Source organism: Mesoplodon mirus (assembly GCF_964341445.2).
Source record: "Mesoplodon mirus genome assembly, chromosome: 10".
Taxonomy (NCBI): domain Eukaryota; kingdom Metazoa; phylum Chordata; class Mammalia; order Artiodactyla; family Ziphiidae; genus Mesoplodon; species Mesoplodon mirus.
Genome location: NC_138986.1, coordinates 61,082,405 through 61,226,583, shown reverse-complemented (window position 1 = coordinate 61,226,583; position 144,179 = coordinate 61,082,405). Strand labels below are relative to the sequence as shown.

Sequence of the window (144,179 nt, the reverse complement as noted above, 5' to 3'; positions counted from 1 at the left end):
CAAAAGAAAGATAATTTAGTACCTAGTTGTGTGCTTTCATTTTCAGTGTGCAGGGAATGAAGAAAAACCAGTAACAATAGTGAGTTCTACTTGTAGTTCTAAAGTTAGGCCTGACAAGTGAAAGTTCTAACATATACAATATAGCAATAACACATTATATCAGATAGTTTTCATGCTATACACCTACTACCAGTGCCTTTCTCTCTTTCATCCTTTTAATTCATCTCTACTGTCATCAATTCTGCCTTTTGATTGGTCTGCTAGGCCATTTAAATTTAATGCAATTATTGATATGGTTGATTGAAGTATACCACATTCCTTGGTTTCTTCTTTTGCTTCTCTGTTCCTCCTTTCCTGCCTTTCTTGGGAGGAAGGAGGGGTTAATCAAATAATTTTTAGAATTTTATTTTAATTTGTATTTTATTTAAATTTATTTAATTTGACTTTTTAGCTAGACCTATCTATTTGTATTATTTGGTTGTGGTTATCCTAGGGATTAATTTATCACAGTCTACTTAGACTTAATAGTGTGTTAATTAATATAAAATTAGGAATCTTGTAGGTATAAAATTCCATTTAACTGTCTCCTATTTTTGTGCTATTTTTTATTATATTCAGCTTGTATTATAAATGTTTTACAAACCTCAGTAAGTTATCTTGTAAAGGAAATAAAGGAAGAAAAAAGTCATCTTTTATATTTATGTATATATTTGCCATTCCCTGTTCTCTTCTTCCTTGCAGTAGATTCAGTTTTCATCAGGTGTTATTTCCCCCTGGCCTAAAGGACATTCTTTAGTATTTCTTGAAAGCACAGCCTTGATGATAACTAATCCTCTCAGCTTTCATTTACCTGAAAACATCTATATTTTTCTCTCATTTCTGAAGAATATTTTCACTGAATATAGAATCATAGATTGGTGGTTATATATTTTTTTAATTTCAATACTTTAAAGATGCCATTCTATTGTCTTCAGTCCTCCAATGTTTCTGCTGAGAAGGCAGCTACCATTCAGATCATTGTTCTTGTATATATAAAGTGTCTTATTTCTCTGACCACTTCCAAAATTTAAACTTATGTTTGCTTTCCAAAACTTTGACTATGATGTGCCTAAGCTGTGGTTCTCTTTATATTTATCCTGTATCTCCCCCATGATTGCATAGTCCAGAAGTCACCCAAGTATTTGAAGAGAATTCTTCATATTTTATGTCTTCTTCTCTAGGAATTCCTCCTTTACAGTATGTCCACCTAAATTTTCAGTCACTCTGGCATCCTTGAACACCAACCTTTCATTTGTCAAGCCAATAAGATTCTGGCTTTCTGCTTAAGTCTAGATATTCTATATTATGCAGTGGCTTGTGTAAAAAAAGGGAGGTCATATAAATGTGAATCTCATCTGTGCATATGGGTGTCTTCTTTAAAGGGCTAAATCCTCTCTCTAAGTTCTGTCTGCTTCTGGTTACTATCCAATGCCTTCAAATTATATACACACAAACATACACACACATATGTATTACAACTGTTATCTGTGGAAAGGTCAGTCCAGTTATCTGCAATAACTGAGATTACTCTTCTAACGCCCTTGTATGGCTTCTCATCACACCTAGAATTGTATCAGAATTCTAAATGTGACCTTTAATAACTTACATAATCTGTCCCTCTCTGCTTCTTTCATGCCATCTTACCTGCTCTCTAATTTGCTCATTAGGTTTTGGTCGCACCTGAAATCCTTGAACTTAGCAAACAACATACCTGCTCGGGGATCTCAGACATGATTTTCCCCCTACTGGATCAGTGTTTCTCTTACTCCTTTTATGGATAATCTCACTTAACCTTCAAGTTTTCACCCACATGTCACTGCCACAAAGACAGTAGAGCTGATTCCATAAATTATGTTAGTTGAGTACTACATTATGAAGGGTGAAAGCCTAGTACCTTTCTCCTTATTGGCTTAGAGAAAACTGGCAATCCAGATTCAATCCACCACTGCTACCACTACCACCATACCTTAAAAGCAGAGGATCGCAGGATTCCTTTCTTGGGTGACTATGCCTAAAGTAAAGACCTAACAGATCCCTCATCACTAGCACTCCACTGTAAAACTGCCCAGTTGGATTATGCTACAAAGAAGCCCACCAGTTGATAGTCCAACCTACACATATGCAGAGAGAGCTTCCTGTCGGTTTTAGTGTCTCACTCTGAAATGTGAGTAGTCAGTCAGGGACGACCAGACTGTTGAGGAAAAATCCAGGATAAAGGGCAGAGAACAAGACAATCTGCAAAAAGGAACGTGCAGAAACCAGAAATTCTAGAGAAAAAAGCAGAGACTGTCATACAGAGTGAAGTAAGTCAGAAAGAGAAAAACAAATATCGTATATTAACACATATATGTGGAATCTAAAAAAAATTGGTATAGACGATCAGAAATAGAGCCACAGTTGTAGAGAACAAACGTATGGATACCAAAGGGGAAGGGGGGGTGGGATGAATTGGAAGATTGGAATTGACATATATACACTATTGATGCTATGTATAAAATAGATAACTAATAAGAACCTACTGTATAGCACAGGGAACTCTACTCAGTGCTCTGTGGTAATGTAAATGGGAAGGAAATCCAAAAAAGAGGAGACATATGTATATGTATAGCTGATTCGCTTTGTTGTACAGTAGAAATTAATACAATATTGTAAAGCAACTATACTCCAATAAAAGTTACAAAAATAAAAAAAAATTTTAAAACCTCTCATGAATGTCCTCAGAACTAAGCTTTGCTTCTGTAACAGAATATATTAGGAAATTTTAACTGAGGCACAAGATGAGGTGAACACTGGATACTAAAATGAGTTAAGGGATAATATCCAAGAGAACTTAAGTGTGTCAAAGTGGTGTGGTCGAGAATTAGATACTAATTTTTCTAAAACTCACATGAAGAGGATTAATGGGTTATCAGTGGGGTTGGAAAGAGCATTTGGGGAGAGAGTTGCTGAGATGCTGTGAACCTAGGGGAAGACAGAGGATCTTCAATACAAACACCTAGTGGTCTTGATATGTGCCCAGAGTTAGGGGAACCCAAAGGACTGATGATTGACTCCTGCCCAGGGACTCTGAAGGGCAAGAGGAGGAAAGATGCTACTGCTTTACAGTTTGCTTTCATTAGGATGCATGTCTATTTTCTGTGGGCAGATGTGGCCACAGATGAAAAGGAACAAGCTTGGGAGTTGTCATAGATTCTGTCCAAAACTGTCATCTAAGAGGGGAAACAGGCCTCAGCAGATGAGAAATTGGAGGTAGACAGCTACACTCCTGGTGGCTGACTGCTTTATTCAAGGGTGTGACTGCTTGAATAGAGTACATTATTCTAAGCCAAGAGAGAGTCATTCCAAGGAGCTTGGTCTCTAAAGTATTCACTAAACTGTTCATGAGTGGGGAAAAAATTCAGCATTAAATCACTTGTAGGCCCACATGAAGTCATCTTTGGATAGAACTAGTAGTGAAATGATTGCCCAGTTGTACAAAGAATACAGCCAAGGTGTTAGTGGAATTCATGTTGATACGAATACATGCCGTTCTTCCTTTTTATATAAGTTTCTCCAAAGGATAATTAAAGTTACTTTATTAGAAAGGATAGGAGACCAAACATTTATATTGCATTTCCTATATTCCAGGTACTTTCTATAAACTCCATATTCATTCATTTGACCTTCTCAACAACCCTATTAAAAAGATGATCACCATTTTACAAATGAAGAATCTAAAGCCCAAGAAGGTTAAGTATTACTAAAGTCACATAGCTGCTAAGTGGCATAGCCAGGATTTAAGAACATTAGTCTGGCTCCATAGCCTGTGCTCTTAATCAATATATTTTACAGTTAGCTCTCTCATTCTAGATGAATAGATTATTTTCTGGCACATTCCTTATTATAACACATACTAATAACACTATTCTGACATGTTTTCAATTTGACTTTAAGAAAGTAAAGTCAACCACTTAAGAGAGTAAATTTCTATTGTTTTTCAGTTGTCTTTATATTCATTATCTTTCTTAGAAATGAAGAAAAAGAAATCTATACTACTCAAGGACCACTGCTATCATGGGAATAGCCTCTGGGGTTCAGAATCACCAGTTCCCTTATGTTGAATTAAACCAATAAGTAGATTACTAGTTTGATTAAAAGATTCTTGGTAGAGACAAAATATAGGTCAATGCATCACAATTTAGAGTTAAGTTTGATAAGGGCTGTGTTTTAAACATGTTAGACACATTAAAAATAAGCCTGGCTTAAGAATCTAATAAAAGGATATCAATTTTCTGCTTAGAGGTCAGTATTTTGAATATGGTTGAGTTTGTTTTTTTTTTTTTTTTTTTTTTGCTTTATAACAAATTTAATCAGTTATACATATACATATGTTCCCATATCCCCTCCCTTTTGCGTCTCCCTCCCACCCTCCCTATCCCACCCCTCCAGGCGGTCACAAAGCACCGAGCTGATGGTTGAGTTTGTTTTTAATCTAAGTAGTTGCCAATATTCTCAGTTATAAATTTCACAGTTTAGGTCTTGAGACAGAGTTGACAGACCTCAGGGGAAAAAAGGTGAAATATTTTCCATTTCAATTATCTCTAAAAAGCAACACTGTTAGCATCACAGCTGAGGTTTTTTCAGGTCTCTCAGGATATATCACACATCTGGTTCACTGGAAAGATCTAGATTCCCTGATAACCCTAATTAATTTTCATTCATTCATTCAACAAATATTTCTTACACTGCTCCTGTGTGGTAGGCATATGCTGGGCACTGGAAATCCAAAATTGAATAAGATAAATACAGTCTCTATCCTCATGGAGCTTGATAGTGAATATCTCACAGTTATTTAGATTTACATATTCTATACACCATTTGTAGGTTGAAAAAGTAGATAATCAGGCACGTAGGAATGTTACACGAAATACAGTAAGTAGCCTCTGGATGAGGACCCGAGGGGATTTCCTATAAAATAAAACATATGGGCTTTATGATGTGAAGTTTAAACATCGGGATGCTTATTTTTCTTTCTCTTCAGATGCTCTATTTTTCTGGTATACCGCTATCATTTTGTAAGAAGCAGTCAGTTTGTCACATTTATAAACAAAAATTTTACTTCCTTTAACCGTATTTTCAGTGAGTGTGCTTCTGTTGACTTTCAGTTACCCACCACTACGTGCTTCCTTTTCCTAAGGCAGAAGCTGAAGCAGGGCACAGACGACTGAAGCAGCATGCTATCCAAGGATTAGCATGTAACAATTGGGTGGTTTGGAAATAGCAGCTTCCTTGAGCTTCCTAGCTTGAGTCAAAATAATGAGCCCAAGAGATTTTGGATGAGAAGTTTCTTGGCCCTGATAATACTTTAGTCAGGCTTAAAATATACCTCATTCTAATTAATTCTCACTGTCTTTCAAAACAAACATCACAATGATATTAAATAACAAAAAGAATATATTGGCAACCAATAACATCCTTAGTACCAAAACTGAAAGTAGCAACTAAGTTAAACAAGGCTCTATATTACCTAATGTTCTTCATAAACTCCCCCTGAGGGGTGCTAAGCAGTTAGCAGCCTCCAGAGAACACTTGTTTGCCAAAGAGCGGTGTGAGATGCCAAGAGCACTGGAATCAGATCAACTCCCTGCTTCCTTTGACTCTGGGCACTTCCCAAATTGAACTCTCTCACCAAACCATTATTGGAGATGCTCCTTCTTCTTATAATCTCTGGATTTCACAATTTTTTAAAACTGTGTCAGACCTTGTTTACTTTTTCAACTCATTTTATCTTTTACTGTTTCAGATTCCCCCTCATTTCTCCTTATTTTCTTTGTTATTTCAGGATCTCCTGAATCAGAGTATATTTTTTTCATGTGGGCTGCTGGGAATGAAGTCAGCAAGAATCTCTCATCCATACTTAATTTTCTCCATAGCAGGTACTGTAGTGCAGCAACACTTTTGGACAGAAATACGGTAGGGCTTTTGTTGCAGCTGCCATACTAGTTACCGGAAGATCAATAAATGATGAGAACACCTAACACAATGAATGATTCCAGTGGGGTTGAATTGAAGATATTGGAAACCACTTAAAATTCATACACACACTTATTCTTTGGCTCTCAAGATTTCAAACTTAACATGCATAGTACCTAACCACTTCCTGAATACATTGTTTGAAAGAGGCTTAAGACTGATTATTTTTCCTTATGTTTTGCTAAACATATTTAGAGAAAGAGAAAAAATTTTTAATTTATTGGCAATCAATTTAATCAGGTAAGAAGTAAAGAAATTCAGTTATAGTTCATTTGTCCAGTATTTGTCCATGTAAGAAAATTTTCTTGATAGCTAATGTTTACTCTTTCTAGCATAAACACTTTTAAATTTATAATCATTTCACCTTCAACCAACGATTTCAAAATTCCTATACACAATTTCTTTCTTTCTTAAAATCTGAACACTGAATAGAATTTTATCTTTTTCTTGTTGAAGAATTCTAGTTACTCATTTGCCCTTGCTCTAAATGTGCCTTTAGTTGTAATTGTGGTTTTTACAGCTTCTCCATGTTTCCATGGCTGACAGAAAATGCCACAACCTCACAAAATGAATATAGTTCAAATTTCCATGTCCACACTCAGGCTGTCAACGTTGATCAGCAACCTTTCTCTTTTTCTTGTTCATCTCTCTTTCATGCAGATTCTAAACTTTTACCTATGTCCACAAGCTTCGAATTCCACTACCCACTTTCACCTCTTTCATCTTCCTATTACTTGAGAAAATTGAACCATGAATCTGTTAAGGACTAGTCCATTCCTAACTCAGCATTTTAACATCAGCTTCCCTACCTCAGGGGATGAATGGGGCCCTCTCCCTTCAGCCTCTGCTCTCCATCTCTCTTCTGGTGTACTGGCAGGATTTCCATCAAGTACTTCCCCTGACTCTTCCATCTTAAATCTGTTTTTCCTCTTGACCTAGAAATATATTTAGTCTATTCCATCTTTAAAAAAAAGAAAACAAAACAAAGCAAAACAAAAATTCCCATTGATGCTGTACCATATTTCAAACTCCATTGTTGTTCATACTGATTCTCATTCATGATGACTTGTTTCTTGAGCGCTTATAATTTTGAATTTTGAGCTCAGTTAATCTAAGTCTATGGAAATAATGAGGGAATCTGAGTTAAGTGGGGATCTTTCTAGAGAGTAATTTTATTTGCTTCTGTCAGATACCCATGGCCACATTATTTTAATTTCTAGAATTGGGATTATATAAATCCAACTACTGATTCCACTTGAAGTCATGGTTATATTTAGGGATTCTTAAGAAACGAATTCTTTTTGCCCTACCTAGAGGCAGAGCCAAGGACAAACAAGTGACCTTGGCATGTATCTTTGTTGGTAGGAAGACATTATTTTCCTAGCTTGTCTTTTCACTGAGCAAATATCCCTTTGAAGGAACTGGCTATAGGAATCACTTTGCATAAGTACAAGGTATTGGGCCATGAAAACACAAGTCTCTTTGAATCAAATACCTGCATGCAGCCACAAATCTGGTATTGGCTTACTATGTCAGATTCCTGCTTTTTCTTTACTTTTGAACAATGAGGAGTGCTCTTGTGAACTTTAAAAAACTATTGCATTATAACCAGCATATTTGGAGTAGGTGATCTAGCCCTCCATATTGCTGAAGCGAAAATCCCCAGGTTTTTCTAGCAATAAAGATGGGAGTTCTGCCTGTCAAGGTAATATCAGACTGAATCATTGTAATTATGGGGAGCTCCAAAATACCAAGTTTTATATATCTACAGAACAAAACATGTGCATTGTAACTTATTTTCTGGTAGAAAGCAAACAATTAGTCCAAGTTTCCTCACCTTTTTATTAACAGAACAGGTAAAAATAAAAATCTACATTGCACAGCTAACTATGGAAATTATATTTAACATAATTTCCATTTCAAAAAGGTGGAGAAAATTAAGCCTTAAAAATGTAAGCAAACTGCCTAAGGTCACACAACAATTAAGGGATGAATCTAGAATGTAAATCCAGAATTCCCTTTTTTAAAAAACCACAATAAACAACAGGATTCTACCCTCCAAGAACTTCTAATAATGTAATTATTGAGTAGACACTGCAAAATAACTATCTTCAGAATAAAAATAAAAGATGTATAAAAGGAATCTAAGACATACCAAAAGGAGACTTTGTAGAAAAGGACAGAATATTTTTTAAAGAATAAAATTGAACTTATAAGTGAAAAACCTAGAAATTGCTTACGATTTTCATTTCCAGTAATTGTGACCAAAGTAAATCAGGTCAACCTTCATGCTAATAACTATTAAAGCTGGCAAAAAATTTTTTTAATCAAATCTACTTGATTCCATTTGAGGATGAAAGAGGCAGGGATTAATTAAAAGAGCAAGATCTAGGGGATGAAATCAAAAAAAGAAGAGCTCTATATTTGGGGCCACTTTTCCTTTATGTACATACTCATACCAGAAGAGATATCTGGGAGAATCAGGAACTTAGCAGGATTTTGAACAGATCATCCTGCCAATGGAACAAAAATTGGAGTTCACTGCCTGCCTAAGACAGGGATAGTGATAAATACCTCAGACATTGGTTTGGAACCACAAAGAAATATACCCTACAAATGAGGGTCTATCATAAAAAGACAGGCTTTTTATAAGAACTGAAGCCCAGATAAGAATCACCTCAAACTTTTATTAAATTAGAATGATCTGGAATTTCTAGCTATCTACCAGAAGAAAATATAAATCCTCTCTGGTGGAAAAATAACACCATTATACCCCTAAATTATCTCTATTACTTTATGGTAAATGTGATGTTTACTTTAAAAAATAAACACGGTACTGGGAGACCAGACAATATGATCACAACCAAGGGAAAAATAGATAACAGAAACAATCAGAAAATCCAAATAATAGAGTTATTAGAAATAGATTTGAATATTTTCAAGGCAGTAAAAGATGAGATTAAAAACACTGGCAGACAACTAAAAATTGTACAAAAGATAGAATCAAATGAAAATTCTAAATCTGAAAAAGTATAATGACCAAATATTAATAACTCAATATATAGGTTCATAGTAAATTAGTCATAGATGTAAAAAGGATAAGTCACCTGGAACATAGGTCAGAAAATAATGTACAGAATAAGGTACAGATAAATAAAAGGAAGGAAAAATAGAGAAAATTACACAGGAGATTCATAGGGGATGCTGAGAAAAGTTTGAACAGATGTATAATTGCCAGCTCAGAAGAAGAGTGAAAAATATGGCTGAAAAATACTTGAAGGGAGTATGGCTATGGAATTTTCAAAGCTGGCAAAAGAGATCAAGCCACAGATTCAGGTAGCATTAGGAAAACTAGAAGAGATAAATACAAATAAATGTACAGGTAGGCACATCATAGTGAAATCAATGAAAAAGGAAGAAAAATAACAAAATCATAAAATCAGTTATAGGCAAGGCAGACAGACTAGCTGGATGAGATCCATAATAAGACTCATCATTGCCTTTCCAATAAAAGTAATGGAAGACAGAGACAATGAATAGTATTTTCAAGTGCCAAAAGAAAATAACTGTTAACCTAAAATTCTATAATCAATGAAAATGTCTTTGAGGCATTAGGATATGCACTGACTAAAACAAGAGAATCTGTTGTGAGTAGACCCACTGATGCTGTTAAATAGATTCCACTAATGGAAATAGTAAAGGAATAATGGTTACCTCTAGGTAGGAAGAAGATCATAGTGATTGAGACTGGGCATGAGAGGCTTCTGGGTGCTGGTAAATTTTATTTATTGACCTAGGTGGTGGTTACAGGTATGTTTATTTTGTAATGATTCACTGAGATTTATCCTTATGATTTGCACACTTTATGTAGGTAAGTTAAACAGAGAGGATTAATGAACTCAATGTAGATTTGAATAAACCACCAAAAGAGCAGCATAAGGAAATAAAGAGAAGGGTACAATGAAGGGGAAGTTTAGAGGCACAGAGGCTAGAACATCCAGGTGAAGTTACAGAAGGAGAGAATTGAGAGCTGAGAGAAGTCAGAAGCCTCTCTATCGTGCTGCAAAAAAATAACTGTCAACCTAGAATTCTAAACCATGATAACTTAGCCACCAAATACGAGAGAAATAAAGACATTTGTATTCCTTCATTCACACATTGTTTTTCAACAACTGTTATTGAGCACTTACACTGTCTAGATACAGGGACATAGTATTAATGAAGACAAGTAAAGCCCCCACTCTCAGAGTTCTGAGATCAGGATTCTGAAATGAAGCTCATGGGGCAAAAATAAGGGTGTCAGCTGGTCTGGTTCCTTCTAAATTTTCCAGGGGAATCTGTTTCTTGCCCCTCTGGCTTTTAGAGTCCGCCAGCATTGATTGGTTTATGACCACATCACTCCCTTGCTCAGCCATCACATTGCTTTCTCTCTGACTCCTACTGTGTCCTTTTTCTATGGACCCTTGTGATTCTATCAGTCCCACCCAGATAATCAAGAATAGACTCCCCATCTCAATATTCTTAACTTAATTACACCTGCCAAGTCCTTTTTGTCATATAAGGTTACACTCACAGGTTCTGATGATTAGGATGTGAACATCTTCAGGGGGTCACTCTTCAGCCTACCACAATATGTATGAATTTTATTGAATTTTACTTCAGAGTAAAATTGTTGAGGAAGGAGATGAGATGTTTATTACATTCAGCATTCGTGGACAATGCCAAACGGTGTTTTTAAATTGTTACTTCCACCGACAGTGTTTCACATACTCATCAACACTCGATAGTGTCAGTCTTCCTAGTTTTAGCTATTCTGGTGGGTGTATATTGTTATTTCATTATTTTAGTTTTCACTACATGTATTTTTCATATACATTTCCCTAATAAGTAATGAAGTTGAGCACATTTCATGTTTAATGGTCATTTAGATATTCTCTTTTTTGACGTGTCTATTAAGTATTTTGCTCACGTTCCAATTGCATTGTAATATTTTCCTTATTGATTTGTAGAAGTTCTTTATATTTTTGCATATAAATCCTTTTCAGACATATACATTGAAAATACATTCTCCTAGTCTGTGTCTTGCTTCAATGTCTAATGGTATCTTTTGATGAAAGTTCTTAATTTTAATGTATTTTGATTTGTCATTTTTTTCCTTTATGGTTAAGATCTTGGGGGGTAATGTATAAAGAATTTGCCTATTTCAAAGACGTGTAACCATTATTTGATGTTTTCTCTTACAAACCAACATGTTTAAAGGATTCCTCTGGCTGCTATGTGGTCTTAGATAAATGTAACGATTAGGAGATTGCTAGTATAAACTCCATTACTCAAAGATATCGGTGCCAAAGTCTCAGTAATTCTCCTGAATTTACTTTGTGGACTCAGTGGCTGCTGAAATTCTCGCTACCACGTCCACATTACAGGCATTAAAATGCAGGAAGAGGCAAGAGAAACGTGTTCTTCCCAGATTTATCAGCTTCAAAGAGCTTCTCCCAAAGCTTCCCCCAAGACAGCTCTGACAGCTCCTCACCCCCTTCATTTGCAATAAATGTGAGGAATAGAAATTTTTTAATCTAGTTACTTTGTCACTCTAATATAGTTAGGATATAATCTTTAACAAAAGAGGAGAGAACGGATTTTTGGAAAATAATTAGCAATATTTACCGAGAGGGGAAGAGTAGAAGCAGGAAAGAAAATGTTAAACCTTGGACTAATTTGGAGAAATAAAAATAGTGGAATAGAGTTTAAAAATCATATAGGTGGAAAAATTAGAGTTTTCTAAAGTCCTTATATTATTCAAGAGGAGAGCAGATAAAGGTTGTTAGAGCAAAAATAAGGGAGAAACTTACTTTGCCAAGGATGAAAAAGAAGGGAAAGTGTATTTCAGAAAGGTAAACTGTCATGTGCAAATATGCAGAGCCCTGCAGGAATCCTGCAGGTTTTGAGAAAGCTAACAACGTGGCACTTGCCTGGATCCCAGCCTTCCTGAAGGGTGCTGAGGAAGATTAGGCTGCAGCTGGGGCAAGCATTTGGGGATAGATTGTGTAGGGTTATTTCAGGAGATTTTTACGAGTCTATACTTCATTTCTTTGACCAATGAAGAGCTATTAAATGTTTTGAAAAGCACAAGTGGCATGACAAACTATGCTTTTAATACAATTATGTTTTAAATATAAATATGTTGTAGAAATGTAAACTGAAATCAACAAAACAGTTCAGTAACTATTGTAAAAATCAATTATAAGGTGACAATTTAATATTTCACCTTAAAGGCACTGTGCTATGTATATCTGTTTAGTACAAAAATAAATGACTTTGTCCCTAGACTCAGGTAATTTATAAGACAGGTTGCTGGTGGTTGTAGAGAGAATTGAAAGGAAGTGAAGGATATCAGAGATCAGAGGCAAAGAACTTTCTGGGTTCATGAAGTGCCAGAAAATGCTTCCAGTGGTTGGTTTTTCTGCACCTCCATTCCCCCTCCCCAATACCCACACACATACAGTGTCCCTTTCCATTGTTTGGCTTGTGTGTTGTTGAATAAATGTCACCAGGAAGAGAAAACACTTTTGGGTTTAGAACATTATTTCATGCTGTATGTTTAAATTAGAGCTTTTCTTATTTGTTCAAGATGGCAGCATATCAAATTTCTGAAAGCCCATAAATAATTAATAATACTTTACAGACTTGTAAACATTTTTCTTTTTCATATTGTTTTTCTCTGCCAAATTACCCAAAAGAAAGCTATCATAGACAGAATTAAAATGTGTGAAGCCTCCATATGGTATTGTGGCTTTTCATGGTATAGCTATAGTGTTGAATCTCAGTTCTGCCTCTAGTGTTAGAATCAGTTTCAAGTAGAACTACTGAATCTTTTTCTCTCCCGTATCCCTATCTATTGTAGTGTGTATTGTTTGCTTGAAAGATGAATGTCTCATATTGCAAGGAGCACAGATGTGCCTCTCTTTCTCAGCTATAATGATGAAAAACTCCAATAAGCAATTATTTCGTGAATGGGTTTCACGGAATGCCAACTCATGCTGCAGAACTAATTCATCCTTCTGTTAACAACAAACATTCACCCAAATGTTCCCCCACCTGCCACAATAAGTATGCTAACAAATACAAGATTTTAGAAGAACAAAGTATTTGCCAAGTTCTAAAGCAGTGTTCAATCATAGTAATATTATGGATTTTTATGGGGAAAAATCATTAGATTTTAACATATTGCAGTATATCACAATCTAGAACATTGTACTGTTAACAGTATTTCAAAGAAACAATCTTGTTACAAAAGTTCTTTCAACCTCAGGAAAAGCAGTTGGAAATTTCTAGCGTAACTTATAAAACATACACACCTTGAGGAGTTGGGTATTTCATTACTGACCCTTTGTTTACTCTCTGGTGTTTTATTTATAACTGAAGACTTGAAGAAGCAAATTAAGAAGCTTTACTGTTGGTATTAAAAGATTTTTTTTGAAAGGAAACCTCAATGCTTTCCATAATATTTGGGGTTCAGTCTAAACTCTGGGTTTTCTACCTAATAAGCAAATCAGAAAAGTTCTTGAGGCTCATTATTTACCAAATGGACAGTCTCTAATTACTTCAACTACCGCATCACCACCACCTCCAAGATAATCAGTGTATAACCATCCTTACGTTTGTATCTCAGGTCTAAAAGGAAGAAATGGCCCCTCTGATCTTCAGCTTAGTCCCTCTTTGGTTTCCTGTGGCTGCTGTAACAAATCGCCACAAACTTAAACAACAGAAGTCTATTCTCTCCTTGACTCTTCCAGCTTCTGGGAGCTCCAGGTGTCCCCAGGCTGCAGGCTGCAAGCTTCATCACTTTACCTTCTGCTCTTCTGTGTGTCTGTCTTGAAATTCTCTCTGCCCGTCTCTCACAAGGATACATGTGATTATGTTTAGGGCCTACCCAGGGAATCCAAGATAAATGTCTCCTCTCAAGAGCCTTAACTTTATCACACCTTTCATCATATAATGTTCACAGATTCCAGGGAATTGACACGGATATATTTTTCAACCGACCACACCATCTATCTGTGGTTTTATCCCATACTTTCCTGCTTCTGCGGAGATTTTCTCCCTCTGATTCCCACCCTTCCCCTTGCCTCCCCCTCCCTCCCCCTTGTATCTTTGATTCCTTGCCTTCAATGGTTTCTTCCCTTCATCATATAATCTCAACGTATTAGTCTTTTAGGGATGCCATAACAAAGTACCACAGATTGGGTGACTTAAATAACAGAAATTTATTTTCTCACAATTCTGGAAGCTAAAAGTCTAAGATCAAGGTGTTGTTAGGATCGATTTTTTTGAGACCTCTCTCCTTGGCTTATAGATGGCCATCATCTCTCTCTCCTCACATGGTCTTCACTCTGTATATTTGTCTCCTAATTTCCTCTCCTTATAAGGACACCAGTCATAATGGATTAAGGACCACCCTAATGACTTCATTTTAATGTAATAACCTCTCTAAAGACCCTATCTCCAAATACAGTCGTATTCCGAGGTGCTGGGGGTTAGGACTTCAACCTATAAATTTGGGGAGAGAAAGATTCAGGCCATAACACAAACCATTCTTTCCCATTCCAGAAAACAGCAACAATGGCAACAACAAAAACTTCCCTTCTAAAGAACTATTCCCTCAAAGTTCCATCTGTATCAGACCGTTTCTTCCCATCAAATACTCGGTGCTCCTCCACATTTCCTGACCCTCTTGCTGTAAGTCAGAGCTTGGGACTAATTTTCAGTAGGCAGTATGAAGTTCTAATGGACCAGTAGGGGCTTGTACTATGAAAATGTGAATATAAAAAGGAAAAGTAATTGCCTTTTAGAGTCACGCTCTCATAAGACTGGCAACAAATGGGTTATAATGTTCATTTCACAAAAAGTATTTTCTGTGATATTCTCAGTTGCATTTTGTTCTCACGCTGTCAGCATTCATCAATGGAGGTTATAAGAAATCGATTTATGAAGTCCATCATGACATCTGTAGGAAAACTATTTAGTATATCTCCAAAAACCTTTGCTTCTCCAGAGAAGTCAATGATAATCCTGTAATTGACATATTTGTTTGTTTGGTTTTGGTTTTTGGTTTTGCTTAAAGTCATATTTGGGATACAAGTTATACAATTAGAATGTAAGCTCAATAAGGGTAACAACTTGGGCTGTCTTAGTCATTCACTCATCCCCTATGCCTAATACTGGTGCTCAATAAGCATTTTTTAAATAAATGAACGAGCAACTTTAAAGGGTTATATGGCCTGACTATCTGCATTGTCATTTTTTTCTCCAGATCTTGACTTTCTATGTTTACTTGTATTTCCCTACATCTGATTATTTTTTATTTATCCTTATTGAAATAATTATTTCTGTATCAATAATTTTTGAGTGTACTTTCTCTAAATTATGAATGCACATACTGCAAAATTTATGAAAATATCTTCAATAAACATTTAATTGAATGAATTATTTCAGTTGACCTATATTGTTTCCACAGGCTTGATAATTTTTGAATGGTAAAAGTGACAGGGACAGCCCTACCAAGAGACTTTCTGCACTCCTTTTACATCAAGTCAGCAGTCATCACAGAATGGGTTAAGGCAGCAGGTCTGAAAATATAAGTCAGGAACTTCTGGTGTCCCCAGAATCTTTTGGGTGGGGCGGTCTGTGAGGTCAAAGCTATTTTCAAAAAAATACTAAGACATTATTTGTCTTTTTTGCACTGATTTTATCATGAGTGTATGGTGAAGTTTTCCAAAGACTGCATAATGTGTGATAGCATAACAAATTGAATTAAGAAGCTAGCTACCTTCTATTAAGCCTGTTAAAAAGAAACCAAAACGGAGGGCACAGTTTGAATATACCTGTAGGCCAAACACAGATAGTCATGTAACCAAAATTTAAAGATGTCTCAACTTCCCTATAACGCTGACTCTGACCTTAAACAAAACTTAAGCTTTCCTCATATCAGCATCACCTCATAGTTTCCTAGCCAATCAAGTGAACATATACACAAACAAGTCAGATAATAAAATGCTATTACCCTAAAAAGAATGTAACTTTCTAGTTACTGATCACTATAAGAAGCAATGTACTTCCTCATTCATGCTTTATAAATTTTATTTATAAACTTTTATTTACAAATTTTATAAAGTTTATTTAAACTTTATGAACTGAGCTATAACTGCTGAAAGCCAACCTTTTACCACTCTTAGTTTTGAAGTCTTCTTGCTCGTGAAAAATTTGTTTCTCGATCAATGAAATATTTATATCAAGTAAAATTCTCTGAATTTTCTTTTGGCAAGCCAAATGTTAAAAAGATTTACAAAAACATGAAACAACGCCACTCTTCTCACTAATTTTTTTGTTCTAGAAGACCAGATAATTTTACCACAGATATGTATGTTAACAGGCATATACTGCAGTCATTTTCAATAATTATTTTATTTCTGTTTTAATTTTTAACATGGTAAATATTTTTATATAGGGCCCACATACAAAAGCTCTTTGGGAGATCCTCAAAGTGTTTAAGACCACAAAATTTTCCTGAGACTAAAAAGTGAGAAACTCTAGGTTACTAGAAGGAGCTCCCTCCTATATGTAGTAGGAGAACAAAACCCAAAACAAATGTTTTCTCTTTCATCCTTCTTTGGACAGCTAGTCCCAAGGAATACCTATGATGTCACAATTGGCACCATCTTAGAACACACACACACACACACACACACAAATGCTCAATAGAATGAGAAGAATCTGAGTGATGGCTACACAGATAGACAATATACAGATCTAGAGATGTAACCCCAAAGTTTGTTTTCTCTTTTCACTTCCATCTGACATTTACTCCAAGTCCAAACCAGAATTACCTTCCCTCAGTTCCCAGCTCCTGAGAAATTAGGATCTCTATTTGATTTTCTTAGCGCAATTCCCCAATCAGAGAGATTTCTGAAATACTCAATCGGTGACCCTTGCATTTCTGAGGCCACTGCCCACAGATCTTTTTACATGAGGCTATTTCTCAGAGGTATGGCCTTGCTCTGGAATGACATATATCTTTCATAGCAAGTGCCAACTCTGATATATAGTCAGCGGTTGGCTGGAACATTGTTTGAGAAGAAATCTGAGGCATTTCCAGGCTTAGCAAGACAAATGCCATCATTGATTAGTGGTCTGCCCTGGGGGCTAGAAGGAAGTGTTAGCTTGTGTGCTGTGTATTTGCTGACCCTATAAAATTGATTAGAATCGCTGTTGTCAAACAAATGTAGAGCAAGACAATAAATGTTTAGTCCATGTAAAAATTATGCAGAAATATAGTTACTATGGTAAGTAATAACAGATATCAGCAATATCTCCCTCATAAACAAACTCGATCTGCTTAAAATATAAGCATATATTTTAAGATTCAGAGAAACAAATTCAATTAAAAGAGCATAAGAACTGCCTTAAAGGTTTGCATTCACATACCCTGTATATCTATATATCTGAAGACATTTTTACCTTTCACATGAACTAGGATAGATGCCAATTACCCTTGATTTTGGCACTTTAGGAGCTTGGCCAGAACTTACTTTCAGAAACAATCTCCTCGGAATGGAATTTAGGAAGGTGAATTTTAAGGGTGCCAGCTGTGGCTTTTGACAACTTCCAGATGTCACTGCTGCCGCCATAGTGTGGCATCTGCTGCAAGTCCTATTTCTTTACAACATGTCATCTTGTTGGTGTAATTAATAATTAACGCATAGAGAAAGAAGAAGAGAAGGAAGAAATTGAGAGAGGAGAAGAAGCAAGAGAGAAAGAAGAAAGAAAACAGAGAAAGACAAATACTGTATGGTATCACTTATATGTGGAACCTAAAAAGGAACAAAAAAAAGTTTTTTAACTCATAGATACAGATACCAAACAGATCAGTAGTTGCCAGAGGTGAAGTGTTGGGACTGGGTGAAATGGCTGAAAGTGGTCAAAAGGTACAAAAGAAGAAAAAAAAAAAGGATAAGGAGGAGAAGGAGAAGAAGGAAAGGAGGAGAAGAAGAAAGACACAGTGGTTCCTGGAGATTTGAGCCAGTCTAACTTTTCCCTTGCTTGGCAGGAAGCACAGATACTATGTATTTCTTTAAAATGTGTTCCTATGGCTATTAACGCTACCTACCACTGCCTTAGCACTGATACAAGCTGGCAATATATCCCTTTAAATCATATTTTGTTGGTGAAATAGAAGAATTTGCAGCTCCTTTGAGGGCAAAGCCCAAGCACTGACAAGAGCACTAATTTGTTCCTTTGCGAATTTTCCTTTTTGTCATTTTGCCTGGGAGTTACACTGTGGAGAAGTGTACACTGGAAAGAAAGTGATGCCTGGAGCTAATAAATCTGACTCTAAATACAGCATTCTGAAGGAATTGGGGGAAAAAAGCAAAACCAGAAAAGACTAATATAGTATTTGTTCCCTTGGAAACAAAAGAATACTTAGTGCTTTTGGAATAAATATATATATTTGCAGCACAATTTTCACAAAAGTGTGGCTCTAAAATGAAATTCTGCCAATATAATCACAAATAACACTAGTGAGGAATAAATAGCAGGCATAAATAGACAGAGAATTTTGGGCTTCCCTGGTGGCGCAGTGGTTGGGAGTCCGCCTGCAGATGCGGGGGACACGGGTTCAGGCCCCGGTCCGGGGGGATCCCACATGCCGCGGAGCGACTGGGCCCGAGAGCCATGGCCGCTGGGCCTGTGCGTCCGGAGCCTGTGCTCGCAGCGGGGAGAGGCCACAGCAGTGAGAGGTCCGCGTACCGCAAAAAAAAAAAAAAAAAAATACAGAGAATTTTATAGTTTACAAAATATTGACATGCATTTGACTCCATAGGTCAGACTACAAAGATTATGTACCAAAGATAAAGTGATGGGAGCCAGAATCAATGCTGGTTATTGCTTTACTGATGAAGGTAAAAGGTCAGAATGAGCAGAAACTTGCTCCCTCACCTCCCAACAAAACCTACAAATAACAAAAGGGAGTTTTAAACCTCATTTTGGAATAATAAGGAAAAGAAAAATATACGAAAGCATGACATATTCTAAGATAAATCATTAAATAAATGGCTTTGCAGGATTTAAATTTTTTAAAATGATGATCAGTAGAAAACAGTATGAGTTCCTTAAGAGTAAATCTGGAAAAATTTACTCCTCCTAAGATGAATAAATTTGAATTATGAAATTCTATAAACAAGGCGGCATTCAATGATCTTCCGCTTAAACAAAAGAAGTATGGCATTTAGGACAATCATACCCAAAGGCACATGTTAATCTCTTTTATAAAATAAATGAACCATACTGTTTGATGTTCCTAAAGTCCCCTCTGGCTCTAAAATTTTTAGAATCTAGGGTCTTATTGTATGAGTGTCACCAGTCTTCACAGGTATATGTCCTTGATTCTCTCTTAATCAATTTTGTTATTAAGTTGAATAAAGACTTAATCATATTTATCAAATTTATAGATGACAAGTGATGGCAGAAATAACAATGTTGAATGACACAGATAATTTTTGAAATAGCCTTAACCATTTAGAACAGTTTGTTCTTTTGGTATCCCCAGGGCATACCACAAACCCTGGCATATAGTAGACCTCAAACACTATTTGTTGAAAGAATTAATGAATGAATGGGTTAAAAATAACAAGGCGAAAGTTATCAAATAAAATTAATTTGTTCAGGTACAGAATAGACTAAACCTGGTTTGATAGCAATTTAGATGAATACCAGTCAGATACAGTTCATTACCAGCTCAATTTAAGCCAAGAGTCCAATTAACAGAAGTATAATATCTAGGGAAATTAATCTCACTGTCATCACTCTAGTCAGACTATGTGTAAAATACTAAATTCCTTCTGGACATCACTTTCTAAAGTTGACATTGGCAAACTAGAATTTAACAAGAGAGGGTAGCCAGGATATTCAGAAGTCTGGAAATCTTGTCATGAGATATAATTGAATTATCTGAGATGTTTAACTTGGAAAAAGAAAACAGGAGGGACATACTTTGAATATCTGGAGAGTTGTCATGGGAAAGATATATTCGAGTCATCCTGTGAATCACCCAAGGAAAGAATATGGAAGCTAAAGAGAAACAGATCTTGCTTTAGTATAAGGAAGGAATTTCTAACAGATCTGTCCCAAACTGAATTACTCTACCCTGCAAAGAAGGGAACACTTCATCACTTCAAATGTTCAAGCAAAAAGTACATAATCTATCAGACACTCACAAATTATTACTGTGGATGGATATTAGCATGGATGATCTGAAGAGCCTTTCCTGCCCTGATATCCTCTGATTCTGCGACCCCTGAGTGATTTGCTGCCTACCTCTTCAACATCATCACAATCTCTCTTTTCATTGACTTAGCTTCTTTTCATTTAATATCTGATAAGTTCTCTTTGTTCTTTCTCCCATCATTCTCATTTGCTCATGAAGTAGTCCTACAATCTGACTTCAATTGCAACCACTGAAGGGAAAAAAGGTGGCCTCTGAAAAGTCACAACCTCTTTACCTTAAAAGCCAATGGGGTTGCATTTATTTACATTCCCTTTGATCATGCAGAGGTATTGTTAACTGTTCGATCCCCTATACCTTCTCGCTTCCCTTATTTCTATCTCTTCAATTTCATCTTCTTGCTTACTGACCTTTTCTCTCTCCTTCCACCCATGAATCACAGTAGTTTCCTAAGGCATTGATGCTTTCTATGTACAAGATTATACTGCCATTTTTGATGATGAGGTTAAGGTAACTGTTATATCCCTAACTACAATAAGATAATGTCAGCTATGTAATTAACATTGTCTATGTCTTTGTAATTTCTCTACAACAACAATGAATACTGACTTGCTTGAAAGTACCCGTTTTGCAGTTGTTTAAGTTGGTTGCTGTTTAAGCTGGTTAAGTTGGAGAAAGTTTATCTTGGAGGAATTTTACAGGATCACAGCTCATATCAAATCAGTGAAACCATCAATCCACATCACAGATATTAGAATATTTCATTAGTCTTTGAAATTAAGATGACTCTAAAGATGGTGTCACAATCACGTACCTAGTGTACCCGAGGAGACCTTGAATCCTTCCCACATAATGTACACGTCAAAATCTGACTTGTTTGTAGACACAAATTGTTAGAAAATATTCTAGAAAATTGAAGCTCTATGTTTCAAGTCTACACGAAGATTGTTCTTAAAAGGAATCTCTCATCGCTTATTCAGTAGTCACTAGTGCCTACCATTATTCTATCAGGTAAAGTATCAGATGTTGGCTAACACTGAAATAGTTCCCAGTCAAATTTTTATACCCCATTCAAAATAACTGAAACTGTAGTTGGGATATATGGTTGCTAGGTGGAGGTGGTTGCTTTGAGTCTCATGAGCTCAGAGTCTGAACAAATCTGTGCCCTTATCAAAGGTCTAAACCAGAGCTGTCCAACAGAACTTTTGGTGAAGATAAAATTGGTTTTCTATACTGTCCCATAAGATAGCCATGAGCCACATGTGGCTATTGAGTGGCTTTTGTGACTAAAGAACTGATGTTAAATGATATATATATTTTTAAAGACTTTATTTTTTAGAGCAGTTTTAGCTTCACAGCAAAACTGTGAGGAAGGTGCAGAAAGTTCCAATATACCCCATTCCCCCACATACATACAGCCTCTCCGTTATCAACATCCCCCACCAGAGGGGTACATTTGTTACAACTGATACACCTACATTAACACGTCAGAAGCACCCAAAGTCTGTAGTTACGTAATGGCTCACTCTTGGTGTTGTACATTCTACTGATGTGAACAAATGTGTAATCACAAGTATCCATCATTATAGTATCATACAGAGCATTCTCACCACCCTAAAAAGCCTCTGTGTTTCACCTATTCATCCCTCTTCCCTTCCCAAACACTGGCAACCACTGATCTTTTTACTGCTTCATAGTTTTGCTTTTTCCATAATGTCATGTAGTTGGAATCATACAGTATGTAGACTTTTCAAATTGACTTCTTTCACTTAGTAATATGTGTTTGTTTTCTCCATGTCTTTTCATGACTTGATAACTCATTTCATTTTGGTGCTGAATAATATTCCATTGTCTGGATTTACCACAGTTCATTTATCCATTCACCCTTTGAAAGAAATCTTAGTTGCTTCCAAGTTTGGGTAATTATGAATAAAGATGCTATAAACATCTGTGTGCAGGTTTTATGTGGACATAATTTTTCAGCTTCTTTGGGTAAATACCAAGGAGTGTGATTGCTAAATCATGTTAAGAGTATGTTTAGTTTTGTAAGAAAGTGCCAAACTGTCTCCAAGGCAGCTGTACCAATTTGCATTCCCATCAACGAATGAGGATTCCTGTTGCTCCACATCCTAGTCAGCATTTGGTGGTGTCAGCATTCTAGGTTTTGGCCATTCTGATAGGTGTGTAGTGGTATCTTGCTGTTTAAATTTACATTTCTTTGATGACATATGATATGAAGCAACTTTTCATATGCTGCTTTGTCATCTGTATATCTACTTTGGTGAGGTGTCTGTTAAAGACTTTGGCCCATTTTTCCATCTGGTTGTTTATTTTCTTATTGTTGAATGTTAAGACTTCTTTCTATCTTTTGGAAAATAATCTTTTATCATATGTGTCTTTTGTAAATATTTACTCCCATCCTGTGGCTTGCCTTCTGTTCTCTTGATATGGACTTTGCAGAGCAGTTTTTAATTTTAATGAAGTCCAACTTATCAATTATTTCTTTTATGCATTGTGCCTTTGGTGTTGTATCTAAAAAGTTATTGACATACCAGAAGTCATCTAAATTTTCTCCTGTTATCTCCTAGGAGTTTTATAGTTGCATTCTACATTTAGGTCTGTGATCCATTTTCAGTTAATTTTTATGAAGAGTGTAAGGTCTATGTCTAGATTAATTTTTTTTTGCATGTGAATGTCTAGTTGTTCCAGTACTATTTGTTGAAAAGACTGTATTTGCCCCATTGTATTACATTTTGGTCCTTTGTGGAAGATTAGCTGACTATACTTACGTCGGTTTATTTCTGGGATCTCTATTCTGTTTCATTGATCGGTTTGTCTATTCTTTCACCAATGCCACACTGTCTTGATTACTGTAGCTTTGTAATAAGTCTTTAATTCAGGTAGTGTCAGTCCTTCAAATTTGTTCTTCTCCTTCAATACCATGTTGACTATTCTGGGTCTTTTGACTCTCCATATAAACTTCAGAAACAGCTTGTAGATACCCACAAGGTTACTTGCTGGGATTTTGATTGGGATTGCATTGCATCTACAGATCAAGTCGGGAAGAATTGACATCTTGATGATATTGAGTGTTCCTATCCACAAATATGGACTATCTCTCCCTTTATTTAGTTCTTCTTTGATTTCATTCATTAGAGTTTGTAGTTTTCCTCACGTAGATCTTATATATATATTGTTAGATTTATACCTAAGTATTTCATTTGGGGGGGCTTGCTAATGAAAACGATATTGTGTTTTCAATTTCAAGTTCCACTTGTTCATTGCTGGTATAATCTTAATTTTAATTAACTTAAATTTAAATAGCTTCATCTGTCTGGTGGCTATCCTTTTAGTCAGCACAAGCCATCTCTACAAAGTACAATCATGAATTCTTCCTTTTTTAGGAATTATTCTCTTTTTAGGAATAAATGTAAACGTTACTACTGTACCAAAATGTAGTGCTGTACCAAAACATTTACATTGACTTACTCATTTAACATTTATGGAATATACCAGGAACTATGTACCAGTTGTCATCCTAAATGCTAAAGAGCATCTAGGAGCTCACTGAAGAGCTCAGACTACTGAGAGGTGTAGTGAGTAAAAATTACAATATAATTTTGCTTGCTGCTAGAGACATCTGAATAGAGAATTGTGGGGACACAGCATATGAAACAATTGCAGGAATTTAAAAAGTTTCATTGAAGAGTTTTATTTAAGCTGGGACATCATGGAAGAATAAGTTAAAAAATAAATGTGGTTAGAGGAGAGTGAAGAAGAGGACAGGCATTTCAGAAAGGACATGAAGTCCTGAAAAGCCTTGGTGTATCTAGGACACAGTGTGATACTCCACATGTGGTATGCAGCCGCAGAGGATGCTGCTGGAAAGTAGACTACATGGTGATCGTGAGTCTTACATGATCAGTAAGAAGTTTGAATATCAAGTAGTCACACAGTTCATTATACTTCCCCTATTGTTATAAATTTCATACTTTATATTAAATACCTTTTAAAAAATCTGCTTCCTTAGATTTTCAAGTTGTTTATGGCAAGATCACGTCTGCCTTATCCACCACTGTACTCCATGGCATCTGGTAATCAATAAGTATTTGTTACATGAATGAATGTTTCTGCTTGTTCTGAAACTTGATGCCCTTTGTGACCACATCACCTACTCTATTCCAAGTTACCTCTTTAATGTCCGATGTTCCACCTCTCAGTTTGCAACCACTATGCCCAACAGTTTGCCTGTTTGGTGGCAGTACTTAGTGACAGGTTTTATTACTGTTTTCTGCATTTTAAATAAAGCTGGGAACTTTACTAGACAAGAACATTTGTGGCATTGGCTTTGAGTGCCCCAGAATGAGATACTGAGATGGGAAAGTAACTGAAATAACTCCCCTCCATCAACTCTACAGGGCATATGGAATTATATATGTATAGTATACACATTTTTAAAAAATGAAGAGTGAGGTATGAAAGTAAAACGGATCAAGAAAGGTACTCCAGAGTAACTACTTTTTACCGATTTCAACGTAGGGGAAAGCAAAACAAACGTGCTCCTTGTTTCTTCCATTCCATCCATAGCCATATACATTTACTACCTTATGTTTATATTTCTTCATTATTTGATGGAGCTAACCCTCCCCGTAAGAGAAATCGGAAAGGGTCTAGACTACATGAAAGCAGTTCCCAACATTTATGGTACCCAAATTATTCATATTTGTGCAAAAAAAAAAAAAGTAATTATCCAACAGGTTCAAAGCTTTGAGCCCAAGTAAAAATAAGCATGATTCCCTATACAAATGGGATTGCCCTTCCTTAATAGCTAGAGAGGAGGGGATGCTAATTGCAGGCCCCGGCACATCTCCTCCCCGCCCCCCACCCCCAAAAATAAAACAAAGGGAGGGCAGAAAAAAAAAGAAGAGTGGTTAATTTGATTATCACTGCTTCAAAACATTAGGGATAATGCAAACAAAGACCTAAAGTAACACTTTATTAACTTGGCTTTCCTGCAACCATCCGCGGCCGGGCAGAGACCTTGCAACTTAGCTCTCAGCAGTCCCCGCCGGGCTCCCATAGCCGAGGACAAACCTCCCGCGCGGGGTGGGCGGGGCTGCGGCCTTTCGGGCCCCGCCCACGCCTGCGTCGGCCGCACGCGTTTCGTAGCTGCGGCGGGGAGGAGTCTCTTGTCCCTCTGCGCGGCCCGTTCCGCGTCGGCTCCCGTGGCTTTTCGGCTGACGTGTCTACTGTTGGTCGACTGCTTGGCGAGTAGGGCAGAGATGGCGGACGCTTGGGAAGAGATTAGGCGGTTGGCGGCTGACTTCCAGCGGGCGCAGTTCGCAGAGGCCACGCAGAGGTGCCTGACCCTCCCTCTCCATTGTGGAGTCCAAAATAGCCCCTGGGCGGCCACGCCAAGATCTGAGGCCGCAAACCCCAGGCCTTGGACCCCGGACCTTCCCAGCCGCTGTCAGCGTTCCCGCCCCCTCCCCCGCTCCCAGAGCCTAGATTGCGGCTGCCAGTATAATTCTCAGCGGGGAGAGACCGAGAACATCCCCCCACCCTTTAAGCCCCAGCCAGGTGCAGGCGCGGCCTCCCCCCACGACAGCTGGGGCTGGTGACTTGGAGCTGTCTTAAGAACGTCCCTCCGACCCTTACTTAACCGTCAGCAAGTCGTTGCCTGTTATACACTTCCTGACTTAGAGCTTGAAAGGAGAGGCTAACCCCGAAGTACAGTACTTTGCAGATACTCTGTTGACCCCTTAAACATTTTGCCTTTTTATTCACCAGAACAGGTGTCCTAGGCCAGAGCCAGGGTCTCATTTGTCATTTTTAGGGACTCCGCACACTGATATTTCCCACTAACCTTTGGGGGGGGTGTGCTGAAAAGCACTCTAACTCTGCTTTTTTTTTTTTTTTTTTTTTTTGCGGTACGCGGGCCTCTCACTGTTGTGGCCTCTCCCGTTGCGGAGCACAGGCTCCGGACGCGCAGGTTCAGCGGCCATGGCTCACGGGCCCAGCCGCTTCGCGGCATGTGGGATCTTCCCGGACCGGGGCACGAACCCGTGTCCCCTTGCATCGGCAGGCGGACTCTCAACCACTGCGCCACCAGGGAAGCCCCCTAACTCTGCTTTTTACCATTACCGAGCACGTAAAAAGCTAGTAGAACCCTTTTTTATCCGTTGACTATTCCTTGTCTTGTTCCTTCTGGGGCTGAAGACTTTAATTCCTTGATGCTGTGTTTTGTATAAGTGCGAGCAAACTAGGACACTTAACGTGTTTTCCTATCTCCTGCCTACAGATGTGTTGTATGAATGAGGCAATAATGCATTCAATAAAAGAAAATTTTGGTTTTTTTTTTTAACTGAAGCTAAAGTGAAAATTGAAATAAAAGTAGGGCAGTTTTTTCCCTTATGTAAATCACATGTCCTAATTTTTCAGATTTGAAGATTAGAAGGAGGCCTAGAAGAGAGAGCAAACTTGAAATCTGTAATAGAAAGATTTGTAACAATGAACTACATGATTTAAGTTCATGTAAACCTGTTTACTCCCTAGAACTTTTTTAATTTATTGAATTAGTATTATACTAATAAAAGATACAGATTTTGTAATATAGAACCTAATGACTACCCGAACCTTTTTTAAAAGCCCATTTTCATACGTTTTCTTAATCATATTATGCACTGAATATATCAAATGCATTTTTAAAAGTTAACTTTTGTTTCCCTCAGGTTGTCAGAACGGAATTGCATTGAGATTGTGAATAAATTGATTGCTCAGAAACAGCTAGAAGTAGTTCACACACTTGATGGGAAGGAATATATTACTCCAGCCCAAATTAGTAAAGAAATGAGAGATGAGCTACATGTTCGAGGTGGTAAGTAATTCCTTAGTTTTTTTCTTCTGGTTCTTTGGAAGGAGGGAAAAAAACCCTTAAAACTATACATCATAAGTGATTTGTAGGTTATAGGACACCCTTTCAATTGTTAATAATATGGTAATCAGCCGTAATATTTTTAATAGATTTAGGTAAACATGATCGTATAATTTAAGTGAAGTCAAATATTGTCACTTTAAAAATAGCATTTTTATTATTTTGGGTTATGTGTTCTGTATGTGAATTAATCAGCTGTTTCTTTTCACAGTTTATGAATTTATTGGGTGACTCAGGGGTGGATACTTAGCTGCCTCTTACCAGGTGATAATTATGAAGAGGGAATAGCGCTTTTAAAGTATAGATTGTTGAAAATCAAGGTTGTACTACCATGCTCTTTTTTAAACTTTAAGTATTTGCAAATTAGGAATCAATAGGGTGCTACATCTGTTTGTAGGAAATGCTATGACAAGCATACAAGAAAGTTTTTGTTTCCTTTGTCTTGTAGAAATTTGAACAAATTACTGAGTAGATTTGAACACTTTGATTAGATTAGATGCATCTGTGAAAACAGCTCATTAGATGTCATTAGATATACCCTTGGTGGGGTTTGGTTTTTTTTTTTTAGCGGTACGCTTGCCTCTCACTGTTGTGGCCTCTCCCGTTGCGGAGCACAGGCTCCGGACGCGCAGGCCCAGCGGCCATGGCTCACGGGCACAGCCGCTCTGCGGCATGTGGGATCTTCCCGGACCGGGGCACGAACCCGTGTCCCCTGCATCGGCAGGCGGACTCAACCACTGCGCCACCAGGGAAGCCCTGGTGTTTGTTTTTTATCTTCCTGCATAGTCCTAATAAAATATTAGCTATAATTTGGAATACTTAACAGATATTCTTTAGCTAATAAGTGGTAACCTACCAGTTTCAAATAATTGAAAAAAGTTTACCTGAATTTAGTTGTCTGTATCTCTTTGGTCACAGTAGATAAAATTGCAAAGGGAGGTAAATAACCCCTGTATATCTGGCTAAACCGTGTATCAGCTGATTCTCTAATTGGCCTGATATGACAAATGGAACTTTGAAAATAAACTATTGTCTGTACCTTAAGTCATGAAAATTTATTCAGCTAATGGTTTGCGTTTGAAGACATTAATAACTGCAGCCCTGTGTCCTTTGTAGAAGGAGGACCTTGACGGTCCAAAACAAATCTGTTGGAATTTACAGTTTTGGGCTGGTATGTACTTAACACATAATGTAAAATAAATGAATGTCTTTTCTTTAAAGGTCGAGTAAACATTGTTGATCTGCAACAGGTAAATTTTAACTTTATAATAGTTTTTACTTTGATTCCTCAACTTTTTTTATATCATTAATTTTTTCAGTGCCCTAAGTATTCACTTGGTACTGGTATCATGTTTTGTGTTTGTGAAGAATTAATTACATAACCCTCACTGACATATATTGAATCAGTTTAATAAGTTCTTCTTTCTCAGTTGACTTGCTTATTCTTTATTCTTTACGAAATAAACTCATAGTTGTCATTTTATGTAATTACAGAATTTATGTAATTTTGGGAGAAAAATCATCGGTTTCATGTTTATTTGTTTTTAATATGTGGAAGTAAAAGAAATGTAGATATTTTTAGAAAATACAGGTGTACATGTCATCAGTAAGGTACACTACAGTATATACAAGAAACTGGCAAATTTTGTGTGAAATGGTATAACTTCTTTTTTTTTAATTTTTATTTTATACTGGAGTATAGTTGATTTATAGTTTTTTTTTCAGATTCTTTTCGTGTATAGGTTATTACAGAATATTGAGTACCATTCCCTGTGCTATACAGTAGGTTCTTGTTGATTATCTATTTTATGTATAGTAATGTGTATATGTTAATCCCAAACTCCTAATTTATCCCTCCTCCTGACTTTTCCCCTTTGGTAACTATAAGTTTGTTTTCAAAGGCTCTGAGTCTGTTTCTGTTTTGTAAATAACTTCATTTGTATCATTTTTTTTTAGATTCCTCATATAAGTGATATCATATGATAATGGACTTTCTCTGTCTGACATACTCCACTTAATGTGATAATCTCTAGGTCCATCCATGTTGCTGCAGATGGCATTATTTCATTCTTTCTTATGGCTGAGTACTATTCCATTGTATATATGTAGCACATCTTCTTTATCCATTCCTCTGTTGATGGACATTTTGGTTGTTTCCAACCTAATTGGAAGCAATTTACCTATTGTAAATAGTGCTGCAATGAACATTGCCATGCATGTATCTTTTTGAAGTATAATATTCTCCAGATATATGCCTAGGAGTGGGATTGCTGGATCATATGGCAACTCTATTTTTAGTTTTTTAAGGAACCTCCGTACAGTTCTCCATAGTGGTTGTACCAATATACATTCCCACCAACAGTGTAGGAGGGTTCCCTTTTCTCCATAACCTCTCCAGCATATATTGTTTGTAGACTTTTTGATGATGGCCATTCTGACCAGTGTTAGGTGATACCTGATTGTAGTTTTGATTTGCATTCTCTAATAATTAGTGATGTTGAGCATATTTTCATGTTGTTTTGGCCACCTATATGTTGATGGAGAAATGTCTGTTTAGATCTTCTGCCCATTTTTTGATTGGGTTGTTTTTTTGATATTGAGTTACATGAGCTGTTTGTATATTTTGGAGATTAATCCCTTGTCACCCACTTCGTTTGCAAATATTTTCTCCCATTCTGTGGATTGCCTTTTCGTTTTGTTTATGGTTTCCTTTGCTGTGCAAAACTTTTAAGTTTAGTTAGGTGCCATATTTTATTTTTGTTTTTATTTTCATTACTCTAGGAGGTAGATCCATAAAGATATTGCTGGGAGAAAGATGCAAGAGGGAGGGGATATGGGGATATATGTATATGTATAGCTGATTCACTTTGTTATACAGCAGAAACTAACACAACATTGTAAAGCAATTATACTCCAATAAAGATGTTAAAAAAATATTGCTGCGATTTACATCAAAGAGTGTTCTGCTTATGTTTTCCTCTAAGAGTTTTATAGTATCCAGTCTTACATTGAGGTCTTTAATCCATTTTGTGTTCATTTTTTTGTATGATGTTAGAGAGTGTTCTAATTTCATTCTTTTACATGTAGCTGTCCAGTTTTCCCAGCACCACTTACTGAAGAGACAGTCTTTTCTCCGTTGTATATTCTTGCCTCCTTCGTCATAGATGAATTAACCATAAGTGTGTGGGTTTATTTCTGGGCTTTCTGTCCTATTCTGTTGATCTATATTTCTGTTTTTTTGTGCCAGTGCCATACTGTTTTTTTTTTGTTGTTGTTGTTGTTTGTTTGTTTTGTGTGGTATGCAGGCCTCTCACTGTTGTGGCCTCTCCCGTTGCGGAGCACAGGCTCCGGACAAGCAGGCTCAGCGGCCATGGCTCACGGGCCCAGCCGCTCCGCGGCATGTGGGATCCTCCCAGACCGGGGCACGAACCCGTGTCCCCTGCATCAGCAGGTGGACTCTCAACCACTGCGCCACCAGGGAAGCTTTTTTTGGTTTGATGACTGTAACCTGTAGTATAGTCTGAAGTCAAGGAGCCTGATTCCTCCAGCTCTGTTTTTCTTTCTCTGGATTGCTTTGGCTATTTGTATTTCCATACAAATTGTAAAACTTTTTGTTCTAGTTTTGTGAAAAATGCCATTGGTAATTTGATAGGAATTGCATTGAATTTGTAAATTGCCTTGGGTAGTATAGTCATTTTGACGATACTGATTCTTCCAATCCAAGAGCATGATATATCTTTCCATCTGTTTGTGTCATCTTTGATTTCTTTCATCAGTATCTTACAGTTTTCAGAGTACGGGTCTTTTGCCTCCTTAGGTAGGTTTATTCCTAGGTATTTTATTCTTTTTGATGCAATGGTAAATGGGATTGTACCCTTAATTTCTCATTCTGATCTTTCGTTGTCAGTGTATAGAAAAGCAAGAGATTTCTGTATGTTAATTTTGTATCCTGTGACTTTACCAATTTCCTTGATGAGCTTTACTTATCTGGTAGCATCTTTAGGATTTTCTGTGTGTAGTGTCATTTCATCCTCAAACAATGACAGTTTTACTTTCTTTCCAATTTGGATTCCTTTTATTTCTTTTTTTTCTCTGATTGCCATGGCTAGGACTTCCAAAACTATGTTGAATAAAAGTGGTGAGAGTGGACATCCTTATCTTGTTTCTGATTTCAGAGGAAATGCTTTCAGCTTTTCCCCATTGAGTATGATGCTAGCTATAGGTTTGTCATATATGGCCTTTATTATGTTGAGGTGTGTTCCCTCTATGCCCAATTTTCTGGAGAATTTTTACCATAAATTGGTGTTGAATTTTGTCAAAAGCTTTTTCTGCATCTATTTAGTTTATCATATGGTTTTTATTCTTCAGTTTTGTGATGTGTGTCACACTGATTGATTTGCACATATTGAAAAATTCTTGCATGCTTGGGATAAATCCCACTTGATTGTGGTGTCATTTAAGGCCTGTGTTTCTTCTAATGTATTGTTGGATTCGTTTGCTAGTATTTTGTTGAGGATTTTTGTGTCTATGTTCATCAGTGATATTGACCTGTAATTTTCTTTTTTTGTGATATCTTTGTCTGGTTTTGGTATCAGGGTGAAGGTGGCCTCACAGAACGAGTTTGGGAGTGTTCCTTCCTCTGCAACTTTTTGGAAGAGTTTCAAAAGGATAGGTGTTGACTCTTCTCTAAATGTTTGATAGAATTTGCCTGTGAAGCCATCTGGTCCTGGAATTCTGTTTGTTGGAAGTTTTTAAATCACAGTTTCAACATCGGTACTTGTGAATGGTCTGTTCATGTTTTCTGTTTCTTCCTGGTTCAGTCTTGAAAGGTTGTACCTTCCTAAAAATTTGTCCATTTCTTCTAGGTTGTCCATTTTATTGACATATAGTTGCTTGTAGTAGTCTCTCGTGATCCTTCGTATTTCTGTGATGTCTGTTGTAACTTCTCCTTTTTCATTTCTAATTTTATTGATTTGAGCCTTCTCTTTTTTTTTCTTGATGAGGCTGGCTAAAGGTTTATCGATTTTGTCTATCTTCTCAAAGAACCAGCTTTTAGTTTTATTGATCTTTGCTACTGTTTTCTTTGTTTCTATTTCATTTACTTCTGCTTTGATCTTTATGATTTCTTTCCTTCTACTAACTTTAGGTTTTGTTTGTCCTTCTTTTTTAGTTGCTTTAGGTGTAAGGTTAGGTTGTTTATTTGAGATTTTTCTTGTTTCCTGAGGTAAGGTTGTATTGCTATAAGCTTCCCTCTTATAACTGCCCTTGCAGTGTCCCATAGGTTTTGGATTGTTGTGTTTTCATTTTCATTTGTCTCTAGGTATTTTTTGATTTCCTCTTTGATTTCTTCAGTGATCCATTGGTTGTTTAGTAACATATTGTTTAGACTCTATGTGTTTTTGTTTATTATAGGTTTTTTCCTGTAATTGATTTCTAATCTCATAGCATTGTGGTTGGAAAAATGCGTGATATGATTTTGGTTTTCTTCAATTTACTGAGGCTTGATTTGTGGCCCATGATGTGATCTATCCTGGAGAATGTTCTGTGTGCACTTGAGAAGAAAGTGTAATCTGCTGCTTTTGGATAGAATGTCCTATAGATATCAATTAAGTCCATCAGCTCTAATGTGTCATTTAAGGCCTGTGTTTCCTTATTGATTTTCTGTCTGGGTAATCTGTCCATTTATGTAAGTGGGGTGTTAAAGTCCCCCACTTTTATTGTGTTACTGTTGATTTCTCCTTTTATGTCTGTTAGCATTTGCCTTTTATGTTGAGGTGCTCTTGTGTTGTGTGCATATATATTTATAGTTGTTGTGTCTTCTTTGTAGATTAATCCTGTGATCATTATGTAGTGTCCTTCTGTGTCTCTTATAACCGTCTTTATTTTAAAGTCTCTTTTGTCTGATATGAGTATTGCTACTTAAGCTCTCTTTTGATTTCCATTTGCATGGCATACATTTTTCCATCCCCTCACTTTCAGTCTCTATGTGTCTGTAGCTCTGAAGTGGGTCTCTTGTAGACAGCATATATATGGGTCTTGTTTTTGTACTCATTCAGCCAATCTTTTGGTTGGATCATTTAATCCATTCACATTTAAGGTAATTATTGATACATATGTTCTTATTGCCATTTTGTTAATTGTTTTGGGTTTGTTTTTGTAGGTCTTTTTTCTTCCCTTCCTCTTTTGTTCTCTTGTGATTTGATGACTATCTTTAGTGTTGTATTTGGATTGCTTTCTCTTTTTTGAGTGTGTATCGTAGATTTTTGGTTTGTGGTTACCATGAGGTTTTGATACAACAGTGTGTATATATACAAGATTGTTTTAAGTTGCTGGTGTTTTAATTTCAAATGCTTTTCCAATGTCCTGCATTTTTACTCTCTTTTTCTCAAGATTGCTGGTTTTGATATTATATCTGTGTGTGGATGATTTCCTACCTTTAATGTATGTTTGCCTTTGCTGGTGAGCTTTTGCATTTGTAGTTCTCTTGTTTCTAGTTTTGGATTTCTCTTTCCACCTAGAGAAGTTCCTTTAGCATTGGTCGCAAAGTTGGTCTGTGAATTCGCTTAGCTTTTGCTTGTCTGTAAAGCTTGATTTCTCCATCGAATCTGAATGAGAGCCTCGCTGGGTAGAGTATTCCTGCTTGTAGGATTTTTCCCTTTCATCACTTTAAATATATCGTAGTACTCCCTTCTGGCTTGCATAGTTTCTGCTGAAAAATCAGCTGATTTTCTTATGGGGATTCCCTTGTATGTTATTTGTTTCTTTTTCCTTGTTTCTTTTAATATTTTCTCTTTGTCTTTAATTTTTGTCAGTCTGATCAGTATGTGTCTTGGCTTGTTCCTCCTTGGGTTTATCCTGTAAGGGACTCTGCGCTTCCTGGTCTTGAGTGAGGGTTTCCTTTCTCGTGTTAGGGAAGTTTTTGGCTGTTACCGCTTCAAATATTTTCTCATGCCCTTTCTCTCTCTCTCCTCCTTCTGGGACCCCTATAATGTGAATGTTGGCACATTTAATGTCCCAGAGGTGTCTTAGGTTGTCCTCATTTTTTTTTCATTCTTTTTTCTTTATTCTGTTCCACGACAGTGATTTCCACCAATCTATCTTCCAGCTCATTTATGTCTTCTGCCTCATTTATTCTGCTGTTGATTCCTTCTAGTGTATTTTTCATCACAGTTATTGTATTGTTCATCTCTGTTTGCTCTTTAAATCTTCTAGCTCTTGTTTAACATTTCTTGTATCTCCCCAGTCTGTGCCTTCATTCTTTTTCCGAGATCTTGGATCATCTTTGCTATCATTATTCTGAATTCTTTTTTAGGAAGATTGCCCATTTCCACTCCACTTAGTTGTCCTTCTGGGGCTTTATCTTATTCCTTTATCTGGAACATATTTCTCTGCCATGTCATTTTAGTTAACTTTCTGTGTTTGAGGTTTCCATTCCACAGGCTTCAGGATTGTAGTTCTCTTGATTCTGGTGTTTGCTTCCTGGTGGGTGAGGTTGGTTCAGGGGCTTGTGCAGTCTTCCTGGTGGGAGGGACTGGTGCCTGACCCCTGGGGGACAGGGCAGAGCTGGGTCCTGCCCCTCTGGTGGACAGGACCATGTCAAGGGGTGTGTCTAGAGGTGGTTGTGGGCTCAAGACAACGTTAGGTAGCCTTTCTGTTGATGAATGGGGCCTGGTCCCACCCTGTTGGTTGTTTGGCCTGAGGTGTCCCAACACTGGAGCCTGCAGGCTGTTGGGTGGGGCCAGATCTTGGTGCCAAAATGGCGACCTCCAAAAGAGCTCATGCCGAGTATTCCCTGGGGCCTCTGCCACCAGTGTCCTTGCCCCCACAGTGTGCCACAGCAGACCCCCACCTTCCTAGGAGACCCTCCAGGACCCTCAGATAGGTCTGGCCCAGGCTACTGTGGAGTCACTGCTTTGCTCTGGGTCCTAGTGCATATGAAACCTTGTGTGTGCCCTCCAAGTGTGGAGTCTCTATTTCCCCTAGTCCTGTGGAGCTCCTGCACTCAAGCCCACCGGCCTTCAAAGCCAAATGCTCTGGGGGCTCTTCCTCCTGATGCCAGACCCCTAGGCTGGGGAGCCTGACGTGGGGATCAGAACTCTCACTTCTGTGGGAGAAACTCTGTAACTGTAGAGGATCCAGTTTGTGGATTATCCACCTGGCGGGTACGGGGTTTGATTATATTGAGAAAGGACCCCTCCTGTCATCTCCTTGTGGCTCCTTCTTTGTCTTTGGATTTGGAATATCCTTTTTGATAGGTTCCAGTCTTTTTTGTTGATAGTCGTTCAGCAGTTGGTTGTGATTTTAGTGTTTTCTTGAGAGGAGGTGAGCTCACATCCTTCAGCTCCACCGCCTTGTTTCCCTACCTTCCAAAAATGAGCAGAACTGATGTCGTTAGGTTAGAGGACCTTGGTCCTTGTCTTTTTTGGAGAAAGAATTCCACCGTAAAGCAGGCACAGAGTTTATCGGAAGCACAGTATGTACAAAGAGAACGAAGAAGCAATTTATTTAGAGCAAAGCAGAAATACACACACAGAGAAGAGTGTGGACGTTCTCCCTGACGAGGAACACACCAGAGAGGGGATTTAAATCACTTATATGGAGGCAGTTTGTCCAGGCCTTTGTTTTCCTTTGGCCAGTCATCTGACTTCGTTTCCCACCTCTGACCAGACCCAGGGCCCTTCCTGATATGCATGTGCATCTTTTTGCCAAGGTGGATTCCAGCACAGAGGCCTATGGAAGATTGACAGCACCTTTTATGGGGCAGCACCCCTTCCTTTGTGACCCCCAAGGAGTCTTTCTGCACATGTGCAGTCAGGGAGGTTTCCTTGACCTCAGGAGTGATAGATGCAGTCATCTTATCTAATTACTTCAGCAGAGCTCAGCTCCTGCCATTAACTTTGTCATTGAAGTGTCTAGGGCATACAAACCTCCAATTACTCTGCCTGACAAACTCTAGCTGTTCAGCCCAGGGGCCTGTCTACCTTCTACCTCAAATCCCCCCAAGAGACGTGAACCCCAAGAAATCTTTATTGGGAGGATGAACAGCAACAATCTTTCCTCTATAGATTCTTCAGGCTTGCAAGGGGCCCATAGATCCTACCTACTTGGGGTCATGGAGCCCTCACCAGGTCTCATTAAGGTGCCCCAGGGTGACTTCTGTTATTATTCTGCCAAGATCCGTTTCAAGGAATGGCTGGAATCTCTGGATCACCATCATCTTGTCTGGGAAACTGTTGCATCCTGGAGAGAACAAACTGAACAAGTAGATTAAAAGAAGGCAAGGGCCAAAGATCAGTAAAAGAATTATTGTAACCAGAGGCCCAAGCAGGAGTAAGAACCAGGTTACATTTGGTAACAGTTTTGATACGGGTCCAGATAGAGTCAGTACTTGGCTTATCCTGTCCAAAGGATGGAACCATTTGGCCTGGTCATATATTTTTGATGTCCTTTTCTATTAACCCAGTGTGATTGTTGTAGGTGTTACAGCCCCAGTTAGAAGCAGTTGGAGGATTGACAACCTGAACATTAATAGACAAAACAGATGTCATTTTTTTTTTCCAGGAGAATAAGCCTGAGATCCAATATGGACCTGGTGCTTTGGGGAGACTTGTAGCCACGTAGCCAGTTGTCTAGTTTTATCTAAGTAGGTTTTTTTTTTTTTTTTTTTCTTTTTGCGGTATGCGGGCCTCTCACTGTTGTGGTCTCTCCCGTTGCGGAGCACAGGCTCCGGACGCGCAGGCCCAGCGGCCATGGCTCACGGGCTCAGCCGCTCTGCGGCATATGGGATCCTCCCAGACCGGGGCACGAACCCGTATCCCCTGCATCGGCAGGCGGACTCTCAACCACCGCGCCACCAGGGAGGCCCTATCTAAGTAGGTTTTAACCTTTGATGTGGTATTAACACATAAATAACAGGAGCTATTGATCACTACACATGTCCCTTCTTTCTGTTAATGTATGATCTAAAGCAGTTTTATTATTTAAAAATGTAGTAGTTACAAAAGGAGACCTTGAAAACGTAAGGTTGTAGCTACCAGCTGTCAGCTGGTATTGTCCTGAGAACGGCTGGTGGTGTCAAGTTTGACACAGCTCATAAAACTTAAGTTCTCAGCAATACAAAGTCTTTGCTGAAATCACGCCCATAGTGTTACCTAGTATTACCTTGGATGGCTGAACTACAGCTCCTTCATTTTGACTTTTAATTGTAATTTTTCCCTTAATAGCCAAAGCAGATGTCACCATTAATGATTTTAGTGTTTTTCTAGGTATGAGAAGAGGCAAGAATTTGGGATCAAAAAAATCCTTACCTGAAATCTAACTGTCAGAAGGCCTGTTCTGTCACTTTTTCCCAGAGCACAGAGTGCCTCATTTCTGATTTCCATCCCGAACTCTTTTCATGGGATGTTGAAGGTCAGCAGCTGAAGCAGCTCATGATTTAATCCTTGTAGAGGTAGATGGCGAGTGCCAGTTTCCAGTTGGCAGGGCGCTTTATAATCATAAATTTGAACGTGGTTTGGGCGGCATTTTATGACCATTTTGTACCATGGCGCTAGGAATGTTCATTCCCAGGTCTGGTGAAGATTTTGCTGACAGGCCACTCACTGTGCTATTTATTACTGGACCAGGCCTTGTTATCAGTAGCCAAAAGTCTCTGGACCACCTGTCTTACTAGTCTCTTATGATCTAGGAAAATATTCCCTCTTGTTGCTTCCGCCCATATCTAGAGTTACACTGTTAACAGTCATTGATTTCGTATGAGACTATATATCATCATTTTATCAGAGATCAGTCACACATTTGGTAATGTAAGAAATAACAATTTTGTAAAACAGGCAATAAAAAATAATATAGCTAGCAGTATTAGTAAGGTCAGAAGTAAGGGTTTAAGTCAAGAACTTACATTAGGTGCAGCCTAGTATATCCCCAAGTTGTCTGTCTTAGTCTGTTTTGTACCACTTTGTATCTTTAAGGGAAATTATTTACATTGGCATTGTCCATAAGACATTCAGCCTAATTTCCTAATGTTACTAGGCTGGTTATCCTTAGTATAGTCTAATTGTTCCTTTAAACTTAAATGATCATAGCCTGGTGTTAATCTCCAGGTTATAGATCATGAAGTATGTGATCTTTATCCAAAGGTTGATTATGAAGTTAGGCTTCAGAAAGAAACTTAGAATGTCCCTTTAATAATTTAATTAGGGCTTCCCTGGTGGCGCAGTGGTTGAGAGTCCACCTGCCGATGCAAGGGGACACGGGTTCGTGCCCCGGTCTGGGAAGATCCCACATGGCGCGGAGCGGCTGGGCCCGTGAGCCATGGCTGCTGAGCCTGTGCATCTGGAGCCTGTGCTCCGCAACGGGAGAGGCCACAACAGTCAGAGGCCCGTGTACCACAAAAAAAAAAAAAAAAAAAAAAAAATTTAATTAAATTTTGTAAAAATATAATGTTAACAGCAAGGAACTATCTGGGAAGTGAGTCTTAGTAGACACAGGCCTTAATTAACAAAACTAGAATTTAATATTTAGTGAAACATAATTCTTTTTCTAAAATTGCCCTCATTTCCACCAAACACAGCCAAGACCAATTTGTTTTCAAAATAAGTTTGGTCCATTGACCACATGGGCTCCTCCATACTGACTCTGGTTTAACTCCTCAGAAGGAGTCTCAGACTAAATTCCCAAAAGGCCTCTCAAGGCCAAGAAAGCCATGCCAAAGGCCTGCCATCAGATTTTGCTTAGGTGGATTTCTGTCTTCTAGAGGTCCCTAAAGTATTTTGAGATTACTGTACATGTCAGGAGGCAGGCTTTTTTATTTACCTGATAAGGCTCTTCATAACCCAAGGGTTTCCAGTTTCTGGAGGGACCAGGCAAAGAGAAAAATGTTTTAATTTTATCCTCAGGTGTAAATTACCAAATTGTTGTAAGCCATAAGTAGCTTGAGGAGAAGGGCTTTTCTGTATCTGAAAAACAAAGATTAGAAGTTGGTAATATGTCAAAGTCATAAAAATTAATCATATTTACCAGTTCATTTAATCCCATGTAATTAATTTTTGTTCTGTTTGAGTCCACTTTTTCCATTAGTTTTGTTGACCTTGCCTGATGATTGAGGATGATAGTTACAGTGATAATTTCAAGAAGTTTGTGTTAAGGCTTATATGATTTGTCTAGCGAAGTGGGTGCCTCGATCACTGGAGGTTGAAGAAGGTATACCCCAAGTGGAAAACACATTTTTTAACCATTTTCTTTTCATTGTGAGGGCATCAGCCCTGCAGCCAGGGAAGGCTTTAACCCATCAAGTAAAAATGGAGTTTGCCAGGGAGCTGAGAAAAGCCAGGTGGCCATCTTGGATTTCCCATAGCCCTGACTGTTTAATTTACAGCTATTGTTTACCCATTTTAAGTTCCCTGATTTAGGAATAGACCATTGCCATGTTACAAGGACATCAGGATGGCAGAGTCTGACAGTCAGACTTTGTGTCTTTGTGTCTTTGTAGAAGCAGAGTGAACTTTATCTACATGTGTCATGATCTTTACAGATTCTGTCATTGTTACCTTTTATTTGACAATATTTCTCCTGTAATTTAATCTGTCAAATAATCTCAGTTAGTGTAATATTTTTCTGAGATGCCTCAGGGGCCCTCTGAAGTGCCTTGAAGTTAGCTGGAGGTCAGAAGAACTTTAATTAGAATTTGACACTTGGGAAGTTTGTTAAAAAATATCAAAAAAAATATCAAAAAGTTTTAAAACAGTCAAATAGAATCATAGATCATTGTGAAATAATACTTATTTACTCAACCAAAGTAACAAAAGATTTCAAAAGCAAATACAAATCACCTAAAGACAGAAATTCACACAGTGTGTTATCAAAAGCAGCATTCCAAGTAAACTTTGTTCTCTTAACAGAGAGAGAAAACTAAATTCCAGTCTTTGTATCTTCTATCACCGACAACATATATTCTACTTGCTTCACACATTGAAATGCTTCCTTATCATTTTAGTAACTTTAATTACATATTATACTTGTTAACCCTTAAAAACCTTAACCTCTAGTGAAAACCAAGAAGAAAGCAATTGTGAACTGTTTGTCGTATTGGCATTTCCTGATTAGCAAACTTAATATATTCCATAACCTCTAAAAACATGCATTTTCCCAAAGCACAATTTCTTTTTTCAATGTAATACAAGGCATGTGTCTGATAAACCCAAACATCTTTAGTTTCCCTCTTGCGAGAAGACAAAAGTAGGCGAATTTAGATTCGTTCAGCGATCAATATTCCAGTATTTTATCTTAAAAATGATTTAGACGTTTAATGACTTTTTATCATTTGACTTGATTTAGCAAAACTAAAGTCTCAAGGTACCAAAAATCTGGAAAAACTAAAACATAATTATTCCCACAGTGTTTACTCAAAAGCTTTTATCCCATACCAAGTTAATTCTCTTGTTGACAAATGTAACAGATACAGTGTGAACTTAATGACTTTCAGTAAACCTAGGTACAACAAAGGTATTATACTTAATATTGATGACTCTAGAGACATGTCTGTATTAATAAACTTAAACTAACTTTAATATCAGATATCAGTTCAATACTGAATATTTCCCAGATCATGTGAACCTGAAATTTGTTTAGCTTAGTTTCTCTTGTATATAGAATTGTTTGATTATAAGCACTTACTTTTCTTTCAGCCAATTATATAGAGTTCATTTACGAATTAGCCTCAGCAATATTATCCGTAGACAGAGACACATACTGAGATATACATAAATCCAGACAGACAGAGATCTCACAGTTTCTGCTTGAGGTTTAAAATGCCTCTTTGCTTTTTTTTCCCCTTGGCTTGAAGTTCTACTAATTAACCCAAGGCTGAAGTCTCAGGCAAAGCGGGCTGTGTTTGTCTCTCAAGGTACATGATAAGAGTCAACTTCAGTCTTTCTCCTAGGCATATTTTTGTTCTCTCAGGGTCAGAATTCTGAAAAAAAGTATTTTAACAAGCTAGCTTTCTCTAATTGCATATGCAGAAAGAACCAGTTTTGCAATTTCAAAAGGGTTTTATCGTAACCAGTTTTTTCTGGAGTCTAAAGAGTATTGTGGCCATACAGTGTCAAAAAAATCATCTTTTTCTATATTCATAGTTTCATAGCTAGAATTTAGACCAAAGAGTGCTCAAATTGGCCCTAATGACAGAGGCAGACTGGCTGATACATTGTTGTCCCAGGGATACCTTCCATAGTGTTTATGACTAAAAGTGGACAGAAAGAACGAAAAGAACTTAGTGCCTTGAGAGCGTTTCTGAGGGGTGTTTTTTTTTGGTTTAGAAGGAGATCCTCCCGTGTTGAATAACCTGCAACCGAGAACAGTGCTCCTGGAAATGAAGTCCAGCATCCTGGAAACATTACTAGGAGGCACCTGGAGGAGATTCAGAGTGTCCTCTGAATGTCTTTCGATCTTAATGCTGATGGGCTTCGGAGCATCCTCTACTCCCCCACTGATTTCTAACCAGACATCTCTGGTCAGCTTTGGTTCCTTGCACAGGGTGCCCTCCCTTCTTACCTGGGGTGGACATTTGAACCAGTGCAGAGCGGTTGCCGGTTTTCCCTTAAGCTTTATAGACATCAGATCTCCCCTATGTCCTATAACAAGATTTCCTACTGGGATGCACTCCTTGGGATTGAGCATTTGTAAAATTTATGACATTATCTGCTGGGAATTGGCCAGCCCAATAGGCTGTCCATAGCTGTGTAAGGGCTGCCAAAGCTTGAGGGGTGGGGGTGTCCGAGAGGTAAAAGGAGGAACTCTTGGAAGAATTGGAGTTGGGAAACATAATTATTTTCCAAAGTCATATGCCCTGGTGTTTTTTGTAACAAAGATAAGACCTCAGGGAGCCTGTGCACTCAGCCTGACAAAGACAGCATTGGCAGTTTAGAAATAAAAAGCAAAAGATCTTCTCCCAGGAGGGTGTGAAAATATGTAGTGAAAAACAGACCCTATGTGCAAGAAAAGTAGGAAAGAAAGGTGCAGGCCAAAGGAGAAGGTAAGGAAGATAGTGCAAGCAGAGGTCTCTAGCCATAGTTGAGAAAGACCTGCAAGTTACCTTGGAAGCAATCCAAGTCATGGCGCCAGATGACGTCGGCAGGTGAGAGGACCTTGGTCCTTGTCTTCTTGGGAGAAAGAATTCCACAAAAAGACATTGTAAAGCAGGCACAAGATTTATTGGAAGCACAGTATGTGCAAAGAGAACAAAGAACCAGTTTATTTAGAGCAAAGCAAAAATACACACCCAGAGAAGAGTGCAGGCATCCTCCCTAATGAGGGGCACACCAGAGAGGTGATTTAAATCACTTATATGGAGGCAGTTTTTCCAGGTGTTTGTTTTCCTCTGGCCAGTCATCTTGCTTCATTTCCAACCTCTGACCAGACCCAGGGCGCTTCTCCACATGCGTGTGCATCTTTTTGCCAAGATGGATTCCAGCGCAGCAGCCTATGGGACATTGACAGCACCTATTATGGGGTAGCACGCCTCCCTTTTTGACCCCCAAGGAGTCTTTCTGCACATGTGCAGTCAGAGAGGTCTCCTTGACCTCAGGAGTGATAGATGTGGTCATCTTATCTCTTTAATCTGGCAGAGCTCAGCTCCTGCCATTAGCTTTGTCCTTGAAGTGTCTAGGGAACACAGAGCTCCAATTTACTCTGCCTGACAAACTCTGGCTGTTCAGCCCAGGGGCCCATCTACATCTACCTCCTACCTCAGAACCACCAGCCAGGATCTGCCGAGAAGCCTTGTTCACGAAGCCAACAGTAGGTTTGGCTGACGTCTTAGCAAGCCTGAGAACCACAGCAGGGGCTGAGATGCATGGGCCAGCTTGATCCCCTGAATTCTGGCCTGCAGAGCCTCTCCTGAGCGAGAGAGCCAGGGCTGGGTTGATCCTTGGGCCAAGTGGCTGCCTGTGGGGCGGCGGTCTGGCGACTCCTCCGAGGCAATGGGCGGTTTGGGTCGCAGACTCACCAACTCACTGTGTGATCTCTGGCTAGTTGGGACTTGCCTGTTGTGCCCCACCAGACTCCCCAGACTACAGGAGGGACTCTGGAGGAGAAAAGACCCCTGAAATGGTGTAACTTCTTATTACGAACTTTCTTAGCAAGTGAAAATGTACTTGTTCAGAAATGAAAGTAAATAAGCAACAAGCCTCTAATTTTTTATTTGAGACTTTTTATAATATTTCATATCAATTTAAAATTCACCTAAGGATAATTTTTTTAAAGTAAGTTTTTTTTTAAAGTTCTAAATATGTAATTTCAAATGTAAACAGTATGAACTTATCACTAATAGAATTTGTACTTATTTTCCAGGCGATTAATGTGGATCTGACTCATATTGAAAATAGAATTGGTGACATTGTTAAATCAGAAAAACATGTTCAGCTAGTGTTGGGACAACTGATAGATGAGTATGTACGATATTTAAGAACACTTTTTTGTTTTTTTTTGTAAGTAAATTTATACTTAAATTTAGAACAGTTGTGGCCACTTCAGCATTTTGTTTAGAACTCTTTTAGTGCTGATTTTCATTGTAAGGATCATTGTACTTAAAAAGTAAGTGCTTAATTGTTTGGAGTACTTGGAAATAATATAAACTTTTATTTTTTTCTATTGTTTTAAAGCAACGCAAAACATAATTTTTATCATCTTTCCTGTATGAGTTTAACTCTGAAAGCAGAATTGTTCCAAAAATATTAATGAAAATGATTGCAGAATTTTAATTGTTGAAAACAATTTCAGCATTTATTATTTGATTAACCTTACATTTAGTTACATTGATAAGAAAATTTTCAGAATATGAGTAATGAATGGTGTTTACCTAAACATATTCATTACTTCTGGGGAATACCTTATTGCAACAGGAATTAAACATAATAGATAGAGGAAAACTATTATTCCTAATTGGGTTTTTCCTTTTTTTTTTAAACTATTAGGAACTATTTGGATCGGTTAGCAGAAGAGGTAAATGATAAATTACAGGAAAGTGGTCAGGTAACCATATCCGAACTGTGTAAAACCTATGATCTTCCCGGAAACTTTCTGACACAGGTATTTTTTTCTTAATACTATAATATGTCTTTTCAGATAAATAAAAGAATTTTAATGGGAGGGAAGAAACTATACCTTCTTACCATTAATTGATTTTTTGCAAGTGTTTGACTACTGATGTTCTAGCAATATATTTAGGGAATACTTATACATTGATGGCTCTGATGAGATTGTTTAGAAGTGATTGTAATCTTCCTGAACCCAGAGACACCCTAAACTTAAGTAGACTTAAGTTCTAGGCCTGCTTTGATGCAGTAGCAGGTTTACCATAAGCGTATAGGCTTATTTAATGTTCTGATAACAACTGTACAGAAACTTTAACCAGTATCATCAGTTCTGATTGCCTAGTTATATTTTAAGAAATAACTGATGAAGACTATAATTTAGAAGGGGTGCTACTGGCATCTTGTGTGGTAAAGGTCAAGGCTGATGCTAAACATCCTGCAGTGCACAGAACATCCCTTCCCAACAAAGAATTTTCTTGCCCAAAATGTAAGTAGTACCAACATCTTTTTTTTTTTTTTTTTTTTTTTTTTTTTTTTTTTTTTTTTTGCGGTATGCGGGCCTCTCACTGTTGTGGCCCCTCCCGTTGCGGAGCACAGGCTCCGGACGCGCAGGCCCAGCGGCCATGGCTCACGGGCCCAGCCGCTCCGCGGCATGTGGGATCCTCCCAGACCGGGGCACGAACCCGTATCCCCTGCATCGGCAGGCGGACTCTCAACCACTGCGCCACCAGGGAGGCCCCCAACATCTTTTGATGTCACCTTTTTTTTCCTCCTCTAAACTGTCAGTGTGACAGGAAGAAGAACCAAGGAATCACTTATATTCTCTTAATTTTTGGTACTTGTGTCAATACTCAAATCAGGTATTTTGATTTATAGTGTAATAACAATGCTACCTGAAAATAGAGGCTAGTTCCCTGTTTGTTGTTTCTTTTTTTCTTAAAATGGTTTGACATTTTAGGATTATAGAAGTCCATTTGGTACCGTGGAAAGTGCACGGGCTTTGGAGTTAAACAGACCTTGATTTGAATTCTGTCTATGCCACTGCTTAGTTATTCAGTGTCAGGAAAATTATTTCATGTTTTTTGTGCTTCCAGTTACATATCTGAAAATGGGAATAATTGTCTCTTTCATAGATCTCAGTGAGGTTATATTCATGATATATCTACTGAAATGGCTGGCACAGTGGAAGTACTCAATAAATGATGGTTTTGTTTTGTATTTACTGCAACAAATAAGGGAAAAGCCAAATCCCTTTTTAGGTATACTTTAACTTACCAAACCATAATTGCATGAGATTAATTTATAATACAACAGATTTACTCACTCATTTTAGCTGAGTGATTTCTCCTAATTGCATCTAAAATACCATTTAGGGCACAGATCTGTTTTACAAAGCATTTCAGGAGCCTAAGCTTCTGAGCAAATGTATGTAAATCACAGAAGATAAAATCGGCAAATATATGTAAATCACAGAAGGTAAAAAAAAAAATGTTTAGACACTTAAATAAAAGTATCAGAACAAATTCAAATGATTTCTTATAAAATTGTGCTACTGATACATTTTAGAAATATATATAGTTTCTTAATACTTTTCAGTTTTAATTTTTCTCAGTATCACAGGCAGTATTCTAAAAGCTCATTAAGAAGTTGTTTGGAAAGCATTTTTCTGTACCATAAAAGTATCAGCCAAGCTGACTTGAGTAGATTTAACTTGTCCTGGGAAGGCAAATATGTCCAGGCTTATTTTATATGTACCTGATCCCAGTCATAGTGTAGCTGTGGAAAAATACTGTCTTGAGATTACCAAGAAATCAGGTTGTCTGTCAGTATAGATTCTGGACACAGTTTGTTAATATTTGCATCACAGAAGATAACTTTTCAGGTCTTATGTTTCCCTAGGTCGCAGAATCTTGGAATAACATTTATTTCTCTCTGTTAGTGTTAGAAGCTCCATATAGGATCCTCTCCAAGACCCATGTATATGTCTTGGCTGTCTGTGTGTCAGACTGCCTGTATCTAGAAAATGGGTTAATCAATCTCTTTTATTTTACCATAGAAATAGGCCTTATTTTAGCACGTAGCTGAGCCTTTTAACATTCAGCTATTTGATTCATTCGATTCTTGTCTCTGCCATAAGATTACGAAGTTTCCTAGATCCTAAGTCTTCATTTTACCTTATATATCTTGTTAATTCATGCTTGCTGAAATTATTCAATCATATGATTAATACAGCATCAGCATGCAACATGACTCTCGTAAGACTGTACGAATGTAAATGTGTAATTTTGTTCTTTCAAATTAATAAGAATTTTCATCCATCTTTACCCTCAGGCGCTAACTCAGCGACTAGGTAGAATTATTAACGGACACATTGATCTTGATAACAGAGGAGTAATATTTACTGAAGCTTTTGTAGCTAGACATAAAGCACGCATCCGTGGGTTGTTCAGTGCTATTACCCGGTAAGCATATTTTAAATTATATTTTTACGTCTGTTTGATTATTGTTTGCTTTTTTTTTTTAAAGCAGAATTTCATTCAGGCCCCTAGTTTATTAAATAGACAGAGGGCAGCTTCTGTGAAATAGAAATGGGGATTCCAGAGCCCTAGAACGTGGCCACACTCTCTCCAACGCACATCTCCTTTACTCGCCTACCTTCACCATCCTTATGACCCCAGATGTACTTCTGCAGAACACCCAGATCATATATAAAGTCACCCTGGGATCGTGGAAAGAGTATGCAGTCAGAAGTCCTTGGGTCATATCCCTATCACATAGTAACCTTGTGACCTTGAGTAGATAAGTCAGTCAGTCACCTAACTTCTTTGGGCCGCAGACGGGGCTGGATGACTTTAGAACTTTTTTTTTTTTACTAAATAACATTCTAGAATTCTAATGAATAACAATTTTACTTTCAAAATCACTTGAACTTAATGTTTGGGGCCTGTGTAACAAACTCCATTGTGGAATTAAGAAAACCTACATTCTCAATTCTCTCTTTTCTCCTGTGTCATTTAGTTTATCTCAGTGGTTTTTGGGTCCCACCAGCATTTAAATGTCCAGATTTCTCCATTTTAAAACAATCAAACCTCTCTCAACCCCATATTCCACTCCCTTTACCATCTTGTTTATTCCTTTCCTTAACGTGAACCTTCTCAAATTGATGTCTACAGTTACTATCTCAGTTTTCTTACCTTCAGTCACTTCTCAACTCACCCATCTGGCTTCTACAACTTACATAGCAATGATGTCAGTATCATTAAATCTAATGGGTATTTCCTGTCCTTGTTTTACTTTATAGCACCATTTAACCCCAATTACAGCTTCCTTCTTGAAATGTTCTTATCTCTCTCTCTTTTTTTTTTTTTTCCTTAACACTATACTTTCGTGGTTTCTTTTTACCTCTTTTGGCTGTACCTTATTAGGCTGTACCTTTTCTGGCTCTTCCTCCTTTCACGAACCTTGAAAGTTTTATTTCAGGCCATCTTTTCTTCTCAGTCCTGTACTGTCTGCCTAGGTGCTTTTACCTTTCTTCTAAGTTTCAGACTCATACTATCTGTACAGTGTTTTATTGCAGTGTTTTATTACAAGTGCCTCAAATTCAGCATATTTAGAATAACTCACTACTGTCCCACTTTCCACCTCTTCTGAATTTATTCTTCCATTACCAGTAAATATCATCAGGTTGGTTTTGCCAGAAAACTGGGAGTCCTCCTTTATGCCATCCTTTCTCTTACCTCCCTTTCCATAACACAACATCTTTTGAATTCATATTTTAAATATTTACGTAATCTTTACTTCTCTGACATCACCATTCTTACCACTTCAGTCCGTTTTTTACCTAGACTGTTCCAGGAGCTTTCTAACAAGTCCCCCTTCTTCTACGCTTATTACCTTTCAGGACATTTTTTCGTGGCAGCCACAGTGATTTCTTTTTGTTATTCAACAAATCAAAAGCACGCATTAAACACCTAATACATTCAGGGCCCCGGTGGAACAAAAGACTAAAAGGATAGAAGAGAGAACTTGCAATCTAATGCAGCAGTTTTCTTTCTCTCTTTCTTCCTTTTTTTATCTCACACTTACAGAAAAGTTGCTAGAGAACCTTTTTGTTTTTTAATTCTGTCCCATTTGAGAGAAAGTGGCTGACATGATGTCCCATAATCACACTTTAGTCTGTATTTCCTACAAACAAGAGCAACGTCCTATAGAACTACAATACAAACATCAAAATCAGAAAATTGACCGTGATCCATTACTACCATCCAGTCCTTGGATCCCATTCATGTTTTACCAGTTGTTCCAGTAGTATTCTTTATACAAAAAGGATCCAGTTCAGAATCACATAGTGCATTTAATTGTCATGTTTCCTTAGTCACTTTCAATCTGGAACACTTACCTTACTTTCATGACCTTGACACTTAAAGATCACAGGCCAGTTATTTCATAGAATATTCAATCTTTCCTTTCAGCTACTTTGTCATACTTATATTCAGGTTATGCATCTTTGGCAGGAATATCACAAAAGTGATTATATGTTCTTCTCATTGAACCCTATCAGGTGGCATACAATTTAGACTTTTCCAGTTACTGATGAGGTGCACTGTGACTTCTTAATAAGGAGATATCTGCTAGGCTTCTCATAAAGATTCTTGTTTCCCTTTACAATTAAGTATTTATGTGGAGGGCAGTTTGAGATCATGTGAGTTACCCTGTTTTTCATCAAATTTTCAGTTCATTTATTAAATCACTGTAGATTTATGGTTTTCTATATTATTCATTGGATTATAATCTATTGTTACCATTATTTAGATTTTCAAATTGGCTCTGATTTAGCTAGTGGAAAGCCCTTCAAGCTGGCTTCTGTGTCCTTTTGACGTGTCCCCATCATTCTCCCAACACTTCTTTTCTTTCTGGCGCAACAAGAAGTTCCAGGTTCAGTTCATACTTTACCTGTCCCAACCTTGGAATCAGCAATTTCTCCAAGGAGCCCTGGTTCCTTTTAGTAGAGTATAGTATTTAGAAACCAAGATCTGGACACTAGATTGTTTATTGCTGTTTGGTTGTTCCTGCTTCCAAGCCCTCTCAGCAGACAAGCGAAGGTATACACGTTAGACAATTGTATACACCCCCCTGTATATCTGTATTTTTGTATCTTTGTGTATCAGGAACCATGAGTTCACACTGATACCTCCAACACTCTAAGTCTTGTTCCAGTTTTCTCCTTTTCCATAACTGTAACTCCCTTCTCTGTCCATGAGAAACCTAACTCCCATTATCCTTAATGTATTTACTTATTTGATTAATTCCCCTTTATGTGACTGATCTCCCATTTGCTGCTACAGCTCTCTTCCCTATGTGGATGTCTGCTTTACATAGGCTCTGACAGATTCCACCAGATCACCCTTCTAACACAAGAACAGTAGTTTTTTCCAGGAGAGGAACTGAGTAGCTGAGTGATAGGAATGGAGGGGGACTCCGTTTTGTAACTTTTTTGTACCCTGAACTTTATCACTTAGTCAAAAGAACAACAACAAAAAAAAACTAAAAGTGTATTTTTCCTATTAACAAATATTTATCCTTTTTCTTTGACTAGTTATTATGGTGAGTGTAGTTATCATCTGGTTCAGCAAATAATATTTTCCCAACTCATAGTAGCCCTGAGTTTCTCTGTATGGAGGTATTATCAAACCATGAGAGCAAAAACAAATTTTGAGCCACAAAAGATGTTGCTAGGCTGTGTGGCTTCTAGATAGTTCCATTTAAGGTAATGTATCTTCATATTTGCCTCTTAAATACAAGGAACCAACTCACTTTTCTGGTCTAACTTCAGAGAGAAGACCTGCATCTCTGATTGAAAAGGGTTTATGTTTATTGTTACTATAGGTAGCCAGAAAGAAGAGCATGAAGTAATTAGTGAGAAGAATGAGATATATAGGTATACTAAGCTACATTGTATTCCAGATTGAAATAATTCAGCAGCTAAGTTTCATTGTACAAAAACTAGAAATTTTGTGCAATCCAATTAAACTTTTATTGAACATCCACAGTAAGTTATGCACCCAACAATTTTAAGATAAAAGTTCTTCAAGGTGCCCTCCGCATTTTTGTAGGAATGTGTTCAGGTAGAAAGGAACAGAAAACAAAAAACATGAGAAGGTTGTAATAAGATAAACAGAGGAGAGCAAACTTCACATAATTGGACCTAATTGGTCTGGGGGGGCTCTAGATAATTCAACTGAAAATTTTAGGTAAAAATAATTTAATACAAACCAAATTGATCTATATAGGAACTTGGTAAAAATAATAGTTTAGTCAAAAATCGGTTTTAAGTATTAATTCATATTTTGACAACTGTTTCTGCTCTCCCAGGTTTGTCATAGGGAAAATTTATAACATTTTAAATAATCAACAAGAGAATCAAATAGTTGGAATAACTTAAAAGTCTTTTAGTTATATGCATAAGAATAAAAACACAGACTAAACTTAAACCAGAGGACTGGTATAATTGGCTTAAAATGAATAGGGATGAAAAAATTGGAGTCAGAAAAAAGTCTAAACCTTTTTTTTCAATAGTTTCCTTTACTTAAAAGAAATTATAATTATTAGAAAAGCATTCACAGGGATCTATCCAAAAGAAATGAAAACATATCTCTGCGCAAAGGCATGAAACAAATCTTCATGGCAGCATTATTCATAATAGCCCCAAACTGGAAATAATCCCGATGTCCATCAACTGATAAATGGATACAAACAACAAAATATGGTATATCCGTACACCAGAATGCTATTCAGCAATAAAAAGGAGTGAATGCTGATCTGTGCTTTATTATGCATGAACCTCAAAGACATGCTAAGTAAAAGAAGCTGGACACAAAAGACCACATACTGATTCCATTTATAAGAAATCTCTAGAAAAGCACATTTGTAGAGGCAGAAAGCAGATCAGTGGTTCTCTAGGTCTACGGGTGGCAATAGGAATTAACTGCAAACATCTAGGAAGGAACTTTTTGGGTGATGGAAACCTTCTAAAACTGGATTGTGGTGTTGGTTGCTCAGTTCTGTTAATTTATTGAGATTGTTGAATTGTATACTTAGAATTGGTTAGATTTATATGTAAATTTTGTATATCTCATTAAAGCTGTTCAAAAAAAAAAAGAAATGTATAATCATTACAGAAAATACTGATAAGCAAAAGAGAGAAATTAAAGTGGATTTCTCCCAGTCATACACCCTAACTGGAATACAGCATTCAGTTTCCTTTCAGTATGTACATGATCTCATTTTTCTTCAGAAATGGAATCATATAACATTCACTGACTTCCCAGGTGAGGAGAGCCTTGCAGACAGAAAAAATAGAATGAACAAGAAATTAACATACAATAAAGGGCAAGACAGATAGTCAAGAGTCACCAAATTTGAGGTGGAATTTTGGTGGGAAAGTAAATTGATCCCAGAATGGGAAGACAGATCAATTACCTGGTATTTCAGTAGCATAATTCTGCTTAAGGTTGTAAAATTTGGTGCAGTTTTTTTTTTTTTTTAGTTGATTTACAGTGTTGTGTTGGTTTCTGGTGTTCAGCAAGCAATTCAGTTATACATATATATGTGTATATATATTTTTCTTTATGTTCTTTTCCATTATACTTTATTACAGGATACTGAATATAGTTCCCTGTGCTGTACAGTAGGGCCTTCTTGTTTATCCATTTTATATATAATAGTTTGTATCTGCTAATTCCAAACTTCTGATTTATCCCTCCCCCACCCCTTTTCCCCTTTGATAACCATAAGTTTGTTTTCTATGTCTGAGTCTGTTTCTGTTTTGTAAATAAGATCATTTGTATAATAGTTTAGATTCCATATGTAAGTGATGTCATATGGCATTTGTCTTTCTCTGACTTCACTTTGTATGATAATCTCTAGGTCCATCCATGTTGCTGCAAATGGCAACATTTAATTCTTTTTTATGGCTGAGTAATATTCTATTGTGTGTGTGTATATATATCACATCTTCTTTATCCATTCATCTGTTGATGGACCCTTAGGTTGCTTTCACATCTTGGCTATTATTAATAGTGCTGCTATGAACATTGGGGGTGTGTGTATCTTTTCAAATTAGAGTTTTTGTCTTTTCTGGATATATGCCCAGGAGTGAGATTGCTGGATCAAAAGGTAGCTCTATTTTTTAGTTTTTTAAGGAACCTCCATACTGTTTTCCACAGTGGCTGGACCAATTTACATTCCCACCAACAGTGTAGGAGGGTTCCCTTTTCTCCACACCCTTTCCAGCATTTATTATTTGTAGACTTTTTGATGATGGCTATTCTGACCCATGTGAAGTGATACCTCATTGTAGTTTTGATTTGCATTCCTCTGATTAGTGATGTTGAGCATCTTTTTGTGTACCTATTGGCCATCTTTATGTCTTCTTTGGAGAAATGTCTATTTAGGTCTTCTGCCCATTTTTGATTGGGTTGTTTGTTTGTTTTTTTTTAAATTGAGCTATATAAACTGTATATTTTGGAAATAGCTCCTTGTTGGTCGCATTGTTGGCAGACATTTTCTCCCAGTACGTAGGTTGTCTTTTCATTTTGTTTATGGTTTCCTTTGCTGTGCCAAAGCTTATCAGTTTGATTTGGTCCCATTTGGTTATTTTTGCTTTTATTTCTGTTGCCTTGGGAGGCTGATCTAAGAAAACATTGCTACAATTTATGTCAGAGAATGGTTTGCCAATGTTCTCTTCTAGGTGTTTTACTGTGTCATGTCTTACACTTAAGTCTTTAAGCCATTTTAGAGTTCATTTTTGTGTATGGTGTGAGGGAGTGTTCTACCTTCATTGATTTACATGTGGCTGTCCAGCTTTCCCAGCACCACTTGCTGAAGAGTCTGTCTTTTCCCCATTGTATATTCTTGCCTCCTTTGTCGAAGATTAATTGACCATGGGGGTATGTGGGTTTATTTCTGGGCTCTCTTTGTTTTCTATTATTGTTTTGGCCGTGTGGCTTGCAGGATCTTAGTTCCCTGACCGAGGATTGAACCTGTGCCCTTGCCAGTGAAAGCACAGAGTCCTAACCATTGGACCACCAGGGAATTCCCTGGGCTCTCTTTTCTGTTGCATTGATCCATGTATCTGTTTTTGTGCCAATAACATGCTGTTTTGATTACTGTAGCTTTGTAGTATTGTCTGAAGTCAAGGAGGGTTATGCCTCCTGCTTTGTTCTTTTTCCTCAGGATCACTTTGGCAATTCTGGGTCTTTTATAGTTCCATATAAATTTTAGGATTATTTGTTCTTGTTCTGTGGAAAATGTCATGGGTAATTTGATAGGGATTCCATTAAATCTGTAGATTGCTTTGGGTAGTATTAATATTTTAAAAATATTAATTCTTCCAATCCAAAAGCATGAGATATCTTTCCATTTCTTTGAATCATCTTCAGTTTCCTTTGTTAATGTTTTGTAGTTCTTAGCATATAAGTTTTTCACCTCCTTGATGAGGTTTATTCCTAAGTATTTCTTTTTTTGATGCAGTTTTTAAAGGGAATTTTTTTTACTTTCCCTTTCTGATATTTCATTGTTAGTATAAAGAAATACAACAGATTTCTGTATGTTAATCTTGTATTCTGCTACCTTGCTGAATTCATTTATCAGTTCTAGTAGTTTTTGTGTGGCGTCTTTAGGATTTTCTGTATATGGTATTATGTCATCTGCTTATAATGATAATTTTATCTCTTCCCTTCCAATTTGTGTACCTTTTATTGCTTTTTATTGTCTGATTGCTGTGGCTAGGACTTCTGATACTGTGTTGAACAGAAGTGGTGACAGTGGGCATCCTTGTAGTAAATTTCAGTGGGAAGGCGTTCAGCTTTTCACTGTTGAGTATTATGTTGGCTGTGGGTTTGTCATAAATAGCTTTTATTATGTTGAGATATGTTCCCTCTGTACCCACTTGGTAAGAGTTGTTATCATGAGTGGATGTTGAATTTTGTCAAATGCTTTTTCTGCAGCTATCGAGATGATCATGTGGTTTTTGTCTGTTCTTTTGTTTATGTGGTGTATCCCATTGATAGATTTGCTATGTTGAACTATCCTTGTGAACTTGGGATGAATCCCACTTGGTCGTGGTGTATGATCTTTTTTATGTGTTGTCGGATTCGGTTTGCTGATGTTTTGTTGAGATTTTCTGCATCTATATTTGTCAGAGATACTGGTAATTTTCTTTTTTGGTGGTATTTTTGTTTGGTTTTGGTATCAGGATGATGGTGACTTCGTAGAATGTCTTTGGGAATGTTCCCTCCTCTTCAGTCTTTTGGAAGAGTTTGAAAAGGATCGGTATAAGTTCTTTGTATGGTTGGTAGAATTAATTCCCCAGTGCAGCCATCCCATCCTGGACTTTTGTTTGCAGGGAGTTTTTTTTATTACAGATTCTGTTTCACTTCTAGTGATCATTCAGTTCAAATTAATTTGTTTCTTAATTCAGTTTTGGAGGACTGTATGTTTCTAGAAACTTGTCCATTTCTTCTGGGTTGTCCAATTTGATGGCAGATAATTGTTCATAGTATTCTCTTATGGTTTTTGTATTTCTGTGGTATCAGTCGTTATTTCTCCTCTTTCATTTCTTAGTTTATTTAGTTCTCTCTTCTCTTCTTGGTGAGCCTGGCCAGAGGTCTGTAGGTTTTGTTTACCCTTTGAAAGAACCAGCTCTTGATTTTATTGATTTCTTTTTTTTTTTAATTGCGGTATAGATTTACAATGGTGTGTTTCAGGTGTACAGCAAAGTGATTCAGTTACATGTATGTATATGTGTGTGTGTATATATATTCTTTTTCAGATTCTTTTCCCTTATAGATTATTAAAAAGTATTGAGTATAGTTCCCTGTGGTATACAGTATGTCCTTGTTGTTTATTTATTGATATTTTATGTATAGTAGTATGTATATGTTAATTCCAAGTTCCTCATTTATCCGTCTCTCCTACCTTTCCCCTTTGGTAACTATAAGTTTGTTTTCTATGCCTGTGGGTCTATTTCTGTTTTGTAAATAAGTTTATTTGTATCATTTTTTTTTTAGATTCCACATATAAGCAATATCGTATGATATTTGTCTTTTTTGGCTTATTTCACTTAGTATGATAATCTCTAGTTCCATCCATGTTGCTGCAAATGGCATTATTTCATTTTTCTTATGGCTAATATCCCATTGCGTGTGTGTGGGTATGTATGTATATCTTTCACATCTTCCTTATCCATTCATCTATCAGTGGACATTTAGGTTGCTTCCATGTTTTGTGTATTGTAAATAGTGCTGCAATGAACATTGGGATGCATGTATCTTTTCAAATTATAGTTTTGTCCAGCTATATGCCCAGGAGTGGGATTATAGGATCATATGGTAGCTCTAGTTTTAGTTTTTTTAAGGAACCTCCATACTGTTCTCCATAGTGCCTGTACAGATTTACGTTCTCACCAACAGTGTAGGAGGGTTCCTTTTTCTCCATACCCTCTCCAGCATTTACTGTTTTAGGTGTTTTTGATGATGGTCATTCTGACTGGTGTCACGTGATACCTCATGGTAATTTTGATTTGCGTTTCTCTAATAATTGGCATTGTTGAGCATTTTTTTCATCTGTATTGGCCATCTGTATGTCTTTGGAGAAGTGTCTGTTTAGATCTTCTACCTGCTTTTTGATTGGTTTGTTTGTTTCTATTTTTTTAAATCTCTTTGATTTATTCCCTCTCTGATCTTCATTATTTCCTTTCTTCTTCTGACTTTAGGTTTTGTTTTTTTCTTTTGATTCTTTTAGGTGATAGGTTAGGTTGTTTATTTGAGATTTTTCTTATTTTTTGAGGAAGGCCTGTATTGCTGTGAACTTCCCTCTAAGGACTGCTTTTGCTGCATGCCATAGATTTTGTATGGTTGTGTTTTCATTGTCAGTTGTCTCAAGGTATTTTTAAATTTCCTCTTTGATTTCATCTTGACCCATTGTTTGTTTAGTAGCATGTTGTTTAGTCTCCATGTAATCGGTTTTTTTCTTGTTTTTTTTCCTGTGGTTGATTTCTAGTTTCATGCTGTTGTGGTCAGAAAAGATACTTGAAATAATTTCTATCCTCTTCAATTTGTTGAGGCTTGTTTTGTGTCCTTGTACGTGGTCAGTCCTAGAGAATGTTCCATGTGCACTTGAAAACAGTGTGTATTCTGGGTTTTTTTGGATATAATGCCCTGAAAATATTAATTAAGTCTAACTATTCTAATGTGTCATTTAGGATCTCTGTTGCATTATTGATTTTCTGTCTGGAAGATCTATCCATTGATGTGAGTCTGGTGTTAAAGTCTCCTACTATTGTATTCCCATCAGTTTCTCCCTTTATGTCTGTTAGTATTTTTTTTATGTATTCAGATGCTCCTATATTGGGTGCATATATGTTAAGGAGTATAATATCCTCTCCTTGTATTGATCCTTTTATCATTATTCAGTGCCCTTGTTTATCTTTTTTTATGGTCTTTGTTTCAAAGTCTGTTTTCTCTGATACGAGTATTGCTACCCCCTCCTTCTTGTCCTTCCATTTGCATGATACATCTTTTTCCATCCCTTCGCTTTCAGTCTATGTGTATCATTTGCCCTAAAGTAGATCTTTTGTAGACAGCATGTTGTAGGCTCTTGTTTTTTTTTTTTTTTCTTCACAATGGTGTATTACTTTGTGCTTTATAACAAAGTGAATCAGTTATACATATACATCTGTTCCCATATCCCTTCCCTCTTGCATCTCCCTCCCTCCCACCCTCCCTATTCCACCCCTCCAGGCGGTCACAAAGCACCAAGCTGATCTCCCTGTGCTATGCGGCTGCTTCCCACTAGCTATCACGTTTGGTAGTGTATATATGTCCATGTCTCTCTCTCGCTTTGTCACACCTTACCCTTCCCCCTCCCCATATTCTCAAGTAGGTCTGTGTCTTTATTCCTGTTTTACCCCTAGGTTCTTCATGACACTTTTTTCCTTAAATTCCATATATATGTGTTAGCATACGGTATTTGTCTTTCTCTTTCTGACTTACTTCACTCTGTATGACACACTCTGGGTCTATCCACCTCATTACAAATAGCTCAATTTCGTTTCTTTTATGGCTGAGTAATAGTCCATTGTATATATGTGCCACATCTTCTTTATCCATTCATCTGATGATGGACACTTAGGTTGTTTCCATCTCCAGGCTATTGTAAATAGAGCTGCAATGAACATTTTGGTACATGTCTCTTTTTGAATTATGGTTTTCTCAGGGTATATGCCCAGTAGTGGGATTGCTGGGTCATATGGTAGTTCTATTTGTAGTTTTTTAAGGAACCTCCATACTCTTCTCCATAATGGCTGTACCAATTCACATTCCCACCAGCAGTGCAAGAGTGTTCCCTTTTCTCCACACCCTCTCCAGCATTTATTGTTTCTAGATTTTTTGATGATGGCCATTCTGACCAGTGTGAGATGATATCTCATTGTAGTTTTGATTTGCATTTCTCTAATGATTAATGATGTTGAGCATTCTTCCATGTGTTTGTTGGCAGTCTGTATATCTTCTGTGGAGAAATGTCTGTTTAGGTCTTCTGCCCATTTTTGGATTGGGTTGTTTGTGTTTTTGCTATTGAGCTGCATGAGCTGCTTGTAAATTTTGGAGATTAATCCTTTGTCAGTTGCTTCATTTGCAAATATTTTCTCCCATTCTGAGGGTTGTCTTTTGGTCTTTTTTTAAATTTTTTAAGATGTTGGGGGTAGGAGTTTATTAATTAATTTATTTTTGCTGTGTTGGGTCTTCGTTTCTGTGCGAGGGCTTTCTCTAGTTGTGGCAAGCAGGGGCCACTCTTCATCACGGTGCGCGGGCCTCTCACTATCGCGGCCTCTCTTGTTGTGGAGCACAGGCTCCAGACGCGCAGGCTCAGTAGTGTGGCTCACGGGCCTAGTTGCTCCGCGGCATGTGGGATCCTCACAGACCGGGGCTCGAACCCCTGTCCCCTGCATTGGCAGGCGGACTCTCAACCACTGCGCCACCAGGGGAGCCCTGTCTTTTGGTCTTGTTTATGGTTTCCTTTGCTGTGCAAAAGCTTTGAAGTTTCATTAGGTCCCATTTGTTTAATTTTCTTTTTATTTCCATTTCTCTAGAATGTGGGTCAAAAAGGATCTTGCTGTGATTTATGTCACAGAGTGCTCTGCCTATGGTTTCCTCTAAGAGTTTGATAGTGTCTGGCCTTACATTTAGGTCTTTAATCCATTTTGAGCTTATTTTTGTGTATGGTGTTAGGGAATGATCTAATCTCATACTTTTACACGTCCCTGTCCAGCTTTCCCAGCACCACTTATTGAAGAGACTGTCCTTTCTCCACTGTACATTCCTGCCTCCTTTATCAAAGATAAGGTGACCATATGTGCATGGGTTTATCTCTGGGCTTTCTATACTGTTCCATTGATCTATCTTTCTGTTTTTGTGCCAGTACCATACTGTCTTGATTACTGTAGCTTTGTAGTATTGTCTGAAGTCAGGGAGCCTGATTCCTCCAGCTCTGTTTTTCGTTCTCAAGATTGCTTTGGCTATTCAGGGTCTTTTGTGTTTCCATACAAATTGTGAAATTTTTTGTTCTAGTTCTCTGAAAAATGCCAGTGGTAGTTTGATAGGGATTGCATTGAATCTGTAGATTGCTTTGGGTAATAGAGTCATTTTCACAATATTGATTCTTCCAATCCAGGAACATGGTATATCTCTCCGTCTATTTGTGTCATCTTTAATTTCTTTCATCAGTGTCTTATAATTTTCTGCATACAAGTCTTTTGTCTCCTTAGGTAGGTTTATTCCTAGATATTTTATTCTTTTTGTTGCAGTGGTAAATGGGAGTGTTTTCTTGATTTCATTTTCAGATTTTTCATCATTAGTGTACAGGAATGCAAGAGATTACTGTGCATTAATTTTGTATCCTGCTACTTTACCAAATTCATTGATTAGCTCTCGTAGTTTTCTGGTAGCATCTTTAGGATTCTCTATGTATAGAATCATGTCATCTGCAAACAGTGACAGCTTTACTTCTTCTTTTCTGATTTGGATTCCTTTTATTTCCTTTTCTTCTCTGATTGCTGTGGCTAAAACTTCCAAACCTATGTTGAATAAGAGTGGTGAGAGTGGGCAACCTTGTCTTGTTCCTGATCTTAGTGGAAATGGTTTCAGTTTTTCACCATTGAGGACGATGTTGGCTATGGCTTTGTCATATATGGCCTTTATTATGTTGAGGAAAGTTCCCTCTATGCCTACATTCTGCAGGGTTTTTATCATAAATGGGTGTTGAATTTTGTCGAAAGCTTTCTCTGCATCTATTGAGATGATCTTATGGTTTTTCTCCTTCAATTTGTTAATATGGTGTATCGCATTGATTGATTTGCATATATTGAAGAATCCTTGCATTCCTGGAATAAACCCCACTTGATCATGGTGTATGATCCTTTTAATGTGCTGTTGGATTCTGTTTGTTGGTATTTTGTTGAGGATTTTTGCATCTATGTTCATCAGTGATATTGGCCTGTAGTTTTCTTTCTTTGTAACATCCTTGTCTGGTTTTGGTATCAAGGTGATGGTGGCCTCATAGAATGAGTTTGGGAGTGTTCCTCCCTCTGCTATATTTTGGAAGAGTTTGAGAAGGATAGGTGTTAGCTCTATAAATGTTTGATAGAATTTGCCTGTGAAGCCATCTGGTCCTGGGCTTTTGTTTGTTGGAAGATTTCTTTATCACAGTTTCAATTTCAGTGCTTGTGATTGGTCTGTTCATATTTTCTATTTCTTCCTGATTCAGTCTTGGCAGGTTGTGCATTTCTAAGAATTTGTCCATTTCTTCCAGGTTGTCCATTTTATTGGCATAGAGTTGCTTGTAGTAATCTCTCATGATCTTTTGTATTTCTGCAGTGTCAGTTGTTACTTCTCCTTTTTCATTTCTAATTCTATTGATTTGAGTCTTCTCCCTTTTTTTCTTGATGAGTCTGGCTAATGGTTTATCAATTTTGTTTATCTTCTCAAAGAACCAGCTTTTAGTTTTATTGATCTTTGCTATCATTTCCTTCATTTCTTTTTCATTTATTTCTGATCTGATTTTTATGATTTCTTTCCTTCTGCTAACTTTGGGATATTTTTGTTCTTCTTTCTCTAATTGCTTTAGGTGCAAGGTCAGGTTGTTTACTCGAAATGTTTTGTGTTTCTTAAGGTGGAATTGTATTGCTATAAACTTCCCTCTCAGAACTGCTCTTGCTGCATCCCATAGGTTTTGGGTCATCGTGTCTCCATTGTCATTTGTTTCTAGGTATTTTTTAATTTCCTCTTTGATTTCTTCAGTGATCACTTCCTTATTAAGTAGTGTATTGTTTAGCCTCCATGTGTTTGTATTTTTTACAGATCTTTTCCTGTAATTGATATCTATTCTCATAGCATTGTGGTCGGAAAAGATACTTGATACAATTTCAATTTTCTTAAATTTACCAAGGCTTGATTTGTGACCCAAGATATGATCTATCCTGGAGAATGTTCCATGAGCACTTGAGAAAAATGTGTATTCTGTTGTTTTTGGATGGAATGTCCTATAAATATCTATTAAGTCCATCTTGTTTAATGTATCATTTAAAGCTTGTGTTTCCTTATTTATTTTCATTTTGGATGATCTGTCCATTGGTAAAAGTGGGGTGTTGAAGTCCCCTACTATGAGTGTGTTACTGTCAATTTCCCCTTTTATGGCTGTTAGTATTTGCCTTATGTATTGAGGTGCTCCTATGTTGGGTGCATAAATATTTACAATTGTTATATCTTCATCTTGGATCGATCCCTTGATCATTATGTAGTGTTCTTCTTTGTCTCTTTAATAGTCTTTATTGTAAAGTCTATTTTGTCTGATATGAGAATTGCTACTCCAGCTTTCTTTTGGTTTCCATTTGCATGGAATATCTTTTTCCATCCCCTTACTTTCAGTCTGTATGTTTCTGTAGGTCTGAAGTGGGTCTCTTGTAGACAGCATATATATGGGTCTTGTTTTTGTATCCGTTCAGCCAATCTGTGTCTTTTGGTGGGAGCATTTAGCCCATTTACATTTAAGGTAATTATTGATATGTATGTTCCTATTCCCATTTTCTTAATTGTTTTGGGTTCATTATTGTAGGTATTTTCCTTCTGTTGTGTTTGTTGCCTAGAGAAGTTCCTTTAGGATTTGTTGTAAAGCTGGTTTGGTGGTGCTGAACTCACTCAGCTTTTGCTTGTCTGTAAAGGTTTTAATTTCTCCATCAAATCTGAATGAGATCCTTGCTGGGTAGAGTAATCTTGGTTGCAGGTTTTTCTCCTTCATCACTTTAAATATGTCCTGCCAGTCCCTTCTGGCTTGTAGAGTTTCTGCTGAAAGATCAGCTGTTAACCTTATGGGGATTCCCTTGTGTGTTATTTGTTGATTTTCCCTTGCTGCTTTTAATATGATTTCTTTGTGTTTAATTTTTGACAGTTTGATTAATATGTGTCTTGGTGTATTTCTCCTTGGATTTATCCTGTATGGGACTCTCTGTGCCTCCTGGACTTGATTAACTATTTCCTTTCCCATATTAGGGAAGTTTTCAGGTATAATCTCTTCAAATATTTTCTCAGTCCCTTTCTTTTTCTCTTCTTCTTCTGGAACCCCTATAATTCGAATGTTGGTGCGTTTAATGTTGTCCCAGAGGTCTCTTGAGACTGTCCTCTGTTCTTTTCATTCTTTTTTCTTTATTCTGCTCTGCATCAGTTATTTCCACTATTTTATCTTCCACGTCACTTATCCGTTCTTCTGCCTCCGTTATTCTGCTATTGATCCCATCTAGAGTATTTTTAATTTCATTTATTGTATTTTTAATCAATGCTTGATTCATCTTTAGTTCTTCTAGGTCCTTGTTAACTGTTTCTTGCATTTTGTCTATTCTATTTCCAAGATTTTGGATCATCTTTACTATCATTATTCTGAATTCTTTTTCAGGTAGACTGCCTATTTCCTCTTCATTTGTTAGGTCTGGTGGGTTTTTATCTTGCTATTCACCTGCTATGTGTTTTTCTATCTTCTCATTTTGCTTATCTTACTGTGTTTGGGGTCCCCTTTTTTGCAGGCTGCAGGTTCCTAGCTCCCGTTGTTTTTGGTGTCTGTCCCCAGTGCCTAAGGTTGTTTCAGTGGGTTGTGTAGGCTTCCTGGTGGAGGGGACTCGTGCCTGTGTTCTGGTGGATGAGGCTGGATCTTGTCTTTCTGGTGGGCAGGTCCACGTCTGGTGGTGCTTTTTGGGGTGTCTGTGGCCTTATTATGATTTTAGGCAGCCTCTCTGCTAATGGGTGGCGTTGTGTTCCTGTCTTGCTAGTTTTTTGTCATAGGGTGTCCAGCACTGTAGCTTGTTGGTCTTTGAGTGAAGCTGGATGCTGGTGTTGAGGTGGAGATCTCTGGGAGATTATCACCATTTGATATTATGTGGAGCTGGGAGGTCTCTTGTGGACCAATGTCCTAAAGTTGGCTCTCCCACCTCAGAGGCACAGCACTGACTCCTGGCTGCAGCACCAAGTAGGTCTTGTTTTTTTATCCAATCTCCCACTCTTTGACTTTTGATTGGAGCATTTAGTCTATTGACATTTAAGGTAATTATTGATAGATATGTATTTGTTGCCATTTTAAACCTTGTTTTCCAGTTGATTTTGTATTTCTTATTTGTTCCCTTCTTTTTCTTTTCGTCTTTCCTATTGTGGTTTGATGGTTTTCTTTTGTATTATGCTTTTCTCTTCTTTTTGGTTTTTGTGAATCTGTTATATGTTTTTGATTTGTGATTATGCTGCTTTTCAAGTATGTTAACCCATTCCTGTATCTACTTGCTGTAAACTGGTAGTCATATAGGCTCAAACACATTCTAAAAAAAAAAGTCTGTATTTTCTTACTCTTCTCCCCCATATTTTTTGATTTTGATGTCCTCTTTTGCACCTTCATGTTTATCCTTTTGCTGTTCATTGTAGTTATTATCGCTTTCACAGTAATTTTTTTTTAATCTGTGTACTGGCTTATTTAAGTGATTTACTTTCCAGTTGTGATATTTTTTTTCTTTCCTACAGATTCTTGCTTCTTTTCTATTGAGAGAAGACCTTTCAATATTTCTTTTAGGATAGGTTTAGTATTGCTGTATTCTTTCAGTTTTTGCTTGTCTGAGACATTCTTTCTCTCTCCTAAATGATAATCTTGCTAGGTAGAGTTTCCTAAGTTGTAGGTTTTTCCCTTTCAGGACATCGAATATATCTTGTCACTCCCTTCTGGCCTGAAACGTTTTTGTAGAGAAATCAGCTGATAGGCTTAAGTAGGTTCCCTTTGTAACTAATTCTTTGTTTTCTCTTGCTGCCTAGAAACCTCTCTTTATCTTTAACTTTTGTCATTTTAATTATAATCTGTCCTGTTGTGGGTTTGTTTGGGTTCATCCTTTAGGGACCTTCTCTGCTTCCCATACCTGGATATCTGTTTCCTTCCTTAGGTTTGGGAAGTTTTCAGCCATAATTTCTTCCAGTACATTTTTGATCCCCTTTTCTCTTTCTTCTCCTTCTGGGATCCCTATAATGTGTAGATTGGCACACTTTATATTATCCCATAGGTCTCATATATTGCTTTCATTTTTTTTCATTTGTCTTTCTGTCTGCTGTTCTTATTGGGTAATTTCCATTATTCTTTCTTCCAGATCATTTATTCATCTGCATCATTCAGTTTGCTATTTATTGCCTTTAGCTCCGCTTTCATCTCAGCAAATGAGTTTTCTAATTTTTCTTGGTTCCTCTTTATGGTTAGTAACTAGTTCCTTGTTACAGTGATCTGCATTTCTATTGATAGCCTTTCTTAATTCCTTCAGTAGTTTTATTACCTCCTTTTTGAGCTCAGGGTCTAGTAGACTGGAGAGGTGTTTCGTTTTGTGTTCTTTCAGGGCAATCTCTTGATCTTTTAATTGCATTTGGCTCCTCTGCTTCTTCATTTTACCTATATTTCTCTTATGTAAGAGTTTAGGAGAAACAGTTATCTCCTGTGGTCTTGGAGGGCTGTTTTTATGTCGGAGCATCCCCGTGTACCCTGCATGAGTCTAATATTTTGGTGTGAGAGCTGTTTTTAGTGTGGGGCCCTGCCACGTCTTTTCTCAGTATGTGCTGGCCGATATCCCATTGATGGGGGTGTGACTGGTGTTGTGATGACCAGAGCCTGCAATGGATATTGAGCAGGGCATCCTCTTTGCTCTGTGGTTGTCACAGCCCTTTTGGGGACAGGGTCTGCTCACCAGTTGTTGGAGTAGAAGCCCCCAGATACATTTCTAAGCTACTACAGTGTGAGATAGGCAAGACTGGAGTGCTCCCACTGGGAGAAAAGCCACTGCCTATTCCTCCACAGGAGCTGTTTGCTGGGAAGGGCACCTATGATGTTGCCTGTCACTCATGCAGTCTCACGAAGTATGCTCTTGTTGGCACTGCCCCGGCCCCTCCTCAATCATGGGAATGCAGGCAATCGACCTGGGTGACCCTCAGGCCCTGTGCTCACAAAACCAGCAGCGCAGATCCACTGAAGTCAGGCACCTGAACTGTCATAGTCACACACCTGGACCTGCCCTGGGAGCTACAGAATCAGCCCAGACCCCAGCTCCACCTCCACATATGCATGCCCACAAAGCTTGCAGCTGCTAATGCCAGACTTGCCCCAGCCACAGGATCACCAGTAATCTGCTTGGAATTCCCACAGGTGCTGAGCTTACAAAGCCACCAGCAGCAGCATAAACCCGCGGATTGATCAGCTGCTGGGACACAGCTCAGATTTCAGCCCCACCTCGAAGTGTGGGCAGCACTCCTGGGCTTGCATGCTCCCAGGGCTCATAGAGGCAGAGCCACACCTGCTGTGAGCACGCAGAGATTGAGGCTGCTCTGGTGGGGCCTTGCCCCTCCCTTTGCTTGAGGGTCACCCCATTAACAGTGGGGCTTCTATGGCAGACCCAGGCTCAGTCCTGTGTACACCTCCTGTTGCAGCCCAAAGCATACTCCACCCACTTCAGGCTGTCTCTGCACAGCGAATCCCAGTCCTCTCCCCAGGTCTGTCCCCTGAAGCCCAAGTTTCAGCAACTAGCCCCCATGCCCACTAGCAGACATGCGTCTGGCTGGGGAGTACAGCAAGGTGGTCAGGACCGTCTGTGCCAGCCTCTCTCTGTTCTGCCTGTGGCAGGCTGGTTGCTGCATTCTCCTCTGAGCCTCTGAAGCTCTCTTGCTGGCCCGGCTGATGTTCCAGTCAGTGAAGGGAGTTCCCAGTGTGAGGGAACCTTCCCTCTTTCACGAGTACCTCCCAGGGACGTAGATCCTGTCCCAATTCCTTTTTTCTTTTTTTTCCTACCCAGTTAAATGGTGCTCTTTCTTGCAACTTTGGTTGTATGAGATCTGCTAACATTCAGTAGGTATTCTGTGAGAATTATTCCACATGTAGATGTATTTTTGATACATTTACGGGAGGAGGTGAGCTCCACGTCCTTCTATCCCGCCGTCTTGATCTATGGTATAATTTTTGCCGTCATTTTTTTCTTCTAAATTAATTTGTTTTTCATAAACTAATCATCCTAGTTTTTTTAATTCATAAGTATGTGTAACTCTATGATGAGTAAAATGTTTTTTTAATTTTTTTCCTTTCCATAAAGGCCTACAGCAGTGAATTCTTTGATTTCAAAATATGGATTTCAGGAGCAGCTTCTTTACTGTGAGTTTGCTTTAAAGGATATATCACTTAATTAGCTGTTGAATAGACTAAATGTAAAACTTAAAATGTTTTTACCTCTTTTAATCTTAAAACTTATGTAACTAAAATATTTCTAGGGGGCTTCCCTGGTGGCACAGTGGTTGAGAATCTGCCTGCCAATGCAGGGGACATGGGTATGATCCCTGGTCTGGGAAGATCCCTCGTGCCACAGAGCAACTGAGCCCCGTGCGCTAAAACTACTGAGCTTGTGCTCTAGAGCCCGCGGGCCACAACTACTGAGCCCGCGTGTTGCAACTACTGAAGCCCGCGTGCCTGGAGCCTGTGCTCTGCAACAAGAGAAGCCACTGCAATGAGAAGCCTGCGCACCACAGTGAAGGGTAGCCCCCACTCATGGCAACTAGAGAAACCCCGCGTGCAGCAACAAAGACCCAACACAGCCAAAAATAAATAAAATAAATAAATTTATTTTAAAAATATATTTCTGGTTGAGAAGTTTCTCTATACCAATTTTCATATACGTGTCTTGTTATACCCACCAAACATTTAGTGTTGGGTACCTCAAGAGGAGTGGAATAAAAAAAAATTGTGTGTGTATAAAATACTCTGTTATGCATATGCATATAGAGATTTAAAATTTGGGGATTAAGAATAATTTTTACTTTGTTTCTTACAGATTTTTACTACATTTTCTTATGAAAGTAGTGTTTGGCTAAAAAAATTTTTACAAAAGGATTATAGCATTAAAAGTAAATTCTTAGCATTCAAACAGTAGTACGGTAATATCTTCAAAATAATTTTGGTCCATTGACTATTTTGTGTTTTTGTGGAACTCTTATGAGATTTCGAAGGTTTTTTTTTTTTAAAGCTTGGCTGGAGTAATTTTTAAAAGCAGTGACTTAATCTTTCAACTCAGGTATCTGTACAAATATAAAATTAAAATGAATAATGGAAAAGAAATTTAAATACAGAACCAAAAATTAATTTTTGTTCACTATATTTTTCAGAATATGGTGTTAAATTTAAATTTTTTAAGACAAATTTAAAATTAAAATGTGACGTATTTCTGAATTTCCATAATCGAAGTTGGTGAAATTTCATTATAATGTAAAGTTCTTCAAGTAATAACTGATAAATTGATAACTTTGTCTGAATTTAGCTTGGATTTGTGTTGTACAATCACAAAATTTTAAAATATGTGCTGCAGTCAATTGTGAAATCTAGACCTTTCTGATGTACTCTAATTTACTGAGCATTGGAATTCTGAAATTCATATGTAAACTAATTTTTATTTCTGTTAAAAGCTAACTTTGCTGAATCATTCTTTGTGCCAGACATCTTTTTCTTTTTTTTTTTTTTTTTTGCGGTATGCGGGCCTCTCACTGTTGTGGCCTCTCCCTTTGCGGAGCACAGGCTCCGGACATGCAGGCCCAGCGGCCATGGCTCACGGGCCCAGCCGCTCCATGGCATGTGGGATTTTCCCCGACCGGGGCACAAACCCATGTCCCCTGCATCGGCAGGCGGACCCCCAACCTTCCCTGCACCACCAGGGAAGCCCCCAGACATCTTTTGACTGTTCTTGTTGGTTCACTTAGGAATAACTCCTTCCTATCTGCTTTGTCTCTTTTTAGGGTATTTTGATATTTAAAACAACAAAGTGTGTAGTCAAATGTTATAGTTTAAATAAAAATCATAAATTTGGTGTTAATGGCAGCACTAGTAGGTGGCAGAGTTGAGGTTTGGACTTAGGCTATCTGGGTCCATATCCATCCTCTTAACCATGGCATTATATTTCTGTTATAGGTAGGATTAAAATGTGTTCCTTCCATTTAAACAGTGGAAATGTAATAATTTATACAGATTTTCATGGCTTTATTTCACACTGTTGATTCTAATAGGATCCAGGTGTCTTGATTTTTCTAAATATGAGGAAATTGAACTTGATAACACTAGTGATTGTGTATTATCTATTCTCAGAGTGTATAATTGTCTACTTTTAATCATGAGATAAATATTGGCATGTTTTTTTTCCAAAATTAGACTAAAAAATTCAACATTAATTAGTTTAGTATCTTTAGCTAGTTGCCAAAATTTCCTGAATTTATGACCTGAGTATTCTCATAAATGGCAGGAAAGTTTTGTCTAAAATATAATGTCTTTATTTAGTATGAAATTTAAATTTTAAATTGCTTTTTTAAAGTGTAAGAATAACTAAATTGTGAAATTTTAAAGTGTTTTATTTTTTGAGATTTTTACCTGCTCTGATTTTTTTCTGTTTGTTTGCTTTTCTTTTAAGCTGTTCTTGAGGAACTTGTTAATAGTGGACGCTTACGAGGCACTGTGGTTGGTGGGAGACAGGATAAAGCGGTGTTTGTCCCTGAAATTTACTCCAGAACACAAAGTACTTGGGTGGATTCTTTTCTCAGGCAGAATGGCTACCTGGGTAACTTTTTTTCTTTTTAACTAAAAATCATTTCTAATATTAAACACATTCTTAGAAAGATTGTACTAGCCCTGGGAGTACACATGTACTTTACTGTTGGCCAGCAGACTATAATGGTTCTCTTTGAGTATAAAAGTAGTCATCACACTGTAGGTTTTTGTGGGTCATGTAACTGAGTTTAATTCCATAGTTATTGAACAGTTGTAATGTAGAAAGGCCAGAAGCTGGTATTGATTGTTACCAGCCTTCTAGTAATGTGATACGTATATATATAAGATACTTCAAGTTCTTTTTAATTCATAAAAAGTAATTATATTTATTATATCTTATAACTTATGAAGTTGCTTGGTTTTTTAGTTACATAATCTTAGAAATATTTTATTGCTGTCAGTTTTACAGTGTTCATTTTTATTAGTTATCCAATACTTCAGAAACATAGAAGTTATTCTAAATTTTGTTTCTGAGGTTCCATCATTTGGATAAAGTAGATTGATTGAATTTAATCATTAAAACAGGTAGCATATATATATAAAACTCAGTTTGATCAATTTCATAACCCAAGTCAAACTATGTAAGGGATCAGTTACCTATAAAGTATACCTATAAGTCATTAGTGTTCAGTTTAAATGTGTGCTAGAATGAATACTGGCTTGGCTTATGTTTTCTTGACTTTCTACAATGTGCCTTCTCAGTTTCTTCAGCCAAGGACTTGGATTAGAATTTTGTTGTAATTAATTTCCTTAAATATTATTATTTGAGGACAGAGAGAGCATGGTAGATATCTCTAATAACTTTAATGGCTGCAAACTTAAGTCTTAAATTTTTTACTTTTGTTTTATATGCTAAATCTTTTACTAGTATAAATTAGACTAGAGATTGCTTTGTCCTCAGTTGTCTAATGAAACATTTGAAAAATAAATTCCATTCCTTTAGTTAACTATAATCAAAATTCCAGTTTTTGTTTCTCTACTTAAATCATTACATTCCGTTATCCTCATTTCTACTTTTATTGCTCTTTAGTCCTCATGTTTCTCTTTGACTCCTCAATTGGAGAGTAAGAGACAAAACTGAATTAATGAAGTACTTGAACCAATTTTTCTACAAATATGTTTAGTAATAAAAATTTGGGAAGGTAATATAACCAGGGAATAGGCTATGGTACACTTCTATGTTTTATTCTTAAAAATCTCTATTAGAATACAGTGCATTCACAAAGAATAGATTTTGGTAGAACTTAACTTTTTCTGAGGTTTCTAAAAGGTGTGAATGATGATTCTATTCCAACCTCGTGATGTATTTCTAGAATTTGATGCTTTGTCCAGACTTGGAATCCCAGATGCTGTGAGCTACATAAAGAAAAGATATAAGACTACACAACTCTTGTTTTTGAAAGCAGCTTGTGTTGGTCAAGGACTTGTGGATCAGGTGGAAGCATCAGTAGAGGAAGCCATCAGCTCTGGAACATGGGTCGATATTGCAGTATGTTTTATCTTTTTCTTATTAATTTTCCTTTAAACCAGTGACAACTGATACTTCACTAGTATATGGCCATTTTAAGAATTAGGATGTAGCTTTCAGGAAGGATACTTTCATGGTTGGCCGGGGGAGGAGGGGTATTAATGAAAATGTTAATTTCAGATAGTAGAAAGAGCTAAGAAGAAATGTATTTTGGAGGCAAAGTTATCAGGACTTGAAGTTGGAATGTTTTTGAGTTTTTGAGAGGAACTCAGTGTGACTTGTAGGTTTGGGGCCTGACCAACTGAATGGAGAGTGGTTCCATTAATTGAGATGGGGGAGCAATGGGGAAGAGAAGATGGGAGCTGGGAGTCTGAGGTCAGGAGGCGCAGACCACGTTGTTTTGAACGGGACATGTTAAAATGTGAGATACCTGTTAGGTACATGAGTGGAGGGAGGTTAGGGAAGCAGTAGGATATGTGATTTCAGAGTTCGGAGTGAGGATAAAGGTAGAAATACAATTTGGGAAGTTGTCAGCATATAGATGGTTTTGAAACCATTGGACTTAACGAGATCACTTAGGGAGAGGATACATATAACAAATGGTTTATCTATATTATATTGCATTTATACTTTGTTTTCATTTTGTTTGTAATTCTAGCCTCTGCTACCCAGTTCCTTATCAGTGGAAGATGCTGCAATATTGCTTCAACATGTGATGAGGGCACTCAGCAAACAGGCTTTAGCTGTAGTCTTTAGCGATACTATTGTAGTCAGTGAAAAATTTATAAATGATTGTACAGAACTGTTCAGTGACCTGATGCACCAAAAAGCTGAAAAGGTATGCCAAATTTCCTTTCACCTACTAATTTTAACAGTACTTTCACATTAGAATCATCTGATGACTTTTGAAAAATGAGGTAAGCAGTATACCCAAAACTGAACACTGTGTTTCATACATTATTTTCCTTCAGTGCATCATTCCTTTTTATTTCCTCTCCTGGATTTGTTTTTCTCCTTCATTCCTGTCAGAACATAGAGTTAGAACTTAGGAAGCTGCTTTTATAAATTGAAATCTTATAAATGAAATTATATATTTCACACTTAAGTCACCTGAGGGTATTGGTCCAACATTAAAATCCATAAAAAATGATGCCTGTGGATTATATACATAAATGTATAGTATATTTATCAATCAGTACACATTATATTTACTAAATCTAGCAGAGCCTCATAATTTTACTTATTTGGGATATACCAACAGGATAACTTACTAAGGAAAGAAATTGTTACTATTAAAATTGATTAGTTCCTCAGAGCAACTGCTATGGAAGTGTTTAGAAGCAGAGGTCATGCCAGGTCTGCTTTAATGACTGTTCAATTCATGTTTCTGGTTAGCAGCACCCTCATTATAAAGCCTGCTCACAAAATAGGTAGAAAAAGCCCATTTATATCTCAGACTGTTAATAAATTCATGAGGGCTTATTAACTATATAAATAATTTGTATTTATCTGTATTCCTTTTAAGCTCCTTAATAGTCTTAAAAATGATATAACTTTTCTACATTTGGCCTGCAAAGCAGCAAAGAGGAGTAAAAAGTACACAGGATTGATATCAGTAAACCTGAGTTCTAATTTCAACTTGTTTACTCTGTTTGCCTTTGACAAATAGACTTCCAGTTTCCTCATCTTCAGAGAAAAGGATGGTGATGCCCACTCTCACAAGGATAAAAATAAATTAAGGAGCAATGTAAATAAAATGTTTAGTACATGTTAGCTGCCAGTTACTAAATGACTACATAATTATTTTCATTTGAGACCCTTTACTAAAATAAAAATTTAACACAATTATTGATTTTTTTTTTCTTTCCTTGCACTCCTCCCTCCAACCACAAAAATAAATTCAGGAAAAAAAGGTGATTTTTTTGTTCGAACTGTCAACATCCTTAACATTTCTTTGCAAAACTGAAAAGGAAGTATTTTTAATGTGAAAATGTATGTTTGTCACTACAGATTTAGAACTCTTTCCCATGATAAAGAATCAGTTTCTGAAGTTGGAAATAGTTCATTGTTCCTAACATAAATTAATAAAAAGCAAAGATCAAGAATGAGTCCAGAGGGGAAAAAAGTTCACATGCCTAAGTATGCAACTCATATGTGATCATTATGGTGGGGTGCGGATGGAGATTTCATTATCTTTCTAGTAATCTCAGATATCCAAGTGGCACTGGACCTTGGGAGTCTTAAAAAGAGAGGTAGCAAGGGTCATCCGTTAAGCAGTGCTAAAATTAGCCAATAACAATTGAAGAGGATTGCATCTGATGCTGTGTGATCAGCTGTTCAGTGATAGGATAGGATTTCTCACTAGCTGGTAATAAATGCAAAAAGTCAAGAACAGCGAGGGAGGAGACTTATTTGGGGCATGGAGAAACAATCTCAGAGTGGCAGCTGAGACAAAGCTCTATAGTTCTTAGCAATGAAACCAAACAAGAACAGTTAGGTTGTGAGTATATAAACAACTTTTATTTTATGCTTTTTGTAATGTTATATATTTTTGCCTACAAAAAATAAGTATGTTTTATTTCAGGAAATGAAAAATAATCCTGTTCATTTAATCACTGAAGAAGATCTGAAACAAATCTCCATTTTAGAAAGCGTTAATACAAGTAAAAAGGATAAAAAAGATGAACGAAGGAGGAAAGCAACAGGTAACAAATTATTATTAACAAAGAAGATTCAAGATGAGTTTATTTGTTGCAGTGAACTTTGCACTTATCAGACCTTTTGAAAGGCCTTTTATTTGGTTGATTCACCTTTAGCTGTTAATATTAACCAAATCTTTTTCTAATGAATTAACTTTTGATTATGAAAATGAAAATATTGGTGATTACTTACTGTTTCATTTTGTGAGAACTAAGCTAATTTCATGATCTCCTGTTCTCATTCTTTGTTCCTGCCCCAGTAGCTTTTTTTTTCTTTCTTGATTCTCAAATTTTGCAAATTTGTGTTCACCTCAAGGCCTTTGCACAAGCTGTTCCCTCCCAAGCTTCAAGTAACTGTTTCCTTCTTGTCATTAAGAGCTCACCTTTAAATGTCAGTTCCTCACAGAGGCCTCCCTAACCACCCAGAATAGTATACACAGTCACTCTCCATCGGATTATCCTCCCAGTTTTTTTTTTTTACAGGACTTTTATCACTGTGATGTCTTTTATCATCTGGGAGTCTGCTCCATCTCATTTATTGTTGTTTCCCTAGTACTCAGAGCACTCCTTGGCATATTTTAAGTGCTCCATAAATATTTATTGAGTGAATGAATTTCCCAAGGACTTTTAAAAATTCTTTTAATTTAGAGTCACTGGAAATTATCCTAGGTAGCACTGGCATACTAGTACTTGCATTTGGAAATTAACATGTATTTTCCGTACTTTTTAAGTAGGAATAATTTTATTAGTGCTGTATCAGGGTTAAAGAAATTAGATATTCAACATATTTCATTATTAAATACAGCTATATTAAACACATGTTATAAAAACTTTATTTGCTGTGGGAATTCACTATATCTTTGAGATTCCTCTTCAAAAACCTTTTTCTACAAAATCAATAATATTTTGAAATTTCTGTTCTAGGAAAACTACGTAGTAAATTACTGCAATAAATCATAATAATATTCATAAGCATGCATAGTTTGTTATTTTAAGATATAATTATAAATCCACCTTAATTGATTGCACTTTTGTCAGTATAACTAGTCTGTTTTATATCCTTCTAAAAATTCAGGTTCATCTGGTGTTTTGTTCTGATAGTGCTGTTTTATAATAGTTTAATTACAGTTCAAGGAATAATGTCAAACAAGAACATCTTTCCCATAAGAAACTTATTACCAAATGTAAGATACATTCACTTTAAACTTGTGCTTTTGAAATTGTGTTTTTGTCATGAAAGCAATAGAACTTATAGAATATGAAGTCTAAGGGAATTCTTCTTAGAGTTTAGAAAAAGATCTTTGTTTATATAAATCATTTTATTGAAAAAATGAATCTTTTATGAAGAAATGTATTTTCAATATTTTTCAGTGTTACAGTTCCATTACTAAAGTATCCTATTTTGTTGAATAGATATTTTAAATGTAAATATATAATAGCAGAGAAATACCTCAGTAACAATTTTACTTTTATTTACAGTGTTTTAGTTTGTTTCATAGTTTGTATTTTTTTAGTCTTCATTTAGCCAGTAGGTGATTGATAACTGTATTTTTCTACTTAATCAATTTAATATTTATGGTCAACATTTATTGAGCCCCTGTTATGTGTCAAGCATTGCCTTAACCTCAAGTATGCAGATGTTAGTGAGATGTTCTCCCTACTGTCAAGAAGTTATCTTTTTGGGTGGCGGGAGAGTCAGGATGTCTCCTGTAAACCCGGGGAATAATCTTTCAATCAAAAAGACAAAACCAAATTTGTGAGGTACTGTAGTTGGGGATGTTAATGAGGCTGTGGTAACAGAGATAAGCAAATTAGGGCACTTTTGAAGAAGGTAGAAGAGGAGGTAAAGGAATGGGTTTGGCCAGGAAGAGACTGCATTTAGAGGAGGCAGGTTATCTAATGAGTTGCTCAAATTCAAGAGGTTTCATATCTTATTAATTTTTACTGATTGAGTTTACAAAACTTGTTTTAATAAAGAAACTACAACCTTAAAAAGTGGCTAAAAGGTCAGTTATTTGGCTTTATTTTTCTACTGTAAAGTTAAATACAACGATATATTGTCATTATTTCTAAAAACAGTATTTAGTTAGGTAATACTAACTAATGTCATTTTCCACCAGAGGGCAGTGGAAGTGTGAGAGGAGGAGGTGGCGGCAATGCCAGAGAGTACAGAATTAAAAAAATCAAGAAGAGAGGGAGAAAAGATGACAACAGTGATGATGAACCATCTCACACAGGTGTGTAGCTTATTTCACTCTTCCTTTGTATGTGCATGATTTTTTTTAACATTTTCTTAAGATGCATACACTTAGGTGTCTATGCTTAAAGGAAGTCCTTGCTTTGCAGAGTTTCAGTGAGCACAGATTTCAGTTAGTTAAATAACACCAGAGTCCCAACAACACAGTTCATATTTCAGTTACCAGGGTATATTAACTGTGAGTAATTGCATAAAGTACAAACTTTGTCGCTGTCTCCTTAGTCTACAGATCAGCACGTAAATAACAGATGTGCGTCATGATCTGTGACAATCACATCACTTATTTCCAAGTTTTTCAGAGGCTGATCACTGTACATCTTATTCACTTTATGCATAGAAAACACAGCATGTAGTTGTGTTGACTTCTTGTCCCCCAGTGATAAATCCATGTGACATTTTATAAAAATGGATAATCGAAAGAGGGAATTGGCCAACAAAGATAAATTTGCAGGAAAGGAAAAGTCATAACCCTGGAAATAAAATATAAATCAAGAATAAATGGAGTTATAAAAGAAATGCCTGACCATGGGAATGTTGGCATTGCCTCTGTTCAAGAGACTCTAGCTGCGCAGTCAGAGAAACTTGGTGAAGGCAGAAATAAATAAGGGAAATGGTTGTGACGAAAAGGATAAAAATGTCTTAGAGGATGTGAAGTTGGCAAAATGCTTCACATTAAAGGAATTCTCAGAGATGTTTCACAGTGCTGAAAGGGCAAAGGATAAAATGTTGGAAGCTGATCCAGAGTTTAAAAAGGAATATGACAACTTGCCCAGGCATAGAAAAAATGCTTCCTCTGTATTTTAAGTTACTGGATGAGAAGGCAAGCCCTGTTCATACTATTCTTGATGAGTGTTTTACAAAGAAATAAAACATTTTCATTCTCAGTGTTTCTGATGTGCTAAATTAGTGTACTAAACTAGAACTATTAGTCTTATTTTTCATTTCCCTATACATTTATAACCAACAGTAAGAGCTTTGAATGTTTGCACAAACATTTTTAAAAGGTTACAGAACAATCGTAAATTTTCCCATTGTTTATTAAGAACACTTTGCAGTTTTAGCTTGCACAGATTTTTATGGTCTCCCAGCTTCCATGCAAAAGAAATTAGAATATTTTACGAATAGTGAATCTCTACACAGTTAAGTAGAAAACATTAATTTCATTAATTTCATGCATGTTTAATTTTTATGGTAACACCTAATTGGTTGGTTGCTTCTATCTAAGCAGGAGAATTAAGTATATGCATCTTTCTTTGCCTAGACTTGTTAGTGTTTGGTATGGTTAAGTTAGCAAGAGACATCTTTGCTTTTCTAAATAAAACTGATTTTTTAAATGTTTGTTTTTAAAAAATTAATGAAACTGTGATACCTCCCCTCCTTTTCCCCACCAAAAAAAAAAAAAAAAACTTGATGATTTGACATTTTCTTTTACCTCTTCCACAGAATTTATTATGTATGGGCTTGGGAGATACAAGTGTCAAGTGACAAGGCTTCAGATGTTAATGTGCTGCTACGTGTAACAGAACAATTGCTTAAGATGGGTCTAAAGTAGTCTAAGATATGTAACAATGGCTACTGTTCTCAACATACATAAAGCAGTATTAATTAAAGGAAAAGTATCTTAGAAACTATGAGCTCTACCCTTATTTTAATTAGCATTAAGACTATTCTGTGTGAGTTTTACTTTTTCATTAATAAATGGATTTTCCTGTTTTCCCAGATGTAACAAGGAGTGGGAGTAAAGTAGCATTTAAAAAAATACTTCTCTAAAATCTGTAGCCCTAAGTAATTGTTAAATGAGGTATGTGATACTCTTTTTGTATATAGTATAAGAGAGGAGCTATAAAAGAGTAAAACCATTCTCCCTATAAAAAAGGTAATTTCAGTGCTTTTGAAAAAGGGTTCTGTTGTAATCTCAGAAATGGAGGATGCAATTAGGTTCTCAGCTAAAATATACAACCAACTCTGTGTGAAAGATTACTAGAAGGAAATACAATTTAATAACTAGTAAAATGCATGCAGGAAGCAAACGGAGAAATCAGATACTATTTGTTGAGAGATCAGGAATGAACAGCAGATCTCAGAAAAAAAGGATAGTACTTTTCCATCTATTCTAAAGCTATATAATAAGTAGTTGTACTTAGATCTTGATGCATAGTGAAAATTGATTTTTGAGCTATTCTATTTTTATTTCCAAGGTTTTACTTATAGAGTCAATAACCTAATTTAGCTGGGAATAATCACTTTTTTATAGTTTTACAATTAGTAATGGAAATATTGTTAGCTTTCTTTGCAACTCATACTTTTCCAAGTAAGTGAGTAGGCATGACATTTCCACAGTTAACAGTTATTTCCATTACATACAAATTTTCCTTGGTATAGAATTATTTTTGTGAGAGCAAAAATAAATTATGGGTGTAAAATTTTAAGTTGCTTTTTCTTCCATGCCTTTCCAAAATAGACAATTTTAGCTCAATTCTACTGGAGTTGTGGTTCACTTGATTATAAAGACCTTTCCTTAAAAGCTTGTGTGAATTATAAGGATGATTGGATTTTTGTTAAATATTTATTTTTATAAAGAAGGACATTCTGCTCAGTATCCATTGTTCAACAGAAAAATTATCCTTTCCTAAAAGATTTTTTTTTTATCCACTTGTTTTGATTTCCAACTATTTTCATCATCCAAGTTAGTTTGGGGGGGAAAAACTCGTCTTTATTATTTTTTGATTGACTTGTAGAAAACAAGTTAGAAAACTATTACTCAAAAGAAATGCCACTATATGTCCTATTTTAACAGTGTTTTCATTGGTTATTACTATTGGTGATTTTGGTGACAGAAACTAACAATGGAGACTTTATGGTAGGCAATAAATGAATTACCATCTTATTAAATATATTAATGGAAACTTATTTGCTTGTAGGTTGCTTATTTTTGTTGTTTTTTCCTATGGCTCATTTTTATTACAGGAAAGAAGAAGCCAGAGATCACTTTTATGTTCCAGGATGAGATTGAAGATTTTTTACAAAAACATTTACAAGATGCCCCTGAGGAGTTTATTTCTGAACTTGCTGAGTACTTAATAAAGCAAGTATAAGAACATATGTTTTCTGTTTTATAATAGAAATTTAGTGAGTTATTACTTAAAATTTTTACCAAGATCATAGAAAACATAATTTAGGTGTTTTCTTTTCAAACCTTAAAATTTAACCTAGTCATCAAATTCCAGATTTTGTTTGCTTACAGAAACAGTTCAACAAACATTTAAGTGCTTTGGGCAAGGCAGTGTCGGAAATACAGGGCAGGAGTGTGGAGGTGGCCTCCTTCACTCATCTTACAGTTCTAATTGGGAGAAAAACACCAGCACTGATCACTGGCTGGTCTCTAACACTGCATGAAAGTACATCTAATATGAAGAAGAGTATCTTCTATTTGACAGAGATTAAAAAGTTCACTTTTAGGGAGAAAATAAAGTAACACAGCGCCCTCAAAGAGAATAAAATAGACAGCACTACCTTATAAGTGAGCCAGGCTAAATTTTTTATACAGAAATAAAAGAGATTGTGTATAACTTGACTACTGCTAACTAACATGGTTTTCCCCCAAGTTAGTCTCTATGTGTAAGCTTCTCTAAATGCAATCCAGGAGCCTAGTGCATCTAAATTTTTGAATTAGAAGAACAGCTTTTGTAGTGAGATTTTTAAAAAACTTAGGTGAACATTCTTGTGCATGAATACATTACATAATTACATTTTTCATATATAAAAAGATGAAATAGTTACTATTAATCATTTGCCATAACTTTTTAAAATAATCTATTCTGAGTTGGGCATAAAAAGATTTTTTTAAATACATATCTTTTATAGTACATTAGAAATTGAGAATTTGTTATCATTCCTGAGGATGGGGAACAAATGTATAGGCTACTGTTCTCCAAGTTAACTTTAAAAAGCTGCTCCGAATTGAATTTGAACTGAAGCTTTTGTTACTGTTTTTCTTATTGTCTTTCATGCAATAACTTTTAGTACTTTAAAACAGAGAAAAATAATTCATTGAAGTTATAATTTCTGGAATTTGAGGGAAAATTCTTATTAACTATTCTCCAAATTAATCTTGTTTAACAGGGATCTTTTTTAAAGCCTTATTTGCATAGAAGCAAAATTTCTTACCTACATAAACCCAGTACATTTTAATAAACTAAATATATTTATCTCATGCACAGACCTCTAAATAAAACTTATCTCGAAGTGGTACGTTCAGTATTCATGTCTTCAACTTCTGCCTTTGGAACTGGCAGGAAGCACACGATCAAGGACTTGCAAGAGGAGGTTTCAAACCTTTATAATAATATTCGATTATTTGAAAAAGGGATGAAGTTCTTTACAGGTATTATACTTAACACTGTTTTTTCATTGATTCTCATAATTGTCCTTGAACATTCATTTTAATGAAGCGCTTTTATTTTCCAGATGATACCCAGGCTGCTCTTACGAAGCACTTGCTGAAGACAGTGTGTACTGATGTCACTAATCTCATTTTCAACTTCTTGGCTTCGGAATTAATGATGGCTGTAGACAATCCTGCAACCATTACAAGTGAAGTAAGTTAGTGACTTTCTTGCCACTCTTGATGTGTTTTGCTTTGAAATCCAAGCATGTTTTATTTTCTCACATCTAAAAGGAAAATAAAAGGAGTTTTTAGGAAGAAATCTGTCAGATTTTTAGTTCAAGTTTAGTACAATATATATACAGTTGCTACTAGGATTGGTAATATAACCAGTCTATTAACAGTAATAATAAAAGTAAGGAAATACTAGTCATTGTGTCTGGGAATGCCTGTAAGAAATATAGCATGCGTGCTTGGCCTTCTACTTCCTATTATTGTACAGAAAGCAACAGGAAAACGTTTTATTATCTCTGAAAAAAGTAAATAAATAAGCTGAGTAGCCTACAAAATCTTTTTGTAAGCTCATCAGATGACTCAGGTTGGATTTAATTTCACCAGGTAGCCTTGCAAAGAGTGAGGGTCACTATTCAAAGAGGTGTAGGATGGAGAGACGGGACAAATGAACTGGCTTACTTTAGGCAGATCTTCAGGGAGAAGCGGTGTCCATCATAGAAGCTGGAAGTAAAGCAGCTGAAATTTTAACAAATGCTTCAAGGTCTAGGCTAGCATCACAGTTTAGAATCCAAGGAAGCACCCAGAACAAGGAAAAAAAAAGGGTAATGATGCTTAGTTACTTTGGAATCAGCTACTTTATTTTTTCCTGATTATTGTTACGTCACATCCCTTTTTCCTGCTGAGTTGCAAGTCCTTTATCAGTGTTTTGACTTTGCAGTCATTTTCATTTCGTGACACCATCTCATTTATTTAGACTAATTCCAGTTCATTTTCTTAAATTCTAATCTCAAATTCAAAGCTCATCTCTTCCCTTCTTGCAATGTAAGGTGGAGCTATGGCTCCCAGTTGCCTACAGGAGGAAAGGTATGGCCTATCCCTAGGACTCCTCCTCCTCTTCTCTCTCACCCTAGATCTACTTAAGGTTGGAGATTTAGGAAGAATGAAAGAGACAGCAGTGCCTTCATAAGACTGACTGCATATCACTGGCATTGATCTAGGTCAAACCAAATCAGTCTAATGCTTGTGGCTTCTCGTGATGTGGCCTTTGTTGCATAGGTGGGAATATGTTGTTTTGTGGGGATGTTTTTAGTATCATGTGACTCCTTCTCATAGCAAGTACTCCCCGTAAACCTCCAGATAAAGGTCCATTTATCTCTCCTACCCCGGCAAGGTACTGTTTCCCTCCCATTCTTTGCATTGAGCAGTGATTCTCAACTGCTTGGATAGTTCCATGTACCTGCCTGCATGCCAGCCTCTGCTGTGGGAAGTACCTGAGGCCCTTCCCATGCCCTTTAAGGGCCACAGGAGGATTGCTGTAGCATGGGGTAGGAGTCAATAGGTTGGTCCAATCTTCTAAGACATACTGTAATTTTCAGGGCCTGCTGGCCTAGCCATTCCAATAAGGCCTCCTCCAGAAATTTTGCACTAGAAGGAACCCTAAGACTCTGGTCAAGAATGCCACCAAACTTCACAAAGCACAGCTGTGTGGAGAGGGGTGCTGAAAATGTTCCACACACCAGCCAGTATAACAAGCATCCATACTTCTGTGGTTCAGGTCCCCTCGCTTATAGGCATCCTGGAACTTTATGGCCTTCTGGATCTTTATGAGTGGGGCCCCCTCACTTGGCCTTAGAGAAAACACTCTTCCCACCACAATAGAAAAAAGAGGGAGCAGCCTCTTACCCCAAATTCTCTTTTTCTTGCACGATGAATGGTGTGTATGTGCTCATTCACTCATGCACTCTCTGTTTCTCATTCTTCTTCTTATACTGCTGGAGCAGATGGGAGGAGTAGCAGCTGCATCTAGCGTCTTTGACTGACTGTGGACTAGCATTCTGATTTTAGAGTATTTTAGCATATTTTTATCCCTAGTTTGTGGTCTAAAATATAAGAACAAAGATAAATTTCACTCAGCATTCTGTTACAATAGTAAATACTCATTTTTTGTTTTGCTTTGTTTAAACTTATATCCAGTACATGTCAAAGACACAATTCCAAAGGAATTTCTTTTGCCCTATAGGTAAGAAAAAAAATTCTAAGTAAATTATCAGAAGAAACTAAAGTAGCTCTCACAAAACTCCATAGCTCTCTGAATGAAAAGGTAAGTGAAGTTTTATTCTATTTAGATATTTGGGCTAGAATTTGTGATCTTTGAATAGATAGATTTTTATCAGAATAACTGAAAACTAAATCTAAACCTATTATCCTGCACTCAGACATCTCTTTGGCAGGTGAAGGAAGAGACCACGCTGGGGGCATTTTACCCTCTAGTCCTAAATCACAGTTTCAAACTTCATGACAAAATGACCTTTTTAAAAATTGTATCCAGGGTGTAAAATGATAAAACGGTATTAAATGACTGCTTTTCTTTAGGCAACCTGTTTTATAAAAGTAAATCACGGTATTAAATACCTTTTCAGAGCATAGAAGACTTTCTTTCTTGTCTGGATTCTGCAGCAGAAGCTTGTGATATTATGGTGAAAAGGGGAGACAAAAAAAGGGAAAGGTAACATTGAATTAATGTCTGAAATTTCGTATCTGAAATTGCAGTCTATCTGAATCTTGCATAGAGAACTGTTGTGTCTAAATGGCTGTAGACCTTCAGTCATAGTCAGTCTTCATATCCTTCGGTGTCTCTCCCTGACCCAATAGAATAAGGTAGCAGAGTTGCTAATCCCATAGTTGATCAAGCCTGGGAACTTCTTATTAGCTTTAAGACCTTCTTTATAGGAAAGCTTATTTAATCCAATGCACATCTGTTTGATCCCCAACAATTCAAAATAAAAAGCATACTTTGAGTATCCCTGCTCCATATATATATATATATATATGTTTTTCTGTCATATTCTAGCATATTAGTTTGTCCATGCTGTTTAGGATTATGTGTGTCTGTATCCCCTAAAAGGACCTTTAAAATTGTCATGGAACTAGAGTAATTAAACTAGAGATGCTAAAAATGAAAACAGAAGAGAAGAACTGAAGTTGGTGAGAACTTGTTAAAATATGATAACGTATTTATGTTATTTTATTTTTATTTAGGCAGATACTGTTCCAGCATCGACAGGCACTGGCTGAACAGCTAAAAGTCACAGAAGACCCTGCTCTCATTCTGCATCTCACATCAGTTCTGTTGTTTCAGTTCTCAACCCACAGCATGCTCCATGCACCTGGAAGATGTGTCCCACAGATCATTGCTTTTCTGAATAGTAAAATTCCAGAGGTATTACATTTTCAGTGCACTTGAAACTTTTATAGCTTTTAGATTCTGAATATTTTGAATGGATAGATGTGAATCACTGTGAACACTAAGACACAAAACATTAACATCATCTTCCTGCTTCCAAGAATGGAAACAGTGAATAAGGAGGTTGATTTTTAAAACTCAGCATAGCTCAGGAATCTTTCAGAATCCTGTAAGATCCATGGTAAGGAATATTCTGAATCTGGAAATTAAGCTTTTGGAAGAGAAATAATAATGTTCAGTCTTCCATTTCAGTTTATGCAGGTTTAACCCGTCCTTTAAGGACCAGCTCAAAAATTCTTATCCTGCACAAATTCATTTGAGAAACTCTTCAGCTAAAGGTAAATTGGCTTCTTTGAACTTCCATATCACTTTGACTGTATCTTTGGTGACAGAAGCTAGCTCAGTCAACTTACATTAAAATGATCTGTGTTCATGTTTTATCTCCCCCAAACTGTAAATTCCTTGAGAGCAAGGACCTTGCTAGATTCAGCTTTCTAATTCTATGGCCAGTAATTTGTAGAGATGAAGACTGTCAATGTATTGGGTTGGCCAAAAAGTTCCTTTGGTTTTTTTCCATAAGATGGCTCCAGTAGCAGTCAGTTGTCTTTAACTTTATTTGAAACAATTTTGTTAGATTGTATTAAGACAGCTGTCATATCAGTGTGCTGTTAAAAAGAAAACATCAAAATTGGTGAATTCTTGTGTAGCCATTTTAATATTGGAGATGGGAGGAAAAAAGCAACATTTTCGGCATATTATGCTTTATCATTTCAAGAAAGGTAAAAACGGGCTTCCCTGGTGGCACAGTGGTTGAGAGTCTGCCTGCCGATGCAGGGGACGTGGGTTTGTGCCCCAGTCCAGGAAGATCCCACATGCCGCGGAGTGGCTAGGCCCGTGAGCCATGGCCACTGAGCCTGCGCGTCCGGAGCCTGTGCTCCGCAACAGGAGAAGCCACAACAGTGAGAGGCCTGTGTACTGCAAAAAAAAGGAAAGGTAAAAACACAACCAGAACAGACAAAAAGATTTGTGCAGTGTATGGAGAAGGTGCTGTGACTGACTGAATGTGTCAAAAGTGGTTTGTGAAGTTCTGTGCTGGGGATTTCTCGCTGGACAATGCTCCACAGTCGGTAGACCAGTTGAAGTTGATAGCAGTCACATCGAGACATTAATTGAGAACAATCAACATTATACCATGCAGGAGATAGCCGACACACTCAAAATATCCAAATCAAGCGTTTTTCATCATTTGCACCAGCTTGGTTATGTTCATCACTTTGATGTTTGGGTTCCACGTAAGTTAAGTGGAAAAACCTTCTTGACAGTATTTCTGCATGTGATTCTCTACTGAACCATTAACGATAATGTTCCATTTTTAAAACAAATTATGATGAGCAATGAAAAGTGGATACTGTACAATAATGTGGAACAGAAGAGATCATGGAGCAAGCAAAATGAACCACCATCAACCACACCAAAGGCAGGTCTTCATCCAAAGAAGGTGATGTTGTGTATATGGTGGGATTGGAAGGGAGTCTTCTATTATGAGCTTTTTCCAGAAAACCAAATGACTAATTCCAACAAGTACTCCCAAAGAGACCAACTGAAAGCAGCACTAGACGAAAAGCATCCAGAATTAGTCAAAGGAAAACTCATAACCTTCCATCGGGATAACGCAAGACTGCTTCTTTGATGACCAGGCAAAGACTATTACAGCTTGGCTGGGATGTTCTGATTCATCTGCTGTATTCACCAGACATCATACCTTCAGATTACCATTTATTTCGGTCTTCACAAAATTCTCTTAATGGAAAAAAACTTCAGTTCCCTGGAAGACTGTAAAAGGCACCTGGAACATTTCTGTGCTCAAAAAGAAAAAAAAAAATTGGGGGAAGGTGGAATTATGAAGCTGCCTGAAAAATGGCAGAAAGTAGTGGAACAAAACAATGAATAATATGTTGTTCAATAAAGTTCCTGGTGAAAATGAAAAATCTCTTTCATTTTTACTTTAAAAACTGGAGGAACCTTTTGGCCAACCCAGTACTTTGTTCTACAGAAAAATCATGTTAACTTTTCTCCTCTTTTCACAGGTTCAACATACTCTTTTAGTAAAGTATCAAAGTTTGGTTATAAAGCATTTAGTCAGTCAAAATAAGACTGGGCAGGGAGAAGATCCCTTGACTGATGAATTAGACAAAGAACAAGAAGATATCATCAGTATGACTCGTAAGGAGCTTCAAGAACTTTCCTCATCCATTAAAGACCTTGTTGTCAAATCCAGGAAATCATCGGTGACAGAAGAGTAATGATTTTAATTTACTTAATCTTGTCATATAGTAAACATGTTTTCCCCAAAGTTAAAGGTGAGTGGTTCCAAAAATATACACATTTCACAGTCTGGAATCCCCCACCCAACAGCACTTCCCACACTCACAATTCAGTTAAAACAGTAGTGTTGTATTCATTGTAAATCTTATAAAGATGTGAATTTTTGTAAATTGGGTTCTCCATGGAAGATTTCTTTTTCACATTATTCTAAAAATTATACATTTCAGGTTTATTTTCTTTCTAGATGCTGAATGAAGAATAAATTTTCTGCTTTTATCTCTAGGAAAGGACTCATTTGTTGTGTTATTGGATTTCAAGTGACACATGTAAATTTACACATATTAAGCAGAAACTTAAAATGCAGTCATTTTTTTTTGGTGTTGAAAATAGTGTATTTTACTGTTAAATTAATAGAGAATGGTTCAAACCTAAAATACAGAAACTTGCAAAATATTTTTTTATTACTAAGCCCTCATTCTTATTTCTGGCAGATAGATGGCCCCTAATCTCCCCCACAAGAGTGAACTTTTATGTGGCTGGGAGCTTCAGGGATGTGTTTACAGGTGCAGAAGAACACCCAAGGAGCCCATGCACTGCTGTGCTCTATTCTAAAGTAAGATGCTAACAAGAGTGAGAGAAAAAATATAATTTACTACTGATAGGTGTAAGTCACATTTTAACATTGTAATAACTAAAAATTTAAGATAGTTTTTAACCCAGTTTGCATTTCTGAATTTCATTTTTTATATTAATAGTCACCATCACCTAATACTTTGTTGTAGGGGATCTATAAGTGCATTTAAATCATTAGAACTTTTTTTTTTCAAAAATAGAAACACTTATTTAAAAATAGGTGTTCTTGGGCTTCCCTGGTGGCACAGTGGTTGAGAGTCCACCTGCTGATGCAGGGGACACAGGTTCATGCCCCAGTCTAGGAAGATCCCACATGCTGCGGAGCGACTAGGCCCGTGAGCCATGGCCGCTGAGCCTGCACGTCCAGAGCCTGTGCTCCACAACGGGAGAGGCCACAACAGTGAGAGGCCTGCATACTGCAAAAAAAAAAAAAAAGGTGTCCTTGTTCTGTAAAGATTAGTAGTAGTTAAAAGACTAAAATAGTTCCTTGGAGTAATCATTTCAATCAGATGAGTTTCAAGCAACAATTTATTGTATATAAAAGAGGAACTTATTTAAAATAGTAAATTAAATCTCAAATATTTTTTAAAAATACTGTTTTATATAATACCTTACATGGCATTTAAAACTTTTTGAAAATGAATACAAAGATTGGTCTACCTCTACACTAATTCTAGACAAAGTATTAATATTGATTGAAAGAAATATAATTTGCTAAGCAAAGTTGATAGGAATGTAACAAACTAAAAAATATTTTCCATTGCTAATTTTCTATTAATGTATTTTCATAAGGGCAAAGGAAGAAAAATGACAAATCCTCTGTGAACACAAATTCCAATTAGTTTGTTGATTCAGCTTTCAAAATACTGAACACCCAACCTGATTTTTTATTCAGTCTTTAAGGACCTTACCATTTATGTTTCAAGAGATATCAAAGTAATCCACATTTGAGTCAAACTAGATCATAGACAATGAAGCAAATAAAATATTCTGTCTTATTTTGTTTGCATTAAATTTGTTTCATTTATCAAAATGGTTTTTTCCACAGTAAATAAGAGCAGTTTTTATTTTTTTGTAAATAAAATTATTTAGCTGATTTCATTAAAAATCTAATTTCATTAATAAAATAAAAGCTGTTCCATGTTTATCTACTATGATCTTAATGGGCAGATTTAAGAATGTTATTTAAAATAAAGTCTGTTGTTTCTGTTAAATTTTATGTACTTTGAAGCTTCTGTTATTTAATTACTGACATTAATTGATACATATATGTAGTTACATTTTTAAATTCTATTCTGAACATTTTTAAAGGATTTTGTTATATTTTTCTTACACAAAAATAATTCCATAGTCCTTTCATTCCTTGAAAGTTTGCCATTTCGTGAACCATTTCACCTTAGTAAATCATTTTCAGTTAGCTAGTTTTCAGCAAATGTGTAGCTAAACTCTCATCTGCTACTTTCTACTGTTGCAGATAATGGTAGAGATATTTGAATAATGTGCTCAGGTATTCACATTCATGTGTTCCATCTCCAGACCATGTGTTTTTGAATAGTCAAAGGAAACTCACTTCTGACCATCAGAAAGATTCAGTGAAGAGTGGTACATCTTACCAAAATCAGTGTATTTTCCAGAAAGACCTTAATGCTAAATTAGAACAATAAATGTAGAAATTGCTTAACCTGAACGTAGAACCATCTTGAACTTTTTGGAGAATGTATTGATACTTTAGTCAGACCATGAAGCACCAAGGATGAGGTCAAAGTGCAACAGTGAGCTGAAGAAGAGTGTGTGAAGAAACGGTTCAGTCCTTCCTCAGAAATGCCACTTGACCCATGGCCAAATGGGATTTTTTTTCCTATCAAGAGCTAATTTATGTGAGTTGGATAGGGGGTGGGGACGATGGAACGTTTGCTTTCTTTGACTAATACCAATGAAGTCTTTGACCCAGTGTACATGGGAGATGAAAGAAAAACATATTTATAAGCTCTGGGATGTACATTTTCCACAGAACCTAGGAGCACTATTAAAGTGGCTGTTAAAATGATGTACAGACTCACTCAAGTTGCTCCACTTTGAAGGCCACACCAAGCCAACAGGAGAATAAATAGAACCCAGGACTCCACATCAATCAGAGAAGGAAAAGAATCCAAACTGGAAAGAAAGAAGTAAAACTGTCACTGTTTGCAGATGACATGATATTATACATAGAAAATCCTAAAGATGCTACCAGAAAACTACAGGAACTCGTCAATGAATTCGGTAAAGTTGCAGGATACAAAACTAATATGCAGAAATCCATAACATTTCTAACAATGAAATATCAGGAAGAAATTAAGGAAACTCCCATTTACCATTGCATTGAAAAGAATAACATATCTAGGAATAAACTTACCTGCAAAAGACCTGTGCTCTGAAAACTGTAAGACACTGATGAAAGAAACTGAAGCCCACACAAACAGATGGAAAGAGATACCATGTTCTTGGATTAGAAGAATCAATACTGTTAAAATGAACATACTACCCAAGGCATTTTACAGATTCAGTGTAATCCCCATCAAATTACTGATGGCATTTTTCACAGAACTGGAACAAAAAAATTTTTAATTTGTACAGAAACACAAAAGACCTCAAATACCCAAAATAATCTTGGAAAAGAAGAATAGAGCTGGAGGAATCATGCTCCCCAACTTCAGACTATACTATAAAGCTACAGTAATCAGAAAAGTATGGTATTGGCACAAAAACAGACACATAGATCAATGGAACAGGATAGAGAGCCCAGAAATAAACCCACATGTTTATGGTCAATTAATCTACAACAAAGGAGGCAAAATTATACAACAGAGAGAAGACAGTCTCTTCAATAAGTGGTGCTGGGAAAGCTGGACAGCTACATTGTAAAGAATGAAATTAGAATGTTCTCTAACAGCATACACAAAAATAGACTCAAAATGGATTAAAGACCTAAACATAAGACTGGATACTATAAAACTTCTAGAGGAAAACATAGGCAGAACGCTCTGACATAAATTGAAACAATATTTTTTTGGATCTGTTTCCTAGAGTAATGTAAACAAAGGCAAAAATTTAAAAATGGGACCTAATGAAACTTAAAAGCTTTTGCAAAGCAAAGGAAACCATAAACAAAATGAAAAGACAGCCTACTGAATGGAAGAAAATATTTGCAAACAATGCTACTGACAAGGGATTAACTTCCAAAATATACAGCTTATACAGCTCAATATCAAAAAAAAACCAATAAAAAAAATGAGCAGAGATCTAAATAGGCATTTCTCCAAAGAAGACATACAGATAGCCAACAGGTACATGAAAAGACGTTCAACATCACTATTAGAGAAATGCAAATCAAAACTACAATGAGTTATCACCTCACACTGGTCAGAGTGGCCAGCATCAAAAAGTCTACAAATAATAAATGCTGGAGAGGGTGTGGAGAAAAGGGAACCCTCCTACACTGTTGGTAGGAATGTAAATCGGTGCAGCCACTATGGAGAACAGTATGGAGGTTTCTTTAAAAACTGAAAATAGAGTTGCCATATGATCCAGCAATCCAACTCCTGGGTACATATCCTGAAAAGATGAAAACTAATTCAAAAGGATACATGCATCCCAGTGTTCATAGCAGCACTGTTTACAATAACCAAAACATAGAAGAAACCTAAATGTCCATCAACAGATAAATAGATTTTTAAAAATGTGGTGTATATATATGCAACACACTACTCAGCCATTAAAAAGAATGAAATACCATATGCAGCAACATGGATGGACCTAGAGATTATCATACAATCAGAGAGACATAATTATCACTTATGTGGAATCTAAAAAAATCTAAAAAATGATATAAATGAACTTATTTACAAAACAGAAATAGACTCACAGACATAGAAAACAAACTTATGGTTACTACCAGAGGGGATAGCAGGGGGTAGCGGGGAGGTAAGTTAGTTTGGGATAAACATACACACTACTATGCATAAAATAGATAAACAACAAGGACCTACCATATAGCACAGGGAACTATATTAAATATCTTGTAATAACCTATAATAGAAAAGAATCTGAAAATATTTTATATATATATATATAATTTTATAGTTGATTTACCATGACTTGGTAAATCAACTATAAAATTAATTAATTTAGAAAAATAGAACACAGGACAGACCTCTTCCAAACCACCTAAGAAAGAAAGCCTGACTTTTGGGCCTTCAGAAACAGTGTTTATTCCATTTACATCACACACAAAAAAAGGAAAAACTACTTTGAACAGGTTATTAAATTTTTGTAAGTTCCCAGTGTTGTGTTTATCTGTTTTACCAGGCTTGTCTCTATTTGCACCTCTGTTCCTCTTCAGTGATTAGTAGTAAGACCTAACCTAGTAAGACCTAACCTGGATGTGTGTTTGAAGAGCAGGAAGGGATTGCATTGGGGTGTGATGGAAAAAAAGGAGGACATGGTGAATTTAAATCCCTGGCTCAATAATCTCCTGGATCCTGTAAGACAGCTAAGTACAAAGAATATGAATGAAAATCTTAAAAATGTGCCTTGCTTTCAAGGAGAGGGCAAGAATCAACAGTTGTAGTTCCATACAGTATTTTGAGAGAAGCAAGCAGAGGATGTTATGGGAGAAGAAAGTCAAACTGTCTTGCACTGCAGGGAGGGGAGCTGAACGGGCTGGGGGTAACCCCCTGAACTGAGTCCTGAAGGAAAAGTAGGGCTAGCCTGGTATGGGCATTTCTGGGCAGAGAAAAGGAGATTCTGGAGTACTAAGATAAATTAATATGAAATGAGACATTTGAGAATCCCTAAAGTATGAAAATAAGAAAAATGGTTTGGGGAAATAGTGTAAGATGAAGCTGGAGAGGTCAGAGGGGGATCACAAAATGCCTTACATGCTAAACGGAAAAGTTTAGCCATCCTCCGAAAAACAAGGGGTTGCTTTTAAAGATTAACCAGGGACGTGAGGTGATTAGATTTGTCTTCTAGAAAGATCATCCATTCTGAAAGGCAGTTTGACAATTTACCAAAATCCTTTAAAATGCATACATGATTTGTTTTGCATTTCTCTAATGATTAGTGATGTTGAGCATCCTTTCACATGTTTGTTGGCAATCTGTATTATCTTCTTTGGAGAAATGTCTATTTAGGTCTTCTGCCCATTTTTGGATTGGGTTGTTTTTTTGATATTGAGCTGCACGAGCTGCTTGTATATTTTGGAGATTAATCCTTTGTCAGTTGCTTCGTTTGCAAATATTTTCTCCCATTCTGAGGGTTGTCTTTTCGTCTTGTTTATGGTTTCCTTTGCTATGCAAAAGCTTTGAAGTTTCATTAGGTCCCATTTGTTTATTTTTGTTTTTATTTCCATTTCTCTAGGAGGTGGGTCAAAAAGGATCTTGCTGTTATGTATGTCATAGAGTGTTCTACCTATGTTTTCCTCTAACAGTTTGATAATGTCTGGCCTTACATTTAGGTCTTTAATCCATTTTGAGTTTATTTTTGTGTATGTTGTTAGGAAGTGTCCTAATTTTATTCTTTTACATGTAGCTGCCCAGTTTTCCAAGCTCCACTTATTGAAGAGTCTGTCTTTTCTCCATTGTATATTCTTGCCTCCTTTATCAAAGATAAGGTGACCATATGTGTGTGGGTATATCTCTGGGGTTTCTATCCTGTTCCATTGATCTATATTTCTGTTTTTGTGCCAGTACCATACTGTCTTGATTACTGTAGCTTTGTAGTATAGTCTGAAGTCAGGGAGCCTGATTCCTCCAGCTCCGTTTTTCTTTCTCAGGATTGCTTTGGCTATTCAGGGTCTTTTGTGTTTCCATACAAATTGTGAAATTTTTTATTCTGGTTCTGTGAAAAATGCCATTGGTAGTTTGATAGGGATTGCATTGAATCTGTAGATTGCTTTGGGTAGTAGAGTCATTGCAAATCAAAACTACAATGAGGTATCACCTCACACCAGCCAGAATGGCATCATCAAAAAGTCTACAAACAATAAATGCTGGAGAGGATGTGGAGAAAAGGGAACCCTCTTGCACTGTTGGTGGGAATGAAAACTGATAACAGCCACTATGGAGAACAGTATGGAGGTTCCTTAAAAAACCATAAATAGAAGTACCATATGACCCAGCAATCCCACTACTGGGCATATACCCTGAAAAAAACATAATTCAAAAAGAGACATGTACCACAATGTTCATTGCAGCACTATTTACAATAGTCAGGACATAGAACCAACCTAAATGTCCATTGACAGATGAATGGATAAAGATGTGGCACATATATACAATGGAATATTACTCAGCCATAAAAAGAAACGAAATTGAGTTATTTGTAGTGAGGTGGATGGACCTAGAGTCTGTCATACAGAGTGAAGTAAGTCAGAAAAAGAAAAACAAATACCGTATGCTAACACATATATATGGAATCTAAAAAAAAAAAAAAATGGTTCTGAAGAACCTAGGGGCAGGACAGGAATAAAGACACAGATGTAGAGAATGGACTTGAGGACACAGGGAGGGGGAAGGGTAAGCTGGGATGAAGTGAGAGAGTAGCATGGACATATATACACTACCAAATGTAAAATAGATAGCTAGTGGGAAGCAGCTGCATAGCCCAGGGAGATCAGCTCAGTGCTTTGTGACCACCTAGAGGCATGGGTTAGGGAGGGTGGGAGGGAGACAAAAGGGACGGGATATGGGGATGTATGTATACATATAGCTGATTCACTTTGTTTTACAGCAGAAAGTAACACAGCATTGTGAAGCAATTATACTCCAATAAAGTTGTTCTTAAAAAATGCATATACTAAAAAAAAAGAAAATGCATTTTGATTGTATGTTATGTTAAAAATTATCAAATATATTAATATATATTTTTTGCAACTACATAAAGCTCTCCATCCCTGCAGAGAGAAAAAAAGAAGTATATGTTATTTGTGAAATCAGTGTCTCCCCTTCTGAGAAGTAAAATGTGGACTTAAAAATGTGTACAAATATTTTTCCCATCCTCTGATAGAAGAGGAACATAGACAATGTGTCTTTCAAGAAAAGGAGGCAATCTTCTTGGCTCTGAAATATTTTTGTTTATTCACATGCTAGTCTGCTGAAGAAAAACCCTTTCTCTGACTAGTCAAGCTAAAACTAAACTAGTCAAGCTAAAATTCCCACAGGTTTTCTTGTGTTTCTTGTTATTCAATGTAAAGAAGAAAAAAAGCACTTTATCAAACTGTTTTCCTACTAAACTTGTCTTTACTCACCTAAAATGCAGCCTTAAACTTTATTATATAGACTTACAGGTTAGATAATTCCTTGAGGGCATGAAACACAGTACAGAATGTATAGTTGTTTAAATAGTGTCTAGTTAATGTAAATGAACTTTAAGTGAGTGTTCTATATTTTTCTCCTTCCCTCTTTCCCACCTAAATCCAAGTCCTGTGATTCATACCTTATAAATGCTCAGGCTAAGTTTTGGTGTTGAAGAAAACAGATCAGAGAGAGAGTGAAAAAAAGAGGAAGCACTATTCCATCACATATTTCATTATATTGCAGCCATTATTCACAGCCACTTTAAAAATATTTAATTGATTTGGAAAATCATTCACAGTATATTAAGTATAATAGATATACCATATGCAATGTGATCTTGGTTTTCTAATTAAATACATTTAACTATGGCTGTGTAAACATTTGCATGAAAACATTTACATAAACATTTCCTTGTATAGCTATATGTATGCATAATAATATTTGGGTGACGTTTTGAGTTCTGTCTCTTGGATTGCAAGTCATTTTAAACTTTATTTTTTTCATTCTTCCAGACTTTCTGCAAGAAGCATGTATAATTCAATAAACTGATATCTTTAAATAAACAGTTTTATAGTGATATAAAGAAATGATAGAAGGGGACCAGACTGAGACAGATGTCAATTGTTTTATGACTGATGACAATAATCCAAGTGAGAAATGTGAGGACCAGAATGCAGGGATAATGACAAATTTGAGAGATATTTAACAAAGTAAAACCAACAGAAGTTGGGGTTGGGGATGAATGATGGGGATGGTGGAGAATAAATGAGAAAAGTGAGGAGTCCAAGGTATGATGGGTTGGATGATTGTGCCATGCCCTGAAATAGGAAATACAGTGGACTCTCTGTACAGTGGGGAGTTGGGAGTAGATGAGGGTGTTTTGGGGACTGCTGAGTTTGAGATGCCTGGGGACCTCTAGACAAAGACAGCTAATAGACAACAGGATACAGGTCTGGCACCTTAGAGAGTGATACCAGTTGAGAATACAGGTTTAGGAGTCATAATATATCATTAATTGTTTTCATAAGGAACCCCGCAGAGAGCGTAGAGAGAAGCATTCTGAACTGAGGATGAAGCTCTAGGGAAGGGTGAGGTGAATAAAGGGAGAGGAGGCTGACGATGCTAATAAGCCCAAGGAGAAAATCAGGAGAGTGTGACTTAGTGAAACCAAGGGAAGAGAATTTCAAAAAGAAATGGACATGGCAGAGATGAGAAATTTCAGGTAAGATTAAAAACTATTCTTTGGGGTGTTAAGATCTTTATTGAGCTTAATGAAGCTTTTCTTTGGTGGAGTAGTTTGAGAAGGGAGCAGGAGGCCATAGGTTAGATACGTGAATGTAGATTACCCTCTCAGGAAGCACAGGCTTAATAAAGAGGGTAATAGTTCCATAGCTAGATGGGGACATAGGCGATTTTATACCTCCTCGACTCCACTTCCTCACCTATAAAAGGAGAAAAATCATGCCTGTCTAGCCATGGTGTCAAGAGGATCAAAATCTATTACTAATAATATTTTATTTTAGATTGACTTTTATAATAGATTGATTCAGTAAAAGGACATAAGAACAATTTGTTGCTGCTAATCACCATGTTTTCATTTTCATCATATCTTCATAATCAAAGTCGGGTGAATAACAAAGCACAGAGTTGATTGGCTTTATATTTCCCTAGTTCAAGTTTTTTGATTGTATGTAACTGAGTTTGACCTCAGAAAATATTAACATATCATTCCTTTGGCACTTAGAACAAGGACAGTTCAAGTTTGGTCTGAGCATAAATGGAGTTGAGGCGGAACATTTCCTCCCTCACCCACCTTTACGAACTGAAGAAATGGCCTCAGATGGAGCGTTTAAGAGCAAATGTCACTTGCTTTATGGATCAATTTGACCCACTGAGAATTCCTGTTGTGGATTAATTCAATATTCAAACATTTCTTTAGATCCAACTCATGAAATATCTAGCCACTTTTCAAGTTTTGACTTAAGATTTCAAAAGACTATCTGAGTCTGTGCTTAAATGAAGTCATACAGCTGTGGACGTGACATAACAATTGTTGCCAGCTCATAGGGAAATAGACAACAGCAGGGAATGCCAGGTCCACGGTACTGGTGCAGGAAGCAGGCAACTACTTTTGAGTTATCCTAGTCAAATCCAAGGCTCAAAGTTCGCAAATTTCCCAGGAAGGCAGTGATAGAAGCCACAAACCACGGTTCATCTCTCAAGCTACCAAAAACGCTACAGGTGAGAACATGGGGCCACATCTCTTTCCAGATATTTCAAAAGAAAAGCTCTATAGTTCAGCCATTTCTAACCTATAAGAAGGGTTCTGATAGTCACTGAAATAACAAAACAAAAAACAGGAAATACATCATCCTTTATAGAAATTTTTTTTAATTTAAATATGCCCTCAATTTAGCCTAGGCAGTGGGAATTTCTTGAGTGTATGTGAGTGTCTGTATGTGCACTTTATATTTTAAACTTTCTGGAGATTATCCAGACGTTTCAGATACTAATTCTGGCAGGATTTCCCTTTAAAGATGTCCTACAGAGAATCTGTTACTCATACTTTTAAGTAAAAATTGACAAGGAGTGCTTTTTCAGCCCAGTAGGAGTCAGCTATGTACATGTCACAAGACTTGGAGGAAACTCACACACCCTCCTATTGTCTTCCACAAAGTTTAAAAAGCTGCAACTGGGAGGGACCCTCAGATAGTTTTGGTGGCCCATTCTGTTCCTCTTGGAGTTGACATATGAATGTGTTGGAAGGGAAAGTAAATCATCATATATTCTCCTTTCATATTGTTTAAATCCCTGGAAGAAGCAGCTTTAAGAAAAAGTAAGTTTTGTTTTCTTTTCCTTAATGTTTTCTTTGTGTTTTTAATGTGGTTTTTATTGGCTTCTTTAATTTTTTTTTAAGTACAAGAGAGTCTTATAAACTTTCTAGTGACTGCTTAAAAGAAACTTTGTAGTGATTTGTTTTTACTTAGCAAGTAAGTATATATCTAGAAGTTTCTTAGAAGCTTTTTAAACATTTGAGCCAACAGTTATCAAATTTTATATGCTGAGCTTTTCAGATTTCTCATTTCCGTGCCACGTGTATTAAGGCAACATTGTAGCCAGATAACTTTCGAGTTGCCTCCTGAGTTCTGAAAATTGTCTTTATAATTGGAGATATAACTTCATTGTATTCATAAAAAAGGAATGACTCCATACTGGAGTTTTATTTGGCTTAATTTATTTGGATGACTGACTTTATCACTAAGGATATTTTATGGCTGGATTTACATATCCAGAGTACAATTTAAAGTTATTTACAGATTTTAAGTGAGTTAGTGAGATTCCTATTTAAAAAAACAAAAACAAAAAAACAAATCTGCCTATTTTTCACAAGCAGGCATAAAGACAATTCCTAATCTTAGGCTTTCTAAGATTGAATTAAAATGTCTGTTTCTGACCCACACAGATATGTAATACACTGAATGAATCTAAAGCATTGCTTCTTGAAACTGGGATAGCATTACATAAGCAAAAGTATGCTTCCCATATGTGTTTATGCTTTTTCCCTCACTATTTTAATTAGACCCTTTTTGGTGTCTGTCATGCATTCGAAAACCAAATGCAACTCCTCAGCTTGTCAATTTTCATTTTGGAAATGTAGGAACTAAAAACAATCATTAATAAAATGTGTAATTCTTATAAATAAAATGTAAGAAATTCCTCAAGCCATTTTAGCCCTCATTTCACATTCACAATACTATCATGTATAAATTCCAGCATGTTTATTAGTAACGTATATGGATTAAAATTTAACACAAATATTGCAAATATATGTATCACACAAGATATTTCTTAACATATTTATGATATGTGCCTAAAGCCATAATCCAAATTGCTTGGTGGGGAAGGTAAACTCTGATGTCTGTTTTCTATACTTGTTCTATTTATTCCCATGTGTTATCATTAGTTGCCAATTCTGGGACTGTTCTACCTAAACAAGAGCAGCAGATTTGTGCTTTAATGTAACATTACCTCAGGGGCAAGTCTACCTCTTATTTTTGTTATACTTGCCAACAACATTCTGAGTAAAGCTGGATTAATTTGGGTTCCTTAAGCAAGCCTAGTAACTTTCTACTATAATATTGAAAATAAAATTTTATCTAGAACATGTTGGAGAAGCTTTGATTTGTTTTTTCACATTTTCAATCCAGGAAACATGATCTCTTTAGAATTGAAAACCAAATACTTGTGTTCACATGGAAAGTTCTGAGTCAGATGTCAGCTAAACAACCATACATTTCCATGTTCTTGTAATTATATTTTTCCTCTCTGATTGTCATTTTTCTTGGTTACCTTATGGTACCCTGGAAGGAGCTGTGAAAAGAAGGAGGGGAAGGAGGAGGTAGAAGACTCCTTCCTGCCATAACACCTTGAGTCCCTCCAAAATGATCAGCTTGAGCATTATCTATCTCCACATTAGACCACTTTGGGATCACAGATTCCCTTAAGAATTTGATAGAATCAATGGACCCTCTTCTCATTAAAAAAAAAAAAAAACCATTGTAAATAGATTTTTCCTTCACATTTCTGGGGTTGATAGACTCTTGAAACCTGTCCTTGAGTATTCTTAAGGGGTCCTGATGATGAACCACTATTCTCCATGAAACCACAGACTTCAGCTTCAGACAAACCCTGGGGTTGGTGGGTTTACCAAATCTTTAAAAGGCTTACGGTGGAAGTATGTCTAAACTGTCTCTCTCAACTGTCCTCTCCTGAGGACAGGTAAGGTTAAGGTAAGGATTTTAGCTGAAGATGACATTTAAGGGTTCATTTTCAAAGCAGATACATAGTTAATTTGTAGCCATACTTGTTCTGGGCAATGTGTCCACTGAAATAAAAGTAGAAGGTTCTGGGCTTCCCTGGTGGCGCAGTGGTTGAGAGTCCGCCTGCCAATGCAGGGGACCCGGGTTCGTGCCCCGGTCCAGGAGGATCCCACATGCCGTGGAGCAGCTGGGCCCGTGAGCCATGGCCGCTGAGCCTGCGTGTCCGGAGCCTGTGCTCCACAACGGGAGAGGCCACAACGGTGAGATGCCAGCGTATCGCAAAAAAAAAAAAAAAAAGTAGAAGGTTCAAGTATCAGAACAGTTCCTTTCGTGGAGACTAAGACTTAGAATGGAAGGGTGATAGGATTAAGCCTCTAGAGACCCCAGAATGTGGAACAGGTGACTGCAGTGGGACCTTCCTGTTTCTCTGGCCATTCTCCCCAATCCCCATACCAGCCTATTGGTAGATTGGAACATGAAACGGAAGATCTAAACTAGTGCCTGTTATCTCATACCCTCTGCTTCAGGGATCACAATCTTTATTCTTTCCTTCTTTATTGGCTCCTCCTATCAACATTTAAACATGTTCAAATTCTCCATCTTGAAAAGCTTTCCTTCATTACTGAGCTCCTCCACTTACCTCACTCTTCGGCTTCATAGCTCAATCTCGTGAAAGTATTGTCTACACCTTGTAAAGAATCTCCACTTTCTTAGCTCCCACTTCTCAATCAACTGCAGTCTGGCTTTGGTCCTTATCAGTTTCCCCTGCCTCTCACTGAGGTGACTGATCACTAGTGTATTGCTAAATCCAGCAGACATTTCTCATTATCTTCTTAGTATCTCAGAAGCATTTTACCTTATTCTCCACCTTCCCCATCTGGAAACACTCTTTACACAGGGATTCCATGGTATCCAACTGCTGGTTTTCCTCCCACCTCTACGACCACTATTCTCAGTCTGTTTCACAGATTCCCCTTCCTCTTCCCTACATCCTAGATTCCCTTTCTCTTTCTGAGCTAAATGTCATTGCTTCAATTACAATCTATTCTACATGACTGAGTCCAAAATCTTTATGTCCAGCTAAGGCATCTTTTCTGAGCTACAAACCTATATGTCCAATTATCTGCTGAATACAGGACTGCCCAGAGCAGGCTTGGACCCCAGTGAATACAATGCGGGAAGGGAAGGGGCCTGAAGGGCAAGCCAGGTAAAATTTTTGACATAGAATTTCAAAATGTTCAAGTAATGTATGTGGTTTCCCTGCCCTCTCTCTTTGGACCTGGCTGAACAGCTCTACTTGGCTTTCCCACAGTCCTCTCAAATCTCATTTTAATCTAAAAGTAAATTCATCATTCCCCTCTCCTACTTTCCACACTACTTCCCCCAAGTATTCTCATACAGAAAATGACATCATGATACAAGCCAGAAACTGAAGGTGAACTAACTCCACCTCTCCCTCAACTTGTATACCCAAAGAGTCTCCAAATTCTGTCCATGCTACCTCATACATTCACCAGCTTCTCTCCTTTGTCACTGCCATCACCCTATTTCAGGCTGCCATCTTCTTTTACTTGGTGAACAGTGGCCCTTTCATGGGTCTCCGTGCCTCCAGAATTGCCCTCTTCTGCTGCATTCTCCACACTGAAGCCACTGAAACTACTGGTCTAAAACCAGATTTGATTTTGTCAATCTCTTACTTCAAACCTTTTCCTGACTTTCCACTGGCCTTAGGATAATGTCCAGATTCCTTCCCAAAGTAAACAGAAGCAGTAGCATTTAGTGGGTTATAGCAGATGTCCCCAAACCTTAAAGTGCTCAGGAACCACCTCTGGGTCTTTGTTAAAATGTAGATTCTGGTTCTGTAGGTCTGGGTTGGTGCCTGAGTTTTTGTATTTCTAACAAGCGCCCAGGTGATGCTGATAATACTGGTTCATGGACCACACTTTTCATGCTAGATTGGCTGGAGCTCAAGTCTCAGCTGTATTACTCACTAGATCTGGGAACTTAGAGGAGTCAGCCTCTGTGTCTGTCATTTTCCTTGTATATGAAATGGAGATCACGATGGTGTAACTTTTTCTTAGGTTTCTTAGGTTTGAAATGAGGAATCAATGTGTTATATTAAAATTACAGGGCTTCCCTGGTGGTGCAGTGGTTGAGAATCTGCCTGCTAATGCAGGGGACACGGGTTCGAGCCCTGGTCTGGGAGGATCCCACATGCTGCGGAGCAGCTGGGCCCGTGAGCCACAACTGCTGAGCCTGCGCGTCTGGAGCCTGTGCTCCGCAACAGGAGAGGCCGTGATAGTGAGAGGCCCGCGTGCCGCAATGAAGAGTGGCCCCCGCTTGCCACAACTAGAGAAAGCCCTCGCACAGAAATGAAGACCCAACACAGCCATACATACATACATACATACATAAATACATAAATAAATAAATAGATAAATAGATAAATAAATACAAATAGCCAAGCATTTGAAGCCCTTTAAAAAAAAAAATTACAAGTGTCTGGCATAGAAAAAGTGTTAAGTGCAAGTTGTTATTATTACTAGTTAAGACCCTGAATAATTTAGCCTCTACATTCTTCTCCCAAACAGTTTTTACTATGGCACTGATGTGCGCACACAGGCTCACACGCGAGCGTGCGTGCGCGCACACACACACACTGCTGCTCAGTCATACCAAATGACCTTCAGCAGATTAAGAACTGAGCAAATGCCTCTTTCCTGCCAGGCTTCCATGGGCAACAACTAGTTGCTCAAGCCAAAAACTAGAGGTGAACTAACTTCACCTCTCCCTCAATTTATATACCCAAAGAAGAGCTCTCTGCATACAGACCTAACTCACCCTAGTCACCCTCAAGTGCTCCCTTCTCTGGAAAGAACTTACAGACCACCCTCCACCCAAATCTGTTTGGTGCCACTTCTGCATACCCTCATGCTACCAGTGTGCCCTCTTGGGCTCACACTATAAACTCATTTATTTATCTGTATCTCCTACAAGACTGTATGCTCTTTTAGAGAAGGGACTGTGGCAATTACCACTGAATTTCTAGCATCCCATACACTGTTGCAGGCTTAAGATTGCTACTGGACCTTAAACCCATCTTACTTGATTGTTGGCAAAGCTTTGAGATTTTCCTTTGCTTATTCATTTTGCCAGAGCAGTATCATCAACAGACCCTGAGTTTTATTTTTCAGTAGATCATTTTGATGTATCAGATTCTCCCCTCTTATTATTTAAGAATATGCTTTGGGTTTTATTTTCAATTTAATTTTAATGATAGTACACGCTTAAGATGGTGGGGAAATGGGCTTCTGGGGTTCTTGTCTTCCAGCTTGATGCTGTCCTTTTTAATGATCCTTTATATTTAATGATCCTTACTGTTCATAAGACAATTTAAGTAAAATATCATAATCATGTAATTCCTAATACTTTAAAAAAGACTATTAATAGTTGTCCTGGTCAAGGTATCAAACTATTTATCATTTTTTTGACAGGGCCAAAAAGTCATACATACAGGTAATTCATTCATTCATATATTCACTCATTCATTCACCAAGTAGATCAAGTCAGTATAGTATCTACAGAAACATTCGTCAAGCTGTTCAATTTTGCTTATATCATGAATCCTTGCACTGTGCTGATGACCATTTCATGGGTGAACAAGGAGATGCCTATCATAAAGTTTGACCAAAGGCTTCTCAGTATAGTACTAAAAATGCTTTGATGTTATGTAAAATTTTTCTTCCCATAAAATTCAGCACTTCTTTAACAGATTCATGGGTATAATCTGCATGCAGGAAAAAAAAAAAAAAAGCATCTGACACCAAGCTGTCATGCCACCTAAAGGAAGTAAGATTTAAAAATGATTTCTGGTCTTGTAATTACATTCATCCTATTAGTTTGTTCCCTTGAAAATTTCTGCAGTTATACTATTACAGAAGATTCTAATCTTTGAGTTTTTTTTTAACTGAATGACTGCACTCGAATTTTGTTCTTTTCCTTATTTTCAAAGTGATACATTATGCATTGTACAATTTAGAAAGTAATGAACAGTAAAAAGCTTTTTTAAAAATCTATAACTTTAATCAAGCATATTTTCTTCTAAACTTGTTTCCTACTCTTCAAATGTATTTATGTGGTTGAGATCACACTGATTATTTAATTTCTACTTTTTTTTTTCACTTAAAGCAATATCAGGAGCATTTTGCCACGTCATTAAATACTTTTCCAAACACCACGTTAATGATTTCTAGTATTATTTTTAAAGTCGTTTAGTAAATAATTTTATATGCTTTTAAGCAGTGTGCAGAAGTCCTTTTCAAACCCTAGTTAAGTGTAATTTAACAAACATGCAACAAAATATGACTAAAAAACACAAAATATATTTTATGCTTTCTGTAGAGTCAGACAGGAAATATTTTAGGTTTCAAAATTAAGCAACTCTGCCATAATAGTTCAAAAGTAGCCATGGACTGAGGATGCGTTCCAGTAAAACTTTATAGATACTGAAACTTGAACGTCATATAATTTCAGATGTCAAAAAAATTTTATCCTTCTTTTGATTTTTTTTTTGATCATTTAAAAATGTAAAAGCTATGTTTAGGTCTCAAGCCATGCAAACACAGGTTGTGGCTAGATTTTGGTTCTTGGGATGTAGTTGGCAACCTCCACTCTACAGCCTGGTTCCAAGAACCCTGGCTTCATCAGGTCTGAGAAAGTTCTGTGAATGCAGGAATATGAATATATTTTTAAGAAGAGGTAAATAGCTTTCATTAGGTGCTAAAAAATTCTTAACCTAAAAATGTTTAAGAATGACTGTTCTAAGTAATATACATGAAAGCACTTTGGAAACCATAAATCATTATTAGAATACCTATTGGTACTTCACTTATGATATTTTTCACTTAGGCACCAAATGATCTGAAAAATTGATTAATAAAAATAAATATATGCCATTGTCAGAATTTCACCTGAAAAACTGATACTCAAAATCCAAAAATCTTATAAACTGTAACCTAAAGAGGAACTAGATAACAAGTTAAATTACCAAACACATTTAAAACAGAATTAATGGTTATTCTGATGAAGGTAATTAGAATATTTATTATTTTGTTTGGTTTTTGACTGAGCCAAGAACTTCAAAATAATGCTATTCATTTCTTCATTTTGTTTCTGTTAAGTTTTAAACTACAAACCTAGCATAATTAGAGAATCCTAATTTACCATCCTGGTTAATAAAAACTGGTATATATATTATTCTCTCTTTTCTTCCCTCCTGCCACATACATATACGCATGCAGTACAGCAAAAGGACTTAGGAATAAAGCCACCTTTATTGTAATGTATGTGTGGATTTGAAAGTCCCACTTAATCATGAGCCTCTTCTTTCAGAGTTCTAAGACAATTGTGAAATAGAAGTGTCATACACGAATCCATTTATTATCAATGTTATTATTGTTAAGGCTGGGTTGGAAAACAAAGCTTTTCCCTGAGACTGCCCCTCCCATCCTGAATTGAACTTATTTGCAGTGGGGTAGAGAACTCTAACCCAGTGCCCCCTCATGGGGCTGGGCAGCTATAGTGGGCTCCCTCCAGGAAGGAGGGCAGAGTTTAGGCCTGTGCACTGGCAAATCCCACCGGAAGGAGGGGAAGGGAAGTGAGTGGCACTTGAGCAGACCCCTGTGACCAGTTGCTTCTCAATTAAGTCACTCCCCAGGTAGAACAGAATCAGTGAGCTAAGGGACCAACATTTTACCCCCAACACTTTCAAAAGAGAGAAATTCCTTTAAATGACCAGTATAGAAACCTGAGGGAAATGAGAGGTTCTCTTATATGATTTTTAATTCAAAAAACTATCCCTGCTTTTTTGTATATATGTAAGTATAATTTTAGTTTAGTATAGATTTAAGTCATCAATGTAAACTGTTAAACTGCCAAGTAAGAGAGATTTCTAGTTGACAGCATACATCCCAGACCTGTGTTTAAGGGTATGGTCTTCAGGTGGCCAAGAAGAGAAGAGTGGGCAAATATATATTCATAGCAATGTGTAGTTGAGTTTTTAAAGCTCTGACATGTAAAAGTATCTCATTTTGTAAGTGACCTTTTGCCTATCCAGGTATGGATGAAATGCCACCCTCCAGGTGTGGTCCCTCAAGCAGGTCCAGCAATGCTCTCTGCCTGGTCCACACTCCCAGTGTGCTGCTTCCCCACATCCACAACTGTGTGGATTCCCCACTGCTCTTCCCCACCTTTTCGTAGAGATTAGCTTTTATTCCATCTTCAAGCTACAGCTCTAGAAGTGTTATCTGACATTTTCTAGAAATTTCCTGAAATTTCCAGGGCCCCCTGTGCCTATGTCCAAGCATTTCAGCTGCCCTCTCTTCTTTCTCCCCCACCACTCCCTCTCATCCACAATATTTAGTGAGTGCCCAGCACATGCTGATAATATGCTAGACACCAGTTAGCATTTGTCCCACCTGAAGCTTACTGTTGAGTGGGAAAGACGATTAACTAGGGCTACAGTGCACAGTGTGTGCTGAAGTATGGAGAGCCAGGGCCCTGATCTGGTAAGACTGATGGAGTAGAGTAATTATTTATGAGCCTGTCTCCCATGCCAGAGTGGAGGCTTTTCACAGGGAGAGACCTGGTCTTACCTTCACTGCCAAGCACTGTTTGGCACTCAGGAGCTCTTTGTGAAACCTACAGAAGTACCGTTCACTGTGTTCAGAGAGCTGTTTGATATTGTTGGGTTTAAAACTGATAGAACCAGGCCAAGGCAGATGCCAGATTCTGAAAGGTCTGAAATGCTAAAGAGCTTGGACCAGGAATAGGTCACTGAAAGTAGTGTGATCTAAAGACAGCCATTTAAAGACTCTGGGTCAGCATCTATTTATAAAATGGGAGGAGAGTGGCTGTTTGGCTCTAAACAGCCAAAAAAGAAGCTAAAAAAAAGAAGCTTGTTAAAATTCACTTTGATTAGCACTGTGGGTATTTCCTTTTAAGTATTTACAAAAATTAATTTGGTAGGTATATTCCATTTTTCCTAATTTTTCTAGAAAGAAATACTAGCTCTACAAATATCCTCTTTGGAATTTAGTTTCTATCCCTGTAAAATGAGGAGCTAAAACTGATCTATCTTTTTTAGTTCTTGTGTTCTATAGTCAAGAACAAGTGATTCAAAGGGAAATAAGTTTAGCCTTTTGATTTGTGTTAAGATTTCATTTAATTTTTAAAATAGGCCATTTGGTACAAAATTCAAAGGGCACAAAAGGCTATATACAAGTGGAAAGTAAATCTCACTACCTTCCCTGTCTCTTCATCATTGTTTTTGTGGTTTCTTCAAGAGCGACTAGGTATTTTTAAGTTAAATGTCGGTTAATGAGAAGGTAAGTTTGGTTTTGATCAGTACCAAATGTTACACCACTATTAGGGTAACAAATTATATATAGTCTTAAAATTTTCTGTCTACCACTACTTTAATTCCTCTATATTCTCAGCAAGGTTTATTTTTGCATAACTCATAATTGTTTTTAAGGTATTTTGATATGTATTATCTAATTTGCTCTAAAGCGCCATCTATGGGTATGATTTACAATATTCTACCTTATAAGGCAGAATATAAATGTCATGATTTCTGCCATATACGTACTTAGATGCTGTCAAAATGCCAAATGGGATGCTGATAATGGAGTAGTTTTATAAACTGTTACTATGACCTGTCCCCACAAAAATCATGAAAATGATCAACTGAGAGTTAAGAATTTTGAGAATGATTGGAAACTGTATGCATATGACAAGGGGCACTTATGCCTTGTGGCCAGTCCTCAGAGGCAGGCTGCTGGGATTGCCACCCCCTTCCCTGGGCAGTGAAGGGCTAGAGAGAGCTCCTGCTACAGGCTCATAGGAGTCTAAAGGCTGCAGTGACTACTATTGTTGAAAACAGAATAAAAAGTTCCAAAGAGACACCTACACCACACCTGTATCCACTTATTAAACTGCTGGTAGACTTGAAAGACATAAGACATTTGTTATCCTCCGACTTGCCTTACAACTTCAGAGGAAAAGAGAGAGTATCTGGTGCCTTGTCCCAATAAATCAAGAGAAGAATGTTTACCTAGCATGCTTAGTCACTAGGGAATCATAATGATGCCTCCCAACAGAAAATTCAAAACTGGAGGTGCTTCAGCTTATTTTCTTGGTCTTTAGCCATCACCACTTTCAATAAAGTAGAAATCCTTTAAAAATTACCATAAGTTTTATCTGCAACATTTTAAAAGATCACCCAGTAAGTGTGGGGGCACTTCCAGGCTCCATTTGGAGTATAGAAATGAGTAAGATACGGTGCTCTCAGTGAGCTTATATTATGGTCATAAGGAATACAACAACCCCCCTTCCAAAATTTATAATACAAGTTAGAATATAAGAATATCTAAGAGAAACACAAAGGGCCTTCATTGAACATACCATAATACAGCTCATAAATGTAACTCATATACTTTATATATACCTTATAATACAAACTCATATACCCTAAAATTCAAAAATGTCTGCAGCTTTAGAACTTTTTGACAGACTCTGTTTCGGAAGGCCCAGAAATGAGCTCTTCTTTCATCATTGTGTTTTATGAAGTTGAAGAAGTTCATAAACTAACAGAATCTATAATACACATTAATGCCAGGATACATGAAAGCCAATATATTATATGGCCAGACTTGTCTTATTCTCAGGAGAGAATTAAGTGATTGATTATGAAATCTTATTTCGTGCTCTTAGTTAAACGACTGAATATTCTTCCCAATTCGTTTAACTGGAGTTGTCATTTTTAAGCCATTTTTTGATTTAGAAAACTACTTTATAGGCTCTATTAGATAAAGAATACATCTATCATTTTATACTGGCCACCTTCCAAATAAAGCACACTCTTCATTTCATTGGACAGTTTCTAATACTATCTTTCATCAGAATAGAAATGGTTTATTTCTCATATTTAAAAACATTTATTGGAAAGAAAATCATGGAAAGTATGTTTTGCTTTGTTCTTCTATGTTCTAAGGAGCACGTACTTTTAGGTTTTCAAGATGACATGGGGTTAAGATGCATCGACACCTGTGGGGATTGGAGCACTTGTCTCAGCTCCTCTAAATTCCTGGGTCCATGGTTATTACCCTAATCTGCTCTCAGGCACTGTGTAAATTGAATATGTTTGCCATCTTCTTAAGGTGAATTAATTAAGGTGAGAGTTTTCTCATCACTAATTTTGGAAGGAAATTAGAGTTTATTTTAAAACACCCAGGAAGGGACTTCCCTGGTGGCGCAGTGGTTGGGAGTCCACCTGCCAATGCAGGGGACACGGGTTCAATCCCTGGTCTGGGAGGATCCCACATGCCGTGGAGCAACTAAGCCCGTGCGCCACAACTACTGAGCCTGTGCTCTAGAGCCTGCAAGCCACAACTACTGAGCCCACGTGCCGCAACTACTGAAGCCCATGCGCCTAGAGCCCACGTTCCTCAAGAGAAGCCACCGCAATGAGAAGCCTGTGCACCACAAGCAAGAGTAGCCCCTGCTTGCCACAACTAGAGAAAGCCTGTGTGCAGCAATGAAGACTGAACGCGGCCAAAAAAGCAAACAAACAAAATAACCACCCAGGAAAATAAAATAGCTGTCTTGGTTTTACAGTGATCCAGTCACAATGTCTTTATAACACATGACACTGAAATCAAAAACTGAAGGAAAAAACGGTACAAAAGATATTGCATTTCCTGTCTGATGAAGTACATTCCACTAGACCATAGCGAAGTTTTCATGTGATCTTGTGAACTCAAATACCTGGCCCTGTGGGGGTGATTCATATGACTAGCATGTGTTAGAGAGTCAGTCTTTCCACAGGAGACTTAGTTTCTACAATGGCAGATCACACTTCTTGCTAAATATGCTTGCATTTGTCAATAGATGCAAGAGGAAGCAGGTAGAAACAGTGTTAAATAGATGAATCAATGAGCTCCCTCCCCACTGCTGAGAAAACAGCTACTAGGGCTCAGATACTGATAGTAGTTAATGAGCATGATGAAGGTGATCTTCAAATAGAAATGAAAACCAATGAAACAAAGCAAAACAAAACAGAACAAAAAAACTGACACAACTACTACATTTAGTATTCCATAGAGTACTTGTTGAATTTTTCAAAAAGCTTAGAGATGGGTGGAGGGAATACTCTCTGATACTTATAATAGATCTGCAGTGATATTTAGATTAGAATCCATCTCCAGAAAATGAGGTTGATTTGGGGGATTCACATGCAGGAAACATCCTGTCCCTACCATGTGCTGACTCTGTGCTAAATACATTTAGATAAATCACCTCTTTTAGTTCAGTCCTTGTATATACCAAACCCCAGCACTACATGAGAACTCAAGACTTTGAGGAGATCCTGAGGCAACCTAGGAACTGTATTTACTCTTCCAGAGCACCTTTTACAGAAATGATAGCAAGGCTACAGGGAGTAGAAGGAATGACAGCTTATACCTATTGAAATGATAGTGGTTCCTTTGGGATAAAAATTGAGGCAAGCCTAATGATGGGTTTAAAAGCAGGAAGTTGGTATCTGGATAGACAGAGATCTAGATAATCCAGTTGCACCTTAAAAGGTGGTATTCTTTATGTCTTAAAATTTTTCTTATATCTCAGTGAGGAAAAAAATCAAAGATGGTATTAAACCTATATATTTTTTGAGAGTCCTACTTTTTTATTTTGTAAAGAATATAATGTTTGGTAAAATGTGGTTATACTTATGTATTACCATGAACTACAATGTACCTGTTTCTGTAATCACTGCCATAATTACATGATTCTGAACATAATCCCTCCAAGAAAATCATACAAAGCACATTTTTCCTTTGTTAGTATCCACAGAACAAATTAACCAGATGGAAAGCTCTCATCAGCTGTTTTGTTTCATGGGAGAGCAGTGCCATCAGGTCTCAGGAGAATTCTCATTTGACCTCTCTACACAAGACATTCAGCTTCCAACAAACTGGGCTTGTGAATATGTCCCTAGAGACTAATATCAAGCATTCCACCACAATTCTATGATGCTTGTTTTAGGTTATTTTTGATTGATGGTCTGAAGTTATGGCTTTAGTTATTTTTAAAATTGTTTAGTTTTCAAAAGTAGTGTTTGAGGGGTCTAGAAAATAGCCTCCTTTTTCAAAATGGGAACTACACTTATAATTACACTTTCCATCAAGTCAAGTACACCTACAGCCAACTCACTCATGACTTTTCCATTCTAATCTCACTTGATCTGTGGGTGGGATCATAAGCAGCTAATAATGTTCTCATTTCATAGTTAAGGAAAGTAACTGCCAGAAAGATTAAACGGTTTCCATAGCAGTAGTTTCCATGCTCGTGCTTAAGCAACTAGTGCAAAGATCTATAGCCTCTGCTTTCCAACCCAGTATTTTTCTCAGTATGTTATGTCTTGGGTTATAAGCAGAAAACAGATACAGAAGTACACACAGCTCTGTTCAACTCCACCCTCAGAACTAGGAAAAGAAACAAAGGAAAAAAACTAAGAGTAGAACTTTACTAGTTATTCCAACTCCATGATATTTTTAAATCTGTGAATCTAAATTTTCCCACTGTACAACATATACTTATTTTGTCTGGCCTAGTTTACACAGACTTTGGAGGATATATTTTTTCATATATCTCATTTAAGTCCACCCAAATTGTCAGAAATAACACTTCAGTGAAATAATACTTCAGCTAATATCACCTATCTCTGAAGACAATGACCTTGCAATCTTGGTAAAGACATGATCTGTCTCCGAAAATCATATTCATGGATGCAGAAAGGCTGGTACATCTTCCAACAGAGAATTGAAGTATCTGATCATACAGTTCATAAACTGTTAATGGAAGCCTATTGGTGCCCACAGTTTAGAGAGAAACCCTTTAATAATGTCAACAGATTAACCACATTCTGCTGTTTCTTTGATACCTTCCTCAGCTGGTATTTAAAGGGCATTCTAGCTGTCTTCTTCAGGGAAAGTGAAAGGACTCTCCTAGTCATGAACAGGCCTTTAGATCTTCACCTTCTGTTCCCTAATCCTATCTCAGTCCTTGGATGTATTTGCCATAGATATAATAGATATGAATTAATTCACTACTCAAGTGAACATATGCAAATTCTTAACTTTTTTATACTTGAGCCTTTATCTTTTATCCTGTTGATAGAATCCTCTTTGCTTATGTGTTTTCATTAGTTCTTGTCTTGGACTCCAAGCTCATGGGAAGTAGGAAGTTTTCCATTCATTCATTTCTTCAGCCATAAAGCATGTTCTGAGGTCCTGCTATGCTCAGACCTGAGACACACAGAATTAAGCAACATCCTTACCCTTGAGGAGCTTAGAAGTGAGAGAGACACACACAGTACAAAATAACTGTTACCAAATGTGGCAAAAGAAAAAGAGACATATGTGTGAACTAATGGGAGCAACTTGTGTCCAGACAGATCTGAGAAAGCTGCAGAGAGAAGGATTTTTAGGTGGATCTTGACTGAGAAGTAGGTGGTCAATGGGGGGGGGGGGGGACAAGAAGAAAGTCATTAGAGATAGAAGAAAAGTCACGTGTGAAGGCTCAAAGGTGTAAAATGACATAGTATATTTGAAGAATAGGGAGTCATGGGAAGGGGCTAAAGCATAGGTGCAGTGTGTGTGTATCAGATGGTACAGGGTTGGGAAAGGGATGAAGAGACAGTGAGAAAAGTAGACAAAGTAGCAAAGGGTCTCTATGCTAAGTAATGGACTTAAAGAAGAGCTGTTGGAGGTTTTTCTCCAAGGAAGGGAGATGATCATGAATCTGAGAAAGATTTTTCTTGAGTATTGTGGAAGATGTTCTGGAACTCCCAGGGTAATTGAGCTTATTTAGAGAGCAAAATTCATAGAGTAGAAATGTGCTTGGTTCTACTCAGTAGAGGGAGAAACTTTTAATAATATCTTCAGTTCGATGTAAGCCACTATGGTCCATCAGAGATACAAGGAGGGCCTAAACAAAGATTTAAGGAATGCTTCTGAAGTGGAATCAATAGGATATGGTACCCAGTAAATATATGTACGGGGTACAGGCAGGGAGAGAGGCGAGAATGATTGAAATCACTGCCTTGGCAGACTAGGTGGATTGCATAACCACACACTGAGGATGGTTTCTGTAACTCCTTATAGAGCACAGAGCAATATACTTTCCTCAGTAAGACTTCCAAAGTGCCCTTGACTGGCCATCAGCCCCTATCTGCCCTCACAGCAACAGTTCAAATTAAAATCCTAAATGGGAAAACTAGCACAGGTAAATTCATTTAGGTACAGTTCCAATTAAGATTCTTCATCCACTTTCCATCTTCACCCAAGTTCCGTACATCAATCACACAAGTTTCAAAGACGTCAGCATTCTGAACTAACATTTCCCAAGAGCATTTTAATATTCCTGATGCCCTTTAGATATCAGTTATTTCAAGTTCTTTCCTAAAGAAAAGCAGAAACAGATCTACTTTACAGAATCAATGAAAGACCTGAATGGGCAATTGAAATAGTCATGTAGCACTCTCAGATGAGCACTAATGTATTTATACAGGCTGAATGAGGCTACTTTGAATAACCAGATGAAAATTAAGCCAGAAAACCCAACAAATTTTGAATTGAAGAATAGTGCACTTTTACATATGTGCAAAAGTAGTGATTGTGGCATTATTTTCACCCATTTAGCAAAATTTACAAATCATGTAGTAGAGATAGAAGTAATCTTAAATACCATTTACTGTATATCCTCTTATCAAGACACATAATCAGTTTGATGATTTTATATAGTACTGCCTTGCCTCCACATGGAACAAAGAAAGCTATAATCAAATCAATGTAACAACTTATATTTGATATTTAGAATATAAGATATATGGTAATTCAACTCCCTCAAGTAAATAAAATTTCTCAAAACCACACCAACATAGAGACATTATTGGAAACCAGAAGGCCCAAATTATATCCTAGTATGTTTCAATTTCACCATTAAAAGTAAAAGCCCTCTTACTTTTGAAACTTGTAATCTCTGACACGATAGTAAGACACAGCTCGTGTCTTATTGTAAAGTAATAAGACAAAGATCATACACATTGGAACCATGTTTTGGCTTTGCACACTTTCATGGTAACTGAGTATTGAAAGAAAGAGAGAAAACTTTGTCTCCTTCTCTCTTTTGTATCCAAAATGGTCACCCTGAGAAATTTACCCTTTGAATCAGCCCACAATTATCCCCATATCTTCCCTGCTTGGACAATAAATTCCATGACCACCATTAGCACACAAAAATATTCTCAGGATATTACTACATCCATCTGGATTACTTCTCTATTGACAAACATAAGGAAAGAACAGTTTAATATATATATCAATACTACTTCTACTCATTTATCACCCACTCATTTTTTAAACTATTAAAAAACAAAACATTACATATATAGAAAATAATGTTTCTAATATATGCAAAGTATAAAAATAATTTGGCTTAAGAAATCAAATATTTTCCACATATTTGAAACCCTCTGCAACTTCCTAATCCCCGACTAACTCCAGAAGTTAGATAATCTTAAATTGCATCCTAATTCTTGTGTTTATCATCATCATGCTTTTTTAAATAGCTTTAATAACATTTATTATGTTTAATAACATGTTACCATATATTTATCATAATTCCTAATAATCAATTTTGGTTGTTTTTTAACTTTATAGAAATGCAATCATGGTGTATTTACTATTTTATAACTTACTTAGTTCACTCAGTAGTGAGGTTTATCTGTATTAAGGAGGGCACCTATATAATTCATCTGTTTTATTGCCATATAGCAGTATGTTATATGACCATACATCTACTTATTTATCCATTTTCCCTTTGATAGACATTCAGAGTCTCCTGCTACTAGGGCTACTATAAACTATGTTGCCATGATCATTCTTTCAGGTGAGCTTTGCAAGATTTTATGAGTCACAGATTTAGGGGAGAAATTACTGAGTCATATGAAGGATACATATTCAACTTTACAATATAATGAAAAATTGTTTCTCAGAGTGGTTTATCCATTCATCTTTCGTTCTTATTTCAGTGTGTGAATTCCAGTTGCTCCTTATTCTCACCAACGTTTCATAGTCAGACTTGTTAATTTTTTCTGACCATGAGTACAAATTATTTCATACTGAGTTGAATGAGCTTCCTTTAAAATATCTGTCATTTTAAAATGGAAAATTTTTTTCTTATATCTTTTGCCCATTTTTTCCATTAGTTTAATTCTTACTGATGTTTTATATATTCTGCATTTTAATCTTTGTCAGTTATATACGTGGCAAATATCATCTATTAATCTGTCATTTTGTGGCTTGCTTTTCATTATTAATAGTATCCTTCAATGAGCAATTTTTAAAATTATCAGTCTTCTGCATCTGCTAAGTATATGGCTTACTCTTTTATTTGGTAAATACGGTAAAATACAGTGATTCTCTTCTTAATTTTAAACTAAAATTGCATTCCTGGGATAAACTCAGCTTATCATGATATTAACTTTTTCATATATCACTGGATTCAATTAGTTATTGTCTGTGCTAAATTTTTTGTATTTACTGCAAAATTTATTATTATGAGTATGATTGGCCTATAATTTTTCTTATAATGTTTTTAGATTTTGGTAATCAAAGTTTTAATGGGTTCAAAATTAAGTGGATCATGTTTCTTGTTTTTAATTATTTGGTATAGTTTGTTAATATTGGTGTTATTTCTTCCTAAATCTTGGTAAAATCCACTGGAGAAGCCATGTGGCCTTGTATTTTACTTTATAGGTAGGCTTTTAATTTCAAATTCAGTTTCTCTAAAATTTTATATTTCTTCTTGTGTCCGTTTTAATGTTTCATCTTTGAAGTTTCCCATTTTGCCTAAGTGTTCAAATTCTTTAAGGTTGTTCTGTTAATATTTATTCAGATTCACCTACATATTTATAATTTTTGTTGTTTTTCACCCCTTTATTTTTAAGCTTCAATCTGAGCTCAGTGTCCTTTTCCTTGAAGAACACTATTTGTTATTTACTGTAATATGGGTGTGCTATTAATATATTCAGTTTCTGATTGTCTGAAAATATCTTTTCTTCACCTTTTTTAACAAAAGATATTTTACCTGAGTATAGACTTCTAGGTTGGCTCCCATTTTCTTTCAGCCATTTTATCTTTCCATTGTCTACCTTCCATTTTTTTCTGTTGAGAAGTAGGTAACTTCTCAATTTGTTGTTACTCTGGAAGTAATATTTTTAACCTACTTTTTTTTTTTTTTTTTTTTTTGCGTTACGCGGGCCTCTCACTGCTGTGGCCTCTCCCGTTGCGGAGCACAGGCTCCGGACGCGCAGGCTCAGCGGCCACGGCTCACGGGCCCAGCCGCTCCACGGCATGTGGGATCTTCCCGGAACGGGGCACGAACCCGTGTCCCCTGCATCGGCAGGCAGACCCTCAACCACTGCTCCACCAGGGAAGCCCTTTAACCTACTTTTAAGATGTTATTTATCTTTGACTTTTAGTAATTTTACCCAGAGGTGCCTAGGTTGTGTGTTTTTAGTCTGGGTGAGGGTCATAGTTTTTGTTTTGTTTTTTAAATTTGTAACATGATGTATTTTGTCAGTTTTAATAGACTGGACATTATTTCCTCAATAAGAATTCTTCATATTCCCACCAAAATACATAAAACAACTCTTTTTACATGGGGATAATAATATTTGTTGATTAAATGGAATATTAAAAAATAGACCCCTTATCGATTTCCTGTCTGTGGTATATCTACCTTCCAATCCCTTCTCTCACTATTTCCATTAATTTTCACAAATCTCAGCTCAAAACACTTCACTCTTCTATTCTCAATCATCAGTAGTTATAACTCTTCTATAGACAACATATGTTCATCTCTAGCTTGAAACTTAGGCCATTGGTGATCTTGCCCAGCCTACTTTTCCAAACTTGTCCTCCAATTAGTACCTTCTCATGCCCTGCAAGCCACTTCAAATAGATTACTTGCTATTTTCCATGCAGACCTCATGTATTCAAGTATAAACATCTTTCCTAATTCTGTTGGTCAGTCTCAAGTGCCCTCCCTCAACATCTTCAGGAAAGAAAAGGTTTACACTGGCTCAGATCCTGGGCTTCAGTTTCTGACAGGTGTAGGATAAAATCCTGGATTTGGCATTTTTATCAGCCAAGTTATCTTGGCCTCTCTAAAATTCTTCATCTGTCAAATGGGGATATTAATAATAGACCCATCCTACAGGATTGTTATGAGGATTAAGAGAGAGAATCTACACAAAGTGGTTAACACAGTACATGGCCCTCAGGAAACACACGGGAGCATTAGAACTCACTGTTAGTATTTTTAACAATTCCTTCAAGGATGGTAGAGGCTGCTCTTTGTCCACCACAGCACCCATTCTGCCCTGTAATCCAGAGGTCAGGAACCTGCTGCCACCGCTGATACCACTATCACGACTACCTCTCACAACCCGAAAACGAGTCCCTGGACCCTGGAAAACCTGAGTCCAGGCATTCTGAATGGGAGAAACCACTCACATTTCTACGACCCAGTCTGCCAGCAGCAACAGCAGCAGGAACGTATCACTCCCACCTTCCAATGTACACACACCTGTTCAGAGTTAGCAGAGCCAAATTTGCATCCTCAACACTAGCTGTGAGAGGGTCCAGGAGATGTCTTTAGCTGCCTGACCTCTCCAACTAGGAGGAGGATAGAGCCAGGGTTGGGAGAACCAACCCATGATAGCTACCACACGATCCATTCAAATGCCATTTTCTCTAAGTTGTTCCAGAATTTTTCCCAGCTAAAAGTAATTTCCTTCCTCCTTCTCTTAACTTGTGGTTTTTAATTCACTGGACATAGAACCTTCTGGGAGCTAAAAAATACTTATTCTCATTCTCTACCCCCAGCAATCACAATTTAATTGGTTTCAAATAGGAGTGCACTTTGGAAGTTTAAAAAATTCTAACATGCATTGTGTTTAGAACCATTGCTCTAAATTATTATAACCTTTCATTTCTCCTTATCACTTCCAAACCTTTGTTTAGTTATTTATAAAATGTCCATACTTTTCCTACTAGATTATAAGCTCTCTGAGGATGGGATTTGAGTCTCGTCTATTTTTAATGTCCTTCATAATTTCTAGCAGATTACTGTGCAAAAAAAAATATTTACCTGTTTATAGAATGAATGAATGGTGTGTGATGCCTTGCAAACCAAAGCATATTAAAGATACCCTGCATAGCCTCAAGTCCTTGCCTCTCCCCTGCTTGATATTCTCTCAACTATACTTTTTGGGAATCTGTTCAGCATAATAAAAATATAAGTGAGTATATTGCTTACAGCATTAAACTTCTAATCATTAACTCACCATATAACATAACTTGACACAAAATTATTCCTGGTTTTAAAAATAACATGTAATAAACAGGATTCTCAGCTATAGAAGTTAGGACCAATAAACTCACATGCTTTTAGGTAGAAATCTAAAATCTAAGGGAGATAATTGGAAAAAGAAAGCCAAGTGCATTCATGACATTGGACTTCTGAGCTATTTATCTTATCTTCATAGGTTCTTTGATATATCGGTGTACCTCTAAATCAGTCTTCCAAAACTCCAGTATGCAATGATAAAAAGTCTGTGCTTAAACTGTTGCATAATTGCAGAATCATTTTTATAGAAGTTTGGCAAAAATATAATCTAATCCTTTTGAAAAGTTTGACAAGAATGTCTAATTGATATTGATACTAACGTTTCTAAGTTCATGCCAGGAAAAGTTAAATGCTATTCAATTGGGATACTATTAAGATTTCTTATGACTCATAATTATAAATCAGCTCTGTTCAAGGATTTTAAATCTTTGAAAGCAAACATTTTTCAATATCTTTGCCAAATTAACCCTCAGATGGGGGCTCCTGAGATGAGAATCATATAGTCCCTATCCCCTTTCCTACAGTTTTACCTGTTAGAAAATGATTAAAAACTAGCCATTTGGTCTGCTCTTGAGGACACTAGTTATTCTCTGATTATTCAAAAATATTAATGTAAGGGACAAAGAAGAGGGGAAAAAAAGAGACAAAGGCCAAAAAAAAGTACAGAATGATGTTTAGGAGTGAATAAGGTGGTAAAATGTGACCCAGTTGGAAAAATTCATACCCTTGTCTCTTTTGCCTGCCCTCACACCACTTAGAACTGCTTTTATTAAAGGTCCAAATAGCTTTGAAAAGCTTTAAATAGTTTCAAGGTCTTCCTTTATCCTGAATGGAGCCGGGTGAAAATCTGTTGGCAAGACTCACCATTCCCCAACTTCGGATGTAATCCTGTGCCATTCTCCCAGTTGTCTTTTCCCCTTCCTTCCCTGCTAATCAAGATCCTTCTTCCCTTCCTTCCTTCCTAACAGACTTGCAAAAGCTTAACTTCCTTCAAATCTTCTTAGAAAGGTCTCCCTTTACTGTAGCTCCCCACCCCTTTCTATTAGTTGCTAAGAATTCTATATGGTTCTAGTGGAATCTGTATCATATTTATGGTTATAACACCTCTAAGAAACTCTATATAGATGTATTCATATACCCATAGTTAAATGATAGACTTTATGAAAATGACTGAATTTCTTAGTGTACTTTCCCCAACTAAGAATAAGACCACAAACGTTCAGTTTATTCTCTTATCTCAAATAATATTCACTATTACCAAGGTAAGAGCTAAGAGAATCCAGACTTCTTGAGGGCAGGGACTTCAACTATTACAGAGTAGACATTTAATACATAGTTCTGAGATATTGAACTGACTCTTCTCACCCTCCCCAACTCCCTGACTTTGCTTTTAAAAAACAGATGGAATAAGATGTACTTTCTCCTTTAAAAAACTGGAGAAAATAGGGTCAATTTTGTTAAGAATCTTTATGGAGCAAGGCCTATTATGTGATTAGAATGGGGATGGGGAGGATCTTCTTGTACTTACATTTAGACAAGTATTTATATTCACTGATATATATTTCTATATCAATATTTATATTATAAAATAAGTATTTATTTAGATATTTAGATTTTAGATATTTAGACTTCTGATCACCAAATGAGGTACAGGTATTATAATGTTGTATTTAGAGTGTTGTTTAAAATAAAAATTTGAAATTCTACCAATTTTGTGATACCTTTGGTGTTTCTTCATTTTATAATATACTAAAAGCCTCACCAAATGGAAGTAGTCTGGGAGTTCCTAAGTCCTGAGAGGCTGTGCTTCATGGTGCTATTATATACATCTAAAACTAAAGAAATATTAACAATGAAAATGGTATTTTCCATATTAAGTGATAAAAGTTAAAGGTATATACCGTATTTCACTATTAAGAGATAAACACTTGATCACTGTAAATGTGAATAAAATTTGCATTTTTAAATCTTTCAGGGGATTTAGATCTATTTCCTCCTGTTTCCAAGCTCTCAGCAATCCTTTCAGTGTGTTTGTATTCACTAAAAAGGGACATTTCTGTGGAATTAATCAAATAGGGAATTCAGTGTTTCTTGCAGATAATTTTGGCATGTTCCACTGGGAACTTCTAGTCTGAATTTTCATCTTTTCTGGGAAGAGACACATATATTCTAAATCCTTAGTCTTTTCTTTGTTAGTAAAGATCTGCTATAAACAGAATTAATGACAATGTACATTCAGCAAGACACTGCTGGAAACTTCATCATTAAAATAAAAGGCGGCAAAATATGTGAGAATGCAATTTGAATGTAGTAAATAAAAACTGGCATTAAAAATGCTGTAAAAATCATCAATAATTAATTGATTTTCTAATTTTGCTAAAATTAAAAAAACAAATTTCTGATGTGGAGAATTGGAAAATATTCATAGTTCCCAATATATTTATTTTCCAAGGAAATCAGTGGTACTATTTTTGGTGATAATGAAAAACTTGTGTTCGATGCCTAATTAAACCCTTTTGAAATCCACGTGTTTTGTTTTTTAATGGTTTTCCTAAATTTACAAAATAACTAGAATTCTTATCCTGACCTTGGCTTTATGTTTTTCATTCTATAAAATGCTGCTGTTATTCTTCCTTCTGTGTACATGTTAGTTTAGCCCTAAAACCTGAAGAATCCGATAGCTCTTTTCTACCACTGATGGTTTTAACTGCACGTCCACATCTGGAAAATTGCTCAGTGGCAGTCACAAAGACCTAACACTTGGACTGAATCCTCACTGCTGAGGAGTTTTATTTGACCATCTAAGTGTGGGGTATTTAAGTGGAGGTGTCCAGGAGGCAAATGAAGAACAGGCTAAAGCTAGAGATTTAAGTCAACAGTATACTTAGGGAGGTTGAAGCCACAGGTAAGGAGGACGTCCCAAAGGAGAGTCTATGGTACAGGAAGACCTTAGGACTAATGTGCAGAACCCTCATTAGGTACCCGATAAAGAATTGGGAAATAAAAGGATGGCAGGGAAAATGACAATGTACTTGATTAGTACATTAGAAATGTACTTAATTTCTATTTCAGTTAGAGCAAAAAAAGACTGTTGTTACTCCCATTGAACTCCACCTCCAGCACTCTCCAACAAGACAGTAAGTGATGACAGCTAGTGAAAGCTCTATCAACAGTTCATATTTATATCCTTGAGGTGAAACCATCCTATTTCAACACATATTACATTCTCATTGAATTCCACATTAGTGAATGAGGAATACAAGATGTTTTTTCACACTCTGGCTGCTGGTTTAATGCATTTTGCTAGTAAAACACACAGGAACTGCCCAGATGGGAGAGTAGCCTTTTCTAAATCACTACAAGTGTCACCATAACTACAGCATATTTCCTAAATTGGTGGGTGTTCATATAAGAAAATATAAATCTATTCAAGTGCTTGACTCATGCTGTATTGAGGCTTTATAATTTATCTTATCAAAAAATTTTGCCTTTATATATGTAAATTATTTTTTTATTCATAGGATTAAGCCAAAATGACAACTGCTCAATTTGACTGTCAATACTGCATGGCGTCACTTCTTGGGAAGTATGTAGTAAAGGATGACAATCCATACTGTGTTACTTGTTATGATTGTATCTTTTCTAACTATTGTGAGGAGTGCAAAGAACCAATCGAATCAGATTCCAAGGTAGGTCTTACCTCAGTTCACAGAATTATTGCATATGAACAGCAGACAAGTGCTTTGGAATGCCTGTTTTTCTTTAGTGTTGACTGTTAATACTCTAATGCTCTGCTACTATATATAAGGATTTTCAAAGCTATCGTCAATCAAGTTCCAGGCACTATGCTCAGCACTGTGAAACATAAGATACACTTTAATCCTTACAGTGATCTTAGGAGATAGTTTCGGATGTTAAAGATTAAAGAAGTCATTTGCCCAAAGTTACACAGCTGAAATGTTATTTCTAGAATGATAAGAGTATAAGTGAATAACTATATAAATAATTGGAGCCGGAAAGATTCAAAAACCTGTATCTTCTCACTTCACATTAGCCTCATCTTCATTAAACCATTGTGCGCTGATACCTCTCACACATATACCCATTCCTCCCAGAATGCACATTATTATATTTTTTTTCTCCTTTTTTGTGGGGTGAGCCGTGGAGGTCTTTGTTTTAGTTAACTAGTGTTGAGATTTTGTTTAAGTAAATCTCAAACAGTAATAGGATGTTACAACCTAAAAGTAAAAATCATTCCATGAAAAACTTTTCTTATAGTTTATAAAAGGAAGGTAGAGGAAATCTGAAGAAACAGGAGAGTACACTTATTTTCCATCTGTCTTTTGTGACCAATCAAGGAAGCCCCAGGCTCTAGTTCTTAATTGCCCCAGAGAGTCACCCCTCTGTGGGTAATAGTATCAATAACAGCATGCCCTCAAGCTACCAGCACCACCTACTGGCACCAGAGTCCCAGGAGTGTTTAGTATTGTTTTATAAAATGGCCTGTTTGGTCACAAACATACTTAATTAACTTTTATTTACTGTCTCAAAGGATCTTTGTTATAAAGGCCGTCACTGGCATGAAGGATGCTTCAATTGCGCCAAATGCAATCAGTCTTTGGTGGAAAAGCCCTTTGCTGCCAAGGATGAGTGCCTGCTGTGCTCCGAGTACTATCCTAACGAGTGTTCCTCCAAATGCTTCCATTGTAAGAAGACCATCATGCCTGGTAAGATCACAAGGCACTTCTGGTCTATAACTGAACCTGCAATGCTTTGAATTAAACCCAGGCACAGGAAGAGTGTAGTACATTAGTCCCCCCTTATCCATGGTTTCACTTTCCATGGTTAAAATTACCCAAGGCCAGGGCTTCCCTGGTGGTGCAGTGGTTGAAAGTCCGCCTGCCGATGCAGGAGACATGGGTTCGTACCCCGGTCCGGGAAGATCCCACATGCCACGGAGCGGCTGGGCCCGTGAGCCATGGCCGCTGAGCCTGCGCGTCCGGAGCCCGTGCTCCGCGATGGGAGAGGCCACAACAGTGAGAAGCCCGTGTATCGCAAACAAACAAACAAACAAACAAAAATTACCCAAGGCCAAAAATCTTAAGTCTGAAAATATTAAGTGGAAAATTCCAGCAGTAAAAGTTTCTTAAGTTTTAAATTGTGTGCTCTTCTAAGTAGTGTGATGAAATCCCTCTCCATCCTGCCCATGACGTGAATCACCTCTTTGTCCAGAGCATCCTGGCCAATAGTCACTTAATAACCATCTCAGTTATCAGATCAGACTGTTGCTGTATTGCAGTGCTTGTGTTCAAGAAACCCTTATTTTAGTTAATAATGGCCTCAAAGTGCAAGAGTAGTGATGCTGGCCATTCAGGTATGCCAAAGAAAAGCCATAAAGTGCTTCCTTTAAATGAAAAGGAAGTTCTCAACTTAATAAGGAAAGAAATTGTATGCTGAGGTTGCTAAGATCTAATGTAAGAACGAATTTTCCATCCATGAAATTGTGAAGGAGGAAAAAGAAATTTGTGCTAGTTTTGCACCTCCAACTGCAAAAGTTATGGCCACGGAGCATGATAGGTGCTTGGTTAAGATGGAAAAGACATTAAACTTGTACAATAAGATATTTTGAGAGAGAGACCACATTCATGTAACTTTTATTACAGTATACTGTTATAACTGTTCTATTTTATTATGTTATTGTTGTTAATCTCTTGCAATGCCTAATTTATAAATAAACTTTAACATAGGTCTGTATGTATGGGAAAAAACATAGTGTATATATATATAGGGCTCGGTATTGTCTGCAGTGTCACACGTCCACTGGGGATCGTGGGAGGTATCCCTCACAGATAAAGGGGGGAACTATACTATACAAAACCCTGCTTTGCAGAAAGACATCTTTCTGCTATCTCTTTATCTCATTTAGTGTACTTTACACATGAAAAGATTATTCTTTCTGTCTCCAATGGGCAAAGTACTGTCTTTTGTGTTTTTTCATAAACCTAATTCATAGAAACATTTTGAACCAGAAACTGAGCCATGGAATAAAGATAAAATCTATACCAATAAATAATACTAACGCTGCACTAAACACCCTGTCCTAGGCAGAACCAATAGCATCAGAAAACATAATCCATCATAGGAGAATGGGACCAATCATCATTTTGTAGCTCAACACAAACTGGGAAAACAAGGATCCAAGTAAATTGTTACACCTTTAGGCAAGTACTAATTCTCTGTTTTGATTCTCTTCTCAATCCCTATGGACAGCAGCATACGAACAATTCTCTCTCATTTTCTTATTATAGGTTCAAAGATTTTCTAGGAGACCATAACTACACAACATCAATCTCAGGAGTTTGTGCCTTGGGCATTCCTAATATCCCTGTAATGCTTATTATGTCCCAGTTTATCTGAAGCATGTGCAGCCTTTCAGAGTCTACATTTATAGTACTTTCACATCTCAAAATTGTGAAACAGCACAAGAGTTTCCAGCGAAAGAGTGATTCACCATCATCGTGGCTGAACTCTATTTATTGACCTCTTTTTTCAGATATATGTTTTGGAAACCAGTAAACACTATTTTTTCTATATGGATGATTGCTTTTTTCACCTTAACTTTAGCATATATTTTAAGTAATTTGACATATTATTGCTTAAAAGAACAATTATGCTTGATTTGTACTAACAGGTTCTTACTTTGGGAGTACAGGTTCCCGGAAAATGAAATTCAAGGGAAACTACTGGCATGAAACCTGCTTTGTGTGTGAGCATTGCCGACAGCCAATAGGAACTAAACCTTTGATTTCCATAGAGAGTGGCAATTATTGTGTGCCGTGTTTTGAGATGGAGTTTGCTCACTACTGCAGCTTTTGTAAGAAGGTAAGTATCTAAAGAGGATGAAGCTTGTGAAATCTTCCAAACCATCGCTTTTTAGCGGCATTATATGTTTGCAATGAACTGATACTATCATGTTATATCCATCTTTGCACATTCATGTTAATTTTGAATTCCAACATGTTCAAAAGCACTACCTGTCACAGTGAGGAGGCCCATCTATTTTTATCACCATAAAATTCCACCCAGAACATGAATTTAATGTTCCAAGGGCTCAAGTGATTTGATATTCCAGTTCCATTCACTGCTGTTCAGGCAAGATTTCACATATTCTGGTAGAGGGCCCACGTCTCTCTTTGAATACAAAATACTTCTTAGAAAATTTCTGATCCATTTAATTTCAGAGAGATATGGATTTGTCTCACAGAGTGACTAAGGGAACCAATTTAAACAGGATATTTCACTCCTCACATCATGTCCAAGCAATATAAATGTCTTCTTAGCTTGAAGCTTTTATATTTCTAAAGAGTAGATAAAAAATAGAACTACCATATGACCCAGCAATCCCACTACCAGGCATATACCTTAAGAAAACCATAATTCAAAAAGAAACATGTACCACAATATTCACTGCAGCACTATTTACAATAGCCATGACATGGAACCAACCTAAGTGTCCATCAACAGATGAATGGATAAAGAAGATATGGCACATATATACAATGGAATATTATTCAGCCATAAAAAGAAACGAAATTGAGTTATCTGTAGTGAGGTGGATGGACAGAGTCTGTCATACAGGGTGAAGTAAGTCAGAAAATGAAAAACAAATACCGTATGCGAACACATATATATGGAATCTAAAAAAAAATGGTTCTGATGAACCTAGAGGCAGGACAGGAATAAAAACGCAGACATAGAGAATGGACTTGAGGACACGGGGAGGGGGAAGGATAAGCTGGGAAAAAGTGAGAGAGTGGCATGGACATGTATACACTACCAAATGTAAAATAGATAGATAGCGGGAAGCAGCAGCATAGCACAGGGAGATCAGCTCGGTTCTCTCTGACCACCCAGAGGGGTGGGATAGGGAGGGTGGGAGGGAGGCTCAAGAGGGAGGAGATATGGGGATATATGTATATTTATAGCTGATTCACTTTGTTATACAGCAGAAACTAACACACCATTGTAAAGCAATTATACCCCAATAAATATGTTTAAAAAAATAAAAAAAGAGTGGGTAGATAAGAGCATGACACTCAAAGAGATTGACAAGATCTTTAGGGAAATTCATTAGACAGAAAGACAGAAAGATGGCTTAAGAACTGCAAGTGGTTTCCTTCACCTCCATCTCCAGAGCTCCATGCAGGACCTTTCAACTTGGACACCCATTCAAAACATATTTTCCAATAGGAAAAAAAGTCATTTTTTTTCAAGTAAACATGGTCCAATTCTTTTTGTATCCTCTAAGCTTTTACGTGAAGAAGTCACTCATCTCTATCACCTTGATAAAGTCTGTCTGTATTCCATAAATATATATCGATGTTCTCAAAGAAATTCTTGACCTGTGAGGCATCATAAGTTTCAAATAAGCCTATAACTTGTGATGAGAAAGCTTGAATCATGAAAACATATTGGATAAGTCCAGTGGTTTCTAAACATTTTTGATCTACAGGCTACTCTGGCAGGTCTCTTAAGACCATTTGCATACTTGCATCTGAAGTGTCATTGCCACTTTCTACAAATGCATGTACAAACATACACACACTCAATGATTTTCCACAAATATGTAAAATACTGGTACTACATTTGAAGAGGCATCAATCAACCCCTATGTTATAATTATTAAATTACACTGTCATGATGGCTGAAAATTACAGTTGAAAGTAACATGCTACAAAACCATCTTACACCCGAAGACTTCCATTACTCTACCAGAAGTAACAACTTAGAAAATGACTTTACAAGAAACAGTCAGACCCTATGACCCTGTGACAGATGAAGCTCCAAAAAGTTATCAGTCAATGACATGCATTTAGAAAGGGATGCTGGAAATAAAATAGATTTATCTCACTGTTTTGTGGGACAACTAAGTTGGCCATTTTTAGGCTACATTTCTTAAGGACTTACACTAAAACATTAATGACACTCGTGAGACTCATCTTAAAATCATTTGTTGGGCACACAATATAAAGTTTCTTTCAATGCTATAAGGAGTCAAGAGAACTTCTCTAGTACATCAGAGCTGAGCACTATCTGGGGCCAAAGTCCTGGCGTTTCCCAGGTTAGAGGAGCCTGCCCTATATTTAGGACATGATTTGAAGTCACCAAAAAATTTATGAAATGTTTCTATTGGGTAGTAGATCACAACATGCCAGATTATTTTCTATTTAATTTTTTAAAACCACAAGTCCTTTAAGGAAAGCTGGATATAAATGTTTCGGATCAAGATGATCCAAGCTGAAGAAAAACAAGTTGTTTCAACCCAAGCCAAAGACCAAATATAAAACAAAAGAAAATAAGCAAAAACTACTTGACCATCAGGCTCACAGAACTTTTTTCATACATTTTAGTTTCACAAAATAAAATCTATTTTCTACCAAAAAGCAAGTAACCTCAAACTGTAGTACTCTGAATTCAAACTCCTCAAGTTTCACATAGAGTATTCTGTGATTCATATCAGCTTTCATCCACTGGGTGCAAAATCATTATTGCCTCCACTTTGCCAGAGAAGAAACTTGTTCTAAATCCTGGGATCAATCAGTAGCAAAAACCACGCTTGGATGTTAGACTTCATCTTAGCCCGTCTGCCTCTTCAAAAGAATATAATCACAAGCAAACAATTTTTAATGTTCCAGAGTTTCTTCTCCCTAATGAAACAATCTTTGGTGGGTACATCAAGTTTTATTTTGCTGTGAATACAGTTTTCAAGTTTTGAATCTTTTAAGCATTGCCTGCTAATCATTTGACCAAACAAATCAAAGGAATCTGGAATTCTCCTGTGCCTTCTGTAAGGCATCTGAAGTCAGCAGGTGGGTATTTTAAATTGCTTTAGCTCACACACATTATTATGTGTCCTATTTACTTATTTAGCATAGTATACTTTTTCTCCTTTATGAAAAATAACTTTCTATCAAGTATCTTTAATTTTTAAGATAGTCATTGTAAGATTTTAAAATATTTTTAGAATAATCTTTTCAAAAGCCTATAGGATAGACAAGTATCCTATAGGATGGCTATAGGATACTTAGATGTCACAATAGGATGTCTTAGAATAGACTACTCTTTCTATATCTACTTAATTTGCATACAAAGATTACAGGCGGCATCTCAGATATCACATTGCTTCAGTCATTATAAGATATTTCCATGAGCATATGCCAGGTTCCCAGGACAACCCAGGACCTCAAGAGCCGTGGATTTGAAAGATGCTATGACTTAAAAATTGCTGCACAAGAAAAGTTGTCTAATATTTTTCCATCTGATTTTTAAATAAAGATATCTCAGCCTTTAAAAAAGTAAAATCCAGATTAAACTGGTTTAGAAAATAAATCTTATGGAGGAATAACAAGCATCTCTGCAAAACCCTAGCATATCACACATTAAGGTTCAATGTACAACCAGCACTTATGACTTTGAGCCCTAATGTTGAAAACTCACACAGTTGCCCACAGCACCCCTATTTGTGCTAGATACAATACTGCAGTTGCTTTCCAAACATTTTTTCCCTTAGTGTTTGTTCATTCATTCAATAAAGACTTGTCAACTGCTTATCAGTGCAAAGTAATCTAATCTCAGTACTGTGTTCATGGTTAAGCACATGGGCTGTGGAATAAGACTATGCAGGTTTGAATGCTAGCTCTGTGTGACCCTGGCAAGTGACTTAACTACTCTAACTCTTAGTAGTTACTCATGTCTAAAGAGAGAAAAATAATAGTCCCTACTGTGTCAGCATGTCGAGAATGTTAAGAAGAAGTTAAGAACAGGGTTGAAGACTGAAAAAACACCTCAGAAATATTATTCATTATTAGCAGATTATGGTGTTGATCAATTCCTTTCAGGGTTACTACTGCTGGAATAAAGCATTCAGGAAAAAAATAGTTTTGTTTTGTTTTTTTAGGATCCTTAAAAGTTATACATGGACATAAGAACATAGCATAGAAAATATCTGAACTCTAAAAACAGATGTTTGAAAACCAACAAGAAAGAGAAAGATGAGCAAAGGAATCAAGGGCCTATTTCTTTTTCATTTTCCTGAGTTCATTATGGTCCTGCTTCCTTTCTGTTCCATTGTAGGAGAAACATTAGGATATTTATCACCAGTTCTATTTAATCCCTGTCGCCTTTTGTTTCTCATATAGATTCAAAAAAATCACAGGGAAAAGACATCCTGACACAATGTGATAGAGTAGCCCAAAGTACCACTTGTGGGCACAGAAGAGAATCACAAAATGTCTGAATTGTAATAACGTCCACAGTCATTGACTTTTTTGTGATCATTTGCCAGGTGATTAGTTCAGGTGGGATAATGTTTTGTGACCAGCCATGGCATAAAGAGTGTTTTCTGTGCAGTGGCTGTAGGAAAGAGCTCTGTGAAGAAGAGTTTATGTCCAGAGATGATTATCCATCCTGCTTGGGCTGCTACAACCATCTTTATGCCAAAAAGTGTGCCACCTGCACCAAGCCTATTACTGGTGAGTTATTCAGTTTAATATGGTCCTACCATGAGACAGTTATGGCTCTGTAAATGCTATGTAGTTAGTTCAGGAAATGCAATTTTAAAAAGAATGATCCTTCCTTTATGTTTCCTTTTGAAATAAACATGGGTACCTATATATAAATATAAATATTATGTAGAACCCTCAAGGCAAGTATAGAGTGTAATTAAGGTAGCTATGCTCTGTAGAGGGTAATTAATACTAAACCTCATGATACTGACTCTACATAAGGAATAATTCAAGGTAGAAGGAGGATAAGATGAGCGGAGAAGACCTTCACAAGGAGGCCTGATCTGAGGCAGAACTTTAAGGAGTTGACTGGGGGAAGGGATACTTATAAAACAAAGTGCTGCTGAATTCCAAACAAGGGTAACAGGGCCTTAAAACAGAAAAAGTTTTAATTAAATGCAAGTACTGTGCAAAAATCTGAAGCTATAATAATTAGGATAGCATAGGTCAGGAATTAATTAAACCTCAATTTAAGATGCTTCTAACAAATGTATTATTCTCTTTGCTTTCTATTCACTTACAATAAGTTGGGTTTTTTTTGTTTTGTTTTGTTTTGTTTGCGGTACGCAGGCCTCTCACTGTTGTGGCCTCTCCCGTTGCGGAGCACAGCCTCCGGACGCGCAGGCCCAGCGGCCATGGCTTACGGGCCCAGCCGCTCCGCGGCATGTGGGATCTTCCCAAACCGGGGCACGAACCCGTGTCCCCTGCATCAACAGGCAGACTCTCAACCACTGTGCCACCAGGGAAGCCCTACAATAAGTTTTAATTGTGAATAGATGTGATAAAAAAAAAAAAAACAAGATAGCATTCTGTTGAAGAAACAAAATATACATGACATGATTTGAAAATAACATAAATGGTAAATCGATCTGTGTTAAATGGATTTTCAAGGTAAAGAGCACATTATATTTTCCTTAGAGACACTTCTAAAATGCTAATCCTGTAGTAAAGGAACTGAAGATCTCATCACACCTGAGAAATCCAACAGCTATTCTTTTAGGCAATGTATGGTCACTGAATAACATGGCAGAACTATACTTCTCTTCTCCATTCCTAGTACTCTTAGGTCATATTTCACTTTTAGCTCAGTTTATGTAACACAGAATTAAAGATTATTTTATCCTTTTCCTCCTCCTCTATCTTCAAATATATCACAAAGTAAAACTGAATATTTATTCATCTTCAGATAAAGAGTTTTGCTGCAAACCCAGCTTGATAGGCTTTCACTTGCTTGCAAGGGAGGGAGTTTCCTGGATGAACAGAACATAGTTCTGTCTGTCTGTACAAGGAAAGCACCATGTTTTTCGGAATCTCACACTGGCCTATGGGCTATATCTGGCCAGCAAGCATGGTTTGTTTGGCCTGCACTTGTTTGTAAACAATGTAAAATCCATCTCTATAGCCAAAAAGTAAACAAAGAGCCTGCCCAGGGTAAGCAGACTACCCTCACATTCCCGGCCAGGTCACAGTCATATGGAGCTGAGTGGCTGGCCCATTATGTAGGGCATGTCCCCTTTGCTGCTTCCACCTTGGCTCTATCACTCAGCTATGTCACCTCTCCAGCCCTTTCAAGGGCTTACGTTGGCAATCCCAGACTATAGGGCTCCAAATCTTGGGCTCTTAACCACTCTGTTCTCCTGCTTCTATACATCTGGCAACTCCTGAAGCCAAGAGAATAAGCCACCAACTCTACTGGTTTTAGTTAGAAATGGGACTTCCATAAATGCAACAGTAACTGGAGCAGCAAAATCTTAGTAAAATCTGCAATCACAGCCCAATGGATTTAGTCAATTTATTCTACAACACTTTTCTTGAATTGGCCAGAAAAAAAAAAAAATGGGGGTGAAGGGTGTTCCATGAAGAAATGAGAAAATTAAACAACTCAGAATGGTTTGAAAATTTTCTGGGGACCCAAATGGCTAATACTGATCTGAAAGTGTCTACACAAGCCCTGAACTTGATGAGCTTCATTTCTGACCCATCACAGATTCATGTGGTTTTTCTGATGGGTTGTTATAGGTCAATCACTGAGCACAGCTTTTTTTTTTTTTTTTTTTTTTTTAGTTCAGACAGAAAAACCACATTGTTCCACATGAAGCATAGGGATGATCAGGAACCAATGATTTGTCCCCAAAGTAATCCACATGCAGGATATGCATTTAATTTAGGACAGTCTTTTGGTCATTATCTTAACCTTCTTTTAGCTCTGTGATTGAGAGACACCAGAAACTAAATGCCTGCAAAAATTTCCAACTGACTTTAATATGTTTTGATCTGATTCTTAAATGTATATAGGCCCTGTTGTAGTGCTTCTTTAAAATTGAACTATTTGAACTAATGTACCATAGGGAACTTATACTACCATATATTTATCTTCTGAAAGTTGTAAATTCATGCAAACAATATGTCATCCTAAGAAACTATGTTAGAATGTTTTCAAAACACTATTTTAAAGTAACTAAATCTATAAGGAGCAAACTCAAGATGTAATTACAATTTTTCTCCTCCTCTAAGATAGGATTTACCTTGCAAACTTTCTGGGATAAATGAAGAAGCTTGATCTAGTAGGAAGAGCTCTGATCTAGGGAGTAAAAGACCTTGGTCTTGCCTCTGCCCCTGACTACTGTGTGATCCATGGGTACAAAACTCACCACCAAGGTCCTCATTTGCCTTATTTGCAAAATGAGGAATTGATTTGAACAAGATCACATCTTTGCTTTCTTCTATTTCTCTTTATTTTTAGTAAAGTGAGTTTCAAATGTTGATTTCTTCAGAAAGGGATGCTAAGGTTCCTGGTTCTTTAAAAAAGAAAATTCAGACAATTTGGTGAAGTTAGGAGCATAGGCTCTGAAACCAGATGGCCTAGGATTGAATCCCAGATCTGCCACTTAGCATCTGGGTGATTTGGCCAAGAGTCTGAACCTCTCTGTCCAACAATTTCTGTCTGCAAAGCCAGGTTGATGGTAATATCTACCCCATGAAGGTGAGGTGAGAGCTACATGAAGTAAAGGGCTTAGAATAGTGACTGGCTCATCCTCAAGTGCTCAACAAATGCTAGCTCTTATTCTACGGAATTTTCAGGAATAAATGAAGCCAAATAAAACAGGTGTCAGAGACCTGTTTCATTGTTGACTTTCTTACTGCAAATGACCCTTGTGATCTGAGGGAGTAAACATATCCAAAATCAAAAAACTTTACAATCAGCTCACATGTTGAGTCAGGACTTTCTTATATTCCTGTTACCAGATGCTTGTTTTTTATTCTTCTTTGTAAAATTCTAGAAAGAATTATTTCTACATTTGCCACCTGTACAAGGTCTAATAATAAAATCAAGAAAACCTCATGTGCATCAAAATGCTGGATGTATAATAATTAGTTTTATGAACAGAGATGATTTATGTATATACAGAACATTATTCTTGCAGTCAGCTTATTAATGTTCTGAATATTAAGGGAATTAATTGGTACATTATTGATTTACTCTTATTAGAAAGTAGTGATGACAGCATCATAAATAAGCTATAAATTTAATCAAGAAAAGTATAAGACTTTGATGTAAATTTATCCCTGAACTAGTAAATTTATGTTAAGACATCAAAAAACATTTCCAGGATGAAAACAAAAGTTCATTATCATTGGCAAATAAAGACTCAAGCCTAGGGCATCCCAACCCCTTCCCAATCCTTAGACCTTTTCTCCTTTTCTACGACTCCTCAAAATCAGTTCCTTGAACCGTACGCTGGATTCATATTTGGGATATAGAGATAGAGTCTCACTGAAGACTCAAATTCTCATACCTTTCTTAGAAAACCTATGGCTCAAGTGAGGCCCAAGTTGAAGTGATAGAGGCTGACAAAGCACCTCTTAGAAACTCATCAATGGGTAGCATGGCCTCAGTGGCCAGAGGGATCAGATTCACAGATCTTTGCTGCAAGCCTATGCTGAAGTCACCTCTGGGCAAGGTAATAAGGTCATCACATTAGGCTAGCTACAGGATAGTTTAGATGAAATTCTCTACTTAGGGCTTTTGGGAATTGTGTCCCAAACCACAATACGACCATGGGACTTTATCCCGAATAAAATGAAACATGAAAAAAGAGGGAAGAGAAGAAAACTAAAAGTCATTAAAATATCAAATACCAGGCTGGGAAGTATACATTTATTTTATCTTAATTTTGCTTCTAAGTAAACAGGGTCACAAAGAGGGAAAAAAAATATTCATACTTAGATATGTCTGACTTCAAAACCTATACTCTCTTCTCACTGCACTACCCTGTATTTCCTTATGTCTTAGGCAATCCTTAACTGTCTCCAAAAATTTGTGCATTGTATACCCAGATTCTACCTACTTATGTAGATTATGGAAAAATTTGACTGAGAATCTGGCTGGGTCTCATAGAAAGAACTTGTCCATGGGCGACTTTCCCAAATAGACACAGGTCACTGGGGGCAGCCTCCTTTCTTAGGTTTCTTGCCTCTACATGGTCTTGCTGTATCTCAGGGTTACTTGCTCACTGCTGTATCTCCAGTTCCCAGAAGAGTCCCTGAGAGAATGCTCAATCTATTTGTTGAAAGAATAGATTACTCTTTTTCTCCAATTCCTTTACAGGTCTCAGAGATGCCAAGTTTATCTGCTTTCAAGACCGCCAGTGGCACAGCGAATGCTTTAACTGTGGGAAGTGCTCAGTCTCCTTGGTGGGGGAAGGCTTCCTGACTCACAACAAGGAAATCTTCTGCCACAAATGTGGCTCTGGGGTGGACACTGACATGTAGAAGGAGACAGTCCTTCCCCACCTGAAATCCACCTTGCTTTTGTTCTCACTAAATCCGGAACTCGATCGAGGTTGTATTTCTGACTTAATTTTTAGAAAAAATTCATGTAGAGTTTATAGCGGAAGAGTTTTTGCACACAGTCTGACTGAACTATGTTATAAGAACTCAAAAAAAAAAAAAACCCCACAGACTAACAGAAATGAATATATACTAAGTCACAAAGGCACCTTTCCTTGCAAAATACTGCACTCTGCTGTTAGAAATACAGGAAAATATTTCTTTATTGTAATCAAGTGTATGATCTATACCTAGAAGTCATGGATGTCATTACTGAAAACTGATGTTTTTCAAACCTGCTGAGTAAAAAGGAAAATAAGAGATCCAATTGAAGGGCATACATGAGACTAATGTTTGCATTCCTAACTAGCTAGTTATATATAACATGATTGGCTCTGAATGGTAGAAGAACAAAAAATGATCAGGAGGAAGCGATTACTAATCATCACATTTAAGTATTTTGCCATCTTATCATTCTTTTATTGTTCACAAGTACTGACTTCAGAGTTGAAAAACAAAGCTACGATTTGCCCTCATCCACCCTGCTTCCACAGCTGGTTGGTTACCACATTTAATCAATGGAATTTGAGAATTCTGGACACTATGCCTCTCATTCTCTGCATAGATATAAAAGGGTCCTTTCTCCCTAAGGATAGTCAAAGCATAGGTTTCAACATATTTTGTATTAAATGCATTTCAAAGCCCACAAAGATTTTTTTCTAAATACTTACAGATTCCATGAAAGAAAAGTCTATTCTTTCAAAAGAGCTAACCAAGATAATCAGTCCCCAAAGGCAAACCTTTAAAGTAAATAGATCATTAAATCATCATTTCTGTAAATGAGTTTTAGGGAAGGGATTGAGTGTTGGAACCTGACTTTCACCCAGATATCTAAAGGCATAATAGAGTGCATAATTAGCTCTGAGAGTCATGCATTTTGCCTTCCAAAATTACATAGTTGATTAATGGGAAGACATAAAAGTGGGCTTTAAAGAAACCTAGTAATAATAAGAACTGAAAAAGAATAATTCACTGCTGATAATTCAGGACCTGCAAAGCAGCACAACAGAGCGATAAGGTCTACAGATGAGCCCTCCCCCACTATTCCTCCATGCCCATGCAACTCACCTCACCCATGCCAATGGTGTTCTAGAGCTTCAAGCTCTTGCATGGCTGTGAGGGGGCACTCTCAACCCTCGGTAGCCAATCTACAAATAAACCAGTGTTTATTGGTCACAGCCTTAGTGAAAAGTCTATCACCATGTGTTTAACTTTATACCAGACATCTACTGATGATGACCCTACCTAGCTGCCCCTGGACAAAATTTTCCACATAATGTGGGATAAATGGAAATCAACCTCTGCTCTCCATGCTCAGTTACCACCCTTTGTTATAGTGTCACTTGGGTGGAGCAGAGAGAGGTCACGAGAAGAAACCCACATTGACATAACATTTTAAAAAGTGTCTACTCTCAGATTACTGCATAGCATTAAAGGTTCTGATTGAAGTCTAATTACATGCTGTGACTGATTACAATTATATCACAAGAGATTTAATTAAAATTGTTATGGAAACACATTTTTTGAAATAGTTTAAAATGCAAGGACATCTGGAGATTAGCAATTTAGAGATACTAATAAAAGGTCAGGCTTCATAGGTGATTTGAAAGATATAATTGTCCTTTTTTTGGTATTAACAATGCCAAGATATTTTCTCTTATTCACATTGTTAAATGTAGGCAAAAATATCAATATTTTTCCTGCATTGTTTGAAATCACACATGTGAAACCGAATATGCCAATTGTTCTATGATCTAGAATATAACAGTGTATCATATATTTAGAAAACCAAGCCATTTTGAATCCGTGTAGATATACAACATGTAATACTGTCTCAGTTAGTCAATTATAAACAAACATACAAAATGTAATGGTTTTTCTTAAACAATTGGTATTGTTTAGGCATTTTGCTGTGTGGGATGGGGGGGTGGGTGTATATGCACTGATCAGGCTTGTGTTCAATCTTTACAATTAAAAAATTCACAGAACCATTTCCAACACAGAGATTTTGTGATCCTTTGATAAGTGTAGTTAAGTATATATACTTTCACATGACTAAGCTACCTTCTAAATAGAGAATTATTTCTATTTTTAGAAGATATTTATTCCCTATTTAGAAGGTAGCTTAGTCATCAAACATGTATTAAACATTTACTGTGCACAGTTAGAGCTCAATCTACTGTGATTCTGGGGTGGTGGGAGGGTAGATCAGGGTATGGAAGCATGGGAGAGCTGGATGCAGAGAGCTTATGAAAAGTGCCACTATTGACATAACACACATATACACAACAACTGAGAAGGAAGACGCCCTTAGACTGACACACAAAGATAAAAGTAAAACTCATACACAATATACTAGAGTTGATTTAGCTCAGTAAAGAGAAAACCTCTCTAAGTGACCTATCCAAAAATGGAATGGGCCGTCTCAGGAAGCAGTGGGCTTCCAGTGATTCAAGGTGTGACATCTGCACAGGTAGGGAAGCAGTTAGAAGCAAATTCTGTGTGCTAAGAGCAGCCAGATGGCTTGGAAGTAGCAGAACAACTGTGCCAAAGAGCAACAAGAAATGGGATTGCTAAACGAGAAAGGGTCAGATGAAGGGAGAATAATGAACTCTTAGGATTAAAGGTTTACACTTAATAGAACAGGCAATAGAAAGTTACTAATTGTTCTTAAATAGGGAAGAAAAAGCATTAAAGACAGTGTGTGAGGAACATTGTGCTAATGCTCCTGTGTGGCCTAGAACTGAAGAGGGCGAGGTTCCAAAGGTGAAGGTCTCTGACTGAAGTAATACATTTGGTCAGTGGCTATAGAACTGAAAAGAGAGAAACAGCAATAGGTAATGCAAGCCAAGAGCTAGATTTGTTGATATAGATGAGTAGACAAGTCAATGAATCAAATATTTTGTGTTGTCATGTTGGGGTTAGAGATGAAAAAGAAAAATGAAGAAGAATTTCTGCTTCCATGATGACAGGAAGGGTGACCAACCATTCAGTTTTCACTTAACAAAATAATAAACGTTATTTTGGGACAATCTAGGCCCATTGGTTAAGTGAAGTGTGACAGCGCTACAATCATGGGTTCAAAACTTACTTTAAAAAAACATTAAGTTGTACTTTGGAGTGAAAGATTGGTCAACTACTGTGAAAATGCATAACACTGTCACAAATGGCCTTGGTTAAATATCACTGCAAAATTTAGTACTACAAATGAAAAATCAGCCTAAAAATATAACACCATTTTTGAATTTAAGAAAAAAATACTTTTTAACCTACTTGTTGTATTGACAATAATTCATATTTTAAATAGGAAAATGATTGCTACAGTACATTTTAGATATATTTAATTGAGCACATAAATTATTCTCAAATACATTTACAGATGTTTATTATTACAATAATACTGCTTTTACTTATTTTACAAATTCTGGTTTTCAGAAGTTTCTTATGCTGAATAAGTTTGCATAGTACATATTTCTCAAATTATTTTTAGATATTTATTTTTTACATTAACTGTACAGTAAGCAAAAGAGGTATGGAATAACTTTTGTAGTGTTTCTACTTTTGTTACATAAGTGGGCATGATTTTTATCTTCATTTTTGTAATGCCTAAATTAACCATATGTCCAAATATCATTTTGTATTAATACAAAAATAGCATAATTCAATTCTGTCTGACCCAAACAGTAATGCCTCCACATCTATGTTCTTTCTTAGTGATCAAATTTTAAAATATTCTAAACTAAGAATTATTTTAATTATTATTTGTGATTCTAAAAATGTTCTATCAGAAATATCCCATTCAATTGGATTTTCCTGTTTTGACTGAGGTAGTCTTCTGCTAATTTCTTTTATATATTGGAGGAATACTATTTATATATAAGAGGAATTGTTAAAACTCTTAGTGGTTTTAATCTTTTGTTTTATCTAAAGCAAAATCTGTGTCTGTAACAGACTTCATGAAACTTCTGCTAATCCACACTACAAGCATCAATTAGGTTCTCTCTAGAGTTACATTAGATGATTAATTCATTTAATGTCAGAACGTGTTCCACAAAGATTCAGAAGAATATCTCTCAAACATTTCTAGAGCATTTTTAAAAATCATGCAGCTTTGAAACATAATGAAATTCTAATGGGTACTCAAAAGATAAACTTTTATGTCTTAGAATGGTGTTTCTTCAATGAAACGGAATATCACTAGAAACTATACTTGCTGGGGTATAACCTTTAGCATGAACCTCTTCCCTCAGAAGCATCAGACCTTTAAATCTTTATTATTCTATCAGAAACATTCCAAGGGTCAGCTGGGATAACTGTAAAGAAATGTTTGGGGAACTTTGAGGTCCTCTTTCCAGGAAGAGGTAAAGGAGACCTAGCAAGACTTTGGTAAAATGTCATAAGATAGATTTGATCTTATAACTTCTCAGAAGTTACTGTGTTTAGATGTGTTATGCCAACATAACAAAAGAACACCAAGGGGCAAGGATACCAAGAGTCTTCATTTGAACCACCAAACTCAAGAGAAATTAGAAATTAGTCCATCCACTCAATCATCCATGTGGCTTCCTAGATGGTCCTAAAAATGCATTATCCAGAGAGAATTAGAGAAGTTCTTGTTCAGAATTCTGAACATTCTGAATTTCCCCAGATGACCAGCTTTTGGACCAGATACCCTGTTGAATGTGGGGTTGGAGGAGATAGTTCTCAAATTGTGAATCAAAAAGGAGGGGAAAGAAACGGAAGAGATTCATGCTCAAGTTTGAGTTTATAAAAGAAATAACAGAGTTTATGTGTATTTGGAATGCCTGGATTGTATATCTCTGTGGTTGAGAAAGGAAACAGCTCACTGTGATAGAATTATGATCCATGTCACAGAGAAGCAAAAAGTATTTGGGTCAAATATTTTCCCACAAATGGTAATAAATTTATGGAGTGGATGTCCATAAAGGGTTCTCTGAATGGGGAACATTAATGAGCTCAACAGACACCCATTCAGTGACTCAAACAGTGACATTAAATTCTATTCCCACCACATACAAAAACAAAAGTTAGGTTTGACATTTATGGAAGTCCACACACTGAATCCCAAAGGCTTATTCTTTCTTTATACAAATGACAGCCTATCCTTGATTTGTTTCTGTAGCATCACTTATGAAGCTGTTTATCTGAAAACTCTAACCCAAGGAAATAAATGAGGGAGTATGGATAAAGAAGAAATGAAGAAAAAAAGAGTGGTGATAAAAAATTAACATTCCTGAAAAAAACAGAAAATTACATTGATATTTTAAAACATTTTTTCCTACAGTATAATGAAACATTTTCAAAACCACAAGGCATTTGAAGAAAGCAAAATAAATGGACAAAGAAAAAGAACATTTTTAATAAAATTTTTGAGAATTATAATTTGGTATCTCTCCCCCTCTCAAGGGAAAATTACTCTAAGATGCCACCAACAGATACATAGTTGCCAAAGTCAATAATATTCACCTTCCAATGCTGCTGTGAGGTATTTGCTATTGTTGGCCTTCCCTTGTTCCTTCAAAATCTGACCACAGTAATCATTTCATTATGTATACACATATCACATTACCATGTTGTACACCTTAAATAATTTTAAAAATTAAAAAATTAAAAAATTCTCCAGGCGGTTCCCATCAATAGGTGCTCACAGCAATCTTGGAAACAAATCTTCTAAAATAGTAATGATGTTAAATATTGTCCTTATGTTTATGATATATTCTTTTCATGTTCAATACATCTGGCTCATTATTTTTATACAGAGCTGGGGAGAGAAAAGTACTTCTGGAAGGCAATTTGTCAACGTATATAAAAAGAACCTTAAATTCTTTTCCATAAGCTTTGAATAAGAAATTCTGATTTCTAAGAACTTATACTGGAGGAATCATTGGAGAGCCACACAAATATTTTTGTACTGGAAGGTTTACTGCAGTGTTCTTTAAAAATCCCCAAACAAGAAACCAAAGTAAAGGTCCAAAAGAAGAGAATAAATTATGATACCTACTTATAATGAAATAACTTTAAAAATAGCCATGAAAAAAATAACTTTTTAAGACTACTTAGTGATATGAAAAAATGTTCATGACTTGAGGTTGAGTGGAAATAATAAAGTGTTATAAAACAACATGTATGATATATTCCAATGTTAATTTATTAATTTATGTGTGAAGAAAAACACTGAAAAGAAGTACAATAAAATATCAACATTAGCAAAATTTTAAGATTGTCTTCCAATGGCATCCATGACACCTGTCTCTCTTAATGTCACCTAAAGTTGTGCCTCCCTTGCCTGTACACTATCCTTTATCCATTTCTTTAAAACAGATATTCCTAAACATTCTCTCCTCAAGCTTCTTGCTCCACATTTTCCCGGTCAATGAACACATCTAGTTTCTTGATTTCAATTGCCTTTTCTGTGTAACTGAGCCCAAATCTACGTGTCCTGCCTTCAATTCTCTTCTCAGTTCCAGACCCAAGTTTTTCTCTGCTTTCTGAACATCTGCAAATCAGTATTATGTGGGCAGCTCACAACTTTATTATCCTTCCTACAAATTCCACTTATTTTCTTATGTTCCACATCTTAAATGCATCATCCAAACAGAGCCTTTAGATTTTATGACTTGGGCACATGAAAAGATGCTCAACACCATTAGTCATTAAGAAAATGCAAGTTAAAACCACAAGATACCATTTCACACAGACTAGAATGACTGTGATTTATAAGTCAGACAATAACAAGTGCTATTAAGATGTAGAGAAACAGGAACCCTCATACACTGCTGGCAGGTATGTAAAATGATGCGGCCATTTTGGAAAACAGTTTGGCAGTTTCTCAAACAGTTAAATATAAAACTACCAAACAGCCCAGCAATTCTACTTCTAGCTATCTACCTGAGAGCTATGAAAACATATGTCCACATAAATGTTCGCAACAGCATTATTCCTAATAGCCAAAAAGTGGAACCACCCAAGTATTCAATTGATGAATGGATAAACAAGCATCGTACAGCCATACAACAGAATATTAGTCAACCATAAAAACGAATGATGTACTGAAACATGCCACATCATGAACTTTGAAAACATTATCCTAAATGGAAGAAGCCAGACAAAAATGGCCACATATGTATGATTCCATTTATATGAAATGTCAAAAATGCAAATTTATAGAGACAGAAAGTAGATCTGTGGTTTCCTAGGGCTAGGAGTGGGAGTGGGGATATAATGTAAATGGGCATGAGGGATCTTTAATAGGGGAATGAAAATATTCCAAAACTGATTTATGGTGATGGTGGCACCACTTGGCAAATTTACTAAAATTCATTCAATCATATACCTGAAATGAGTGAATTGTAGGATATGTAAAGTACATCTCATAAAGTTGTTTTTTTTTTTAATCTGTCTTGGTTCCCTGCTCTCCCCAGTCCCTTTACACCTAATTCCTATAAGAAAAGCCACACTTTAAAATTTTTCCCTTGCAAGCTTTTTTCGTTTCTTTCAAATTTCATTCCTTTACCCTTTCTCTGCCTAGGAGTCTCCTGCCTGTCAAAATGTTAATCAACCTCTAAAGCCCAGATCAAAGTTACCTCCTATGTCAACTCTTTAGTGATATCCCTTAGAAAAAAATTAATCATTTTCCTCAACTTCTTTTACAATTCTGTGAGCAGTTTAAATAACTCAACTTATATTACAGTTAGAATGGGAGAAAATCTAATTAAAAGATGATGGTCTTTGGAGCCAGGTAAACCAGGTTCAGATCCCAGCCTAGCCACTTCCCTTGGCGTGTGACATCTGGTAGATACTAAACTCTCTGAGCCTCGGTTTTTCAATCTTTAATTGGGGGTCTGTAATATAAACTTCAAAAAGCTGCTCTGAATATTAGATGAAATAGATGCAAACTGCTTCCCATCTACATAAAACATATTTAACTTATTAAAAAGTTATTAAACATTAGTTATCTTCGCCTTCTTTTCCACCCTGACTCCACCCCTAGATCATGCTTTTACTGATCTTTATAAACCCAGAGCTTGGCAAAATGTCTGTCACTTGGTAGATGACCAACACTTACTGAATTAAATTTTAGTTGTGAAAGTGTTATCATTGTTATAATAACATTCTTCCTATGTTGATGTCAGTAACCATGATAAATATGTAAATCTTTTTTGCTGCTCATCCTGATTGTGTTGTATGAAGTTGCCCATGTGAGAAGCTGCTAGATTGCAAATCAACACCTGCATCTTCAAGCATCTGCTTTGAATTTTTTAAATTTGATGTCGCTGTTTCCTCTGCCCAGTGACTACTGATCTGTAGAGTGTGCTTCTTTCAACCAGAATTCACATGGGTTTCTTCAGACACTTAATTTTCAGGTGCCCTGGAGAATAACTGCCTATACTTGAAGATTCCTCTTGGGCCCTCAAAGTAGATTTTGCATGCAGAGTAGCTTTTATGTTAAGCCATACCATCCCAAATACGCCTGCCAAATTTGGAGTCGATCTAACCAAACAAGTTTTGTTTCATGTACTTACAGCTAGAAGTGTAATTGTACTTACTTTGCTTAAACTGCAAAGTGCATTCTCTGTGTCTCTCAAAAGTGCAAGACAATTTTACTCTAACCTGTTGCTGAGTATGTGTAGCTCTGGGCATCCTAAATTTCCTTATTGTACCAGAGCAGCATTCATGAGCTGCCTCATTCCTCCCCAGGTACCGTGTTTCTCTTGTTCCTCCTTTTGTTTTTTTGTTTGTTTGTTTGTTTGTTTTTTGCGGTACGTGGGCCTCTCACTGTTGTGGCCTCTCCCATTGCGGAGCACAGGCTCCGGTCGCGCAGGCTCAGCGGACATGGCTCACGGGCCCAGCCGCTTTGCGACATGTGGGATCTTCCCGGACCGGGACACAAACCCGTGTCCCCTGCATCGGCAGGCGGACTCTCAACCACTGTGCCACCAGGGAAGCCCTGTTCCTCCTTTTTAAGCTTCCCCTTTGACCATTTCACCTCTCCTATTTCAGTGCTCTCTTTGTGTTAATGTGCATTAATTCCCTCTGGACACAGATTCAGACTATTCATCTAATTACTTTGGAAGGAATTCCAGAAAACAGACATCTAGGCACACTTCTTGATCCATATTGCCTGGTCCTTAGCCAGCACCCACAGTTCTGCTTCCTGATATTATGCTCTATATGTAGCTTCTAAAGATGGGATAATAAAAGTCTTCAGCTGGCAAATGTTCAGAGACAGGTCCTGAGATTGGGGGAAATAAAACACTCTGGCTATTGAAACTTTAGTCTAATTCTCATTCTTAGGTTTTTCACGAAATCTCTGTCCCTCATAAGAGGTATGTTTCTAGCTGCTGAAATGAGGACTATGCCAGTTTATGAGGAGAATACTACCAAAATTCACAACTGCTTGGATTCCCAAATGCAAAATAAATTGCTTTAAATCTAAAAAGAAAAAAAAAGGTACAAATGAACTTACTTACAAAACTGAAATAGAGTCACAGATATAGAAAACAAACTTAGAGTTACCAGGGGGTAAGGGGGCAGGGATAAACTGGGAGACTGAGATTGACATACACACATGGCTATATATAAAGTAGATAACTAATAAAGACCTAATAATAATAATAGCACAGGGAACTCTACTCAATACTCTGTAATGGCCTATATGGGAAAAGAATCTAAAAAAGAGTGGATATATGTATATGGATAACTGATTCACTTTGCTGTACACCTGAAACTAACATAACATTGTAAATCAACTATACTCCAACAAAAATTAAGGTCCTTTAATCTGTGATTCATTTTCTAATGTGGAATAGTTGTCAAAAACTTCTTGGCTAATTATCTTCTTTGTGAACAACTGTCAGCTGTAAGGTGAGAGCAACCCCCCCACCACCACCCCCACACCCCGCTTCCAAATACATCTGATGCTAAATACAGGCAGGTGTAGGTGACTCTGCTTAGCCTTCTTTACTTCCCCCAAGAACAGCCTCCAGGGTCGAGCGCCCACCATGTCTGCAGTAATGTGGGAAGGACTTGTCTTTTATTTTCTACAACAATCTAATAAAGTGGTACTTTTATTTATTCCCATTGTGCTGATGAGGGAACTGTGGTTTAAAGAGATACTATAATTGGCTTGAGTCATGATACAGATAGGTCTGACTCCAGCGTCTATGGTGCCAGTGATGTGACGACGCACTACATAACTATGCCTCCCCTCTCATCAGCAAGCCTAGTGCCATCAACTTGCATCACTTTTTTTTTTAACATCTTTATTGGAGTATAATTGCTTTACAATGGTGTGTTAGTTTCTGCTTTATAACAAAGTAAATCAGCTCTACGTATACATATATCCCCATATCCCCTCCCTGTTGCGTCTCCCTCCCACCCTCCCAATCCCACCCCTCTAGGTGGTCACACAGCACCGAGCTGATCTCCCTGTGCTATGCGGCTGCTTCCCACTAGCTAGCTATTTTACATTTGGTAGTGTATATGTGTCCATGCCACTCTCGTCCTGCTGGCCCAAGTCCTGCTCCCCCTGTTGGATGTCTTCTAAGTCAGTTTCCTCCTGTTCGCTTCCATGGTTCAAGGCTTCATTACCTCTCACCTGGACTTTCATTACCACCTACTGAAGTATGTTTTTGTGCCTCTACAGCATCATCCTTTTATCTGTCACACACACTTCCTCCACCACATAAATATTTCTCAAATAGCACCTGATCATGGCTCCATCTTACTCAGCAGCCTTTGTTGTCTCCTCATTAGGGCTCCTCGAAAATCTAGTCCCACCCTCTCTTCCCAGACTTCCTCTCCCAGTATTCCTTCCTCATTGGAATATGCAACCTTAAGGATGGAGTCTTTGTCTACTCTGTTGGACCATCATATATGTACCTTGACAGAGCCTGGCACAGAGTAGATGCTCAAATAAGTGTTGGGTGAAAGAATGAAGAAATCTTATGCTTTAGCCTGATCTTATTGCAACCAGAATAAATAAATCCTAGATTTTTCCCAATTTGATTCCTTTGCTTAAAATATGTACCTGTGGAGTCCTCCCTATCATTTCCACTTAGGCAATTTAATTTCCATTAAAATATATCCATTATTTAAGTTACAGCTCATAAGTCAACTTCTCCAGCTGCAAACACCCTCCTCCACCTCTATACTTTGTTTATAACTCTGGTCTCACACTCAATGTATTTGCTTTGAATTATAGTTAATTCTCCCCCATTCGTTTATGAGA

At 36.9% G+C, this 144,179-nt stretch overlaps 2 protein-coding genes across 2 annotated transcripts; both read left to right on the top strand.

Annotated features, from left to right (window-relative positions):
• Window positions 1-25,540: 25,540 nt before the first annotated feature.
• On the top strand, window positions 25,541-86,958 carry UFL1 (UFM1 specific ligase 1). The gene is made up of 19 exons (XM_082633594.1): window positions 25,541-25,691; window positions 27,064-27,209; window positions 28,488-28,516; window positions 43,614-43,711; window positions 44,237-44,351; window positions 46,688-46,818; window positions 66,054-66,112; window positions 68,406-68,552; window positions 69,856-70,031; window positions 70,669-70,848; window positions 72,595-72,715; window positions 74,830-74,946; window positions 77,934-78,051; window positions 79,187-79,350; window positions 79,434-79,564; window positions 81,605-81,685; window positions 82,005-82,090; window positions 82,624-82,804; window positions 84,916-86,958. Exons 1-19 carry the CDS (start codon window positions 25,615-25,617, stop codon window positions 85,129-85,131), a joined length of 2,373 nt encoding a protein of 790 aa, XP_082489720.1. The 5' UTR covers window positions 25,541-25,614; the 3' UTR covers window positions 85,132-86,958.
• An 8,802-nt stretch (window positions 86,959-95,760) lies between these two features.
• On the top strand, window positions 95,761-134,780 carry FHL5 (four and a half LIM domains 5). Its single transcript, XM_082633595.1, has 6 exons — window positions 95,761-95,959; window positions 119,996-120,163; window positions 121,027-121,201; window positions 123,187-123,356; window positions 127,819-128,005; window positions 132,648-134,780. The coding sequence occupies exons 2-6, from the start codon at window positions 120,008-120,010 to the stop codon at window positions 132,809-132,811; spliced, it is 852 nt and encodes a 283-aa protein (XP_082489721.1). The 5' UTR covers window positions 95,761-95,959; window positions 119,996-120,007; the 3' UTR covers window positions 132,812-134,780.
• Window positions 134,781-144,179: the final 9,399 nt, after the last annotated feature.

Excerpts from the sequence above, each read along its gene's own strand:
- UFL1 (XM_082633594.1), top strand. The coding sequence starts at position 25,615 with ATGGCGGACGCTTGGGAAGAGATTAGGCGGTTGGCGGCTGACTTCCAG. Across the intron at positions 25,692-27,063 it reads TTCGCAGAGGCCACGCAGAG|GTTGTCAGAACGGAATTGCA; the intron begins GTGCCTGACCCT and ends TGTTTCCCTCAG. Across the intron at positions 82,091-82,623 it reads GGAGACAAAAAAAGGGAAAG|GCAGATACTGTTCCAGCATC; the intron begins GTAACATTGAAT and ends ATTTTTATTTAG.
- FHL5 (XM_082633595.1), top strand. The coding sequence starts at position 120,008 with ATGACAACTGCTCAATTTGACTGTCAATACTGCATGGCGTCACTTCTT. Across the intron at positions 120,164-121,026 it reads CAATCGAATCAGATTCCAAG|GATCTTTGTTATAAAGGCCG; the intron begins GTAGGTCTTACC and ends ACTGTCTCAAAG. Across the intron at positions 128,006-132,647 it reads CTGCACCAAGCCTATTACTG|GTCTCAGAGATGCCAAGTTT; the intron begins GTGAGTTATTCA and ends ATTCCTTTACAG.